The sequence below is a fragment of the Pangasianodon hypophthalmus genome, chromosome 1, assembly GCF_027358585.1.
Source record: "Pangasianodon hypophthalmus isolate fPanHyp1 chromosome 1, fPanHyp1.pri, whole genome shotgun sequence".
NCBI classification, from domain to species: domain Eukaryota; kingdom Metazoa; phylum Chordata; class Actinopteri; order Siluriformes; family Pangasiidae; genus Pangasianodon; species Pangasianodon hypophthalmus.
In genome coordinates this window covers 17613363-17735258 of record NC_069710.1, presented here as the reverse complement: position 1 = coordinate 17735258, position 121896 = coordinate 17613363, and the positions used below count along the sequence as shown (strand labels likewise).

The following is a 121896-nucleotide window of genomic DNA, read 5'->3' as shown; positions in this document are numbered from 1 at the left end:
GAATTCTCCCACCTAGTGTCCAATGTTCCTGAGATAGGCGTGAACTCACCGTGACTCTGCTCAGGATAAAGCGGTTACTGAATGTGAATGAGTAAAATGTCAAAAAAATATAATGAACACAAACCTTCTGAATTCCATCATGTTAAATTTGGGGGACTATAAACATACTATGAAGTTAGGATACTTCTAAATTTTGTGCTAGATAAATAAACACACGGGTAATGGCAGTTCGTCAATTAGCTTTACTTGTTTTGAAAGGTGGTTTCCTGTAACCAAACTTCATAAGGAACAGCAGTGGCAACTTAATCCAAGAAATTCCATATTTCAATGTAAACCAGCCCTGATGATGACCAACATAATTATATGACTAAATATGGAACTGTGTGTTGTAAGATTGTTGTCTTTTTTTCCCAGTAGAAAAGTAAAGCACAGTCGTTAGCTATTACTAAAGTAAAGTGCAGAATTAGTCTACTCCTGTGGTCAGCAAACCAATTTCTATATATACTTTCATGTAAAATTCAGTAAACTGATGGAATACATGTCTCTAATAGAAATGCTTAGTGCTTTTCATAGCATATGAGACATGAGACTTAATACACATTAGCCATAGACAGACTAGATTTGTGTCATTTTTATTATGCCAGACATTTAAAACAATTAACACACCCATAATGCTCAAAATTAATTGGTCAAACAAACTGATTAGGTTGAGTGGTGTGGGCTTATGGGTGAGAGACACAGTGGTACATAGAGGTTTTAATATGCATTATGCTTTCAACAAATCATTCAAAGAGAAGATAAAATCTGTGTTGAGAAAATTAAATGCAAATTCCAAAAGCCTAGATAAACTCATTCCTTTTGGTCAGACTCTTTCTGTTATGGTGGGCAAGAGAAAGTGCTCAATGACTAAGTTGAGAAACTGTTATCGGGGAAGCATTTCTTCGAGGTCTGCCACGACATATGACACCACGGCCCACACAGCTGAACACAGATTCATCTCTGCTGGGTTCTGCACAGTCATTGTGTCACCCTCAGTGTGGTGGAACCAGAAGTACTTGCTGTCTGCTGTATGTAGGCTGGCACCTAGGCAAGAGAAACATGGTCCAAAAAAACTAATTAATTTTGCGTTGCAGTGCTGAGAGAGCGAAATAAAGTATGGTTAAAAATCATATCAGTCGCAAAAAGCACACAACCAGCTATATTACGGCTTATATAACATTATAACTTTCAATAACAGTGTGAACGTACAGTCCCGTCCAAAACTACTGGAACAGCAAGGCCAATTCTTTTGTTTTTGTTATATACTGAAGACATTTGGGTTTGAGATCAAAAGATGATATTTACATCTAGATGTGTAGAACATGGCACCTCTGGTGACAGACAACCCAGTTTTTAGTTGAGCAAAAGTACTGGAACAGATAGACTTAAAGTAATTTTTAATAAATTACACTGAATGTTTGGTTGCATATCCCTTGCTTGCAATAACTGCATCAAGCCGGTGATCCACTGACATCACCAAACTGTTCTATTCTTCTTTTGTGATGCTTTGCCAGACTTGTACTGCAGCTTTTTTCAGTTTTTGTTTGTTTTGGGTGGTTTCTCCCTTCAGTCTCATCTTCAAAAGGTGAAATGCATCCTCAATTGGGTTAAGGTTTGGTGATTGAATTGGCCATTGTGAACACCCCCCCCTCCCCCTCCCCGATGAAGTCCTTTGTTGTGTTGGCAGTGTGTTTTGGCTCATTGTCTTGCTCCCAATTAGATTGGATGCATTTCTCTGCAAATTGGCAGACAGAATGTTTTTGTAGACTTCTGAATTCATTAAGCTGCTACCATCATGAGTTACAGCATCAATAAAGAATAGTGAGCCCGTTCCAGAAGCAGCCATGCAAGCCCAAGCCATGACATTATCTCCACCATGCTTGACCAATGAGCTCTTCCATCACTTTGATGGAGGTTAATCTTGATTCCAACCTTTTGTGGCTCATCTCTGTATTTCTTTGCAAATTCCAATCTGGCTTTTCGATTCTTACTGCTGATGAGTGGTTTGCATCTTGTGGTATGGCCTCTATATTTCTGCTCTCAAAAGTCTTCTTCGAACGGTGAATTGTGATACCTTCACCCCTGCTCTGTGGAGGTTGCTTTTGGGTTTTTCTTCACAGCTCTCATAATGTTTCTCTCATCAACTGCTGTTGTTTTCCTTGGTCAACCAGTTTGTTGTCTGGTTGCACCAGTTTCTTTCTTTTTCAGGACATTCCAAATTTTGTATTGCCTATGTCCAATGCTTGTGCAATGGCTTTGATTAATTTTCCCTCTTTTCTCAGCATCATAATGGCTTGCTTTTCTCCCATAGACATCTCTCTGGTCTTCAGGTTGGTTTATCCTTTTTTAACAACAAATACAGTCTTCAGAGGTGAGACCCAGGGCTCAAACCAAGAGTAGACATGCATTAATTGTTTAAACAATCAATCTAACAGGGCACACATAGGCAAGAAGAAACACTTGTCAGTTACGTGTTATATATGATCACTTGAAAAATGGGTGAGTTCAAACAAAAGGTGCCATAGTCTAAGTTGTTTAACACATCTAGATGTAAATATTAGGAAATGAAAGCTGCAATTCTGATGTATCATCTCATATTCATCTTTTGATCTCAAAGCCAATTGTCTTTAGTGTATAGGAAAAAAAAGGAACTGGCCTTGCTATTCCAGCACTTTCAGAGGGGACTGTATCTGCTGTTTTCAGTGTTCTTACTCAGAATTGCTTGAGTCACTGAGCTGCATGTCATGTTCCTGAAGCTCTCATTTAAAGGATTTGATGACTGAAAGGTCAACAACCATCAACCAAGGTTCCCGATATGTGCTGCCTTAGTCATATTCACTATGTATCCTCTTACACTGTAATGCTTGTTTTGGAACCAAACCTTACACATAACAAGGTATCTCTCTCTCTCTCTCTCTCTCTCTCTCTCTCTCTCTCACACACACACACACAACAGGTCTTGATATAAGTTGTTTGAGGAGCATTTTCCATTCTTTACTCAATTGTTTCCATTTCAAGAATGGATGGGAAAATGTAAGAACTGCCATCAAACGCACATGTGTTTGTAGTTAAAGAGTTCTCCAGTTTCTGTACTGTTTCCAGATGGGAATCTCTTCATCCAGAACCCTCAGCTATCCCTCAGCTATTCTTGAGGAAATGAAGCAAACAGTCATAGGATTTAAAAACACCACTTAGAATAGGATGTTGAGCCACTGATTTTAGGTCATCTCTAAATAGTACAGAGGTGGAATAAATGGTCGTGCTCATTAGGTAGGGAGATTAAGGACTTGTCATAATGTTCAGGTGTTTGTAGAACAAAGCTAACTTCCTCAGGCATTGAATAAATTCCAAAACCAGCTTAACATGCTATAATAAGTGAGAAAAACCAGTTACAACAATCCTTATTCACTACAGCAAAACAGAAGATGCTGCTGTCTACTGAAGGAAAAACACTCTAGAGTATGCTTGAAATACTGCAAAATATATTCACACAGAGAATGAGCAAAAATCCATCTCAACTCAGTCACTCTCCAGAGCTGTGCATGTTTGGACAGCTGGATGTTGGTGTGACTCATTTGTTTAAACATTTTGGTTTGAAACCACTGGAGAGTAGTCTCTATACATTTTCACATTGACCTTGTATGCATCACTTTTTCCAAAGACACTGACTGATGTCATGGCTATCTATCTGCTATCAGTAGAATGACATTTTGTACAGCTGAGAAAAAGGTCTGCCTTATGTAACAGTTCATTAACGGCCAGCCATCAGAATACTTGTACTGTACTTCACAGACAGGACTTTGTCATGACTACAGTCAAAACAAATCCAACAAGCCAAACACAAGTTAATTTGCAGTCATGGCAACATGACTGATAAGAACAGGGAAAAAAAAGGAGACAATTTCCTTCAGCACAGGGAAAACTAAATAGACAAACACCACAGCAAAACACAGAGGATGTAAATATTTATTTTCAAATATTCTATTGAATACTATCAGAAATATTATTTAAAGTTTAAATTTAAATTTGTGCTATTTAATGTTTCCAGGAACAATACAGATTTAAACCCTTTTCGTAATCATGAGCACAATATTCAGTTAAACATACTTCAATTTTGAATTTTAAATTTTCAGAGCACCTGAATGGGGGGGGAAAGTTTCTCCCCCGTCAATCACAGTGACAATATCCAATCATGAGCATGTATGAGCTCATGTATGCAGAAGGGGATAGTTTTCCTCCGTTAGTGTGTTATGCAGCCCTGTGACATAGCATGAGCGGCAAATCGAAAAGTTGGTGCTCACTGGCTTCACATGTAGGGAAGTGTGTTGGCCTTCACCCTCCCTGGTTGGTAGCTGCTGTGTGATAGGGGGAGAGCTGACTGGTGGGAAGGAATTGGCAAGTGACCAAATTGGGAAGAAAATAGGGAAAAATCCTATTTTCATACTGCATATATTCAAGGTTATTAGGCTAGTATAGCACTTTCCTGGTGTTATGAGGAAAAAATCTTACTGGCACCACACCACATTAGGAAAGTAGAACCCACTGGCTGGTAAAACTATTAACAAAACATGTAACCATAATAAAAAAAAAAACAGGTTAAGTTCTAATCTAACCTGAAAAGCACATTTTATACCATGGGTGCCTCAAATTCCAACACTAACTTCAGTAATGACAGAAAAGAGAGCACCGATGCAGACACTGGTGTGTCTGTTGGGTATAAATGTACTTGGACCTCTAAAAAAGTCATTCCAATGTGTCGGTCTAACAGCAGCCATGTGAATCTGAGGAGAGCTCAGATTCTCCCCAAGTACTTAAAAGCATTTTATGAAGGTAAATTTATGGTTCCTTGTCTGAACTCAATTAATTTCAGTTCTCTAGTCAATAGATTAGAACAAAGTCCCTGAGGTTATGAGTAACTGGAGCACAATAGCTTCTTCACACAGATATAATAAAATGTCTAGCATATGTAGACCAAAAACATGCAAGATTATCTGTGACATTTAAAAGATCATTATATGTACCATCTTGGACAGACGTATGCAGAAGAAATTCATGTTTCTCTTGAATCAGTATTAATGTAGATAAAAAATGGTTTATGGTTTAGGGGGTTAGATTTTGAATTAAGCAACATATATATAAAAGCAATACATATAAAACCACCTGCCTAATATTGTGTACGTCCCCCTTGTGCTGCCAAAACAGCTCTCACTGGTTGAGGCATGGACTCCACAAGACCTCTGAAAGTGTGCTGTGGTATCTGGCACCAAGACGTTAGCAGCAGATCCTTTAAGTCCTGTAAGTTGTGAGTTGGGGCCTCCATGGATCGTGCTTGTTTGTCCAGCACATCCCACAGATGCTTGATCGGATTGAGATCTGGGAAATTTGGAGTCCAAGTCAACACCTTGAATTCTTTGTCATGTTCCTCGAACCATTCCTGAATAATTTTTGCAGTGTGGCAGGGCACATTATCCTGCTGAAAGAAGTCACTTCCATTAGGGAATACCACTGCCATGAAGGGGTGTATCTGGTCTGCTACAATGTTTAGGTAGGTGGTACGTGTCAAAGTAACATCCACATGAACACCAGGACCCAAGGTTTCCCAGCAGAACATTGCCCAGAGCATCACACTGCCTCCTCCGGCTTGCCTTCTTCCTTTATTGCATCCTGGTGCCATCTCTTCCCCAGGTAAGCGACGCACACGCACCCGGCCTTCCACAGGATGTAAAAGAAAACGTTATTCATCAGACCAGGCTGCTTTCTTCCATTGCTCCATGGTCCAGTTCTGATGCTTATGTGCCCATTTTAGGCACTTTCGGCGGTGGACAGGGGTCAGCATGGGCACTCTGACCGGTCTGCAGCCCGCACCTACCTAAACATTCTATCAACGCCAGCAGTAACTTTTTCAGCAATCCTTACGCTTGCCCATTTTTCCTGCTTCCAACACATCCAACACAGAGAACTGACTGTTCACTTGCTGCCTAATATTGTAATATTGTTAGGAGATAATCAATGTCATTCACTTAACCTATCTGAGGTTTTAATGTTATGGCTGATTGGTGTGTGTGTGTGTATATATATATATATATATATATATATATATATATATATACACACAGTATATATTGTATGCATGTATGTATGTATGTGTATATATATATATATATATGCACACACACTGACAGGTGAAGTGAATAATATTGATTATCTTGTTACAAAGGGTCTGGGGCGCCCAAGGTTCATTGATGCACGTGGGGAGCGAAGGCTAGTCTGTCTGGTCCGATCCCACAGATGAACTACTGTAGCAGAAATTGCTGAGAAGGTTAATGCTGATGATGCAGATCTCAATCTGATTGAGCATCTATGAGATGTGCTGGACAAACAAGTCAGATGTATGAGGCCCCACCTTCCAACTTACAGGACCTACAGGATCTGCTGTTAACGTCTTGGTGACAGATACCACAGCACACCTTTAGAGGTCTTGTGGAGTCCATGCCTCGATGGGTCACAGCTGTTTTGGCTGTACAAGGGAGACGTACACAATCTTAGGCAGGTGGTTTTAATCTTATGGTTGATCAGTGTGTGTGTGTACATTATATATATATATATATATATATATATATATATATATATATATATATATATATATATATATATATATATATATATATATAAGAAAAGCAATAAATTATGATAGAGCAAAGTCAAACTCTGATAGCATGACCTTAGGCAACGGGAACAGCTGAGAGACTTTGAATGTCCTGAGTATTTAAAATAAATTTTAAATCTGGAATAGACCAAAACCCAGGTTGTACAATTACACTACATAATTACTGATCATGTAAACAATTGTTCACAAACTGACCTGGTACTCCAGCCTGCATCCACATGTTTATATCAGTTCCTTCTCCATGTTTCTCCAGGGATGTTACATTGATGGGTGCCAGCAGTTTCATTACTTCTTTCATGATGGCTCTGGCTTTGTCACTGCCAGTGAACTGCAGTCCAACAGGGGCAAATGTGCCCATATCAGATTCCATCACCAGGTCAAAGTTTGAAATGTTTGCCTGTAGAAGAATGAAATTTAGACTGTAAAATATAAGAGGAAGATCACATTTTTGGTCTAGTACCAAATTTCCCCTTAGGGATCAATAAAGTATTCTCTATCTCAATCTAGTACCAAAGCCTTTATTAGGTCTTTGAATTGATCACATCTGCTAGTCTTCATAAAAACTGACAGACAGTGTAAGTAAGCTACTCTTTAAGACAACAAGACAGCAACAGAGAGGCCACATGCTGTCTTCATGAACATATTCACATGTTTCAAATAAGTCAAGAGAATTCTTTCAAGTTACTGCTGTGCAATAGGCAGCTCAAGGTCTCACACTCTTGCATGTTCTGGACATTCGGTTATTGACCTTCACAACTAACTAACTAACTGAGGGTCTGTTTGCAAGAAATTGGAGAAATTTAGACAAAATAGTGTTTGACTGCCCAGGTTTACGCACGACAATTCATAAAAAACCCCTCAAATTTGAAAGGATCTAATATGGAAAGATCAAATGGAGGTGAGAGTGATACTTCAAATGAAAACATGTACATGCAATTAAGGATTAAAAAAAGGTAGGTGTGGATGACCAAACAGAAGATGGATCAGTAGAGAGAGCAAAACTGCCAGTGCTCTCTGGGTGGGAAGGATGGTGTTAGTCTCTCTTCCCTGTCAATCAGAACCATGCTTGACAATTGTGGGCATCTATGAGCTTACTCTATGCAGAAGAGAGCAGATAGCACTTTCATCAGTGCGTGTTACACTGCCATGTGACACAGCATGAACAGGAGTTTGAAAAGATATGGAGATTCACATGTCTTGGAGAAGGCTACTGGGTAGGAATTAGCAGGACCAAATTGGAGGTCTTTTTTCCCCACAAAAAGGGGAAAAAAAAGAAGTAGTCATGGATCAATAGGTGCGTATAAGCATCATGCACATCATATAAGCAATAGTACAAGTGAAATGTGAATACTTTGTGCTGTTGGTAGTACTGCATCGCTCCTACTCCCCCTGCTTCCTCAGCAGACCACAGCACAGCCCGGAGTGTCCTCTTAGGTCTCAGGCCTATAGACCAAGAAACAGACAATATAAGGCAACTACAGATCATTTCATTTTTCATTCATAACTAAATGTTGCGTAAGTCAAAGTTTATTAACTCGGTCAGTGAAGTCTAAAAAGAATAGTAAAATGCCACAAAAACTATGTTGTATATTATCTCAAAGTATCTATCAATTATACACAGAAATGATAAGACAATTATGTACAATAATTCCTCAAGCAGAAAACTCACAAAATTATACAGGATGACAATGCATACTTGTTACTGGAAGGACAAGCTTACTTAAGTATTTTGCTCAAAATTGTGTCAGAGTCCAAGAATGGCTCTATGGCAGAAAAACAGGCTAGAGCAGAACAGGTCACCTTCAGCACCTGGAGCATTACGGTCAGTTCTACCAACCCTATATCTCTGGTCTCACTCAAAATAGGCAGAATTATACTGTATTAAAATGGTATGGCCTTGTAGTTCAAAAGTAAGATTTAATGTTTACCGGTTACTAATAGTGAAGGCTGGTGTTCAAGATATAACAGCTGAAGATCTCAAAAACAAAAGTAGTTTAAGGATGCTATATGTAGTAAGATTTGGTCTATAGTGTGGTATTCTAGTGGCACTTCTGGATTAAAATACTAGTCCTAATAACTCTAGAAAAGTTTCACAAAGGGTGCTGCCAACTGTACATGCATGCACATACATAGTTGCTAAGACATTTTGCCAAAATATAGGTTGATTTTATTCTTCATCTTAGATGAACACTACACAATGTATTCGAAATTTGAGAAAATTCTTTTAGAAAATTCTGAAGTGCAGCCTTTGCTGGTAATGTAGAAGATAATGAAAACATGTTTAGGACTACATCCACTAAAATGTCCAGATATTAAATTAAATCTTAACAATTCTAAAAGAAAACTTACACATCAGAAGGTAGAGAGTGGAGTTTTAAATTTGTAGATGTCTTTTTCTAAACCAATTATCCAACATTTTGGAAGACAGTTTTGGATAAGGAGGCTTTCATACGCATCAGCTTTTAACACTAATGAATAAGATTCCTGTCATAATGTAACACATATACATATTGCTTTGAAGCATGTATTGCTACAGTAGTCAGAAATATGGTTATAATATAATTATACATTTTAGTCTATTAAATCTCTTCTTTGGAAATATTTTGTAAATTTAGTTTCTATGTCATTATCATTCTTCTTTCAGCATTATCAGCCGTGAATGCAATGAAATTTTCTTTCCTGAGAGGCTGTTGCTGCACTTAAACATAAAAATAGCCATATGTAGCAAATATACAGTAAACCCCTCTGTAGACTACACAGGACTCATTTCCTCAGTCATTTCATGACAGTAAAACATGCTATTGTATTTCTTTAAGGGTTGTAAAAGAACATGCATAAATTTACAGTTCATCAAAATACCTTCAGAAGGAATGTTATTCAAGTACCTAAGAATTAATATTTCCACAAAACAAGCTCAATAGTTCAAAAATAGGTCATTGAAATAATTTTTTTTACCTACCCCAGTAATTAAATCCTAAGCTAACCAATATTGGAAGCTATATAATGTTTAATTAACTGTGAAGCCAAAATTTGTGACCACAAATAAAATATGATTAATTATGCAGCTCTACTCCTGCCAGAACAAAAACTCTGATGCACTCACTTGAGAGAGAACATTTACACATGCAATACTTTATTGCTAGCAGATACTTACCCAGGTCTTTGATAAGAGATAAGGCTTCCCAAGAAACAGCCACTCCACCACCATCATCCATAGCCCCCTGTCCTACATCCCAACTGTCCAGATGACCACTCAGCAAAACGACCTGAAGAGAAAATAAACATATAAACATATTATTAATATCCTTTTTGATGGGAATTACTTTGTGTTATAAATTATTAATTATTGAAAAGCGATTGTTTAGCTGATCCATCCACAATCACCTAGGTACTGCTTCAATCCAGCTAGTATGAAAATGCTTTTTAATTTTTTTTTTATTTAACTCAATTATTTTTTGCTCTTACGATTACTTATTTTTCCCTTAAGCAAACATTCAGGTTAGTATTGGTAGACAATCCTTCATGGTTTGGTTAGACCAAAGGTTATGGCAGCTTTGTACTGGTGTTGAAAGATTGACCATCATCCTCTCACTCTATATGTAAAATGACCTATGAAAAGCTCTGTCCTCTCTCCTGAAGGATGCTCATGATTTAAACAAACACGCCACCATGCAGACAGACAGTAATGCATTCAAGTACATTCTTTAAAACGCTTTCTGAGGACACAGGAAGCATTAAAATAAAGCTCTAAAAGCACCACTAAGGAAGTGCAGGACTTCCAGGGCTTTAAAGGTCACCTCAAGGCTCTGAAAAAACTAAAAAGGAGAAGATGCTAAAACCAAGAGGCATTCTCTCTGCTGTCGATACTGGTGGTGTAAACACAAAATGTCAACTTGTGGTCTTAGTTGTAGTTTTGTTTACTTGTGGTTGTGGATACTAAACTGTCTATATTCGCAATTGCACTTCCTAGGAATGATTACTTCAGTCTAAAGGAGAACTAAAAAATTCCTATGACATTTGATGATTTGATGTCTACTGAAGTGGACAGGAGCACAATAAAGCAAACTTGATCAGACAAATGGTAATCATACACTAACAATTTCCAGAATGCATGAATATAACAGTACAATAGAGAAAACTTGCCTGTAGCCTTGCCTTAAGTTACTGGTGCTACAGTGCTCTAAGTAAGGAATAAAACATGAAGGTGCATGCTGTTATAAGCAAATAATCAACAACAGGTTACTGTGATGTTCCTACCCCAAAGTTAATTCTTTTCCTACAACACCACATCCCAAAGTGGTTTTTTTACTCCTATACCACAATAATTTGCCAACATTAACAATTTTTATTCATTAAGGAATGACATATCTTTTATCCCTTTAGTTACATTTAGTGTTGTGGAACAGCCACGAGACAAGTTAGTTCCTGTTATCACTTAGTTCCTGTTATTAGTGCTAAAAAAAAAAAAGTTTCTCCTTCGCCCTTTCTTTTTCTCTCTCTTGAAGTTAAGACAAAAAAAGGAGCATGTCATATTAGTGAGAAACCGAAAAGCAGAAATTCTTCCGTACTGAAGGCTCTCCGAAAAAGAGATGTCCGGGAAAAATAAATAATTTGCTAAATAATTTATTATTTGGTATAGATTATGTTGTGCGTCTGCCATACAAGTCCCTGTGTAAGTTTAGAAAAAACTACACATTACAACAAGTGCACTAGTATAAACCAGTGTTTATATTAACTGTTATGGAAAATTAATCAACACCTTCTGACCAATCAGATTTGAGAATTCAGCAATGCTGTTATATAATTTGAAATATAATTCACATTCTCACTTTAAACAAGAGTTGAGAGAATTGCAGTGATTCAACTATGAGGAAATAAAAGCATTAATCACTGAAATTTACACAACCTGATGCATCACTTTCTTGCTATGTGACTCAAAGTTCAGTTTTCTAATTTATGAACCTCTAGTCCCAACTTTGCCCTTGGTGTTTGTCCCAAGTATACCTAGGGACAAGTTATTTTTCTGACACATTCATCTTATTTTGATGTAGAGTTGCTAGGGGCAATCACAAACAAAGATTCCTTGATTCCGGTTCCTGTATGGCATCCTAGTTTCAAGATTTTTTTATAATCAGAGAAGCAAGACAGTCACTGGATGGAAAATCTTTATTAAAGCAAAACTAGCCTTGGGGTTTTCTTGCCAGGAAACAGCAACTGCATAAATCAGACACTTCTGGGACTGTTGCACAAATATTACTGAGGCAGATTAATGAAGCACGCTTCAAGCTGAACTTCCTGACAAATGATTTTATTATATATTATATCTTTTCTGCAACTGTGGTTGAACTAGTTGAGATATTCTGGCAGAACACATACTGACATGCCTGTAAAGACAAACGCTACTTTAAAAAACTTAAGCTTGATGAAATGCTAACAAAATCAGAAGGTGGAATGTCAACAACTTGCTAATGCTCTCAACCTTTTTATCAGGGGGAAAAACACTTCGAAGTAAACACAAAATATTTTTTTCCATTTTTCAAGCCAAACGTTGACACATGTAGACCAGAATTCGTCCCAGACCTATATTTGCCGAACATGGTGTACATCACTGACTTGCCAGAAAGACCACCCTGCTTCCATGTGCTTTCTAAATGTGGAACTGGAGCATGAAGTTAAACATGCTTTGATGTATGAAAAGAAAACAAACAAATTTAACTGCAATTCTGGTGTTGTTAGAAAGAGAGACTCATAAACCATATTACTTAATTACACTCAGAGTATGAATGTAAAGAATGAATAAGGACTAAAAAAAAGAGCTCAGGCAGAATGGTGCATCACAGTGTTGCAGTAAACAATAAAAAACATGACAACATGTTCTGTGGTGAGACATCTTCCGCTATTCTCCCCTTAACCTGTCAGAAACAGTGCCAAACGAACTCTCTGAACAAGCAGGAGAAATGTGGAAATTTGGTTCCATTTCTTTACCTTCATCTGTATGTTAGTTACTTATAATCAAGAATGCAAATATTCACAAAATTTTCTTGAGCATTTTTCTAGATATTCTAAGCAGAAATAATTGAAGGCTTATAGTAATTGTCACATTATAAAACAAATAGTATACTCCCTATGTGATGCCAAAACAAAGCCTGTTGTGTGCGCTAATCACAGCGGTCACAAATGTGAACAAAAATGGCAAACCTATCAGTTAATTTATTACTGAATACAATGCTATTCATGTCCCAGCATCAGTGCTTATTATACTCATCCAATGTAGCCATTATACTCATTGTTAGAAATGAAAATTGTATCCCACCTCCCACTGCAGCATGTAAGTGAGAATTTTTTTGAAAAACATGGATGATATAATGACACTTATTTAACCACTGTACATAAATTGAAATAAACATCCACAAAATATAAATGGATGAGGAGTAACACAACATAAATTAGTTGGATGAGACAATTGTTTGTTATGAAATGCAATAGTGAATGGCTCAATGAATTAAGCTTAACTAAACTTTTCAACTTATCATGCCTATCAAGTTATCCACACTACACAGACAACAACATCCACCGATTTGTTCGTACTGGTTTACATTTCACATAAAACCGCTGTGTGGGAGGGATTTCTGGTCTGTAAGAAAGCAAATAAACATAAAAAGACCAAAAAAGCTTTTGGTGGATATATGTAAACATACAGCAGACAGTCCATTTCCTCACATATTGACAGTGCATGTTTACAGGAATCTGCAATTATGGAAAAAGCCATCAAAAATATGCCTGTGGACAGACACATACAAAACACCCTCACATCTCCCTGTAGCTTTCTCAATCTGACTGAAGATATAATCGCAACTATCTCACTTAAAAAAAAAATCTCTGCTTCTTGCAACCTATACGCTAAAAATTTAGCACATCATAAATCTGGAGCAGAGGTCCCTGACCCTTAGTTAAGAGCTATCCGTCGTGTGCTATATCTCCAAACAAAATCACAACAGAGACCATCTGGACCATCTGGATATATAAAGCAGGGCCTTGCAAAAGAGGAATTCTGCCTTTGTTGTGACAGGATATGAGGTTATCCACCAGTGGTTTCATTTCCTGTCACCACCTTTTGAACCAAAAGTTCCTAAATTCATTATTTAGAACGATTATACCTGTGATACATTTCTCTAACATTTGTCAATTTTACCAGGTTACAGTGCACAATGCTAAATAGGAGCTAAAAACAGGACTCTCATTTAGAGTTCTACTCTTGGAATAAAGATATGCAAGTCATTTAAAATAATGGATTATGATAAAAAACATAAGATGTTATGCAATAGCTGAGCCTTAAGCCAGACTTGTTAAATGATCTCTTCTCAAACTGTAAAATGCATGAACAGATTTTATAGCTGAAACAGGCACACAGAGCCTCTCTGCATTAAGAAAAAAAAAAAATCACAAGTCATCACAAGGCTGTCATATGGCAATGAAAATACAATTTAAGCATCATACCATTGAGACAGTCAGTGAGGAAATGGTGAGCATGATGTTTTTTGTTTGTTCTTAAGATAAATGTCCCTGTCTTGCACAAGCAGTGTCACATTAACCAGGGCAAAGTACAGTCATGAGTATTAACATCATCACTGCTGAAACTGGCTGCCAGATCTGAAATTTGTTAAAATGAAATTATCTCATGAGGTAAAGACACTAACATCTAATAACTGTGTCTCTTCAGTATGGTGTAAAAGCCAACATCACACTCTAAGGTAAGTATTATGTCCCTCCATACTATGGAAACTAACGAAGTGTCAAGAGGCATTTAAACCTATGGGTATACTTTCACGAATCCCCAGCATGCATCACACAACCCAAGCTGGTTAAAAACATTACACTACATAGCTATTAGAGTATCCAAACCATGCAACCTAATTTTGTGGGGACAACAATGACATATGAGTCCAGAAATAGAAGAAGATGGAAAAAGCATATACGTAAATAAAAACAAATGATTCAACGCAAACCAATGATTAATCCGTGCTTGAATCCAGATGAGCTAGATACTACTGAGCACAAACTAACCAGGGTCTGACTGCTGCTGTCACTGGGCATGTGCTACTCTTACTGAGAAAGGTCAACACATGTGTCTGGATACTAGCATTATTTTATTTTTCAGCGTAACAAGCAGCTATACTGGGACATTCACAGACGACTGCCCTCGGTGTGAACCTGGTCAAATCTCACGCAGAGTCTCTCAGAACATTCATATTTCTTCTCTAGAGGTTAGTCTTTCCAGTTAAAAATGTAACACATACGCCAATTATTTGTAGTGTATATCTGTCTTATTAAAGATACTCTTGTCTGCATATAAATCTATAATTCTGAGGGTATCTTACCTGTTCAGCTGCAACAGATAGCAATCAAACAAAACACAAACAAAGCCCAAACTTCCATACATTCACCGCTGTCAGTTCAAACCTAAAAAAATTTAAATGATGGATACCAGAAGGCTTGAGAAATCTTTTTAAAGATGTTCTTGAAGCTACCTATCTTCCCTTGGTGTCACAATGCTTTATTATTGCTCTATGTATTATTTATAGGACATAGGCCTGCCTGAAGAAATAAATGGATATGACATGGCAAACCCCAGAAGACAACAGCAGTGCAAGCTTGCAGCCCAATTCTCCAAAATCACTGATAACAAACTGTCATTCCAGGCAAGCAGCCCTAAAATTGGTTGTGCAAGGAATACAAAGTGCCTTACCCATATATTTTTTTATCATCTTATCTCTTTAGGCCTGAGCAGTATGTGTCTTCTGATTTTAAGCTTTTCTTTCCCAGGACCTATAATAATCATACAAATACAGGTGAAGAGCTTCAGGTAATATTAAAACCTCAAAATGGGGGAAAATGTGATTGCAGTGACTTTGACTGTGTCATAGTCGTTGGTGCCAGATGGGCTGTGTTAGGTATTTAAGAAACTGCTGATCTGTTGGGATTTTCATGCACAGGTATCTAGAGTTTACACAGAATAGTGCGGAAAACATTCAGTCAGAGGAGAAAGGTCAGAGGAGAATGGCCAGATTGGTTTGAGTCCACATGAAGGCTACGATAATTCAAATAACAACTGTTTACAACCATGGTGAGCAGAAAAGCATCTCAGAACACAAAACACCCTCAACTTTGAGCTGGATGGGCTAAAACAGCAGAAGACCACATCAAGTTCCACTCCTGTCAGGCAAGAACAAGAATCTGAGTATACAGTATACAGAAGTCTTAACTACTGCCAAAATGCAACTACTGCTTAACTACTGCTTCCATGCTGTAGGGGAAGGCCATCTGTGTGATGTTAATGAGAGCTATTTATACAGGTTCAATGAGAATGATACTAAAGAATGGAAAAGTAATGTAAATTGTACCAAAATTAACATTTTAAACATTCCTCAACATTTCCTGTTCTTTGGCCGTAAAATTGCGGAAGAGAAAAAATAACATCTTTGCCAGCCTTGTTGCCAAAACTCCTGCGCTGTGACCACCCTTCATCCTAAGACTACAAATTCCTGATGATTCAGGCTCTGTGTGTGTGTGCACTGAACTTTCCAGACCATGTCTATGTTTAATCAACTAGCTGTGTCCTCTCCAGCAGGGCTTCAGCTTCATCACTGTGGGGGAGGATCTGTCTGTGGATCTGTAATTACTGCAGACTGGGCCAGCATGTCTGTCACACATCTCCAACTACAACCCAACTGGCACCACACAGGATAATATAGGATAGCACAGCACCACAAAGAACAGGGGGCATTCCATGTCAAATCACCTGAGCGTAAAGGTTTTCTTTCACAAATTATGTCAAATCTCAGGGCCACTGGTGTCTGGGAGCTCGTAGAGGCGCATAGCACTTTCCTCAGAGTATGTTGCACCACCCTGTTATGCAGCTTGAGTAGCAGCTCAAAAAGATGCGGTTGGCTTTCTTCATGTGTCTCATGTCTCGGAGGAAGCATGTGTTAGCTTTCACCTACCCCAGCAGATGTGTGACTGGGGAGACCCGACTGGTGAATTGGGAATTGGCCAAGACTAAAATTAGAAAATAGGGAATAATCTAAAACAAAAAAAGAAGTTAGAAGATGCCAGTATAAAAACATAATAGTAATTTGAATATACTGTAATTTATCAAACACAGGTTAAAATTATATGTCACATCTAAGCTTTCAACACCACTAGAACTCCTATAACTGTGGCCCAAATGTATAATGGAGTTACACTATGAACAGGTAGTCATGTATATGTAGCCTAGAAATAATAGAAATAATCTGCTCAAACAACACTTTTATCCTTAAACAGTAAATGCAAAGTGTGAGTGATTTAACATGGACTGAGCTACAACACATGACCGCTGCGAACTTGACTCAGAGAGTAAAGAGCATCCACAAGAAATATGAATCATTGTTTTTCCCTTAGTCTGTGTGACATAACATTGTACCACCATTAATGGAAAATGTATTCAGTTTGTGACAGTTACAAAATAGCAACCATTACCCAACAGCCATTCCAATCTTCCTCCCAATAATTAGCACTATAGAGGTTTCGCATTAAGCAGAGGAGGAAAGAAATGAAAAACAGAAAGAAGCATCTAGAGCTTGCCAGTGTACATTAATTACTTAGGATAAAATACTAAATAAAAATAATCCTTCCAAACTCTGAATAAAAAAAAAACTTTAGAAATCAGATGGGAGGGATCATAAAAGTAAAGCTTCTTCAATCATCAGGGCAAACTGACAGCAGGTCTGTGACAGAGAGCTGAAGCTTTCCATGCAATAAAAACACTGCAAACAGCCACTATGCTTATAAAAAGAACAGCAAACACCACACAGGGGCTCCACAAACAGGCACCTTTCTTATTTACATCCAGGAGTGAAAGGAAGAGGATGTCATGCCCCACACGCACACACACACACACACAAAATCTGATGGCAATGAAATTATTCTTAGTGGATCTTCATCCTTGTACAATCATTTAATAGTCCACATGTTACCTAAAAATGGAAACATTTAGGTTTCAGTAATGTATTGATTTTTTTTTTTTTTTTTTGCAATAGCTATAATGGAAACCAGGGGTCTGATGAATATAAAGCTTCTAAAAGCTACCTCACAATGTCTGATTCAAGGCTTTTTTAAATTATACTTTTGTAATATGGTTTGGGCCTATACCTATAGTATTCAATTGGTTACATCTAGTTGCGATCTGAATGGCTATTCACACCTCACACAGTGTGCAGAGTGGACAAGCAAAACCTTAAACATTGTGAAGTAATAAGATTGCAGAGCAAGAAATAGTCACTGGTTTGGAAAACATACAGCAACACTTCTTTAAAATTTGTCAAATTTTTGTTGAAGCAGTTAGCTGGACGCAAACTAGATAATCTTGTGATGATGCACTATGACTACACAGATGGCCACATCCTGTGAAAGTAGACAATTCTTGGCCAATTTTGATGACAAAGAGTACCAAAGTAACCAGTAACAGCTAGAAGACTGGCTTTGTGAGACCATCTGTTGCTCTGTACAATTTGTCAGCCCCCTTCTGCCTAGTCCATCAGTGGAAAGGGACCAGAGGACCACCACCCACAAGGCAGATATTATTTAGGTGGTAGACAATTGTCAGCAGTGACACTCGCATGGAATTGCTTGGTATTTTTTGTTGGGCTGGTACATGTTAGAATTCAAGGTCACTGCTGGGATAAGAAAAGAATAGTTCAAGACTTGTGAACAAAAAGTATAGGTGTTACATAGTTACATTATATATAAATGTCAGAACCAATTAGTACATCTTAGGTGGTGTGATTTCTTTTCTCTGCCTAGAATGTGTCCCTACACCTCTTTCAGGTGTAAATGGGTAAAACAGCAGGGATATGCGCTTATAAAGAGGTTGTGCTTTACCATTGTATAAATCTTTAGATTCCTCACTGCACTAGACTGCATATATCAGGCTGTCTCACTCTTGGTTTGGTTTCCAATGTGGAATACAATATTTACAGACATGCCCACCACATACAGGATAACAAGATTGTTGCACTTGCCCTGTTCAATTCTTTTTTGTCTGGTCAGTCTGATGTTCCTGTTGGACCATGTTGCTGTTTTGACAAAATCCCAGTTTGGATGACCACAAATCTTTAAGGCATTTCTCAAATGCTTGCACTCCTTGTCCTTGGTTTCATATGGTCAGCAGATTTTCAGCCACATTTTTGCAAAACAGGGAGCCAAATAGCAAAGGTCAGACAGGTTCTGGTAAACTGCAATGTCAAAATTGCCATTCGGTCATCATGACTAAAATACAGGGTATGTCACAAGACCTGGATGACTGGAAACCTTAATAATCATGTTGAGAACAAGGAGACTGAACTTTAACCAACTCCTAATACAGGGAAATGAAGGTGTGAGGCCAGTAGGGTGACCAAAATACACAACCTCTTGTTGGAGTGTCTCTCCATAATACACAAGCCTCTGACGACACTGATGTGTCCTTGTGTGGCATAGTAGAACTATCAAAATAACAAGATGACAAGTCAGTACAAGTCATTCTGGACTACAGTCAGTCCCCTGGGTGACATCTGTCAGATGATTCATTGTCATTATGGGTTATCTAAGAATATCGGTTTAGAGGAAAAAGCAAAGCAGATTAGCAGTTTCATGTGCCCTGTGTTTATGCACACGCATGTACATTACATTCATGAAGTGACCTCTACCATTTAGTCTCATGACTCAGTAGGAAAGTAGCAGGAAACTACCACTCTCTAACCATATTACACACTAACCATATTACTACTGATGCTTTACAGTTTATGACAAAAACAGTCAGTCACTACTTGTGATCTACAAGGTTAAAAAGGCATGGTGGCCAAAAAAATATATATATATATATTAAGGTGAATGACAGTGGAACACAACTTAACACATTCAGATGGAAGAAAGGAAAATCATTCAGTCACTTCTGACGATAAAAGAAAACCAAAAAGAGTTGAATGTGAAAAATCAGGACAGCCTGTCGTCATTGATTATCATGCAACATTGAGCAAGATTTTGTTCCATCATTTTTACAAAGAGTATTATTTTTATCTTTCAGACAGCGTGTTACAGAATCAGTGACTGAAATGGACGTATGGGTTATCTTCCATAATCAGTGGTTGTGTACTTGTGTACACATGAGTGTGTATGTGCTTGTAGGTGTGAGGGCAAAAAACACAAGGGTTCGGAAAAAAGGCCATACTAAGGTCTATAAAATATCAGTTATGCATTAACACTTATATCCACCTTAGTATATAACAGCATTCCTCACCTTTTGCAGAAAACACCATTGGAGAGAACAGAGATTTAACAGTTTAGACAGTTAGACAAACACTAATGTTAGGGTATTTAGAAAAGCTGCTGTCTTAACATTAAAACCTACTTTTAATAAAGACACTGTATTAAAAGACAATTAAACATTATATTCAGGTACACGTAGTATTATGACCTCGAAACAGCCATCACGATAGAACCTTTACTAACAAGTTACACAGTGGAAGCTAAAGAAGAGTGGGAGATAGACTCATGGGGAGTTCTGTTATGTTCAATGTCAAAAATGTCTGTGCATGGTGGGCAATTTGAAGCTATACTACACTGTTAATTGGTTCCAAGCAGAAGGCATCCTGTTGCGCTTACCCAGGCTCAGAAATTTCTCTCTATAACATTAATCACCATTTCAAGAGAAACCACAAAACTGACCCCAGATGAGCAGTCAAAGGGCAACTTCTGCATTCTCTCTATAATTGGCTCCCAGAAGATGCTGGTGAGTCATGCAGAAGCACATGGAAGACACACGTGAGATGGTCACGTACTGGCCAAATATGGAACACAGCAGTGTCCATGGATGTGTTTGTAGCTTTTAAGCCCTTACTTGCTCTGGGTGCTCCCTGCCTGTAATCTCAGCCACTGTGTTGAAGGAGTCCACATCTTCCAGGGTCTGAGCCCCCATAGTTAAGCGCACCACAATTTTCGTGCCTCTGTGCGCCATCCTGGCCATCATCTGGGCATCTTCGACCGTGATACAGGCTGTGGGGATCTGAGGCACACCAGGCTGGTACCACTGCCACCCAGTGTGGGGGCTGTAACAGATACATACAATGAGTTTAATATTAATTTTTTGTTAATCCATTAGAGATAAAGTGAGGTTTCTTCGTGGAAAGATACTGATGATATGTGACTGAAACAGACCTGTTGATGGAAAACGGAGTGACAGAGCGAATGAGTGAAGCCACTGCTCCCACTTTAGCTGCCTCTGAAGCTCCTGAAGCACGGTATGCCACTGTCTCCCCATAGCTAACAAAAGGCTGATTATACACCACGATCTTCCCCTTAGCCTCACTCGCCCTTCTTTTCAGGTCATCAAAAGACTCCACCACCAACACTTCTGCTTCTATACCTGCCAGAAAGAGAGCATGAGGAGATGAGAAGATTTGAAAGATCGTGAAGAGGCATATATACTTCATTAAAATAACGATGCTTATGGGTGCAGTTAGGTAAACTAATTGCTTGAACAAGTCACAAACTACAAACCTCCTTTGGGAGTTCCAACACTACTCCCCAACCCAAGGATTGACAAGGTGTGGTTTCGTGGCAGAACCATCACTGCACTCTCCTGTCCCCTCACCCAGTGAGGGATCTTCACGGGTTCTAGGTGTACATTCTCCAGTCCATCCTGCCTCAATGCACTGTACATGTACTTGATAGCCAAGTCCAGATTCCTGGACCCGCTCACTCTGTTTCCGACTGTATCCGTGAAGGCTGCAAGTCGTTCATATGAGCGGTTCTGTGCCTTCCCATACACTGCCAAGTCTATGATTTTCTGGGCAATGCCAGAATAACTTGATAATTCCTTGGATACTTCTTCAAGAGATTTACTCCTGTAGCCATGTGGCTTACAGTGGCACTGTAATAAACTACCAATTAGAATGAGAAAAGTCAAAAGGCCACTGTTGTATCCCCTATCTGTCATCTGAAGGCAAGAAAGGAAACAAGATGTTACTTGGCATCCAAATATCAAAGAAATCAGGTACTAAACTAAAACTAGACTGATACTGATGCACAGGTTAATATCTGTATTAGGGTTTCTGAACAGAAAAGGCTTGTAAATACATATGATAGAAGGAAGTGGTCCTATAAAATATCCAGATACTTTTCTACGTCCGTGAAAACAACAAAGCTTTCCAAAAACTCTATTTTATTTGATTTACGTGTCTATAAAACAGCTCATTTTCTACTTCATCCAGAAGCGCGTTTACACACAAACAAACAACCATCAGTGTACAAAGCTGTAGGCTAAAGTCTATTTACTTCTACTACACAGCAGTGCCAGAAACTCTGGCCCTGCGTAATGAAGACAGCTAGACAGAGACGACAATTACCTTTCTAAAATGCCTGTTTCTTTCTATTCCCTTAAAAAAAAAAAAAAAAAAAAAAAACAGCGCTATTTTCAGTTCTATGAAGCTTGTGAACATTGGACAGGAAGATCATATGACCATCTTCATGGAGTTTCAGTTCCTCCCTCTTTCCCAGAGCCGAGCGCGCGCACTGCTACGGCAAGCCGTTGGGACATGTGTGTTTCTCACTTACTCACTTTCAGTAAACGCCGTAGGGGAAAAGTGAGGGTTTTTTTGTTTTGTTGTTTTTTTTTAACTACCAAATACGACTGATTCATCTCATTAGCTATTAATTACGCCTTTCGTTACCTCGATAAATGTTGGGGGAAACCCTGAAACTGTACAGAGCAGCTGATCTCACACACTGGGGTCTATAGTGCAATTCCATTAAGACAAAATAAAAATGTAATTTATAGCAACAAGACATTTATTGTGGTAGAAAATGGTGACATGAGTAATGCAAAATGGTCAAATAGTGTATGTTCAGATTTTATTATTGAAGAAAATAATTAGGTATAAAAGATATAATTTATATAAATATAAAATTTGGGATAATTTGATTTTGCTGCCTATTTTACACATACATTCATTTTTAATGTGGTAAATAAATTAAATTAAATATTTCTACAGATTAAATATTCTAAAATAAAAGTAAATGTTGTTTAAATGTATATAAATATAACATAATAAATATAAATATAGTATAATTGTTTAAACATTTTACTTTTTCACCCATATTTCCATTTGGGTGTTTATTACAGAAATCCCTGTTGATTGGACTATTAAATGCCTATATTAAACTATATGACAAAGATTGTTCAGGATTTCCTCTGGGTTTCCTCCCACCTCACAAAAACATGCAGGTAGGTGAATTGGCAATGCTTAATTGCTTGTAGGATTGAATGTGTGTGTGTGTGTGTGTGTGTGTGTGTGTGTGATATCTTGTGATAGACTGGTATCCCATACAGAGTTCAGTGTTCCCAGGATAGACTCTAGAGCCATTGTGACCCTGACCAGAATAAAGTGGTTACTAAAGATCAATGACTGACTGAATTGATTATGCAAAAAATGTATGTCCGTGTATACGTACAGTATATATTTGACAGGAATTACAGCATTTACTCTTAATGTCACAGTTAACCCAATCCGTCTCCTCTGCTTGGGTCACTGCTTTGTTTTATGCTAGCCAAGCAATGAATGTCCAAGAGCAATATCTGGAAGTCTTACATTTTCTTTGCACATTTGGGTAAATATCTTGGAGGGACACTTGACAGATTGTGAGCTTGTATGCTGTGATTTAACCTAGCTCTGATGACATTCTAACTTATTTTCCCCGTGGCCAAAACACACATTGGTACTGGGAAAAAAATGATGATAGGTTTAGAACAGAAGGCCAATATTCACTAAGAAAACAACAAGCATTTTAAAATCAGAAGCTAATAACCACAGCCTGAGAAAATGTTTATTCAGTAGTGTTTATTACAACACTGTTTTTATAACTCCATAACCATTCCATTATCAGCCATGCTTATGAAACTCCATCCTTCATTCTGTTGTACAAATGTCTTCAAATGCCCCAAAATGGCAATCTTTCAAAACAGTAGGCACTTCAAGGGCATTTAAATGTGAATATACATTTTGCTAGATTGTTTTGTATTTAACATATTACATTTAATATGTTGTATATAAATAGTTATATTCTATAAATTATTGTATATTAACATATACAAATTAATCATTGACTCAACCTGCCATATCTTTAAAGGAAATTAAGCAAAAATAGGAAATAGGAAAATGAATGTAAATATGTAATCAGAGTCATCATGACAATAATCAGGACAGGCTTTGGAAAATGACGACAATTATTAATACGTAACAGGAATCAAGAATTCAACATTTTTAAATGTTTCAAATATCATCAGTAAACACAGTATGCGTAAAACCCCAAAATGTGTAAATGAAGTGCACTTATGCTTGGAATCTCCATATGTCATGAAGCACTCAGCATCTTTTTTTTGGTCATAACTCAATCATTTTGGATAACACATGGATGCTCTCTGTTTAATCATTCTGGCATAATGGAATTTTTATCATTAAACAGTCTGAGTCCTCACAGCTATCTGCATTAAGATTTAATGCTTTTCAGAAGCTGTAATTCCCCCATTAGCATTTGTTACCAAATCCGACTAAAGCATGTAAACAGCCTTCTCTTACACAAATACAGACATCAGACTGGAGAATAATGTGTGTGCTCTGCAGACTGATTCTGAGAAGCGAAATGCTTCCAGGCTTCCAAACATATAGCTTTGATGACCATGGAAATGGACGGATTAGGGCTCATTAGTGAACATTTATGCACTCAAGTGCTGCTGGTTTTGGCTCAGTTTATTAGCCAAGACCAGTGTTTCATGACTATGTGGACAGTATCAAATGTCCCTGGTGCAATCATTTTAATACTGGAAGTTGTTTAGTGCAAATAACTCCCCTTATTTGAGTTAAGGATGGTTATGCCATTATATTCGCATTCTAAATTTGCAGTACTGTATTTGGGAAACATTTGAAGACACAGACTGTTTAAAGAGGAAAATTCAATTGCTCTTTATCTGTCATGGCTTAGGATAAAAAAAGCATTTTAAATTGGGTTTGAGAACCAGAGGGAATAAATGACAAGAGATAATGACACAGTGATTTACAGTGTGTTTTACTTTACCTGGCATGGCAATATGTGTGTGTGTGTGTGTGTGTGTGTGTGTGAGAGAGAGAGAGAGAGAGAGAGAGAGAGAGAGAGAGAGAATCAGGATTTGTTCTTGGCTTGATGTAAAAAAGATTCAGAACAAATAATATATTTTAAAAATTGTTTCCCTATATTTTGATACTGAATTGACAAAATATACAAATTTTTGACAGCACTAAAAATTTACAAGCCCAAATAGAGAGAACTGGTTAAAAGAGAGAATAGTTTATAAAAAAAATCAACACTTTATATAGTACCTAAATTAAGAATGAGATCAATATTGACATCAATATGGAGATGCTCAAATGTAATCAGGGTAATTATTATAGCATAAAAGATAAAGTACATTTACAATCCAGATTTCAGAACTTTTGTATATTTAAAAAATACAAATATGTACCTCTATAGTCACAAAGTAGTCTATGGATGAAACGAATCATGACATTTGTTGTTTTATATTACATTATTTTCTCCAACAATTTTTAAAAACCACATGAGAAATAAGTCATGATCCATAATAAAAACATAATATCTGATTGGCTTTATGAAGCAAAAAATACTGTATCTTTGTTATTAAATAAGTTCCCAATAAAAACCTCCTCAGTCTTTTATAATTCCAGCTTTTGTTTTTGGTGACTGAGGAAATGTTGGTCATATGTCATATGGGAGTTAATGTTGAGTGTAATTGCTCATTTAGGCATAGAACTCCTTGGTTGGTGCTTTCTGATAAGCTGTACTGGGTAGTTTGCGCTCTCCCAGATCATAGCTGCCTTCATCCTTCTTCCTCATGCGGTACACCAACAGGAGAATGAGGAAGATGGCAAACAGGAAGCCAATCACACCACCAGCTATAACAGCTACAGGTAAAGGGAGAAATTCAGTCAGGTGATAACATAGGACAATATGAAAATCAGCGCAATATCTATAAAAATTTGTTAAATGACTTGAATAAATAGTCACTGAAGACTTGCAGACAACCTTTGACACTTTGTTGGTAGATAAAAGTATATATATATATATATATATATATATATATATATATATATATATATATATATATATATATATAAAATAAAAAACTTAAAGCTCTTTTAATCTATTATCTATTGACAGATAATTTTGCATTTATTTCTAGAAAGAAGCTAAATTATCTACCAGCAGTGTAAGACAAGTTCAAAATGTTTAGAAATAGGCTTATCAGAGATCTACAGTGCAAGTGTTTTCTCTCAAACATCAGTTTAGTAAACTGAGAAGGATGCTGGAAAATAACAGCCACAGGTGTGACTCAGCCACAGAAAAGGAATGACTCATGTTTTTATATATTTTAATGTCATCTGATAAAGCTGTCAGCCGTAAGCATTTTCAGTTTACACCAAGATTCTTTTCAAACAGTTTGTCTAATAAAGGTTTTCCAATTAATGTTTGCTGACACCAGCACAAACTAATTAAATTTTAATGTAGTATATATTACATAATATATAATAATAAGTTAGTTAAGATTAATGCCCTGCAATAGACTGGCGCCCTGTGCATGGACTATTCCTGCCTCATGCCCAGTGTTCCCAGCAGTTACTGAAAGTGAGTGACAGTAGTTCAGCTAACAGTAGAAGTAAAATATCACGTGTTTAGAGAAATTTGTCTATATTAAAGTTGTCATCCCAAGATATCATTTTTACAGTGTGTGTTTGAGCCTTGTAGGATTAAACTGTGCTTGAACTTGACACGTCGTATTTGTGATTTGTAAAGATTTCAAGGACGTAAGGACAGAAAATGCGTCTTAAATTTTAGTTGAAGTAATTGATCATGGTACAAAAATCTGAAAAAAAAAATTGATTCTAATCTGAACGTACCTGCCAGCACTTCAGTCCTCTGGAAGAGGTTTTCGGATTGCACTACATTTTGCTTGTCAGATTCCGTAGAACTCCTAGTGCTGGTGGCTGTGTCACTGCCCTGGGGCCTCTCCATCTGACAAGAAAATATGTGTGGAGGACACAGGGGTTGAAGGAGAAACAGAAAAGAAAAGATGAAAACAGACCAACAACAGCATGTAACATGAAAATGTATGAAAAAAGATTTTAGTTTGATATGCGTTTTGTGCTGCTGCACACTGGATTTGAAATGAAACCGTGACTATGCGGTTAAAGTGCAGATCTGATTGTGAAGTTTTACATCTACTGGGTGTACCATAAAACAAATTATAGCCCTTTTTCTTCATAGGACTTTAAAGGGACTATAGGCCTATAAACAAGCAGGTGTCAATATATTTGAATTAAGAGTGTGAATTTTGAATTAAAATTTGAACGTTCTGCATATCTGCTTTGCTTCAATACCAGTATGGTAGAATTATGCAGGCAAAATGAAACTAAATTTGAATAAATTGCTCATGTAATACCGTATGCTCAAGCAGACTGTTTACTGAGGTGAAATATTCAGATTACGTACAGGTGCAATACAGAGACACGTCACCTTTTTGTGGGCTTTATATGTTTTCTTACTCTGACATGCAGTATCAGACTATGATAAGCTACAATAATACCAAAGTACATGAATAACTATGTCTTCAGAAATGGAATGGAAAAGTATTTTACCTCTGTGCCCCCGTGTCCTGCATCTGTGGAGGTCAGCCATGTGTCTGGCACAGTAAATGAGGTGATCTCCAGGCCTGGGCTGCTTGTCTGTGTGGAATGCTGTGTAGGCTTTATGCTTTGTATTTTTTTCACTGTGCGCACATCTTCATCATCACTTTCAGCAAAACCTGAAAGTAATAAACAAGGCACATATACTGTATCAAAGCACACTACTGTATTGGTATAATTTGAAGCAGAAAAAATATTTAAAGAATAAGACAGCCTTTATTGTTGCATATACGAGTACATTATAGCAAAATACATTTTTTTAAGGTCCCAAGTTGTTAGGAAGCTGGGGTCAGTCATGATCAGTTGAGAAATAAGGACCTTGCACATGGACTTGTTGCTGAGATTCCAACACATTGTCTTCTGATTGGTAACTCAGAACCTTAAAGGGATAGTTCACTCAAAAACGAAAATTCTGTCATCAATTACTGACTCTCTTGTCGTTCCGAACCCATAAGACCAAAAAGTTCATAAAGGCATCGTAAAAGTAATCTATGTGACTCCAGTGGTTTCATCCCAATTTTATGAAGCGATACGAATGCTTTGTGTGCACAAAAAAAACTAAAATTAAGTCTTTATTTACAAAATATCATCACTTCCACATCCCGCCACACGTTCACGAGAGAACCATGACACATGCGTGTTGTGTTGACACGAGAGCGGACTTTCTCACGATACAACCTGACCTGGAAGCGCTGCAATGTTTACAGCAGAGGGAGAGGGACACAGTACGCAAGCTTCATTTGTTACATTCTAAGTTAATTTTGCCTTTCCTGGATGCCAGACCCTTGAGAAACTTCCTCTGCTGTAAACAGTGTAGCGCTGGAGTCACAAGGATTACTTTTACGATGCCTTTGTGAACTTTTTGGAGTTTCAAAGTTTTGGCTTCATGGACTGTCAATGGAGGGACAGAAATCCCCCATGTTTCATTAAAAATATCTTCATTTGTGTTCTGAAGATGAAAGAAAGTCTTATGGGTTTGGAATGACACAAGGGTGAGTAATTAATGACAGAATTTTCATTTTTGGTTGAACTATCCCTTTAAGCACTGAGACACCACTGTCCTAAATACTTTTATCAGTTCTTTTGCTCTGTATTTGCTGCACATCAGACCTGTGCACATTTTCTAATAATCTATTTGCAGAAATTTAGAGTCAGTACACAGTCAGCACATCTTTATGTACATTTCAGAATGTTCATAAGTGTTAGTGTAATGTGTAGTTTGACTACGGTGAGAGGTGGGAGAGCTGATGTATTAATAATGGAAGGGATCAGGTTTGGAGCAGATGTCTTCTGAAAGAGCGTGGTGGTCTTGGCTGACCGTGTTTGACCGTAGGTGAAACATCTGTGCTCTCATCAAACTGCTGCCATGGTCTCGGAGCCAACAGGCTTCCCTTCTGTTTACAACAGCCTTGCAAAGTCACACCAGTACCTTCAGACTCACTGTTACAGGCTTAATGAGCTGCGTCAAAATAACCACACTCTGAAGCTTGTCTTGTCTTGTGTTGTGTTACACCCAGGACTGAAAAAAATGAACCCTTCACGTACAATACACTGCACTGAGCAGAGAGAATCTGTATATAAGTATGTTCATTTATAAGTTTATACATATATAGCAGGGATAGGCTTTTCGAATTTTCAAGGAATTATTTGAATAATATTTATATACTTCTCCTGCACACACAGAAAGGACATGTACGGAACTTTTTCTGATAAAATACAACTTCACTTCATGATGCTTTATATGGTAGGCACATAAAGATTAGGAAAACACTTACATAGACTAGTATAATCACCTACATCAAAGGCTGAATGTGTAGAATGAACAGAAATCCCTTCCGTTCCCTGGGGTGCTATGGGGTTCTGACAGTTGGTTCTTAAACTAACAAATACTTACTGTGCAGGTAATCTGATTACTACAGATTTAACCTTCAAATAATAATAAATAAGTAACTGCTATTATTTATGTAACATTCACAAGGTTTCAGGCAATGGTTGACTGCCAGACCTGAAGCTTTCAGACCTGACGCTCAACTGATAATGATAATAAAGACACTGTTTACTATTTAACTGAGGATGCTGTGAAGGTTACTCACACATAATTCCCACTGTATTACCTTTAACAACTCATAACTAATCATATTGAAGAGGAAATCTAACCAAATTATGAGCAATTCAACATTGATATTTAGGGTAACCTGAGTTTGGTCTACCTGATCCTGAGCCAGAGTTGAATTCATCATCATCGACAGAATAATCACCAGACTGCTGTTCTTCCAGGTAGAGGTCATCGGCTGAGGCGAGCTGACCTGTCACCAGGACCTGCAGGAGTAAATGCACACAAAATGCCTCAGTTAAAGTTGGAATTAAAGAGCTCTCACAACTGTTATGAAGATCTGATACAAAGCTGCTAAAACAGTGTCATAACATGTCTCAAAATTGTTCATAATTTACTGACAACCACCCAGATGTCCTGTCTCAGCTTATATTGGGTTTAGCACAATATTGTGTGCACTGGATTCATGCTTGATATTGCAAATGAAATAAGCACAAGTGAAAATTCACCAAGCTTATTCTTGAAAAGTCTGGGAGAAGTTGAATAGGACAAAAACTACATTAAAATACACAAAACCGAGATAATCTTTGCACTGTATTCGAGAGTAATGAAAAAAGTGTGAGCTAGTTCCATATTCTCTGTAGAGTCTGTATTCTAAATATGGAGTCTGTTTCTATTTGATCTTTTTTTTTGCTTTCTTTTTGTCCATGTGACACCCGTGTGCTACAGAGTCTAGTCTTTCACAGTCATTCACACTCACCCAGTCTTCTTTTTAACAATATAACACCTTAGGAAATCTCAAAGAACAGGCAATCAAATCCTACTGACAATAGTGACAAAAGTGTGAATGTGTGTGAGTGACAAAACCAACCCTGTGGCCAACAAAATAAGTTCAACACGATTCAACTTCCAAAGCTAAAAACCAACAAACGACTACTTGCTGCTGTTCACACCATTTGAATACGTTAGATATTAGATTTAAAGTTTAGATTTTAGTAGGTGTGGAGGAGGATCAGTCCTATTTGCAGAGAGTGAGTTGGATAGCAGGAGGGTAAGAATGTGTTGCTTGGAGTGTGTTGAATAATATGTCTGATTCCAAAACAAACTCCTGTCAGCCATATGAAAGTGAGAGTGGCATTCCTGAGTTCCTGGCTGCAGCACAAGTAAGGTATTGTGTGATGGTCTGAGTCACTTTCTTTCAGCATGTGCCAGCGCTACAGCTGGACAGGAAACTCTAAATCTCACAAACCACTCACTCTCTTCTCTGCTCCAAGCAGCCTGGCCAAACAGTCAAACACCTCCCCCTTCTTTCCCTTTTTCTCTCTCTCCATTTCTCGCTCTCTAACTCTTTAACACATGGATTTAGTACTTCACCACTGGCCCAGTATGCACACAAACACACACAGACAGAAAGGATCAAGTCTGCTGCATGTCCCACAGCAGCCAAATCCCACAGCAAATGCAGAATAACAGAGCAGACACACAGGATGGATTTGTTCAGCCACATACAAATACATAAAAAAGAAAAGGTGGTGCAAAATATAGGTGCCAACCACAAGGTAAATAAAAATAATGTAAATAAAATAGTAGTCAACTTTGAAACTCATTATGTAAGATTTAGAAGTTCTCTCCCAGCCCTGCCAAAGCTAGGCCTGCTGAAGGAGTACTTTTAAAATGTATGTGCAAAGGGTAAACTAGACATCAAGCTAAATGGCAGCTCTAGTGTGGCTAATAAACGAGTGGGCCAGTTTGAAATGACCTGGTGGACATGCAATGAAATGACCTATGCGGACATCTTCACAAAACACAAATACTTCACCAGCACATTCATGTAACAGAGAGAATTTGCTCCATGTTTGCTCATTATGCTCTAAGAAATAGTTGGAGAATATACAGAACATGTCACACTGGTACCATGACTAGGATGCCACTAAATCTTGTCAAAGAGGAGTACATTCATCTGGTATTGTCTTTATTCCACACAGTTCATAAACTGTTGCTGTAAGGACACATTAACTAAAATCACATAAAAATACTATTCATCCTTGTACTACTTCTGACTCTGAGTTATGGTCACAGCTTTCGCTGTCAGATAAAAGGGCTCATATCTAAGTCTGGTTGGGGCTGATCTGTTATAATTACCCCTTCAGATGTGGCACAACACACACAGAGTCTGACAGGATTAAGCCAAAAACTCAAACATCAAAACCACATGTGTGTCTACAGAACCGAGCTGTAGAAACAATGCAGTGTTTTTTCGCTGCAGGCTGCCACACATGCTCCTGTAATATGATTATTACACTCCAGACGTTCCCTTCACACATTCTAGGCTGTTTTTGCCACTCTTAATATATGCACATAGTGAACTTGACTGCTATGCTTCTTCTCAAAACCCAAAAGCACTATTGTTTCACAGCCCTGGACTAATGCTGTGAAACTGATGCTCTTTCCCCACATTCATACGCATGTTAGACAATGATGTGTTAAAGCTACCAACTGTTACCAAACCAGAGCCAAAGTCCATAAAGCTGCTGGGAAAACTGTACCAAACTTGGAAAGAAACACAAGGCCGGAATTCAGGGTAAACCACTATAAAATCAATTCATATTTCACCATTATAAAATCCATTTTTAGTCCATTCTGAAAGAGTAGGCTGATAGAATTAAAAAGACTTAAATAACATTCAGTATCAATACATGAGCGAGAAAAGGAAGGCCATGCTTTACATGTGCACCCAGCACACAAGCAAAGGCTGAGCTTGTTACTTTTTAAATCAATTTCTTGAAAGCGTTTTTATGAATCATTCAGACAAGCTATTCCACTTAAACGCAATGAAATCAAAATTATGCTATATCTAGCTATATCTAGCAAGATCATGCTATATCTGTTGCTATTTTCACTGATTTGCCCACCCTTACACTGGGAAATAAAGCTGGTTTCTGTAGGCAAGTTGTGATTTAGTTACCAAAAGTGATATCTGATGCTTTTATACCTTACTTCTGTACTCTACCTACTAAGGTGAAAAGCAACAGTAAGAAATTGTGATGCCAAAGTGTTCTTCTGATTTATAAAAATAACTTCCGATCTTTACCGAATTATCAGCCATTACTGACTGAGAAAGACACACACACAACACATCAGGCCTAATAAAAGTATAATAATTAACTTCGAAACCCATCTGTACTACAGCAGAGCCAAGTGTCTCTTTCCTGTTCGTGCAGTGGTTATAATGAGTGAAGAACAGGCCAAGTGTGAGAACGCAGATGTGCCTCTGATATGAAGCTGGCTGAGCTTTTAATGCAGTCGATATAAGGAGCGAGACCAGTCACTGATGTTCATCCATGCACACACTCACACACATCCATCCATGTGTTTTAGCATGGAACGGCATGCGTGCACACACACACGCAGCCAGAGTGAGCTCCTGAGAACAACAGCGGTGATGAATACAGCCCATTCAAACCGCAGGCATGCAAGGTATTCTTAATATGTCTGCTTTCACACAGGTGCTGCACTGAGTAGAGAGGTGGGGAGAAAAGAAGGAAAGAGACAGGCGAGAGAAAGGATGGGATAGGGTTGGAGGTGCCGGCAGCTAGAATAATACTTTATATGGTCATGAGCCATGGTTTAAAACATTGTTAAATGGAAGACTGGGTTTTTCTTAAAGGGAAAGGTGAATACACATACATACACGCCTTGACAAGAAATAGCAGGACAAATTTTTCCAGATTTAAGCCCCTGATGGACTGAGTTCATGGACTAGCCCTCTCCCAACATTTACAGAGACCTGCCCAAACCATTTCATATGTTTTAAAACGCCTGGCTGAATTGCAAAATCCACGTTTCCCCACAGTCATTGTGGCATTTAAGTAAAAAAAATGCCACAAAAAACCCCACCATAAATCAGTAAGACTCCTTGCATGGATACAACAAAACATTTTCAATCTGCTGATCTATGCACCGTGTTTCACGTACTGAAGGTTGTACATCACCGTGTGTGCATTGTTCTTCATGTGAGCACCTGGGGCATGTATAAGGAGCCTGGGTGCCACAATGGTTCATACAGAGCACACCTGGAAATGGCAAAACACTGAGCCCACTTGAGGTTATTACACACCTGTGCACAAACATTAGTCAAAGATCTGAAAAGAAGAACTGCTGGAACACAAAAGCAGACGTTTCCACTGAGGAAGCATTACACAATGTCTTAATAATAAGCTAAAGCACTACCAAACAAATATAACAACCTTGAGAAAAAGTCATTGTGTCAGTGATAATAAGTAACACTGAATAATACACAATAGTAAAATCTGTGGCTTGTAATGAGGTACGGTTTGTCAACACCTCTAAAAGAAATGTAAATCAATTAGACACCAAATCATCATAAATCATTTATGTCACTCTCTGAAGAGGGTCAACAATGTTCCTGTTCATCTCTAGTCAAGGCTGGAATGGTGTAAATGTGTTTTCAAGAACATTAAGGAACATGCAGTACCCCATACTAATATACTGTAATGTTAGAAAGGCCTGTTAATAATAATAAAAATAATAATAATTATTAGAATGAGAATGAGAATGAGATTTGTTGTATTAGTCTGAACACTGATAACACACATAGACCAAATAAGAGCATTTGCTATCTTAGGGTAGTATGTCGTGTACTTCAAGAGCACTGTTATTCTTGAGCTGAATGCTCCTACTTGAAAGTTTCTACAGAGGAATAACGAGAAATACAGACTTAGCTATTCAAAATCAAAGAGCTCATATTTACTGCGTACCAGCTTAGTGCCATCTCACCAGATTTTTTTTTAAGATGGCAGAATACAATCCAATTGTTCATTATGATATGAACATTGAGTATTAAAAAAATTCTAGAGAAACAACTAACATACAATTTTCCCCCCAATTTAGTTATGTTCTTTTTTTAATACACTGTCTAACACTGGTAGACTCACAGGCACATTTTACTAAAGGCAGATATGACGTGACATTAAAAAGTTTTATTTAACCATGCACTCTTTAATGTTCATAATGATATGCACTTTGACTAAATAGATGAAACGCCGCTGTTTTGTACATATTCTTAGTTTACTATTAAGCTGGATATCTGGGAACATATGCTACTGTGACAGAGGAAGGAAAAACATCTGCACTGTACAAAAAACATCTGGTGTGGAGGTGTCTGCTGTCTGGAGGAAAAAGAAGTATGCCCATATAAGGGCTTGGAGGAGGCCTGGGTAGTCACACGTCAGCATTCCTCTAACCATGTCCACAGCAGCTCCACTACGTCAACATGCTTGCATAATGTTTCCTGTTAAACTTATGGAACTATAAATCACTTTCTGGAAGAAATATAGCAAATATATCCAAACAAACTAGGGAAGCGTAATAACAGTTTCCACTTATCCTAAAATAACAAGCTGAAAGATGTGCTTAGGTGTCAAATACCACACATTCCGTCTTTACAAATAAGATTACAGAGACATTACAGATGTGAATACACTCTTGCTGTAGGTTTCTTGACTGTTGGAATATCTTGGAATATATACAAGCCCTTCTTGTTTATGGTGGTCTTGGTTCTTTTGTACAGTGATGGAACCCCTGCTGAAATTTATTGAGTGCTCAATAGAGGCTCATTGCTGTAATTTCATCACCAACATAATCTTAACCACATTCTGCTCTAAACTGAGCACACCTCATCAAGATACTGTCTCACTCTCTTTCTCACTTCATCCATCAAATACAGCTCTAATAAAAATCCTTATGAAATGAACCCAGAGTTGGGCTGAGTGAACGCAAAAAGCAGACAGCACATTTACTTCCCAAGAGCACTTTTCTTGTAGTCCTGCTCACCACTGCACTCATAGACCTCCAGACCCCAAAACATCTCTAAAGAACTTTCCATTTGCTCATCTAACCAAGTGGCTAGAGGAGCAAAAGCCTGGGAGCTTAAGAATCTGCTCTGTACCGCTGTTTTCACCATAAAAAATCCTTCCATTTCCCAACAGCTCCTTTTCACAGCACTCTCCATCATGCTTTGTATATGTTGTCACCCTTTTTCCAGACGCTTGCTTCAGTGGAATATGTTTAGGAAAAGGCTAAAAAGGCTCATTTCTGTTTGGGAAAGATGTCACATAAAAGTGGATGGGTGCCTCTTACATTCCACTCAGGAATACGTGTAAACTGAATGACACTGATGGCACATTCCTTTAAAAGAAATCACAATTTAGTATGCTTTTTCTTACTATGATGGAAGTTGGAGGAATTTCCCAATGTTTCCCAGAAGAAAGTCAGACAGCAAATAACACAATGTACTGGTGTGGCAACACTGGGGCAAATAAACAAGCTTATTTTTCCTGTTCAGGTCATAAAACTATGGATTTTCACATGATCCTAAATGACTGTAACATTCACATGAATATAAAATATTAAAGAGCACCTAATCTTTATAATATTTAAACTACCTCTGTTTCACATTGTAGAATGTTTCACATTGTAGAATGAACCAAAAAAAAAAAACCATATAGCACTATATAGCATATAGAGTCTGAATGTTATACAGTATCACATAAATCAACTCTAAAAACTGCTCTACAAAGAGTGCTGACTCTGTCTTCAAATGTATTGATAACTGTTATACCACAGTGCTGTAGAATTTTCAAATCTAACTAGTCAGAAGGTGTTCATTAATTTTCTACAACAGAACGTTTTGTAGAAAAGACAATGGTTTCCATGGCATGGTTTCCATGGCATGGCAAATCTCAGGTTTCTATTAATGCTTTACTCCTTTTAACACGTTAGCTTCTCTATGGTAATAACCTACATAAGGACATGTATAGCTGAGGTTCCAGGAGACTTTATATAGCATTTTGGAAGGAGTCTCCAGTATCAGTGCTTTGTAACTATCAGAGGTATACCTGTAAACAGTATCATTTTAACTAATAAAGCTTTATGACACAGGAAAGTCTTTAGGACGGAGGACTTTACGGTTACTCAGTAACACGACAAGCTGTTTTTTGTATTATTAACATCACAAGAGAGAAAAAAAGAGAAGCTGGGAGAAGAGGGAGCAACTATTTAAATCTGTTATAAGTGATAACAGGAAATCACATGTCTTGTGGATGTTCCACAACATTAAATGTTGTGGTATAATTGAATAATACGCATGATGTGCCATTCTTTTAAATAAATAAATAAATAAATTGTAATCATTGGCAAATTGCTGTGGGATAAAAGGACATTTCAGGGTATGCTGTTATTGGAAAATAATCAACTTTGGTGTGTAAATGGCATCACATCACCCCATTGTTTTATTCCTTACCTAAATATAGTTAAACACAATTACAGCAAAACTCAAAACAACCTCAGTCATAATTTTGGTAAATAGTTGCTACGTAAATATGGAAAAGACCTACAGAGGTTAAAGTGCCAGGGCTAAACAGTGTCACATATCCAAACATGTCAATATGGTTCAAACTCCACATCAACCAAACATTATACCAATATTTGTGAATAGGAGCAAATTCAGACTTTCTGGTTTATGGATTATGCAAGATTCTTCTGTGGGGTTGAATGATTAACCTGTATGATACTGCTGTCCTCAGATGCTCCTAAAGGTTTGATTCATTTGTTACCTTTTGTATTAGTTTTATTTAACTGGTTGCTTTAGGTTATAGGTCATGCTCAACTGAACTACTCATTCATAAGAAAAGAAGGAGGGATGAGAAATGAAAACATAAAGAATAATTGCTTCTAAAAAAAATGGAGGAAATAATAAGTAAAAAAAAAGGACAAGAAGAGACTGATTTGTGTTTTCTTACATATCTACTTTTCTGTTTATTGCACAATTATAAAAATATGGATAAGCCAAAACCAGCACATGTTGAGGTGTTAAACCCTATCAGAAAATCCTTAATTAATGTTACTCAAAACTGATATATGCCTTAATGTACTTTAGTGTAGAAACGAAACAGCACACCCAAAGCTAAAGACCAGTTATAGTGTGATATGTCTGTCCTGAGTGTTTACCAGGGGGTGATGGGGGGACATATTCTTGGACTTCTGAACGTTGAAGTATTTATTCAACATAAATGATTAGCAAGCCGATAATGTCACAGACATGGTGTAACTTGTTAAAGGTCAGGGACAAACTGTGACATCACTTAAACCTAAGGACACACATCTAAATGCATACTAATCATATGACCACTATAAAGGACTCTCTGTTTCTGTCTTTAGTTCAGGATGTATAAATAAAATACTCTTTATAGAAAACTGTTTTAATGTCTTTGATGAGAAAACTAGTTGCCTCTATGTATTGTTTCCTAAAGATACACTGGAAAAACCCTAGTGTTCAATTAACACAAGGAGTGTTTAATTGGCTTGACAGTGTTCATTTGGGACAAACACATTATTAATAAAAGAAAGATTGATTTTGTTATTATCTATTCTACATACTTCTGTATGATATGTCATTTCAGTTTTTTTTTCCCATAAGAGCTGTCATGGTGCTTATACAGTCAAGTTATTACTGTTTTCCAAGAAGCACTATACTGCATTGGACTGTGTTCAGAAAGAAAAAAAAAAAGTAATCGCACCTATCTTCATGAACATCACTCAGAGCTTTAACAGGACAGCTGCATAAATCAGCATCACTCCGTTACACACACACACACACACACACACACACACACACTGGGCATTGAAGAAGTTTTAGCAGTGCACACAGTGTACCCAGGCAACACTTTAAACATTTCCCAACTGATTTTAGAGAAAATAGACCTGAGGACTTCAAAACTTCATAAATGTCCTCCTAAAGCAGACAGGACGGAAGTGTGGACATTGTTTTATTCTGTGAAAATAGCAGTAGTTGTGAGTGACATTAAGTTTTCCAGATGTGATCAAACTTACCCCTTTTCCCAGAAGGCAAAGTGCTGAAAGAGCGAGCAACATCCAGCTGTTCCTCATTATTCCTGTTCAGAAGTCTGCTGTGCTTTCTGTACAAAAATCTCAGATCGCACTCGCTTTCTGTTTTCTTTCTTGCAGGATTGGTCGTTTCTCTCCTTTTCAGATTTTAATCTCAGTGATGTCAGGACTGCTGAGTGCTGACTGACGTCTTCGCCAATCTCCTCCAGTTGCGCTACTTCCCTTTAGTGAGATGCTAGAAGGAGGCCATGGCAGAGGAGCTGTACTGTGTGTGTGTGTGTGTGTGTCTCTCGGCAGTAGATGTGGCTCAGCGGCATGAAGCTGAAGTTAACCGGGGGCGGTGTGTATGTGTGTGTGTGTGTGTGTGTCTGGGGATGGGGATGGGTGACGTCAATCCAGAGCGGGTGAGCGCGTGCGGAGGCCGAGGCGCGCGTTTATTTATTTATTTTATTTAGAAGCGAGCCACAGTGCAAGACTTCCACTAGACTGTAAAAGGCTGAAGATTGGGAGGAAAATCTCTCCAGCAGAGGCTCAATCAGGCTCGAGGGTAGGAACAGATGCGCCTGTGTGGAACCATAAATCAGTATTAAAAAATGTAAAAGCTTTCTGTACGTATTGCTTATATAACTTACTCATAATTAACCAAATTCTCAACAAAATATGTACAACTTTAAATGAAAACGCTGGAATGGCTTTTGGACTGGCTTGATTTCTGCAAATCCTTCACCGAAATTCATACTGAGAGTTACACAAACAGTTAATAGTTATCTTTCTAAAAAAAAATAAATAATAAAAAAAGTGCCTTTGCTGAATGAAAACCCTGCTGTATTGTTCTACATGGCAGCTTTATAAGAGTTCCCCTTTAAAATAAACCTTTATGGTGGAAGATGGAGCGGTTTTTTAAGTAATGTAGTCCATCATGACTGAGACTTGAGCAGTCAGGAATAACTCTGTAGATTACCGTAAAGACCTCACCGCGCAGCAAACCAAGCCTTCTGCCATGCCATTCAGATACACCAGCTGAATCAGTAAGAGATGATCAACAGAACAAATCAACAGCATTGTTATAACACAGTGGAAGCCACAATGACATGCTGTAAAACCTCAGTGTATATGCAATACAACACTGATACTGTTAACGTTTTATACAACTATGCGCACAGAAATGAACTCGTGGAATGGGGTATGTCTCCCCCTGCTGGACTAACTGCATTACAACACATACTCAATGCAACAAAAATATCCACAGACTATATACACTCACTGTTCACTTTGTTCAAGTGCACATTCATACATATGGCGCAGTGCATTAAATCGTGCAGATACAGGTCAAGAGCTTCAGTTAATGTTCACATTAAACATCAGAATGAAGAAAAAGTGTGACCTCTGTGACTTTAATCATGCCATGGTTGTTGGTGCCAGATGGGCTTGTTTGAGTATTTCAGAATCTCCTGAGATTTTCTCACACAACAGTTTCTAGAGTTTGCACATGACTGTGAGTAGATGGTCTGCAGGCTGAAACACCTTGTTGATGAGAGAGATCAGAGGAGAATGACCAGGAAGCTGAGCTGACAGGAAGCCTAAAGTAACTCATATAATCACTCTTTACAGCAGTGGTGAGCGGAAAAGCGTCTCAGAACACACAACACATCAGCACTCACTGAAACTGGACAGATGAAGACTGGAAAAAAAGACAAGGTGATTTTTTTCCCCCCTAATCTTTAACTGACCAGTTTCTGTGAGTCTGAGCTCATGATAGCCTCAGATTCTTGTTCTTGGCTGACAGGAGTGGAACCTGATGTGGTCTTCTGCTGTTGTAGCCCATCCACCTCAAGGTTCGACATTTTGTGCATGCTGAGATGCTTTTCTGATCACCGTGGTTTTAAAGAATGCTTATTTGAGTTACTATAGGCTTTCTGTCAGCTCAAACCAGTCTGGTCATTTTCCTCTGATCTCTCATCAATGTGGTGTTTCAGCCTGTAGACCATCCACTCACTTGATGTTTTTGTTTTTCAGACAGTTCTATGCAAACTCTACAGACTGTTGTGTGTGAAAATCCCAGGAGATCAGCAGTTTTTGAAATACTCAAACCAGTCCATCTGGTACCAACAACCATGCCAAAGTTAGTCACAGAGATCACACTTTTTCCTGATTGTGATGTACATTCTGTTAATGGTCTGATGAATATTAACTGAAGCTCTCAACCTGTATCTGCATGATTATTTGCATTGGGCTGCTGTCACATGATTAGCTGATTAGATAACTGAATGAATGTGCAAATGTTCCTAATAAAGTGGTCAGTTGGTGTATATTCATTAGCAGTCACAAAACCCCAAGGAAGTAACTTATACGGAAACTCTTTATTTCAAGTTATGTACCCATCAGCATGAGTGATCTATTATTTAAAGCATATGGAACCAGTAACATAGGTATTTAAGGGCTAACCTAATTAAGATTAACACAGCTTAAAACCAATAAGAGGTATGCACAGTGTGTTCATAACATCATAATTATAAGTGACTTACCAACAATTAAACTCAATGTTAAAATTCCTGGTTATAAATATAGTGGGTAAAAATCAGACTGCTTTCTGTCTTCAATGCTTAAGATGTTGTCGCTTAAGAATGACGCTTAGAGCCATTCATAATAGGAAGTGTGTCAATTCTGTGGCCTGTTGCTTTTTAAGTGAAAACTTTTCACTGCAATTAAAAGCACAATATAATATCAGTTTACAATAGATTTACTGCACACAGGAAAACAGAGGGAACAACAGGGAGAGTCACATTATATTATCATCTAACTCCAGGTTTTAGATCTGTGCCTTTTAAGGTGCTGAGTTGGCTTTTCCTCCAAACAGGGGGGATCTGTGAAAGGAGGATAATAAGAGAATGATCATAACAGAATCTAAAGCTTTCTCTATTTTACATCAAAAATTTGACCTTATCATAATGTATTACAAACAGGAAAAACAAATCAGTTATATTGGATTTGCTAACATGTGATAATAACTTATCATTGCTGATAATAACAGGCAAAATGGACATGAAGAAAAGAAACAGTTTTTTTAATTAACCCTAAATTCACATAAAATATTTCATTAATATTCATGGTTGTAACTTGATACTGATCTACAAAGGTGCTGATTTTATTGACTGATAATTCTGGAAACTAGTGGCACTTCCTGGCGTAGGTGACATACACAGTTTTGAAATTAACAGTAATCTGGAGAAGAAAATCTGAAGCACACTATAGCTAAAGATAACAGTGTGTGCTAATAATTCTTGAGAGCACTGAATTTCAAGTTATTTATGGAGAAAAAGAAGAGGGTGAGGTGCTGTAAAGGACTACTCAGATTTACAGTGGAGAATGTGAATTGTGTAATTTTGTAATTACTGGAGGAGGAGAGCTGGGCTCTAAGTGTCGTCCCAGGAAAGAAAGCAGTCGCCTCCAGATGAGTCCACTGCCTAGGAACATGACTCCTGTCACTAGCCAGAATGCACGTGGATCCTACACACACACACACACACACACACACACACACACACACACATCCATCCATCATGTGTGTTCACATGATCATTCAAAAACAAACATAACCAAAAAATACATTAATTAAATATATGTGCTGTCTTACACCTATTCTTATACAGTTATATGAATTAACCAGTTTCATAGTGCTGCCATTCCATGCACATGAACCAGTATACTACAAAATGTATATACCTCTTCAAATGAAGACATCAGATTCATGCCAAAGGCCACTCCCATCAGACCAAATAAGGAAAGGGAGAAGGTTCCCATGGTGAGCTGGAGGTTCAGGCGCATCATCACATTTCGATGACTAGTGCAAATATAGTAACAGAGACAGAGTAAGGAACTATCTGTTCTAAATGTCAAGTCTGAAAGAAACATACTCATGGAATACACATGGAATGCTCCAGCATCAAGTACTGTCTGTCAATAGTATTTCTGTTTTATTGTGGGTGGCATTTATACATTCCTGTACCTGTCCAGGTTGATGAAGATGACGCTCTCCGAGTCGTCGATGAGCCCTTTCAGCTCTCGAGTTTTGTTTCCCAGCTCCTCTGCCTGCATGAAATAGTTCTCCAGGAGTAACTCCATCTCATGAGCATGATCTAGGCCCAAACTACTCTCCTCACTGCCTCCACACACAAACACCACATGCACACCCACAAAAGCAAATGGAAATAAGCTGAAAAAGACACTGGTAATATTATCAACGATTAGACATATCAGTGTTGTGGGTATTTAGTTTAGTAGAAATACGATAACTACAATAAAATTGACAAACATTTCACCTACAACACACGGGGGTCAGTCCATTTGGTGAGACACAGTTCCTCGATCAGCTCATCCTCATCCAGAATCTTCAGCAGGCTATCCTTAAATACTTTAATGTCAGTCTCGAGTTCAGAGAGACTACAGGAGAATACAATTGGTGTTATATGACTATGGAAGTAGAAAGATCAGATTCCATGTGCATTATAAATGCAATTTATTCCAACCCAAGGCAACAACTACATCCAAATTTGATTCAAGAAAATAAACAACACTTATGACATACAGAGTGTAAGATTGGCTTTCCTCACCAAACTCTTACCTCTTACTGTTGAGGAGAAGCATGTGCAGTTTACTGCGGTCTGCAGATAGAAGTTTGGGATCCACTAATGACTCGAGGCAGTCTAAAATCTGGGGCTGAACCTCATTTAGCCTTGCCTGGAGGGTGTTTATCTGCATGTAAACACACAGGCACAAAACAACTACTTCTGGAACCTTACACTGATGTTACACTGATGAGAAGATAACAGTGATATGCTGTAAGTCTGAAAAAAAAGTAATTCTCTTTTACAAACGGTTTCACTAGAACGACTTGCGCGAAATGAAGTGTAATGTGAACACCACTAAAGATCCAGCATTTACCCTGTGTTGTAGAATGGCCTCCAAGGCTCTAAACTCGAAGGGTAGAGAATATGTGGCCAGAGCACCATCTCCTGCTAACTGTGGCCCCAGCTCCAAAACCAGCCACTTCTCCAAACCAAGCCCACGGAAATCCAACACCAGCAGGCACTCTGGAGTTACTACTGCTTTTAGGGACTAAGGACAGATTGGTTTGGTTAAAAGTATACAAATTTACATATTCTTTTACTACAGAGCAAAGCAAAGGCAACAAATGATAAGCAGAAATGAGGAGATTAAGCAGTCAGTTGTAGTCCTTTTTTCAACACCTGCTATGTTACATGACAATTCAAAGCAGTATTTTGTACTGCATCTGTATTGTAAAGCAGTATGTTTCTACAGCAAATGATAAGTAAGGAATGGACTTGTAATGCGACATGGCGCACAAGCGGAGTACCCAGAGAAAACGGAAAGTGTAACCAAGACTGAGCACGCTTATGACCAAGACTCATTCCGAAAATGTTAAATAAATGTCTCCTAACAAAAAACTTCACCACAATTACTGTAAGAATCAATTTAAAGAACTGCCAGTTTTTAAATCCGTTTATGATTGGTCTTAGACTATGTGGAGTGTCCACCATACAAGTCCCTGTGTTTGAGCTGTTACTATAGAAATAATAATGTATTAGAACGAGCGCATTAATATTAATGTTATATGAAAATAATGCACACCTTCTGACCAATCAGATTTGAGTATTCAACCACACTGTGGTATAATGGCCTTTACCATTATTCAAAGAGAACAATATCCAAATGTGGCTTTAAAAAAAAGGGGAAATTACCTCCATGCGAATGATGATTGCGTTATTTCGTGATGTGATACTGGTGAGGTGTTGGAATCTCAGGTCTCTTGCCTGCAACCCAAGTTCCTGATAAAGCTCGGTTTTCTTTTTCTCTGAAGAAAAAGAGATATATGAGACACAACACATCGCTGTTCATTTCCAACAATATTCCTGTTATATTTCCTGGTCAAAAGTGAATCATGAAACTCACCAAATGAAGTAACATTCCCGTCAGGATCGAATTTCATCTGTTGAGCAAAACAAAACTGAGATACTTCTGAGACAGAGAGTTACAAAGACGTGTTGTTCTTAAACATGCTGGTCCTGTTCTCACTCTAACTGTAACTGGTGTAACATGCAGAACTACAAACACCATTGCTGATATACCAACAACACAGGTATTACATAGTTATGTAATGTGTTTACTGAAAACAACTAGGATTAAGTCTGCTTAAAGGAAAAACCCACCCTGAACGACTTGCACAACAATATTTATAGTCTAATATATCCAAATATAATTCAGTTGTGCAAAAAGATTTATTTTATGATTAAATTAAATATGGCTTAAAGTTTCATCAGCATGTTGGTCTGCTTTTATTGCAGCTAACAGTTTCCTACATTACATGTTATGCCTTTCAACTTCTCGCTGATGTTGGCAGTGGAAATTATGGGAATTTGCCTCTACCTAAAGTGACCGATGCGGCAGAGCTTTGGTCCTTTAGTCTGTCCAGCTCTTTCCCCTCCTAATCTGTCTACTTTGATCAAATTCAAAGGGCTTCAAAGCTTCAACCTCCACACTAACATTGGATTGCCACTATGGTGGAGTTATTATTAATATGCCACTGAACATGACTGGAACATGGTGAGTAAGAAAAGAAGCTCTTTCTCTTTTGCTTTCAGGAGACAACAGCAAACTCAGACTGATATCCCCTAGGTTTGAGATTACTGAAATTTTTTCTCCTACTAAACACCGTTGTAACTGCACCAGCAATGTCCCCTTGTCAGGTCACATGACACACAATCATTAACATCTCATGGGAATAAGAAAACTACAGCACCAACCAACAAATCAGCACCAGAATCACTAGTGATTCAAAAGTATTTCAGTATAAATGTATGTGTTTCAGGGTAGAGTTTTCCTGAAGTGACAGGTTTGTCATGTTTTGGGATCTTACCACTATAAAGACAGGGGCCACACTGGACAGAGCTGCATGTGAAGAGTCTGTAACACTGCCACGACAGAGGAGGGCTGATGGAGAGGACATCAGTTTAAGTGCATCTGAATTTACAGGCATGTTATTATAGTTTGCAATATTTCACCAAACGATGAGCGCATCACATTTTGCATTTGCAGTTAGATTTTTGTAAGAATAACAGTCAGACAGCAGAAGTCTTCCAAGTACTGGTAAGTGAGCAAGACCCTTTAACGAGTCTAGTAAGCAGCAATGTCCTTTCCATCACTTTAGTTCCTAATCGTGTTACAGTCTGCAGGGTTTCCTCACTTACTGCTGTGGCTGGGTGTGTAGGTTAGTCGTGTTGTCTCTGGAGGAACATGTCTGCATGTCCATGAATGATGAGCACAGAGAGCACGGCTCAGAGGTGATCTTGAGCCCTTCAGTAGTCCACGAGTCCAACATGTCGTAGAGGCTATCCGCAGACCCTCACAACATAAAAACCTCACACATGCCCCCATTTTAACCTAACAAGGTCAAGACCCTGTTAAAAGTGCCTTTTCCAGGACATATCATATCATTGCGTCCTCCAGATGTATCCGGACTGTCTTATGTAGGTCCAAGCGGCTTTAATTAGAAAAAAAAAAAAAAAAAGTTCAGTTTGACTTGGTCTAAATTTCTCAAGGTTTGCCTATTTTTGTTGTAAACTAACTGGCATAAGACAAAATGGCATCAAAGGACAACAAAACGACTTAATAATCTTGTTTATAAAAACAAAGAGTAAGCTAATCCTTTAGCTGTCTTGCTAAGCTGTATATCAACAAACGCAACTCATGGAGAAGAAAAGCTCTTCATAAACTCGTCTTATTGCCTCACTACGACATTTATAAAATGCATTTTAATTTTTAAAATCATTCATTTACGGAATGTGATACTTGTAGTCCAGCCAGAAAGCTGTAAATGTTTTCGGAAGTAGGTTATGACGAAATGACCAGCATGCACTGGGGCAGTTGCCGGTCCTTTCAGCACGTGGTGCTGTTCTTCAGATCCGGAGATTCGCCACTGTCAGCTCTTCCGGGTTTTGGTTTATGCTAGAGGGCGCTCGCGCGAAAGGGACGAAAATGAATAGAACAGGCACAAAAATGTCATTTTGCAAAGACTTTTTAATAAACAGAGTCGCTTCTTTTCTAAACACAAAATGACACAAGAAATATTTCTCATATTTTATACTCATTTATTTGACAAAACCTTATTACTGACGCTTTTAAATTTCACTTTTGGGATGTTGTCAGTGTTCATGTTGCGTCATTCAGCTGGGCAGCCAATCAGCACCCTGCAGCTGCAGTGACGGTGTCTTCCACACAGAAACCCACAGCTGCAGAAAAAAGTGTTTTAATTATAGAGTACCTCCACGATTTTTATTTATTTTTTATTTTTTTTTACAGAGCCCTCAGTGGTAACTAGGGAGAATTAACTAGGGAGATACAATCAGTACCCATGGTTTAGTATAGTTACTATACCCACAGATTTGTCAACTGTACCCTTGGATTTAAAATCCATAACTATGTCAGCCACAATCTCTCAATATCAGGTGCCAGGATCAGTGGCAGAATTGCTGATGCAGCTTTAATATTTCATTTATTATGAAATGAGTTGTGAAAAGTGTTTAAGGAGTTTGTAACAAGACTCAACTCTAGGCACATGTGTTTAGAGTTTAGATCAATATTAGGTGTTTATGCAAATATATTTTATAATTTATGCAAAGGTGGGTACTGAAAATAAATTGTGACATTTCATTAAGATGTTGATATTGTTAAAAAGTAACATGCTCTTAAACTGTATTATCTTAAAAAAAAAAAAAAGTTGGACATTTTGGACGTAGACACGAGTGCTGCACAGTGACATCAGCTCATCCATGAAGTGGGGCTTATTTCTTTAGATGTCCAAAAATATCTAATCTTTGAGCGTGTCTATCCAGGATTGAAATAAATGAACCCAGCAGAATGGCACACTGTCCTTGGAACATTCAGCCAGTGGCTTTTCCATATTCATATGCACCCTTTCACCTTCTGAATGACTGAAAATGAACAACAAGAAACTAGTAGACTGTGTGTGCACAAAGAAGACAACACAAAGAAGACAATTACATTAATACTATAGCACAGCCTAAAGATACATGAGATTACTGTGGATGGTACTACTTAGAAACCATGAAGATGTTTTTGGACTTCAACTGATATGAACAGTTTTGCTACGATGGCTTAGGACTACAACTGTTATGATAGCTTTAGGACTGCAATTCCCACAAACAGTTTTGCACTCAAGTCTCCATCAGTGAACAGCTGATAACTTCAAAACATAGACTCCATGTGAAAGCTATAATGAATTTCCCTGGTTACACAATTGCACTATTTGTCCATGTAGTGCACAGTTATAGAAGGGAATTATTTATAATCGCACTATTCGGTGTCACCCAGATGAGGACGGGTTCCCTTTTGAGTCTGGTTCATCTCAATGTTTCTTCTTCATGTCTTCTCAGGGAGTTTTTCCATGCCACCATCACCTCTCGCTTACTTATTAGGGATAAATTCATACATTTAAAATTTATCTCCTGGATTTATATATTTCTGTAAATCTGCTTTGTGACACTGTCCATTGTTGAAAGCGCTACACAAACAAAATTGAATTGAATACTTACAGAACAGTGACTGTGTATTAGAAGCCTTGTGTTAGTAAATATTGTGATCTTTGTAAGCTAAGCAACTGAATGTTTTAACTTGTAGAAGTGAAGCAGCAATTCAACATTTTGGCAGATATTTGTAACATCCGAATTGAATAAATGTCCATTTAATTTGTATATAATTAACTGTATATGTTCTAATTAGCTATTTTTAATTATTTGGTCATGCAATTAATATATATATAGGGTTCAAATTACATAGGGTGTACCTAGCTCACAGATCCACCTCTGATCCTACAGTAGAGAAGTCAGGCGCATTGTATAGCATGTGTTACAGCCTCTGTGTTACAGGAATGTTAAGCTACATTAGGGTGAGTAGGAGGGGGCGGGCTCTCAGTGCACGCGCTCTCGGAGGAGAGAAGGTGGAAATGTTATTGGTCCAGATTTACTGAGTGACCAAAACCCGCAAAATGGCGCTCTCTCGGCTCAGCTAGAAACCGGTAAAACCAAAAATATATACATATATATTTAATAGAGGGAGTGATGATAGCTGAAAAAAGAAATGACGTTTGCTTGCACAGATCAAACGATGAAGAAAATTCTTATAGCTTGTTATTGCTTCCTGGCGCATTGATGGCGCACTGTCCTGTCATTCAGTGAAGATTTAGTTCAGGCACTGAGCTCGGAGCACTGAAGATGAACTGATGATGGTGCTGATCCTTGCACCTGACACCCCAGCCTCAGGGAGGAGACAGACTCAGCGAGGGTGTTACTGATCAGCATCAGTGTGTGAGGTCCTGCACCTGCATTCGCCTACATCCCATCCTTTTTTGATTGACTGACTGATTTGACTAAAAAAAAATGTTTCCTTCGTGCTATTCTAAGCCCAAGAATGGCTCTCAGTTTAAGATGTCGTACACCAAAGTGTTGTTTGGTGTGTTGGTGGTCTATGTGCTTCATACGTGCTGGGCCTTGTACGGCTTTGTGCACACTAAAGCCTGTGACAGCGCTAAAGGAGACGACTGCGTGACATCTTACCTCACTGCTAAACCGCGACTCCAGGTAAGCACACATTCAGCACACATTCAGCACACATGCCCTGACAGATGCATGATGATGTTCAGCTGCTGGATGGATCAGCTGCATTGTAATGTGAGCGCACTGTTTTGAATGTCAAAGCTGAGCGTGTATTCGACGCTGGATCCTAGTGATGAGTCTGCGCACACACTCCTGCTCAAAGTGGACAAATTTGAAGTCCATACCAAGCTTGAAAGGCAAGTTATTTCTTGAATAAGGGACGTATGAAACATAGAGTTCCCTAGATTGCATTAAGGTGCATGTGTGAAATAATTGAATCAAGCAATAGGTCGATACACCAATCAGCCATAAGATTAAAACCACTGACAGGTGAAGTGAATGACACTGATTATCTCGTTGCACCTGTAAAGGGTTGAGATATATTAGACAGCAAGTGAACAGTCAGTTCTCGAAATTGATGTGTTGGAAGCAGGAAAAAATGGGCAAGCGTAAGGATCTGAGCACCTTTGATAAGGGCCAAATTGTGATGGCTAGACGACTCAGTCAGAGCATCTTCAAAACGGCAGGTCTTGTGAGGTGTTCCCGGTATGCAGTGGTTAGTACCTACCAAAAGTGGTCCAAGGAAGGACAACCGGTGAACCAGTGACAGGGCTCATTGATGTGTGTGGGGAGTGAAGGCTAGTCCGTCTGGTCTGATCCCACAGAAGAGCTATTGTAGCACAAATTGCTGAAAAGTTAAAGCTGGCTATGATAGAAAGGTGTCAGAACACACAGTGCATCGCAGCTTGCTGCGTATGGGGCTGCGTAGCCACAGACCTGTCAGAGTGCCCATGCTGACCTCTGTCCACTACCAAAAGTGCCTACAATGGACAGGTGAGCATCAGAACTGGACCACGGAGCAATGGAAGAAGGTGGCCTGGTCCGATAAATCACATTTTCTTTTACATCATGTGGAAGGCCGGGTGCGTGTGCATCGCTTACCTGTGGAAGAGATGGCACCAGGATGCACTATGGGAAGAAGGCAAGCCGGCGGAGGCAGTGTGATGCTCTGGGCAATGTTCTGCTGGGAAACCTTGGGTCCTGGAATTCATGTGGATGTTACTTTGACACGTACCACCTACCTAAACATTGTTGCAGACCAAGAACACCCCTTCATGGCAATGATATTCTCTAATGGCAGTGGCCTCTTTCAGCAGGACGGTTTTAATGTTTTGGCTGATCGGGGTGTATTTTATTATGTATAAATACAATGCACATGCACGTGAGAGTAGGCACCAATAGCATTGAATTTTGAGTGGATGAAATCAATGACCAGATAGGCCTGCATCTTCTTCTCATATTATGTACTTCATTTTACATTACTTTTACTTCTCATGGAGAAAGGAAGGTGAATGTGGCATTGTCTGCACTGAATCCAAAGAATGGGACCCTCCATGCCGTGGTGTTTGTACATAAGAGTGGAGTTTCACCATGGAAAGACAGCAAATACGTGCGAATTGTGGCTCGCCTGACCTCTCAGATGTTACCAGTTCCTCCTATGGTCATCACTGGCTCTACCAAACAGACTCAGAAGGTAATACTGGAGATTTATAATGGTAACCAGTGCTTATTGTTTCTTTGAGTCAGATTCGAGTCAGAGGCTGTTGTTCTATGCAAGTGATATCTGTCAGAAAACTAAAGTTCATGCTGCCGTTATTGTGTTAAGAACACTAAGCCCTTTTCTGTTCTTTCTGGTGACTTCAGGGAGCAGAAGAGCAAAATGTCATGTCCTACTGGAAATCCCGCATCACTCTAAACATGATGACGGAGGACTTCACGTTTAATAACGCAGCCGTGCCCAGTGACCTGCGCAGATACATGAAAATGTGAGTCTCACTGTTTAACCATTAAAGTATCACATGTACTGCAGATGAATTATAGGAGATAAGGGTAAGTTATGAAAGCAGTTTCTGAATCTAGTGATATCTGATTATTTAACTGGGTATCAATCCACAATGTTTTTCCTTAGAGTTGAAGACGGAAAGAAGGACAAAAAGAAAATATATCTTCCCCTTTTACTTGTTGATGAAATGAGGAGCAGACTAAAGGATTTAATCGTATGTAAAATGAATGTTTCTTCTACTCAGAATGGTCGCAGAAAAGTTGCCATGCTTTTCATATACACCCACAGTCCACTTTTTTACACCTGCACATTCATGCAGTTATCTAATCAGCCAATCATGTGGCAACAGCGCAATGCACAACATCATGCAGATACATGTCAAGAGCTTCAGTTAAAGTTACATTAAACATCAGAATGGGGAAAAAGTGTGATCTATGTGACTTTGATCATAGCATGGTTGGTGGTGGTAGATGGGATGGTTTGAGTATTTCAGAATACCCTGGGAATTTCACACACAACATTCTGTAGAGTTTACACAGAATGGTACAAAAAATAAAAAGTTCTTTGGGTGGAAATGCCATGTTGATAAAAGAGGTCAAAGGAAGATTAGTTCGAGCTGCCAGGAAGTCTATAGTAACTCAAATAATCATTCCTTACAACCGTGGTGAGCAGAAAAGCATCTCAGCATGGACAAAACAACCTTCAGGTGGATGGGCTACAACAGCAGAAGATCACATTAGGTTCCACTCCTGTCAGCCAAGAGCAGAAATCTGAGGCTACAGTGGGAACTCATCCAAACTGGACAGGTGAAGATTTTATTTTTTCTTTCTAATCTTCAACTGTCCAGTTTGGGTGAGTCTGTGCCCATAATAGCCTCAGATTTCTGTTCTTGGTTGACGGGAGTGGAACCTGATGTGGTCTTCTGCTGTTGTAGCCCATCCACCTCAAGGTTTAATGTGTTGTGCATTCTGAGATGCTTTTCTGATCACCATAGTTGTAAAGAATGCTTATTTGAGTTACTATAGGCTTCCTGTCAGCTCAAACCAGTCTCCTCATTTTCCTCTGATCTCTCTCATCAACGTGGTGTTTCAGCTCACAGGATGTTTTTGTTTTTCACACCATTTTGTGCAAACTCTAGAGACTGTTGTGTGTGAAATTCTCAAGAGATCAGCAGTTTCTGAAATAGTCAAACCAGCCCATCTGACACCAACAACCATGCCATGGTTAACATCACAAAGATCACACTTTCTTCATTCTGATGTTTGATGTGAACATTAACTGAAGCTTTTGACCTGTATCTGCATGATTTCATGCATTGTGCTGCTGCTGTCACATGATTGGCTGATCGGATAACTGCATAAGTGTACAGGTATTCCTAATAAAGTGGACGGTGAGTGTATATGCTCCATATTTTTCATCCTAATTTCTTATATTTTATGTCCTTATTGAAGGAGATCAACAGCACCACAAAAGGAGTCCCGCTCACTATATCATATGATACAATAACACTTCGCAAATTTAGAATGTGGATCCATATCCAAGCTGTCATATACTCACTCAAACATTTTGGTAAGTCATTTAAAATTTTGTAATTTTTTTCACAGCTGGTATACGTCTACAGCAAATATTTTACACTTGTTGTTAATAGCCACATTCCAGCATTCTAATTCTAATTATTTAAATAATTTCATATTGATTAACTTTCAGGATTTTCAGAGCAAAGACTTGATGAAATTAAAGCCATGTTTGTTGAGACTGGCCTTCACATTTTGGTTTTGTCAGTCCTGGTACCTGCATTCCATGTGAGATTTTTTGTGTTTTGCGACATTACATGAATACATCACTTATCATATTTATTTCAATTAATTAGCACTTATTTAATCGAGTGCGTTTTAATGTTTTGTAGCTCTCGTTTGAAGTATTTGCAATGAAAAATGATGTGAGCTTTTGGAGAGGGAAAAAGAGTTTAGCAGGCATCTCCAGGCGATCAGGTGAGATCTGCATTAAGTAAATACACTTGTCTCGAGTGACTTGTGAGAAACAAACCACACTGCTGAAAAACCCGCACAAGCAAGTTTAGAAAATTAAAGTAGATGTCAGTCTCAATGACTACATTTAGTCTTTAAGTAGGTACCTGTGTGCTAAACATCAAATGCTGACATGTTTAATGTGTTTGTCTTTCCTTAAGTGATCTGGAGGTGTTTCAGCACTGTTGTGATATTCTTCCATCTGCTAGAAGAGCAAACCAGCTGGCTCACCCTCATCCTTATGGGATTTTTAGCATTAATTGAGGTAACAAAACCAAGATTTGTCTGTTACATGTTGAAAAAAAAACAAAATTTATTCCAACCTGTTCTTTCTCATGTCTTCAGCTATGGAAAGTCAGCAGAGTCTTTGCATTTTGGACTAGTTTTAAAGTAAGTTCTTTCATAATTGAATATATTCTGGATACAGTTGATAATTTTGGATTGAACTGCTAACAGGCTGAGTTTGCCTGTATGCTGTGTAGACATAGTGGAGTTTCTCTGGCAGCTTGGTGATCATTACAGTGTTGTCCTCTTTAGGATGATAGAGCAGATGACATGGAGCGAGCAACAGAAGAACATGATTCCAAGGTACTGAAATTATTTGGCACTGAACAACTGTGGCAAAAACAAATCCTATAAAAGATCCCCTTAAATTAACGACTATTAATGCCTATTTTCTTCCCCAGGCAATGAAATTCTTGTCATATTTAATGTATCCTCTGTGCATCAGTGGAGCTGTATACTCTTTCATATATCTCAGAAATAAAAGGTATACACAACTTCATGGCTGATGATGATATTTTTATACCAATTCTGTATTTCCTTGTTTTTACATTTCACTAACCTTTTTTTTTTATTATTATTTTTATCTTAGTACTTGGTACTTTTGGATCATCAACAGTCTTGTCAGTGGTAAGTCCTTAATAATCATAGTTGTATGTTATTTCCTACTGAGCATTTAAATGTCGTATAAGTTAGTCATTTTTGTTTTTTCACAACAGGGGTCTATGCAGTTGGATTTCTGTCTATGGTCCCTCAATTATTTGTCAATTACAAGGTTTGTTCTCAAATCAGATTACATCCAATTTATACAATTACCTCCACGTTTACTGAATGTCATCCACCTCTTTTGTGCTCCTTTACAGATGAAATCAGTTGCCCAGCTCCCAATGTCAGTGTTACTCTACAAAGTGAGTTCCTCCTTCATTTGAAACCAGAATATGAATCTGAAATGCTAAGGTTTAATCATACTGCTAAAAATCATTGTTATTTCTTATACTCCCAGGGGTTAAACACGTTTATAAGCGATATATTTAGTGGAGTTATAACCACTCCTGGACCACATCCATTGGCATGTTTCAGAGATGATGTGATCTTTCTCATCTACCTCTACCAGCGCAGGTATGCAACCTATACGTAACAAGGATATGCAAACACAATATTTACTGTAAAATCGAACAATTTGATTGTTGGACAATACTGATGACATGAAGTGTTGGCTAATTTATTACTGTTTCACAGGTTGTGCTATGCACTGATACATTTAGTAAATGTATCAGTAATGTATAGAAATGTATAGAAAAATGTATAGAAAACCTATAGCATGGCACAGTGAATGAATTCTGGCAAACAGCCAAAAATGAATGAATCAGGTTTTGACTAAAATTGAGTTTTTCTGCCTGCCTAAAATGCTTTGACTTAAAGAATACACATATTTCATCAAAACAACTAGGAAATGCGTTATTTACTTTTGAATCTTCCCTAGGCTTTTCTTGCAAGGATCAGGTTGGGTATGGAGCCAGTTTAACAAACTTGGTAGTTAAAACAGTTGGTCTGCCTAAAGTTTGCTAGCTAAGTGTGATTTCCTAAGAGTTATTAGTTCATTTTATGATCACATACCTGCTTTCAAAATGTCCATGCTCATACATGGCTGTCTGCATGCAATCTTTAAATGCCATTTTTTCCCTTTTCACATATGGGGTAACCAGATTTTAAAATGACGTAATGTCTGATTGTGATACATAAAAAAAAGAATTACATATTTTGCTTGTAGACATATTTGGCCGCCACACATATTTATGACTTTTAGCGGGCGAATGACTATCATATTCTACTTTGATACTAACTCACCGATCATTACTTTCTCGTATTCTCACCAGGATTTACCGTGTGAACAAATCTAGAGGTCGCGATTATGCATCACACAGGAAGAAACCTAAAGGGAAATCACACGAGGACTGAACAGGTGCATTACAGGAGTAATACCAAGAGCTCAAGCTTCATGCATGCTGTACTAGAGAGCAGCAAGTGTACATATGGAAGAATGAAGCTTTTCTCCAAGGACAAAACACAATCAGTTTCAGTCCCTCAGTGTTCAGCATGAAGCGGTTCTAAAGCTCAAATGTAATTTCAGTACTGCATGGCAAGTCTTCTACTGAGCAAGGCTGGAGTTTAGTGTTATTTCATCTCCTTGAACAATTTAATGATGATTAACTTGAGAGACAAATAGTTACAGAATAAGAACATCTGCCACTGGCCTTATCTATGCTACAATGATCTGCAAAATTAATTAACTATCAACAAAATCTAACCAGGTAGCTGTACCTGTGGCCAAAACCACATGGCCATAAGAATTCATCTATAGCTCAGGAGTCTAGTATTTTTCCACAGCCTACATGTTAAGTATTATAAGGCTTTATTTGGTCTGCTTTACTGTAGCATGGAGTGCTCACTGGACAAATGCTGCCTAAATCTGCTGTTAAACGCTGTGATTTACACACTGCTACAGTGTGTCACTGGAGAGAGCTTTGTCACTGAGGTCGATGCCAGTCTATGTCATGTACAGAATAAATAGTGTTGTATCTTTATAAAAGGCAAGACATGCTTCAGTACTGTATTTATTGAAAATGTTTTACATAAGAGTTATGTAATCCAATTTATTCCAATCTTGAAGTACAAATTGCAATATTTCTCAGAATTTAAAATATTATCTATATATAATTTTGTTCTAAAAACATTGTCATGACTAATAAAATAAAGGTATGCTCTTATTGTATTTCAAATTAAGATAGAGTTGTTTTCTTTTATAAAAAATTGTGAGTATATAATCCCTTTTCAAAGAAGTCTGGTCTGGTGAAACACTCAAAAACCTTAAGACATAGGCAATGCATTTCACACACTTGGATTAGATGTGCTATGCCTTGCAGACATGCACTCTTGGATCACATGAGCATAGATGAGCAGAATACTGATGGACACCTACTGTAGTTTGAACTCTTTTTCTAGTCAGATTAGTGTGTGTTTGATGTAAGTGTCTGCCTGGGAGTAAATAGAAACATTACTATGTGTCTAGTGAATTTTCTTCTGAATGTGTTAGTCATAGACCAGGGAGCCGAGCGGTCTGCATTGACGTCTGTATGCACAATGCCCTCTGTGTGCACTATAATAACCAGCTACAGTTGTTCTGCAAGAATGCTATTGTGCTGTTGTGCCAACGGGTCAAAATCACGAGGGGGTCCCAGATGGGATAGCTCATGCCATTCAGGAAAATGAGAATAAACATCTGTTGGATGGTTCTCGGAAGGGAGAAAGTGCTTTACTGTCTGATAAACAACCACATGCGGATGTTTGTAGAGAAGCATGGGGAACCTTTCTGGACTGTTGGTTTTCCTCCTAACTGTGTACTCAGGTACTGACTTTTCATTTGTTGAAAAAGTACTTTGTTTAGCTTTCTATTCAACTTTATGTTAATAACAAAGGTTTTGCAAAACTAATGCATACTAACATTAAAATTTAGCCCCGGTAATAAATACAATGCTTCATTCTGATTTTTGAGAATGTATTTATTTGAAAGTCTTATCATTCAGGAAAAAAGATTTATCCAGACACTGTCTCAGAGAAAAGGCTATGCTGGCTCTTATCTATCAACATAATAACTTTATTGTAGACAGTATTATTAATGACAAATAGAACACAATGTCTCATTGTATTATGACTGTATTAAATCTGTTGGTTAGGGTCATTCACTTGTTTTTCTGAAAATGTTTCTAAAATGTACAAAATAGTTGAACTTCCATATGAGTAATTACAAATGTAAATTGTAGTTATTTTTACAAGTCAGTTTAAAATATGATACAAGAAAAACTTTCCTGTAATATCCTACCTATTTCATGTATATTACAGTAAATTCTCTGAAGTGTTATGTGTGCAGTTCCACTCCATCTAACGAGCACTGCAACAGAAATGCAGAGGAGTGTCAGGCTCCTCTTGATACCTGCATGACCACTGTGGACATACTGGGTAAGAGTTGTCCTTGTCTAAACTAACAGTAACTAGGAAATCATACACCTAGTGTCTAAATTACCAAAGAAACTACAATGCCATGAAAAAGTATTTGTCCCCTTCCTGATTCCTTTTATTTTAGCATTTTTGTCACTTCATTGTTTAAGATCTTCAAACAAAATTCAATGACAGACAACCTGAATAAACAAAAAATACAGTTTTTAAATGAACATTATATTTATTGACATTATCCAACACCATCTACCCCTTCTAAAAAAAAGTAATTGCCCCCTTAGTTACACAATCGACCAATTAACCAAATTTAATTAATAATTGAGTTCAGTTAGACTAGACACACCCAGGATTGATGACTGCCAGTCTATCTAAACCTAATCTAAACATTCCACTATTAGAAAGAGATTGGACAAAAATGGTTTCCACAGGAGAGTTGCAACGCAAAAGCCACTGCTAACCGAGAGGAACAAAAAAGGCTTAAAACACCTTGCTAACCCCCTTCAAGGCTTTTGGGATAATGTTCTGCAAACTGGTGAGTCACAAGTGGAACTTTTTGGAAGACATTTGGCATAAAGCTAAAAGCAATCCACAATAATAAAAAAAAAAAAATCATACCAACAGTCAAACATGGTTGTGGAAGTATGATGGTGTGGGGATGCTTTGCTGCTTCAGGGCCTGGGTGACTTACCATAACTGACAGAACCATGAATTCTGCTCTCTACCAGAAAATCCTGAAGAGAATGTCCAGTTACCAGTCCATGATCAAGCACAATTCAGTTATGCAGCAAGACAACAAGATCAAGTCAACCCTTGAATGGTTTGAACAAAAGAAAGTTGCCTAGTCAAAGTCCTGAGAGACTCTGCAACAGGACCATAAACATGCAGTTCATGCACAAAACCCTTTAAAGTGGCTGAATTAAAGCAATTCTGCAAAGAAGAGTGGGTCAACATTCCTCCACAGTGATGTGAAAGACTCATCTACGGTTATCAGAAGTTGTAGTTGCTAAAGGTGGCACAACCAGTTACGTGTAGGGGACAATTACCATATAGGTGATACAGGTGTTGCATAGCCCTTTCCCTTCAATCACTGAAATTATTTAAAAACTGTATATTGTGTTTCCTTGTTCTGAGGATCTGAAACTATTTAGTGTGACAAATATGCAAAAACAGAGGAAACCAGGAACGGGCAAAGACTTTTTCATGGCACTGTAGATTACTTTGTACAAGAATTGAGCAGCACCTTCCCTGCAGCTGGTAACAGTCTCCACATTAAGTAGTACAAGTTTCTGCATTATAATGATACAAAAGCACAAAATACCTAACAGTGAAAACCGTGGCTAATTTGCTCTATGTTTAGGTGAAGTGAAAGCAATTGTGAAGCAGTGTTCCAGTTTGAGAACATGTGCAGGGGCTGCAGGCACTGCCTCACTCGATGCAAGTGGAAATGGCAATGAAGTTACATGCTGTAGCAGTCACCTGTGCAACTTCAGCACTGCACCAACCATTCAGCTGTGCACGTGGCTACTGAGTCTACCCCTGTGTCTACTCATCCTACTCATTAAACAAGATGGTTAAAAGATACACAAACTCAGCTCTATTCAGTTTACACTTTTATCTGACTGAAGCACACACTGCAAGTGCTCAATATTAAAAGGCCAGTTAATTTTTTTCAGAGCACTGAAGTTTAAGAACCCTGCATTAGGTTTGGTAATGGAGATCAATAAGAACATGGTCTTTTGTGGATTTTAACGAATGTTGTTCACACTCTGGAGAATGCATTACCAACCAACCAAGTTAATTCATTAATTACATACACGTACAGGGAAGACATAATTGCACTAATAACACAAGTTTTCATTCTTAAGCCGTTAAGCCGTTAAGCCGTTTCTGTTAATGACAGTTCACTTAGTAGATGCCGTCATATATGTTTAACCATTAAGTTACCACTCACAGAAGAATAACTTGGGGTCTCATATGTTAATGTAACAGTTCTGTTTAATTCCTGATGAATGTCTATTGGCAAATAAAAAGTGCTCAAATATTCCAAATAAAATACAACCAAGTATTATTTACTACACCCGCACATGTATTCTTACTCAGGAAGAGATTTAAATCTTGCATAGAATCATTCTTATGAGCTGTAAAATAAGATAACTGTCCAGTTCATAATAATGTGTGTATCTCGTAATTTAGAAAAATAAATAATCTCCAACATGAATCAATCTTTATTTATTTAGAATTTAAAAATAAATAACACAATAATACATTTACAGGGTGTTGTACAAAGTGTTCAACAGATTTAAGTTTTGAGTTCCTAATTTTAGGCAGATGATTTTTGTATTAGTGATGTATGGATTGTAAGTAACAAATGCCACACTACATTTCAAATTGCAAGTGTTTGTGTTGACTATAAAATTGATGTACTGTTCAATGTTCCTCATCAAGGCTACTGCATCACATAGCACAGATAAAACCAGTGGCCTAATTAATGCTATTGGCTTCCCTTTAGGCATACTGAGTTATGGGTTAGTGCAATATCAAAGCTTATGCTATATTTAATATCTAGCCTGAATTAAAAAAAAACCCTCAATTACAATATTTTGTGCAAAAATGCACTTCCCTCAAAGGTACAGCACTAAACATCAACTTATGAATCTTCATCCCACTTTATGCCTTGCACTAACATCAAGTGGAGGGGCACTATACGGAATACTTAAATATTCAATCAATCAATGAGTGCAAGTGTTACAGTAAAGCTTCACCAGAGAGCTCTATGGTGAGTTTAACGTCTGTGTCTGTCTGAACTTGCAGCAAGCCGGAGAACTGGCCTACAGCAGTCGGCTTGAACTGCACAGGCAGGTTGATATAATGCTGTGTCCTGGTGAAAAAAGGTAGAGTAGAGATGTCAGATTCTCTCAAAACTTGGGCACATGCAAAGTAAGCACAATGATTAAGCAGCAAATTAATTTAACAGTATGGATGGAATGACTATTTTACAGCAATTAAAATTCACAGCAACATGAAGTCACCTATATCACATCACAGGTTTACAAAGAGCACCAGGTCTTCAACAATATGGATACCAACATTTATAGTTGCAAATAATCTAATGAAAACCTTTGCTGTGTAATATTTGCCAGCCAACATGTTCGAAGATAAAAAAAGAATCTGTTCACAGCAAGCAATGAACACACACGTATACATGACTGCCAGTGTATGCATGCATGAAGTACTACATTCACCCAAACATATACCTTCAGTTAAGTGTTAAGAGGCCTCACAGCAGGCATGTGCAGCAGGAAGTGACATCACAGACATTACAATTGTTCAAATAAAAATGTACACTATGCTATTGAATTAAAAATTAAATTTCAATTTTTCACACATAAACCAGTGTACAAAACTGTGTGAGAGGAGAGAAAGAGGCAGAATAGCATAGATAGAAAGAGAGTGAGTCAGACAGATAGACAGAGGGAGATAGACAGAGACAAACAGGCAGATTGATATTGTGCAATACTAATTAACTCACCTTAGAGAATATTTGGAATGCTTGATGTAGAAAGGCTCTGAAGGACTTAAAAATCTTAGCTGTAAGTCAATTAGAGAAGCTCAACATCAATGACATGCAACATTAACAGTAATGGATAATATTCTCCCAGATTGTACTGGAAGGGAATAAACTCCCATGCAGTGATAGTCAATCATGGGGTCAAATGAATTAGTGGGACAGTTTCTTTTAAGCATAACTACATACACAATCCATCAATGTAAATGTGATATGCACACATGTACAGCCACACCTTATATTCAATTGATCAGGCACATAAACTGTGCTGTTAAAGAGTCAAGTTTTTATTCCAATGTTAGAAAGACCCAAGATGCAGTACTAGTCTGCTAAAGGCTGTGAAATTCCTAAAGTTTTCTGTGAACACTCACCTCGTGTGTATTACAAGAGTTGTTCCGAAAGTTGACCTTCAACGTGCTGACCTCACCCACACGTGTGGCAGGGAACGTGTAGAGACTCTGAGGGGCATAAACTCCTCTCCTGGTGGACTCCATACTTAATGAGAATGAGGAAAATATGATGTAGCTAATAAATCAATGAAAAGCTTCTCTGAAAGAAAGCCTTACTATATACACAAAGGAAAAAATAACCCGAAACTCTGAGACTTTAGGCTCAACAAACGAAGTCGACAAAACATTTTGCTGTACTACATACTTCTTATCTTTATGAAAACATTACATCTTGTTTCCGGACGCATACACTTAAAAGGTCATTAAAATAAGCCAAACTTTTCCTCCCTCAGAAACCAGTACAGTACACATCTTACCCTGTCTTTGAGCCTGCAGATTCCACTCTCTTCCTGCTCTTCACATTCACGTCTGTCCGCACTAGAGTACAGTCCTCTTTACGGCTCGTCCCTGCTCCTGCTCTCAAGCCCTGCAAAACCAAACAGTTCCATTCACTACTAGAGTTTGCTACTCAGCTACAATTCTGTCTCACATACAAAACAGCCATATGGAAAAGTAATATCAAACATTATTTACACATTCAGTTAAATCATGTGTGAGAACCCTCACCGTGCCACAGAGCTGAAACCGGATGCGGCTCTTTTGCTGTGGTTTGGTCACTGGGTGACACTCAAGATCCCAAAACTGAGCATAGTCTCCCCCGTCCCGCGGGAGAAATGTAAATGGCACCTGAAAAACAAAACCAAATAAATCAGCAATTAAAGAACCTAACTGTAGAAACTTATTAAATGAACAGTCATAACACACAAAGGTTTTACAAGATCTTTCAGTATGAAAAGCAGGCAAGATGTTACTAATGCTACAGATGTAAAGAAATCCCATTTAATGCCTCACCTGCATCTTTTCTTTGACCCCGAGCATCCCAGACATTTTCTCACATCTGAATGCTGTATATGTGGCCCGATAAACATCTCCACTTCCATCTACACCCTAAGGGTAACAGCAAAAGTCTTGTAATATTTTTAGAAAACATTTATAAACTGAAAAATATTAACATAATGTGTAAAAGTGATTCAAAGGGCGCAAATAAAAATACCTTGACATATGGAGGTGCAAAAGATGAAAGGTACCACCTGACTTCTTCCCCATGGTTCTCCACTTCTACAGAACATTCTGAAAATAAGAAAAAATTGTTCAGACACAAATATCCGCGGTCTGTTTCAGGGAAACTACGTTCCTAGCAACATAACTAAGAGCTTATTCAGTCCCCAGATATTTTAGTGTCTCGGTCATGTTAAGGATGTATGGCTTCAGAGAATCTGTGAAACTACCGGTTTGGTAGCACCATCCAGTTCTGCACTGGGTCTTCCAATAAAACAATTATCTTTTTTATTCCTCCAGATCCACACAGATTCTGTGGTCAAAGAACTTCTAACATCCAATACGTTTGACCTAAACTCTGTCTAAAACCATTACAGGTAACTGAAGGTGAGACACCGCAAATGGAAAGTTGAGTTGTTTTTTTTTTTAAACTTAATATAAGCATGATCTCACAGAACTAAATCAATGGTATATGATGTGCGTAAGAGTTTATGCAAATTTTGGAACTGGAAGCAGTTGCTGGTCATTTTCTGTTACCTGAGGACTCTCCAGAGCAGGTGGAGGGAAAGACCACTGTGCGGTTCTTAATTTCCACACTAGTCTGAGGGCTGGCACACTGGGCTTTGAGGCCTGAGCCGACAGGCGTCTCTGCCTGGGGTGGCAGGGGGCACAGGGAGCGGTCCGAGGATGAGCCAGAGGCAGAGATATCCATAGCCAGGTCCTGACGGATCTGCACTCTGATAAACTAGAGAGCAGAAGTACACATTAAATTAAGCAGTCTAGAATTTTAGATTAATCACTTCAAGCTTAATAATAGCAGTACCGTTTGGCAATGCTTATTTTCTATAGACAAAATAAGACTTTCTAAACTGTGCATTAATACCTTCTGCTGATTGTCACACTGGACATATATCTGGCCACTCCAAGGAAGCATAGAAGATTTGGTAGCCAGTGAGGGGTTTGGGCTAATTAGAATTTGCAAGTGGCTCCTGTACAGAGAGGAAAAGGATATAATAAGGACACTATATAACTATACATATACATGCATATACAGGTGTGTGTGTGTGTGTGTGTGTGTGTGTGTGTGTGCGCGCGTGTGTGCATGTCATACTGGGGCTCAATGATGCCATGCTGAGGGGTGATGGTCAGGCAGTGGGCAGGCCAGGAGAGCTCAAATCTCAGTTCCTGATCTGAACAGTTCAGGATCCGCACATGCTTGGTATCAGCTGCACCAGCTGTGGCCAATCACAAATTAAACACTTCAGTAACCACAAACTCTAAGATGGGAGGCATGGGTAAAGTTGAAATAAACAGCAACATAACTACATACAAGGTACAAAAAGCATCATATGCAAATGTCTTAATGTGGTTTTTTTTTGGTGTGCAGTCTTTTAACTGCATTCCCGTGGAAAGTAAGCTAAATTACACGCAGTCACTTTACACATCACTTGATGCGCACCAACATTACATACACTTGAGTTTAACCTGTTGTACTGTATTCAGTAGTACAATGTGTGATAGCTGGAGTGAGTGTTTGCACTCACTGATGGTGGGTGCAGTGAGGACCAGCTGTTCAGGCTGGACACTCCAGGTGTTGTCCACAGAAGACTCGGTCCGTTTCAGCACAGGTCCTGACGCACACAGTGGTGGCCCTTTTACTGGTAGAACGTCCAGAGAAACATTACTGAAGTGACGCTCTGAAGTCCCCAGACCACTAAAAAAAAAAACAAAAAAAAACAAAAACAAAACAAAACAAAACAAAAAACAAACAAACAAACAAAAAAAAAAAACACAGAATATAGCTGTTATTGAGGAAAAGTACCAAACCCCTATCTATCCTCTCCCACACACATAAGTTCACAGATATCCATGATTTGCTAGTGTTGCTGCAATTTACAGGTGACATATGAGCATTCCATGAGAACAATCTTCCGTTGTGCTACTCGAGAGCCCCTACATTATAACTCTTAATGGCACCTTCTCACTAGTCACATGCTGCTCTCCTCACCACCATCTGCCTCTTTTGTGAAGATGAAACTTCTTACCAACAATTCAGGTACTCAGTAGCAAGTGTGTTAAAACTTTTTTTTTCCATGGCAGATCATTTTTATGACTTAATGCAAGTACCACCTGCAACATTCATTTATTCACTGGCTATTGTTATATATTGGTTTCTGCCTATGCCATTTCCCTTAAGAAAGTATAACACTTTATAAATAGTACCTGTCTGAGTCCGTAGCATGATGCTGTGAGGTCCCGACAAACTCAATATGTTCACTCTCTCCTGAATCAGAGGCTTCCACTGTACCCAATAGTGACAGGATAACCTTACTCATGTTCCCATAGAAGATTTGAGCCTCATTAGGCCTCTGGGGGAGGTCATAGGCTAGGGAAAAATGCAGGATTCATTATTTAGTTGGTCATCATGCATTGTGAAAAAGGATGTTAACGCAACTTGGAATGTCTTTGAATAGAAAATAAAAGTCTATAAACAAGAGGTCTTACCTTCCTGAACCAATTCCTCACCAAGGAAAGGCTCATCAAAGGAGATGCTCTTCAGTAAGCTGTTTTCAGACAACACTTTTTTGCCTACGTCAGGCTTGATGCGTAGTAACCTAAGAGACACCAACATTCCTCATCAGACATCCAATCGGAGAAATGAACTCCTGAGGCTGATTAGACATAAATGAAAGGTTTAACAAAATTGTTACTGACTTCCTGAATTGCTGGCGAGAGACCTCATCTCCACAAAAGAGGCAGATGGTGGCGAGGAGAGCAGTGTGTGACTGGCAGAGAGCCTGCTCCCTACACGATGCCTTCATCACCACTGTAATCACCTGAAAATAAAGCAGTATGATGAAAACTGTGATTACCTCCCAACACAGATTAAACAACTACAAAGAATAAAATCATTCTTCGGATATGTTGACAAAACATTTTATGCAAACCAAGGTGGCACAGTACCCATATAAATGCTAAATATGCAACATGAATACAGGGTTTCTATATTCTGGACCTGACATGCCATGTTTCAGCGTTTGACATTCATCAGCTAATTGCTAAACCCTGTGTTCACACTGCATGTAATTCTGGCGACAGGAACAAGTGATAATTTAACTGTAATTCTTAATTTCATGCAAACTGGTTATATGATATAATACAATACTATCTGAAACACCAAATTAATATAATACAATTTTGAGAATGGAAAAACATCTTTCAGATACAAGTACATTTGTTAACAGATCTATCACACATGAAAAGCTGTATTTTTCTTTTGCAAAATCAACTCACCTCCTGAGTCCTTTCTTTCAGTATAAACTGTGATGGCGAGAGGCTGATAACTGTCGAGTCCATGACTGTGCGCTTCTCCAGGTCGCTGTATGGCACAGCTCGAATAAATGCAGCTCTGGAGCCTGTGTTTCGCACGCACACACAAAGTTTGCTGACTCTGCCTGCCTGAATGCCGCTCAGTGTGGCCACATAACCATCAGAACGCTTCCTTAATTCCTCCAAAATCACATTACTTGTGCCTCCATAACCAGACAGAGGGATCTTAAAGACAGAAAAAAAAAATTCCAGTCATAAAGTAGCAGTATTCAGTATAAAAAATTTAATTTAATTAAAAAAAAAATTTAATAATCATTTAATAGTCAATCGTGGCCTAATGGATAGAGAGTCGGACTTGCAACCCGAAGGTGAACCTGAAGGTTGTGGATTTGAGTCTCGGGTCCGGCAGGGATTGTAGGTGTAGTGAATGACCAGCACTCTCTCCCACCCTCAATACCATGACTGAGGTGAGACCTTTGAGCAAGGCACCAAACCCCCAACTGCTCCCCGGGCGCCGCAGCAAAAAAGGCTGCCCACTGCTCCGGGTGTGTGTTCACGGTGTGTGTGTGTGTGTGTGTGATCACTACTGTGTGTGCACTTGGATGGGTTAAATGCAGAGCACAAATTCCTAGTATGGGTCACCATACTTGGGCACACTTCACTTCACTTCACTAATAAGTACATAAGTAATAAACTTTAATCATTTAATAAGTATAATTATTAAAAAAGCTTTGATGATCAAAGTGAAGAGAGAGCAACTGATCAAATAATATTCCAAGTAAAATATCAAGAGTATGCTTACAGTGAATTTGACTCCTGGTTGAGAGGGTCGCACAGCAGACTGTTTAATCTCAAGCTTGGCCAGCATGGAAGCAACACGAGTGGGAGCAAAAAGAAGGTGAACTGCCACATCCTCTTTGGGTTTAATTAACAGCTCTCTGCTACGAGTCAACCGCTCATCAGGGCCAAAAGAACTCTGCAACTGAAGATTAGAAAAAAAAAAGGAAAGAAAAAAAAAAACTTCTTTAATTCTCTTCTTCGAAAGTATTTTTAATCACATTGTAATGATCATTACCATTATATTTGGCCGATTTTTTTTTTGCAGTAGCATCCCTAATAAATATAGTTTCCTGATAATAATATACTTAAACATATAATAATAGATTTTATTTCACATTAACAAACTCGACATTCTCCGTTTACCTTGACAGAAGTCAAAGCTGCATCTCTCAATCAAGAAAACAGAGTACAACACCAGCTGAAAGATTACTAATGAGAGGTGGGAAAAGGGGGTGGGGCTTTAAGGGGGTCCGTGAATATTGGAGACTTCAAAACACCTGCTGTCAGGCATTCCAGCTGCAGATTTCAACCGGCTCAGCTGCCATTTTTATTGTGTACTGCATATACTGTGTACTCTTTTTGTGCAATAACTCATAGCAGCATACTCCGATGTATGGGGTTCATATGCAAAATGTTGGCAGGTCTGCACATTTCATGCAACTAACCTGAAAGCAGTCCTGGTCCTGACCTCTGATAAGTAGTCGTAGCTGCTGGGATGTAGTGGGGGAATTGTTTCTCAGTACCAGCTTCTGCTGCCTGCAACACAAACATGTTTTTTCAAATTAAAACTGATCTTAATTTCTGATCTGAAATTAAATCTGTACATATCTTCATGTGCTTGTTGGTGGTGGACTTACACAGCTCTGCCTAGAGTGACTCCTCCCCAGGCCATGAACTGCTTGTTAGAGAGGATCGGTGGCACTTCACCATGGGGCACTAAAACTTGAGCAGATGTCGCATTCCCAGAATTCCCCTGGACCACCTCTCCTTTCAGGACAACCTCATACTGTGGCCCACTGGGCAGTACGAGGATTGTCAGCAGACTGAGAGAACAAAGATAAACATATTTGAATACTTTAAATTCCAACTCACATGCAGTCATGCATTTTGCCACAGGGTTAAAGCAAAGAAATGGTGGCATACCACTCTTTATATTTTTTGTTGCTCTGGGCAGTGAAAGTAACAACAACTCCCCGTTCCTCTCCAGTTCGCAGGAATAGCTCTTCAGGCTTCACTGTGAAGCAGCTGTCACCATCATTACTCTGTAAATCCAAATCCAAATATTCACTACCAACACACAATACAATTGTTATCTCTACTTACATCCTTATATATGTGTGTGTGTGAAATAATACTGCACATTTCTATAGCTGTAAACTTTGCTTAAATAAATGCAATTCCAGCAATTTGGGTTCCCCACCAGAAAAGAAAAAGTACCTTCAGTCTAAGTTGAACATCAATGTTGCCTGCATTCTTTAATGGCAAAGTCTGGCTGGCTGACTGTCCCAGTGGAGACTGAAGACAAACAGTCTGTAAAGACCAGTTACACGCAAATAAGCTATGTGCAATAAAAATTAAATTACACAACAGCTTGATGAAAACCAGTCAACCCAAAGGCTCTAAGGCTCCTGATGTCCAGCTAACTGAATTGGATAACTTCATTAGCCAGGATACAGTAAGGACATTATATGAACACTGGTAGACATGTCATACATTCAATCCCATTCAATAAGGACGGTCAATTCTGTCACAGTGAAAACGCACAGAGTATCAGTGTATAAGGCAGCCAAAAGCTAGGTCCAAATTTGATAAACCGCAACTTCTTACCTGAAGATCCTTGGGAGCATGAACTCTGGCTGTCCCAGACCTCGCTCTGAGAGCAACACTTTGGATCACACGACTGGGGCCAGGGTTGTCCACCTCAATATCCACACGAGCACTGAATTCATCTGGTGGGCCTAATTCACCTGCATCACATGACAGAGCTGTTTCAAGTACAACCAATATGAAAACTACAGTCAAATAACACCAGACTAATAAAATGAACATGAAAAAAGACTAATCACCATAACATATCAGTACCTGATTTTGCACTGAATCTCTGAGGTGCGTTAAAGTGAACCCACACCATAAAGCTGTCTGGATTCTGTTAACAAAAAAACAGAAAGGTTGAATACAGCTCAATGTAGCACAGCTAGAATTCAGTACAGATCAGTGCCATGTTTGCTGCGGTTATACACACTTACATCTCCACAGCTGGAATGCATCACATGGTTTATGACTGAAATAGAGCTCAAATTCCCACCAGAATGGAGAGAGCCATCTGCAGTCATAGTGACAGGACTCTTAGAGAAGCTGAAGCAATGCCAGGCCGAGGCATTCTGAGGAAAAAAATTAATGTTGCAGGCACATTTCTTTAAACTTCAGTCCAGTATGTAAAAACCATAAATACTGGGCAGATAATTCTGCACTCACAGTATTAGGGGTAATGTAAGATATAGTTCACTAACCGCACTTATAACTAGACGAATGGGCACAGTTGCTCGAGTCCTGTTCACCAGTTTAAGTGGCAGGGACTTAACACTACCTCCTGCCAGGTCACCAAAGTCCAGACAGTCCGTCTTGCCAACATCCACCTATTAACAAAACAGCAAATTATCTTCTGCAATTTCAGATGTACTTCCCTGTTCATTTCATCTAGATTAAAATGGTTTATAAAATGCTCCAGTGCTGTCCACAACATTAAGTATTGTAATATGCACAAAACACTTACTTCTATTGCAGGGTTCTCAGCCACTGCAATGAGTACTACTTTCTTGGCAAATGCCTCAGCCTGTGCCACTGTCTCACTCTCTGCAGACGCAGGCCAGGACGACACACTGAGAGTACATTGGTATAGGCCAGCTTTTGGAGCAATCAACAGCACCTTCTGCTCCTCCGTGCTTTTAGGTCCAATGATAGTCTTATTCTTCACAATCAGCCACTGGTACGGCAGTGAGTCCACCTGGTAGAGATGTACAGTATTGAGTAATCACATTACTAATAGTGGACTTCCACTTACCAGGTAAATGACTAGGAATGATAACAGTTCAACAGTAAAAACTTGAACTCAAATACATGGTTCAACCAATGCCAGTAGTTAAAAGGCTTCTAATAAACAACTTTTGAGACGGACATTAGTTGTTTTATCGTTCAAGTGGTGATGAACGTTTCTGAATGACACACCAGTAAAGTGTCCAGTAGAGCACTTAAGACCAGTGTGTCCTCAATCTGACAGAAAACATTGGTTACTGCGATTACTAAAATTGACTATACAGACAGGCAAGGACTGCAAGCAGTTTTAGGCATTAATACAAAATTCACATGTTGGGCTACAAATAAAACAATTACTAACTCAGGCCAGGAAAATCAATGATGGAATAAGTAAACAAAATTCGAACCTTCTCTCCATCGATGGACAGATTTACTATAGATATGGCCACCTGTTGCCAGCGTTCTGAGGGGTTAAAGATGCTGAGCGATGTCTGGCAGGCAATGCCCACACAACATGCACCAGGAAACTTCAGCTCATCTGGGACAACCACTTGGGCTGAATAACAAGCAAATCAGGAATATAATAGTTACATTGCTATTAGAAGAACCAGAAACAGTAATGCAGGAAAAACCCCTGTAAGTAACAGCAACAGCTTTATTCTTATTAAACATTTTGTCTCATCAGAATATAGGAATGAACAGTGGTTGCCGATATGGCTACCTGATGTGCTAATCTAATCAGTAGGAACTGTTTGTGTCTGTCCAGTTGACAAATTATTACCAGTAAACCAATGAAAACCAAAGGGAGAGTACACAATCACCTAAATAATAAACGAGCACTTACTTTTGAGATCAGCCAGATCTCGTGCAGACCACGCCCCCATGCTGGGCTGTCCATAAGGTTTGCTGAGGGGGTAGTGATGAGGATGTTGGCCAGTAGTCATATAGACAGATGATAAACCTGTTGCTCCTGGGACATGTGCATGTGCAATTTGTGGATTAGCACCAGTCATCACAGCTGGCACACCATACAGTCCAGCCACTGGCCCTATATGGTAGGATGAAGCCTGCAATGACCCTTCTGTGCTCAAGTACTGCTGTGGAAGCTGAGTGCTGAAGAGTGACCGACCAGTTAGAAGAGTTGGTACACCACAAGTTAGGTCTGACAAAGCACCCTGGGAGTTTGGGGCCAACCCATACCTCAAGGGTTCAGATTTGTAAGAGGTGGGGGGAGGACCATACTGTGAGCCAAGGAAAGCCTCACTCCCTGCTCCAGCTATGTTAGGGACTTGATTAGTATCCTGCTCCATTGGTCCACCAGGCTGATTGTTAATGTTGAGGTTGCTCGAATAACCAGAGTCAACCTTAGCGTACAGACTTGGGTGAGACTCAGACTGGCGATTCACTGGCCCACACTCATGCCTGTAGTCCTTGTGGATATTGCACTCATTTTGGATGTGTGAGCCAGGTCCTGAAGTCTGCGGATTTGAGCCAGAAGTTTCAGTATGACAAGATGATTGTGAACTCAGGTCTCCATTATGGGTCTGATGGATAGGTTTATTTGCATCAACAGGTTCAATTGGTGGGGTTGGACTTGCTCTGATGATGGTGGTACTCAGGGACATGGAGTTATTTTTCTGAGAAAGAAAAATATTGTTACATACAAATACTGCACTCGCACTGACTGGGAAAACTTCATGTAGATTCTAACAGAAAAAACAGAAAAAAAAAAGAATAAAAAAGAAAAAAAACAACACATTTCAAGTTGACCTCAAGTGCATCAAGTGCAAAACATGTCAGAATTTTGGAGGCTTTTTGACAACACCAGTTTCTCCGACCAAACACGGAAGTGAGACATCTGCCCACACAAACATGCAGTGTTTCCAAAGAATATAGTCTTAAAATAGTCATTAAAGTTTATGAATATATCACAAGCTTTGGGCACAATGTGATATGAAACTGCAAAGGCCTTAATAAAAACAGATTTTCACCAACTGGTAATTAAAACAGGCAAATTTGTATAGCAGAACTGTAAAACAACAGGCTCTTTAAAAGGCCATTATAAATCATCCTCATAATTAATACATTTCATATGTTCTTGTGCATCCTTTTCAATGTTAATATGCTCAGCTGAGCAAAGTTCTCAAACTTCAGAACTGAGCTAAACACCCTGACTTAAAACTGACCTGATGATGATTAGGTGTGGGGAGTGTAGTGTTCTCATTAATAGAGAGGTAGGTAAGTCTGCTGATGGATGGACTACAACAGTGAGATTGAGGTGACAGTGGGTCAGTCCCAGGACTTCTCTCACACATACCACTACTAGAGGAAGGAGACAGGTCTCTAAAAAACAAAAACAGTTTGCAGAAATCAGTATATACTCCAAGTCTCACAGTACAAACTTTACTATCTAAAAATACACTACAGTAAATTATTTATAGATTACACAAATCTATTTTATTCACTACTGTGGTTTCCCTTACTCTTACGTAGGCTACACTGGTTAAGCTAAGCTAGAACAATCAATGAGCAGAGGTGATTACCCATATCCACTAGGCAGTGAAGTCTGGCTCGGGCTTGAATGGGTAAGTGGAGAGGTGGATGGTCTAAAGGTGCAACGGCTAGCCTCCACATTATCAGAGGCACAACGCTCAGGTGAGGCTTTAAAAACAAACAACGAGAAACATACAAACTATATTTTATAAATACACAAACACACACACACTTCTTAATAATAAGTTGCACAGAAACGGTCAGATTTGGAACAAGTTAAAAACAAGTAATTACAACTATAGTAATTGCAACATAAATCAAAGAGAAACTTGCCAAAATTTGTATCTGTGGTTGAAAAAGAACTCTGTCCAGCAAGTGTCTGTTTCTCTTTTGCAACAATTCGAGTAGCCTCTTGAGAGCAGGATGTCTCTCTCTGCCTCAGATCGTTTTTGGTTCGGGGTGTGCGCGGTGAGCTCCTTAGTGTAGGTAAATCTGAACATCCACCAGTTTGAATGCCAGAGGTTTTTGGGGCAGCCAGTGAGTCTGATATTGAGTCATTACTTTTTAAAGAGTGACATGTTCCAGAATCCTGTGGTCGCGCTGTGCTCATTTTGACCCTGGACTCCGAGCAACTCCTGTTTCCTGCAGGTGTTGGTATGTGGCAGGCACTTTTGCTTCTTTCTGATTTGCCTTGCACAGGTTTAGGCTTTAGAGTTGATGATGTCAATGACTGTCCTGCACCTGCTGATCTCCTGGCTGGGTGAGCTGTGGCTGTTGGAATGCAGCTAGTTTTCGGTCTTGGAATAGAACTTCTTTTTGCATCGGACCTTTTAACTTCTGACACGACTTCCGTAGATTGTTTGGATGCATTATTCGGTAAAACCTGACTTTTCTTTACAACATCTTTTGAAGTTGAATGCTCTCCTGCATGAAGACTGATGCTGTTTGGTAAAGGAGGAGTCTGTCTCTGTGAAGGCCTGCCCGAGTTAGCCAGACTGTCCGCCAAGCTGAGAATGTCAAGACAGGACTGGGAGCTGGAAGCATCACTATCACTGCTAGATACTTCTGCCTTCTTCAGGTATTTCTCCATGTCAAGTGCACTCAGGTCACCCAGGGATAAGGTTTTCTGAAGCTCATCCTGCTCAGGCAGTTTTTCAGGGACAGGAGTCTGAATAAGCTCATCTGTCTTTCTGCTTTTGGAGTGCCTCTTTTTGGATAACTCCATGATCATTGCTGCAAGCTGGGCAGGGTCTGAGCTAATTGAGGCATCAGCAATAGCTGATGCAATTGTGCTGATACTAAGTGTTAAACCACCACTGGAATTTGATTCAGAACTTTGACTGGAATTCTCCTTATTATCCAGTGACAACACAGGTGCAATCTATTGCAAAATGAAAAACAAATCAAATTATAACAAATTATATACACTCCAAATATATTTAAACAGACTAATCTGTAAAAGAACGCAACATAAATGTGCCTTATGGTAAATAATGCCTTACCTTGACATCTTTTGGGTGTGCATGACCCTTTTGTGGTTGCTCCGCTGGTGTAGGTTCAAGAGTCTTCTCCAAATCCTCTATGGGTTCAAAGTAGCAATCAAGTTAGCATATTCCACAAAGCCCTGATCCTAGACCAGACCTTTAAGGACATTGCAAGAAAGATAATACCTGGATTCATGGTCTCATCTGCATCACTGAGCTGGACTGTTTCACTGTGAATAGAGCTTCCTCTAGAAGAGAAATCAGAGGGCCGGATCAAAGCAAAGGGCTCCCTCTTCTCTGGAGAGTTGATGATATAACCAAATGAAGGCTGAGAGAAAAATATGACATAATAAATAACAAAGATTGTATGACTAACTTGTAGCAGTTTAAATTAGTTGGCCTATAGTCATCAAACACTGGTGAGAATCCTATAGTGTATTTCAGCAATCAGTTGTTGAGTAGCACTGTAAATAACTAATAACTAGTCTCAATGCAGGTCTAATGTTATTTTTAGTCAAGTTCTCACCCTTTTAATGTCTTCATCACTGCTCCCTAAACAGCCCAAAGCCTCAGATCGCTGCTGAAAAAATTCCCCCAGGGAAATACGCAAATAACTTTGGTTTCCATTCTCAAACTCAGAAGAGACTTGGGAGGCTCTCATCAGAATGTGGCTACTAGTGGGAAGTTTCCAAGATGTGTCACTAAGAAGCGCACTTCTATTGACTGCTTCGATCTGTTCCTCCTATTAGTGGGAAAAGAATCCTGTAACTCCATGCATGCATCAGCACTTAATTTAAAATGCACACACACCTAAAAAAGGCACATTTTGTCATAAATTTAAAAACTAAATCAGAAAAATGAGCAATTCGCACCTGCATGAATTGGTGCTCTTTCTCAAACTCCTCTTGAGCCTCAATAATCTTTTCCATAGCCTGACCTGAAGGACAAGTAAACATTTCAGACAGTGGCAAACCAGAATGTTTTCAGGCATTCATCCACCTGTACTTACCACCACCAACAAACTCCTCAGATTGAAACTGGTTTACAACATCATCAGGCATATTCATCTCCTTTTCAAAAGAGGAGTAGTAGGCTAGATCAGTCACCCATTTGCCATCCTCATTCTGGTAGACAACACTATGAGTAGCATTGGCACCTACAATATGAGAAACTTGATGCATGACATCCCAAATGGTTTGACACCAGAAAAGCAGTACAGGACTTAAAGGCTTGTAACCCAAATAAACCATTGCAGTCATAAACAACCATTAGCCGTAATTAATTGTGTAACAACATTTTTTTTTTTTAGCCAGACAGCCAAAACAAACATCTTCACCAATTTTTTTTTTATCATCTTTCTCACATCTCATAAAAGAACTGATTTTAATAGTCACTAGGAAGGTGGGCTGTAAAGATGAATTCCTTGCAGACAAAATCTGTTGTGAAGGATCTAACCTTGTTGGAACTCCAGTTCCACATCGTCAGGACGTGATGCTTGATTCCAAATATTACTCTGCTCAACTTCATTCTGATGGAAGGTTTGAGAGAGGTACTTGACTTCAAGAGATTCTCCTGAATGTTCCTCACTGTTGTGTGGGTGTTGGCCAAGACTGACAGAATTCCTACAAGGGCCTCCACGGAAACCCGGATCACTAAAGTCAATGGTATGCCCTTGGTCAACTCCTGCTTTGCTCTCTCCAAGATGGTTTTTGGTAAAAGAGAAGTCAAAAGCATTGTGAGTGCTTTGAATGGCAGAAGCATCTGAAGTGGAGTCCTGTTGGTTACAGACACCACCAGGCCTAAGGTACATAGAGTTGAAGCGTTCTTCCAGAGATACTGCACCTGAGTGTGAACTATCCATGGCATTCTGTTAAAGGAAACAGGGTTTGGCATTACTGACCAGTATTTGATCAAGGCTTTAAAAATGGCAAACACTGTCTCAAAAACAAACTCTTTATTCCATAACAAATGATTTACAGGTAATTTTCTCTTGTTTGGCACCCATGCATGAAACTAAAAGAGCTGTTCATCTGAAAAATCAGCAGTGCACAAAATCCAAGAAATAAACTTTAATATTGCTCTACACAGAGATGGATCAAACCTCACCAGAGCCTCTTGCCTATCCTGATTTATACTCTGGTTTATAGATTGAACCCTGGTCAGTCCAGAACTTTGAACTGAAGACTCAGTTTCAACTGTCCCAACTGGGCCCACACGGTCTCCCATCTGAAAATACACACCACAAATACATGATTGTTGCAGATCTGGATATAGATCTCCTGCTAAGCAAAGTTTTCCCTACTCTCAATATCTTACCCAACTCATTAAGGCCATAATAATTAGCTCATTAGCTCAACAAGCATCACCTACTAAAGTGCTTATGAAAAACATCAAGAATACTTCATACACAGAAAATCTACTACTTAAACAAAGACTGGAGAACACACTGAACTGGACCTAGTCTTTGGAATATGGATTACCTGGCTATGCACATTTGAGACAAATCGGCCTAATCCAGGGAGCTGGGAGAGTAGCTGATGCTCATCCTCGCCTGTTCCACTTCCTCCCACAATTCCCAATCCCCGTAGCACGTCGTATGTGGTCTGGACACCAGTAGGTGGGGGGACTGTAGACACACCCCCATCATTTCCATCCTCCTCACTACCACTGCTTCCATCACCCCCTCCACCATCTCCTAAAACATAACACCCAGAAGTGTAAAATGTTGAGCTTTCAACATTGCTTTGAAAACACATTTAACATGTGTCAGGTTACACATATGAAAACTATTCTTCTTCACTGTTGTTTACTGCTCTTAAAACTGCTCAGATGCAAAATAATACTACGTTTGGATACCTGTTATTGGCAAGTCGATCACCTGTCCCTCAGCAGAGCACCGATGTTCAATGCCTGTCCTGGAGTTTGTAAATTGAGCACCTGGCAGAGACTCATCATCTGAGCTTCCCCCTTCCAGGCCTGGCCTAAAATGAGGCTGATGGCTTTCCCCAACCTGTATATACATTAACACAAGAATCAGACATAAAATAGCAAAATAAAAATTTATGCTTCTGTTCCATTACATTTTAACATGATATGAGTGTGACAGAGACTCAACAAGAGCATGAATGGGTGTCTTTACTATTCTTTGTTACATTCTGTAACAAAATCTGACTCGACCAATTATCAGACGTTTGTTGCTCTGAAATGACCTTTACTCCCACAAAATGTTTTGCAACTTTGCTTGCCCAAATAAATTACTGCCCTTTAAGCTGCAGGAAATGTCTAATGTGCTATGAAATTGCCATGCCATTCCCAACGTGACGGGTGATTAAGTGTTCAATTTACCAGTTGTCTGGAGGTGCTGGGCAACAGGAATCGAGCTCTACTACGGTTCTGTGAAGCTTCCAGCTCATCTTCAGTGTCTTCGTCACTCGCAGGACATGAGTCCATACCTGTGGCAGCTAGCCGCACATCAGGCATGCAAAAATCCCCCTAAGAAGAGAAATTGGGGCACAAGAGAATGTTTCTTTTTTAAAGCAATTTTTAAAACACACAGACAAGCATGTTTTAACAAAGCTATTGTATAAAACATAACAATAAATTCAGGTGCACACAGAGTTAGCAATTAGTATCTTGCTAATGTAAGTAAAACATTCTCTACCAATACAACTCTATTTAATTAGACAATACTATAAGTATAATATAACAAACTTCTTTGTTTAAAAAATTAACCTTACTTTATCATAGTCATTCAGAAAGTTGCATCGGTTTTTGGGCGATGTATCTGGTTCACTAACAACAGGTTGAGACGAACCAACTTGACTGTCAGGTAATTCCTAAAAAAGGTGACATATACATTTTAAACAGACACACACTGCCAGCAAGAAACTGTCTCTCCAAAAAACTTTGAATATCCCATGTACAAAATATGCCTGTTCAAATAAAGTACAGTATGTGGCCAAAAGTATGTGGACACCTGACCAACACACCCATACGTGGGCCTTCTCCAAAGTGTTGCCACAAAGATGGGAGTACACAATTAGTACAATTAGATGTCTCTGTAGGCTGTAGCATTGCAATTTCCCTTCACTGGAACTAAGGGGCCTAAACCTGTTCCAGCATGACAATGTCTCTGTGCACAAAGCAAGCTCCATAAAGATGGACATGGTTTGCCAAGGTTGGAGTGAAAGAACTCGAGTGGCCTGCACAGAGCCCTGACCTCAAACCCACTGAACACCTTTGGGTTAAACTGGAACACCAACTGCAGCCCATGCCTCCTCACCAGTCATCAGTGCCTGACCTCACTAATCCCCACAGCCACAATCCAAAATCTAGTGGAAAGCCCTCCCAGAAGAGTGGAAATTATTATAGCAGCAAAGGTGGACTAAATCTGAAATGGGATGTTCAGACAAAACACATAGGGGTGTGATGGTCAGGTGTTCACATATTTTTGGCCATACAGTGTACATTTAAAAAAATTTTTTTTTTTAATTCATTAATTGCACTACATTTCAGTCTTTCAGTGTACACAGTAACATTTTAGTCATTAGTCAATGTGCTGCAGTACATAGAGAAAAAAGTCAGTAAACAATTATGGGATGTAAAACAACCAACTTAAGTACACAAACAACTTACAGCAGCTGGGATCTCTTGGCCCTCCACTCGACCTCTCTGCATGGCTGGAGGAACGAGCTTGCTGAAGTACAGCTGCAACTCCTCATCATCCAAGTTGTCTACACCAATATCATCATCATCATCTGCAGAAGAATAAACAGAGATAAACATCAAACTAAGAAGCCCCATCAACCAGTCCTGAAGGTCTACAGTGTTTCTCTGGTGTAACATGTCTAATTCAAATAACCAGTTAGTAATATTAATAATGAATTCATTTGAAATATTTTATCCATCCATGATATCAGATTTTAACACAAGATCTTATAAAGAACAAAACAAGATATGAATCTGGGCTGACATAAGTCATCTTTGAATCCTCTTTTAAACCTCTTTTATAACAAATGATTAAATGACTTGATAACTGCCGATTATGAAAGTGCTAATGAGTAAAACCTCTACTTGCGTCTCACTTAAAATATAAAAAGTCCTTATAATAAAGTCTGTCCACTCTGTGACCACCTTTGGCAACACTACCAGGGAATTATTTCCAGTAATACAAGACCAGGGTCATAACTACTTAAATGGTGTTTTAGAGATGGATTTAAAATTACTGTTAATATCTATATGTGCTTTACTGTAAGAATCTGATAGGTCTTTCTCATTTAAAAAAAAAAAAAAAGTAAACACACCTGGTAAGTGGCCTTTAAAAAAAAACAATAGCGGGATTTATGTAATACAGCCACCTTGTTTAGTGTTAGACAATCTGTCATTCAGTCTCTGAAACATACATTATACCTAATTACCTGTAACATCACTGCTCATGCTGTCAAGCGACATGAGCTTCTCATTAGCCAGGAAGCTTGCAACACTGCCACTCATCCCATCACTGTCCACCGCCTCACTCTCCGGACCCTCTTCTATGGCTATTGGAGCTAACACAGCCTAAAACAAGCAAGAGTTCATTTGGCAACAGCACTCTGGCTACAACTGAGTGAATATATTATTTTTGCAACCCTTGTGATCTTACCTGACCAGCAACGGTTTCTTTACCTCCAATATGAGAAACTGTCAATAGGCCAGTGGAAATATCTGTAAGATATTTTTTAATTAAAAAAAAAAAAAAAAAAAAAAAAAAAAAAAAATTAGGTAATTTTATTGCCCCTTGAGGAGGGAATACTGAGGAGGGAAAAAAATCTAAAATTGCCAAAATAAGAGCAGCACAACAAGTTTGAGTTTAGGTTCAGTTAATCTATTACAGACTTACATATGATTTTGCAACAAACATTTTTCCCTTATGCCAACTTTCACCACAGAATTTTCATACATTTTCCTAAAGCAACGTTCTATCCTGGTGCTGGTGAGCCACAGCAACAAAAACACACACACATACACACACAAAAAAAAAAGTTTAGTACCATTAGGGTAATCAGAAGGCCGGGCAGATGCAGAGGGAGCTCCCACATCCACTGCAGCTGAGGCTTTATACGTGGACACACATTCTGACTCATCCAAATTAACCTTCACTAACAGGTCCGAAAAACGATTAGCAGCTATGAAGTCATGTGCGTTGTCCCTGAAATAAAGGCAAGAAATCTCATTTGATTTATTTCATCCACCCATTATATTACGTTTGGTCACACCTTTTGGTGCACTTCTATATAGAAACAGACAAGACATGAAACTTGACATAGTGTTGACACTCACAAATCATCTTTGAAGCTGAGAGCAAACTTGTCCCTCCCGAAACTTGAGCCTTGAGAACCTGCTAAAGAAAGTGGTCCAGGCTCTAAGTAAGATGCTTGGACATCAGTTAACCTGTAGGAACAAAATAAGGACTTTATCAGGCTTAAATGTATAGTCCAGCAATTGTCAACAGCAATTAATTTCTACAGAGCAACTTCTACTGAACACCACACTGTTTGCAAATGAAATTCATGACAGGTATTCTCGGCTCATATGCTGCCTCTGACCTGATACTGACCAGCACGATAAATGCAAGATTAAGCAGTTAATGCGGCTTTAATACTGTAACACACCATTTATACATTAATCACACTACATGAGAGATGTTATTTTTTTTATTTATTAATTTTTTTTAAACCAAATCCACATGCACAAGTCATGCCACATGTTCATATCGCTACTCTGAATATTAACAATACCATTAACAGTTCATTACTTTGTTTAATCAAGCACTAGTGTGCAATGTTGTTGTTTAGCGTTGGCAGCATTCTTTATTCATTCATTCATCTTCAGTAACTGCTTTACCCTGGTCAAGCCCACAGTGAATCCGGAGACTATCCCAGTAACACACAGCCTAATTTAATAACCGTATGTATTTACTGACTTGCCCAGTTTGTCACTGTGTTTACATATACTCTGATATGTCACTGTTTCTGGTAAAGTGTAGAACTGGAATTCTGGAGGAACCGTACTGCATTTCTGCATGAGTCAAACTACTGCGAGAGCAGGTTTCACACTACTGCAACGCAGCGAACATACAAACAAGAGTCTTGCACCTGTTGTCTGCTGTAGCTCTACTTTTAGCCACTGTAGAAACAGCCATGGGCACCCCGAGCGTGGAGCCCAGCGTAACATCACCCAGAGTGACCCGGCCACTGCTGCCCAAAGACGTGTTGGAGAGGAAGCTAGGAAATGTCTCATCCTCCAGCTTTCGGAAGCTGTCCATGTCTGTGACTAAGCAGCACAAGGGCTCATCACATGGGGCATGGGCTGCAAAAAGTACACAAAAAAAATTAATGACAACTCAGTATGTGTTCTAGAAAAATCCCTATCCAATCAACAATCAGATACAGCTACAGTTTTACAAGTAGACAATCTATAAATGTAGTAGCCATCGGGGGAATATGGGTATATCTGTATGTGCTGAATGTCAAGTGGCACTCTCTAAATGGTTAGCAAATCTGTTCAAATTAAACACAAAACACAATATATAATGTAGCTTTAACTTCCATTTCTTAGCAATGACATTTATGTTCTTAGTTGGAGACTCTGACAGGTTGTTTTCACACCAACATGGTGTTTTTCACCAGGGTATATTAACAATAACCACTCAAGTCAGCGAGGAAAACTTACTTTAAGTCAGTAAAAATACATTTTTAACTCGCTAATTACCCAAAACCGAGATGATAACCCAGCTAGCTAAAGTTGTTTGGCTAAAAAGAACTGGCTGCTTGGCTATACTGGATAGCTGCCGTTAGCTGAAACCTCGGCCATGAAAGAAAGGCATGGATTGTGTGTTATCTTAATAACTCGGCTGTGTAAACTAAATACACAGAGACAAACGGTTCTCAAAGGTACTCGGCTCCATTTAATTAAACTCACCGTGTTCATCTAACTATCGCCATTAGCTTTCCACTGGCGTCTATCTAACGACCACCAGCTGCTAACTGCCTCGGAAAATGTCCGCAGATTAGCTCTCAAGCTCCACTTCAGCGGAGGGACTCAGAAGTTACAGGCGATATGCAAAAAACTGCACCAACTGACGGCTTATCGCTGATATTCGTTGAAATTTTTAACCGTTTGCGAGTTCTGGCCTGCAAACGTCTCCTTTACAATTGTGTAAAATCACTCTACAACAAGCCAAATAAAAATAAATAAAAAACTTGAGCCGTAACCAAAGCAGCCCGCCTCTAAATTTCTTTTACTGGGCGGACCTTCGCGAGAACTCTGAAATTTCATTGGAGCGCCACGTTTCATTCATACATATAATGAACCAATCACGTGAAGCGTAGACTTGTTTGAAACGTTAGCGGCATGACGAGCCAGAATCCGCCTGTTGTTAGACCGCGCAGTCAACATGGCGCAGGTTTACAATCACTTTCGGTCTTGTATCCATGTCCTGTGCTTCATCATTGGAGAATTTGGCAGTGGATTCTCAAACTTTATCAGTTATATGGAGAAAAGGGGTATATTAAAACGAGGACTGTCTAGATAACGAAGGTCATATTTAATGGAACAGGGTCTAGACTGAATTAGTGCAACCAAGTGTGCCTAGAGTCATATTACAGACATCAGCAGTACAAACATCATCCCACACATCAGTACAAACTTCACATGCATAAAACAACCTCATCACTACAAATAGCAGTAGGCTATTTCTGGAGACTTACATTCATAAAGAAAGGTGCAAGTAGAAAAAAAAAAAAAATTCAAACATGTCTATGCTTCTTTTTCAATTGTTTTCAGTTCAGTCTTTTCAAATGATTTACGGCTTTGTTTTGGGTAGGGCGGAGTCTTTTCACCTCCCATCCTATCCTCAGTGTAAACTGTACCAACCCTGCACTAAACAGCTTAAACCCGTTGGGTAAAATATCTTCAACCAAGGAGCTTCATTAACATCACTTCAGAGATGCCATTAAATGTTGAAATTAGACAAAAATAGGCCCAGTTCTCACAGAATACCTTAGGGTGCTGTTGATTACATATAGCTAATGCAGTCGATACATAGCCAAAATAAACTAGCATCGGCATCCATTCAAGACATCCTAGCAACTTATTTTGAAAAGTCTATATATACTTGGTTTGCAAAGCCTCCAGGAAGTTATCTTCAAATACAATGTGACTTCAGCCTGAACCAGAACTAGCCCCTTTACAGTATTTAACATAACTAAAATAATTAAGCTCTGCTAACTTCCAAGCCATGACTGGAAGTCCAGAAGGGCATTTTCAAAACAGTATTAAAGTACAAGGCCAGCTTTTAGGACACAACCACCACGCTGCCCCCCTTTTGATTTTAAAAAAGGAAACAAACAAACATTTATACATTTTATTTTACAGTCAAATACAGATCTACAAAAATCAGACTTTCTAAAACAGCTTTACAGTCCATTATAAACTTCATTGTCAAATTTCAATAAGCATTCATAAATTCCCCAAAGTGCTCATCGGTGTTTCTTAAACCTCCCACTAAGCAAAACCATCCTGCAAATCTGACAAATCATACACAACTTCATACAGAGAAGGAATTATAAAGTTAGACCCATTATCTGAGCAATAACTAATGCCATCAGTGTAAATGATCCCATTAGGACTTCAGTGCCTCCATTACAGTAGTTTTTATCACAGCAATTCTTTGTCATTTTGTAGAGGGTCTTATTTGCAGGGAAAGTCACGACGGTAGTCTTGTTGCAGTCATCTTTAGCAAGGCAACCCATCATCTTGATTTTCAGGACAGAAGCTAAAACACAAGACACCTTGATCAGTGAAATGTTGCACACCTCGTTACCATCCATCAACCAAAGGCTCACCTAGCACACACCTGCCACACCAATGCCAACAAAACACTGCTCCCCAGCACTGCAGTTCATTTTGGTAGTGTGGCACATGTCCCAGAATCCAAGGTCACAATGATAGCATTCAAGCGCTTGTCCTGAAAAATCAAGCACAGCCAGGTTTGGGCATGGGAGCTTATGAGGTCTACATTTGAAATACATTTCATCCATCTTCAGTAGCCACTTTAGCTTGGTTAGGGTTGCACTGCATCTGGAGTCTATCCTGGGAACAGACTAGGATGAGATACCTTCAGGTCGATCAGCAAATTCATTTAACTGGATTCATGCATTTGTGTTCAGAAAGGCCAAAACACAGCTACAGCATAAGTATGTTCCCAGGAAAGAAACATGCTCATCTTTCATCTTTAGCTCAACACATGTCCTCCTGAAGCCGTTTTCATTTTAAAAAACAAAAACAAGAAACAAGAAATAAACAAACAAACAAAAACATAAAGCATAAACAGCATCTAAGTAACTTACCTGAACATGAGACACTAATCATCAACACCACACAGAGACCCAAAACAACACCAGACATGTTTAAACCAGAGAAAACCTAAAAGAAATCACAAACACACCCCACACACACAGACAGATAGGTACTCTCTAAACATAAAAGCTCTCTGTTGGGATTTAAAAGGGCTGCCAAATAACGACTATACGGATTGGCTGCCATAATGGTATATTAGGCCCAATGGATAACTGATTTATCTTATTAGATGTTCATCAGGGGCATCTGTGTGAGAGTGACGTAAAGGACCACGTGGACAACATTAATCAGTGTTAATGTGAATCTGTTATACTATTATATATATATATATATATATATATATATATATATATATATATATATATATATATATATATATATATATTTTTTTTTTTTTTTTTTTTTTCGGTTAAAACATTAGTAGCATCAGTAGCATAACTAAAGTTTTTTCCCCATGATGTGTTTTGATGTGTCAGTTTACATGACGAATTTACATCACGATCTCATCATGCTTCCTATAATGTGATGTGCTAATAACATCATTCTAGGGCACAAAGTGTGGGGAGTTTTCAGTAACTGAGTCTCATTTGTGAGCTGTATTTGACAGAGAAACGCTTTCGAAACGCGCACAACCTCCTGAACCGTTCCTGTCTGGGGCTGAATCCCAAATAGCTCCGTGTTTCCTACATAGGTGACCTGCTCAGGTTGTTGACTAGAGGTTAGTGCGCTGTGTGGTAGTGCGCTGTCTGTCCGCAGCCATTCGGGATTCGGCGTGAGGGAAAGTGGGCGGGGCTTTCCGTTACTCTCTCCGAGCTCTAGCCTGGCTACGGAAGTAGCCGAGGTACAGGACCTCAACACTCTCGTTTAATCCTCTGAGCACGAGCTAGCGCAGAAATGCATGCTCCCTCCTGCTCCCTCATCACTACCGCTCAGCACGGATCTCTGAAGAGCTGTTGGGTCTCGCGTGGAATCTGACATAGCACCTTTTAAATGACGGAACCTGAGTAAAAATGGACCAGGATGAGTTCGAGGACATAGATTCCCATGGACAGTGGCAAAATCTGTATAATGTAAGTTGATGGAAATTTTAAAACGTTGGATTTATTTGTCATGTTAAAGTTGATTCGGCTGAGGTCAGAAATATCCACACCGAGCTAGCTGCTAGCCTGGCTTTTAGAGTTAGCTAGATGTGCGCATGCGCGCGATACCTGGAAACACTGTACATATGGAATCAGGGACATTCAGAGTAGACGACTTTATTAAACTGTGAGTGATGTGATCATGTGTGATCATGCTCTCCACAGATCTACATACTCTTCCACATTTCAGGTGAAAGAGCCTGTTGTGTTTTTTATATATATATATATATATATATATATATATATATATATATTTATTGGATGTGAGAAATGATGGGGCATGTCAATAAGTGCCATGCTCATAAGAAACAAGAGAAGGTGAGTGGTGACTAGGATTTAAACCTGAAGAACAGACTGCATTACTTGAGCAGGCAGTGCTGCAATAACAGAACTAGGGCTTCCTGTGAAACGTGTATAGATAGCTGTTTTTCTCAGAACTGACCGGGGTTTTTCAAGAACTGTGTGCTTTGAGCTGAGCCAAAGCTCTCCTCCTTCTTTAGACTTATGTCTAAGCCCATATTTACCTAAAGGCAGTATTAGGGCATGAATAACTAACTGTCCACGGGTTTCTCCAGCACAGCCTTCATCATTGATGCCAACAAAATAAACACTCTGTAATCAGTTACATCAGTTTGCAGATCTGTTGCTTTATTCTCTTATTTCAGATAACACTACATAACCACAACATTGCCAATCATCAACATGCTTCCACTTTTCAAATATAGGCTACACTTTGCTGATAGTCGCAAACTAGACTGCAGATTTTAATAACTACCTGATATATTTTATCTTCAGGAAATCCGTAACCAGTCTCAAGAATGTTCCTACAAAGTGGCAAAATTCCCAGAAAATCGGAACAGGAACAGATACAGAGACGTCAGCCCGTGTAAGTGACTTAAAATATTTACAAGGCATGTGGAATTGGTGCACACTTATCCATTAATAAATGTAGCAGATAGAACATGTATGCTCTTCCATGAGACAAGTATGCACCAGTCATACTACATACAGTATGCCTTCACTGATCACTGTATTAGGAATATTAGGAATACCTCTACACCTGCTCATTCGTGTAATTATCCAATCAGCCAATTATGTGGCAGCAGAAATAAAATCATGCATATACTGATCAAGAGCTTCAGTCATACATCAAACATCAGATTGCAGAAAATGTGATCTCACTGATTTTTACCATGGCATAATTGCTGGTGGGGATTTTCATGCACCACAGTCAGTTTATGGTGCGAATATCAAAAAACATCCCGCGAGAGGCAGTTCTGTGGGTGGAAAAGCCATGTTGAAGATAGAGGTCAAACAAGAAAGGCCAGAGTGGTTCAAGCTGACAGGAAGTATACAGTAACTCAAATAATCAATCTTTACAACCACGGTGAGCAGAAGAGCATCTCAGAACACACAACACGTTGAACCTGAGACTACAGTGGGCACTGGCTCACAAAACTGAACAGTTGAATATTGAAAAAAAGTTGTTTTGTCTTTGGTTTTTCTTTAGAGTAGTTATTTGAGTTATTGTAGATTTCCTGTCAGATTTCCACAGTCACTGAGACCACTTTTTTGCCCCCCTGTTCTGATGTTTGATGTGAACATCACCTAAAGCTCTTGACCTGTATCTGCATGATCATGCATTGCATTGCTGCGACATCATTGGATGATTGGATAATTCCATGAATTGTTTTCCTAATAAAGTGGATGATGAGTGTACAAGACATTATTTTTCAGTTTACATTCCCTTAGCAACATCCTTTCTTGTGTCCTTTTTAGATGATCACAGTCGGGTGCGATTAGAAAATTTAGAAAATGACTACATAAACGCAAGCTTGATAACCATGGAGGAAGCTCAGAGAAACTACATACTGACACAGGTATGAGACCACATAAAGTGTGCTGTAGATTTGAACTAAAATCCCCTAGACATGGGGTGTTCCCATGGAAGATGTTCTCGACAGAAGCTTGATAATATAGAGATGCATGTGTGTGTTTCCCCCAAGATGTGGTGTAGTATGAAATCATAAAGACCTCAGATTGAACTTCTCCTGAACGTTCCTTAAGTGAAGTAATTTCATTAATGTATTTCAGTTTGTTTAGCTTTAATTGTATATTCATTTTTAAAGATGAATGGGAAAAATCCATTTAATAAAACATCTATTATATAACAAAAGCCACTATATAATATCAATATACTATACAATGTAGGCATGAATAAAGCACATGTTTGAATGTGCCAATATATTTTTATTTTCACTTGTAATCAAGGATTGTTACGATATCTGAATTGATGTTATTATTGATGTTGATGAATTGATGCTGTGGAAAAGGCATTTTATAAGATGAAGTGAAGTGACATGACGTGTGGCCAAGTATGGTGGCCCATATTTGGAATTTGTGCTGTGCATTTAACCCATCCAGTGAACACACACACACCGTGAACACACACCCGGAGCAGTGGGCAGCCTTTTTTGCTGCGGCGCCCGGGGAGCAGTTGGGGGTTCGGTGCCTTGCTCAAGGGTCTCACCTCAGTCGTGGCATTGAGGGTGGGAGAGAGCACTGGTCATTCACCCCGAGACTCGAACCCACGACCTTCAGGTTCACCTACGGGTTGCAACCATTAGGCCATTAGACTGCCCCCAAGATACCAGATAATATGAGGTTTTACTTTACACTTTATCACTAAGAACTCTGGGGTGCTGGGATTTGAACTCTCAACCTGATTAGTTGCCGAGGTTGGCACAACAGTCCAGGGCACCATGCACACACACTTCAGCACACTCATTCACAATTAGGGGCAATTTAGAGAATCTAATCTACTTGGATCAGCTAGTCTGCGTCTGTCCGTGCTTAAATTCTCTTGCAAACTGTCATACACTGTAATTTTTTGCTTTTCAAAAATGGAGACATAATTTCTTTTCATAGCATACAGTTTTTCATCTGGTGAAATTAGTGGTATTATGTTAATAGTTTTTTTCTGATACGCAGGGACCCTTGATTAATACTCGTGGTCACTTTTGGTTAATGATCTGGGAGCAGCGGTCTAAAGCTGTCATCATGCTTAATAGGGTCATAGAAAAAGGCTCAGTAAGTAAATTTATGTTAATTTTCTACTCATGGATGATGTTCTTTCTTACCTGTAAGTGTCTTCATGACCAGTAAAAGCCAAATCATTCCTTTCTTGCTGTTTCTGACAGGAGAAATGTGCTCAGTACTGGCCCTCAGAAGAAGAGAAACAAATGTATTTCAGTGACACAGGGTTTGTGGTGACTTTAGTGTCTGAAGATGTTGAACCCTATTACACAACAAGAGTGCTTGAGCTTCAAAACATAAAAGTAAGATGTTCTGATATTGATTACTATGATTTAGATTTACTGCACCATTGGATAGTCATTTGTCTTGTTTTTCTCCATAAACATTATGCTCTTTTTCAAATTTCACATATTTCACCCGTGAGCACTGGGTCATCCAGCCAGTGTTTCTTTACTAGGTCATTTTGTCCAGCAGCATGGTGAATGTGGAACTGTAACTGATTTCCCCTCAAAATATTTGTAGTCAGAAACCACATCTTAATGATTTGTGTGGAATGTTTTACATTACTAATGTTAAAGTTTCACTCTGTGTATGTCTTGTTACACTTGTTTAGACAGGAGAGAGAAGAGACATCTACCACTTTCATTTTACCACTTGGCCTGACTTTGGTGTGCCCGAGTCCCCTGCATCTTTCCTCAACTTTTTGTTCAAGGTTCGAGAGTCTGGTTCATTGGAGCCTGAGAATGGGCCAGCTGTAGTCCACTGCAGTGCCGGGATTGGCCGATCAGGGACATTCTCATTGGTTGACACGTGCTTGGTCCTGGTAAGATACTGCCTTTTAATCCTGATCCTTCTTAACTTGCACTACACTGATGATGTGTATAATTTAATTGACCAAAAAAGGTTCTGTTTTTTTTTTTTTTTTTTTACTGCATGTTGTATATTTGCTAGTTTGAAAAGATTACACTTAATTTCAGGATTTACATTTTTTTGCCCTGAAAATTTCCTACAGAAAAAAACCCTTTCTTAGTCCCAGACAAGCAGCCTTACATTTAAAGTAAGATGTTTTTCATTCTTTAGATGGATAAGCGGAAAGACGCTTCATCTGTAGATGTACAGAAAGTCCTGTTGGACATGAGGGAGTATCGCATGGGCCTCATTCAAACCCCAAACCAGCTTCGCTTCTCTTACATGGCCATAATGGAGGGAGCCAAGTGCATCTTGGGGGACTCTATTCTGAAGGTAGTATAATGCATATTGTCAGCAATGCCACAAGTGTCCCTTTAATTACAATACTGAATACTTGTGTGACATTTTCTGTAGTTCATCTGATGATGAAAATTCATCTGATGGGGAAAAAAAAAGTTAATGTTGACAAAAATTAACCACTAGGTGCACAAAATGCAAAATGCAGTATTGCTTTCTTCTATACTGCAGCAGCAATGGCAAAAGATGAAAATGTCTAAAGAGGACATGGAGCCACAGACTGACCTGGGTCCAGCTGTGCAGGACACTGCAAAACAGCCAGATGAACTGATTGCTCTGATCTCAAATCTAAGAGAAGAAGAAGATCAAACAGTGCTGGTAAAGGAAGAGCAGCAAACAGACTTAAAACCAGAGAGGTATGTTCCTATGGTCATGAGTTCTCCACTGACATTTGGATTTAGGTTCCATGTATTGCACACTCATTCATTCTTTCTCTCTCATCTTGTTTCAGTGCCTGTGTTTTGAAAAAAAAATGATGAAAAAAATCTTTAGTGGTTTAGTGTGTATACAAAACGTCATCTGTGTAATGATAATGAGGATATTAAGACGTGTTCTGCCAGCATGCTATAAAGCCTTCTATAATTTGAATTAGAAAAAAAATAGCTGGAATACATCATTCTAGGCCTTACAGGAATCAACCCCTTTACCGCATACCTGGAAATCCACTAATGCTATTTGCTTTGATTTTACATTAGATTAAAGCAGCACTCTTTTTCTCCCCCCGGTAGCTTGCGAAAGCGACATCGTGAGGAGCGGAAAGCCAGCACAGCACAGAAGGTCCAGCAGATGAAGCAGAAACTGAGTGAAGCGGAGAAAAAGAGAGAGAGTTGGCTGTACTGGAGGCCCATTCTCTTTAACGTAGGTGCTGGAACAGCTCTAGCACTGGGACTGTTCATGTGCTGGGCTTTTCTCTCCCAGTGACACCTCTATAATCATATAAACTTTTTATACTCAGACTTTTTTTTGGTTCATTGTGAGATCCAGGTCAGTGTGCTCTCTGATAATAAAAGGCTTGATTTTTTTTGGCAAAGAAAGGCTGCCTAGTAGGACGTTCTGCCTGATTTCTTGAATGAAGCATTTATACTGCTTTAGATTGCATACAAGAGTTCTAGCTTGGCTCTTGATAATTTCAGTGTTTAGAAGCTTGGTCCGTTAGCACTACTACAAAATATTTTGGCTTCAGAAAGACTGAAGAAAGATTGTTTTACTGAAATTTGTTTTAGTAAATCACTCTGTGAACTTTGGATGCATTTGGGTGTCACTCACCATTGTAAGATATCCCTGTCAGTTTGTCATATTTTGTACATGCTCCTTATGTTCTCACATCTCAGGAGGTATCGTTAGTAAATGGAATATAAAAGATGCCACCAAATTTAACAGGTGGATCCTGTTCAATTTTGAATAGTGATGTATATATTAAAGACTTTTGCTGAAGAAAGAAAATGTCTGTTGTTTTAAGGGGATACTGAGTGTACACAACAGATGAGAGCCAGTTAGAGGAAAAAGACAGGCATACAAGTATTAGTAAATAACACTGAGATGTTAAAAAAAAAAAAATCCCAGCAACACTGTTGAGATGGGCATCCATATTTATTCACATTCAGTGAGACAAAAGCACCCGTTTAATTTTTTCCATTATTAATATAAACTTATGGAGAACTTTATTAGGAACACTATGCTAATACTGAGTAGGGCTTCCCTTTGCTCTCAAAACAGCCTCAGTTGTTTGTGACATGGATTCCGCAAGACATTGGAAACATTCCTTTGAGATTCTGGTCCATGTTGAAATGATTGCATCACACAATTCCTGCAGATTTTTCAGGTGCACTTTCATGCTCCCGTTCTACCACATCCCAAAGGTGTTCTATTGGATTCAGATCTGGTGACTGGGAAGGACACTGAAGAACATTGAACTCATTGTCATGTTCATGAAACCAGTTTGAGATGACTTTTGCTTTGTGACATGGTACATTATCATGCTGGAAGTAGCCATTAGAAGATGGGTAAATTATGGCCATGAAGGGATGCACGTGGTCAGCAACAATACTCCAACAGGATGTGGCAATCAAGCGATGAGTGATTGGTATTAACAGGCCCAAAGTGTGCCAAGAAAACATTCCCCACACCATTACACCACCTCCACCAGCCTGGACTGTTGACACAAGGCAGGTTGGGTCCATGGACTCATGCTGTTGGTGCCAAATTCTGACCCTAAAATCTGTGTGTGTACAGGTGTTCCTAATAAAGTGCTCAGTGAGTGTATAACCTACACATTTTGACTATTTCTGTTGTGATAATGAAGGAACATCTAGAACACTAGATATCAGATTAATTAGTATTCATTTTGGCATAAGGGTAGTTTTTCCACCCATTTGTACCAATATAAACAAATCTAAACTAAACTAGAAGCAATATTGTTAACACATTAAGTATACAATTACAAGCTTTAGCCCTCCTGTTATTATGTTATTTGTCAGCCCCATCTAATCTATCCATAAATGCAAAGGATGAACTGCTAGGAAGATATTCTTTGGATGGTGATTTTTTAATTTTTTAATTTATTTTTTTTCTTAGCACAGAAGTGACATAGAAATGGCAGTGACATCTTAATGGATGTGATTTTGGCTAACATTTCTTATTATAAGATTACAGTGAACCAAATATAAGATCATTAAACCTATTTCTGGACATTATTACTCATTTCAAGCTTGTAGTTTTCTTATTCTGTTGGCAGATAATTTTGCTTCTTTTTAGAAATAAATCCTTAAAATGTGTAAAATTATCTGCCAATAGAACAAGACTATTTCAAGCTTGAAATGGCTCAAAGTATGAAGGCTTGAAATAGGTATAATAATCTTATATTTGGTTTAGTGTAATCTTATAATAGGAAACACAAGATACATTTGTTTATATTCAAGGTATTTCCAATTGATTAGATGTCATTTTTCACAGTGTGGGAGTTAAACTGTGCCTCTTTCCTGAATGATGGTGTCTGTGGGTCCCAAAACTGCTATATTTGCATACAATGGTTTGTACAGATGCTTGTGGTATCTTCATTTGTTTGGAAATTGGTCCTAAGAAGAAACTGGACTTGTGGAGGTCCATGATTTTTTTCTGACGTTTCTTGGCTAAATTGCTTGGATTTTCCCATGGGATCAAGGGACAAAAAGGCACTGTCTCTAAAGGTAGGCCCTTTTACAGCCTAACTCCTAATTCTGACAACTGGTTAATCAGAACACGTCATTACATCAATTCCTCTGATCGTCCAGACTGTATAAAGAGACAGTAAACTTGGTGTATGTAAACTTTTGTATGTAAACCACTGGAATTCTGATATACATGCATAAAATCTGTTTTCACCAGAGCTGTGATTATGATATGATTGACCTTAGTGCCTTGCAATAAAATCTCAACTAGTCCCTCATGTTAGTGTGTGCTTAGTCAGTCTGTAACAAATCAGACAAATCGTGAAAAAAATAATTTACAGATTTTATATTTTCATGGTGAAAACTAGTTAAAATAAATTGAGAATACTTGTACTGTGTAATGCTTTGTTTTTCTTGCAGAAGCAATTTTCCAAGAAAAAGAAATCTCACATGACAACTGGGGAATGTGCGGCTAACCTGTGCGTGCTTTCTGTGGAAGACGAGAAGACAGATGCCACATATTTTCGAACTGCTGCTCATGCTGTGTCACAGGGCAGCATAACGTGAAAGTGTTATCTGCTCTCTTCTGCGTACATGAGCTTCCAGAGGCCCACTGGTGGCTAGTGTTGCTGTGATTGACAGGAGAGACAGAGAATGCCCCTCCTACTCAGAGAGTATGGTCAGATTTGCACGTTTGGCTGTGGCATTGTCGGGATTCAAACTCATGATCTCCCAATGATATGATGAACACTTGTCTGTTGCAGCTTTTTACATTTTTTCACTGGATGTATAAATATTGGGCATATTGCACTGAGCACTGGAATTCTTTGTTCAGTAATTTCTTTCAATAAAATGGTACTTTAAACTGAATCATAAGTTGCGCTTTGTCTGCATATCATAAACTCGATCATGTGTTTAAATAACAAGAATGTGATATTGTCTTATTTGTTAATACTGTGTGAAAATTTCCAGTGAAATGAAAATGATAATAAATGAAAATAATAATTGTCTATGTTGTAATTTCCTGATTTAAATATTACTTAACTATTCAATTTAATTGGCTATCAATGTTCTTGTTGTAATTACATATTTTTATGCCATTACTATGCCAAAATATCACTGCACTGCTAGTGACCACCGTTAGTGGCTCCTCATTTAGTTTGGGTCTTACGTGGAGCTGGATGTATCCACCATAGATGTAACACTGTAACGCTGACACATCAACCTCTCTGCCATCTTGCTGAGGCCAACTTTCCAAGTGGAGCTCTATTTACTTGACTTAAATTTAGAGGGTTAACTAACATTTTCTGTATTTCAAAAAAAAAAAAAAAAAAGTAAGTGCAAAATAAGACAACTGGGACGCACCTTTTCCAGGTGAAAGCTCTGAAAATGTGTGCCAGTATGTATTTTATTTTAAGTGAGTTGTAAGGCATGAGTTACAATAAGCAGGTTTATCCATGCCAGTGTGCTAATGCTGCATAACGATCAGTTTATGAATATGTTATTACTATGATGTAATAACAATATGTTGTTATGATCAAACTTTGTGGTTTTACTATTATGTGGCTGCTATTATAGATATATTTAATAAGTATGCAGGAGATTTAAATGTATCAGAAGCAATAAAACTTTTAGCAATAAAACTGACCGGTCTTGGATTATCATTTCATTCCTTCTGTACATTTATCCTACATAACACTGCTTTGCTGACAGTTTGCAAGAACTAGACTTAATCCAATTATTGATAGTTCATTTAAATTTATTACTACCTTTATTTTCTGGGAAATGCATTGACTGTTTGTTAATAATAATAATAATAATAATAATAATAATAATAGTAATAATAAAACAATTTCAAATCAATGGCTTCATACAGGGCTGGGAGTCGATCCCAAAAAGAATCGATTACGCGATTCCAGGCATTTTGGGAATCGAATAGAGAATCGACTCTAAAGCTTTGGACTCGATTCCATACAGTGATGTTGTCTCGACACAATGTCTGAAAAATGCGACGTTCAACTGAAAACCCATCAGCAGTCTGGCAGTATTTAACTTTGGACAAGTCGGAAAACAAAGTAAATTAGAAAATTAAAAAAAAAATCTCCTATGCTGAAACAAATTAAATAAACGCATCCAAAAGGAGTTTTTAGAGGAGAATCATATTAGCTAGCCAACCCCATTAGGTCACCTGAGCTAATTTAGCTAGCTCTAAATTGCATTGCTAGCTCACTAAACTAGCACTTTAGCTACCATAAAAAATACATTTAGCAAATTACTGGTCCTGTGTTCAGTTTGAAACACAACAGTAGAAATATGCTATGTTGAGATACGTAGCAGCTCAAAACCATTCCATGTGCTTAATGAATTAATTAATACTGAAAGGTTTAGTTTTGCACAAATTCTTTCTCTATGTATTGATGTTTGGAATCGATAATCGAGACAATGATTGTGTGGAATCGACTCTTGGAAGTGACTCCATCGATTCCCATGAGTTAGAATCAGAATCGGAGTCGACTCCAACCTGTCTGGAATCGAACAGCCTCTCGTCCTTTCCAATATGGCGGACGCATTGGCGTATCACAACGGCTAGCAACGCAGGCGTTACTGTTTTGAAACGCGCAGCGCGTAGTCCCGCTTACTTTTCCGCCAGGATTTGAACTGCTGGTGATTGTATGGAGACGTTTACGCTTTGGTAGCACTCTGTAGCTAGTAGCAAGTAATAATGTAACTAATAATAGAGAAATCATTCGTTTCATATTTCTGAACGACAATACTATTCCTGAAAAGTGCATTACAGAGCTAAGTAGTGAATTTAGCTTCCTGTTTGTTGGGATTGAAACATGTCTCTGCCGCCGGAGAAAGCTTCTGAACTAAAACAGATCATTCAGGATCACCTGATTAAGGTATGTTTATGGCTATAATGTTGCTGGCCTGCTAGGTAAATATATATAATAATGATTATTATCCTAATGCTTGATACTTTTGCTAGCTGCTTTGTATTACTGTAAGCTTAATGGGCTTAGCAGCAGGGCCTGTGTGTGACATGATGTGCTCAGATGGACATCCAGGGGAAGATTAGGGAAGTTCTTGCAGAAGCAGTGAGGTGTGAGGGCGAGCATCCAGTCTCTGAGGAGGACCTGCTGATCTCACTGCAGCGCAGGGGCATCGTAGAGGACGCCATGAAGCACCTCACTTTCACTAATGCAGTAAGATATTATTTTTTTTCCATACAGATTTCAATGTTTGTGCTTCAGTCTGAGAGCCCAACACCACAGCAGCCTGAAGAGCCTGGTTCTGTCTTCCAGTGCACAGGTTCCTGGTCCTGTTCCTGGTCCTGGTCCTGGAAATGCACATGTTAATGTTTTACCTCCTTCTCTAACACACCTTCTGCAACTCAGAAAGAGCTGTTAGTTACCTGATTAGGTGAATCATGTGTGTTAGAGCAGGAAAAACACTGAAATGTATAGGACAGCGGGTTCTCCAGGAACAAGGTTATAGGATCCTGTATTCTAGTGCAGTAGTTCTCAAAGTCAGTTGTGTTTTATTTTGATACAGTGCTTGAAGTCGCAGCCCACCATCGTCAAGATTATTGTAATAATTATCAAGTTATTTAGTATTGAGTCTGTTTACCTGGTGACTGAATTGTTTAAATTCAACATCGATAACTCAAAACTTGCCGGCTTGGATCTAATGTACTCTGGTGGTGTAAAGTTAAGGAAGAGACATCTCTATGGCTCTAATAAATGGACAAAAAATATTGTACACATTTAATGTTTGTGAAAAAAAAAATGTCTACTGAGACAGTCTGTGGAATTTATTTAACAGTTAAAAGGGTCCCTTGCTGCAAAATGTTTGAGAACCCCAGTTCAAATGGATACACTATATGGCCAAAAGTGTGTGTACGCCTGAGCATGACCCCCATACACGGGTCATCCCCAAACCTTTTCCACAAAGTTGGAAGCATGCAGTTGTATAGGATGTCTCTGTATGCTGTAGCATTACAATTTCCCTTCACTGGAACTAAGAGGCCTAAACCTGTTCCAACATGACAATGCCCCTGTACACAAAGCGAGGTCCATCAAGACATGGTGTGCCAAGCTTGGAGTGAAAGAACACAAGTGTCCTGCACAGAGCCCCGACCTCAACCCCACTGAACACCTCTGGGATGAACTGGGACACTGACTGCACCCCAGACCTCCTCACCCGACATCAGTGCCTGACCACACTAATGCTCTTGTGGCTGAATGAGCAAATCCCCACAGCCACGCTCCAAAATCTAATGGAAAGCCTTCCCAGAAGAGTGGAGGCTATTATAACAGCAAAGAGGGGGGCAACTCCATAATAGTGCCATACCTTTGGAAAGGGATGATCAAAAAGCATGTATGGGTGTGATGGTCAGGTATGCCATATAGTGTAAAATGATGTGAGTCAAATGAAAACCTTAAAAGTGCAATATAAATTAGACAAACACGCTGTTTATGTGCATCAATCATCTGTGACACAACATCAGGTCAAAATAGTCTGGACTACATCCGCTGTACCCACCAGACCTTGCTCTGAGTGATTTTCATGTTTTTGGACAACTAAAGGAGGCACTGGGTGGAAAGACCTTCTGGTCAGATGAAGAAATGCAGCAGATGGTGCGCCAGTGGCTGCACACGCAACTGAAAGATTTTTTTCTAGAGGACGCAAGACACTCATTAAGTGCTGGAACACCTGCATTGAACGAAATGGAGATTATATAGAAACATGATACGCTTTTAAGATTAAGATTCAGCTTTTATTGTCACTGTGCAGAGTATGAGTACAGAGCCAGTGAAATGCAGTTTTTCTCATATCCCAGTTTGCTAGGAAGCTGGAGTCAGAGCACAGGGTCAGCCATGACAGCAGATGTGGATCAATAACCCAGAGCCTTAACTGTTCAGCCACCACTGCCCTATCTGCAATAAAGAATGCAAAAAAAAAGGGTTTTCATTGATTCACACTTGTAATTCTCAGTTTTCTTGCTCTAATACACCTGAATCAGCTCATAAAGGACTTAATGATTAGCTGATTATTTGATTAGAGTGCAGAACATGTTGTTCCTCAGGACTGCAGGCGAGGACCACAGTTCTAACACACTGATGAAACTTAATAAAGCCTTGCTCACTTATGAACTGACAAGTTGAATTAGGTGTGTTAAATAAGGTAGAAGACTAAACTCTGACTTCGGACAGTGGACTGAGTAGTGAACCTGATGAGCAGATCCAGACCTAATACATTGACACCCTTCCTGTTTTTTTTTTTTTTTTTTTTTTTTTTTTTTCTTTCTTTTCTTTTTTTTTCCTCATGAAAGTTGAAAGAATTTGATGTAATTTAGTCAGGAAATAATAAATAATGTGTAAATAAATAATGCATCAGCTGTGGTCACAAATCAGATTTTTGGAAAAGCAAGACAAGATTAGAGGATGTTTATTAAAAGAATGGTTCCATGAAAGATGCAGTTTCCCTACACTTATTTAAATTGCCTTAGCTGAGACATTTTGTGATTATAAGGTTTTTTGTTCTTGTTACTCTTCAGTTCACCTTATATTTTTTCTTATCAATAGTTTATAGCTGCTAGATGTAAAATTTGGGAATTTTGCCCTTTCTGGTAGAAAAATCCTATGGTAGGCTACTGTCAGAACGTTTTGTAATGTGGGTTGGGCTGTGCCATGAAACTCCTTTTTAATTCAGATCACATGTTTTCAATAGTTAAGTGTATAAACTGAGATGACCCCTTTGCAAATCAGTGGTTTTTCTCTCTTGCACTCATTTCTATGTGGATTTTGATGTACACTGTGTGCACAATTATTAGGCAAGTGAGTATTTTGACCATATCATCATTTTATCCGTAATTTCCAACTCCCAAGCTGTATAAACTTGAATGCTTATTGGAATTAATGCATATCAGGTGATAGTATTTGTTTGTATGGTGTAGGGTGTGGCCTAAGGAGATTATGCACACCCAATATCAAGGTGTGCATAATTATTAGGCAGATTCTTCTCCTCAGGAAAAATGGGCCAAAAAAGAGATTTAACTGACTCTGAAAAGTCAAAAATTGTAAAAAGTCTTTCACAGGGATGCAGAACTCTTGAAATATCTAAGATATTGGGGCGTGATCACAGAACCATCAAACGTTTTGTAGCAAATAGTCAACAGGGTCGCAAGAAACGTGTCGAGAAGAAAAGACGCAAGTTAACCACCAAAGATTTGAGAAGAATCAAACATGAAGCTACCAGGAACCCGTTATCCTCCAGTGCTGCCATATTCCACAACTGCAACCTACCTGGAGTGTCAAGAAGTATGAGGTGTTCAGTTCTCAGAGACATGGCCAAGGTAAGAAAAGCTGAAACCCGACCACCTCTGAACAAGACACATAAGTTGAAACGTCAAGAATGGGCCAAGAAATATCTGAAGACAGATTTTTCGAAGGTTTCGTGGACTGATGAGATGAGAGTGACTCTTGACGGACCAGATGGATGGGCCCGTGGTTGGACCAGTAACAGACACAGAGCTCCGCTTCGACTCAGACGCCAGCAAGGTATAGGTGGGGTACTGGTATGGGCAGGTATTATTAAAGATGAACTAGTTGGACCTTTTCGGGTTGAAAATGGACTCAAAATCAACTCTCAGACCTACTGCCAATTTTTAGAAAACACTTTCTTCAAGCAGTGGTACAGGAAAAAGTCTGCATCTTTCAAGAAGACTTTGATTTTTATGCAAGACAACGCTCCATCACATGTACTGTACTCCACTGCGTGGCTGGCCAGTAAAGGCCTTAAAGATGAAAAACTAATGACATGGCCCCCTTCTTCACCTGACTTAAACCCTATTGAGAACTTTTGGGCCCTTCTTAAGCAGGAAATTTATAGTGAGGGTAAACAGTACACCTCTCTGAACAGTGCCTGGGAGGCTGTGGTTGCGGCTGCACAAAAAGTTGATTCTGAGCAGATCAAGAAACTGACTGACTCTGTGAATGGAAGGCTTGTGACTGTTATTGAAAAGAAGGGTGGCTATATTGGTCACTGAGGTTTTCTTTTTGAAATTTCAGAAATGTTTATTTGTAAATTTTGAGTTTGTGTATTATGCTCACTTTGACAGGTGAAAATAAACAAGTGAGATGGGTAAATCTTTGTTTGTCATTTAGTTGCATAATAATTCTGCACACTAATAGTTGCCTAATACTGGTGTACATGTAGATATTCTCTTAAGAAAGCCAAAACTTCACTTTTACTACTTACATGTTCAGGTTTGAGGGTTTGTTAACATTTTGGATTGACCAAGAGCACTGTAGTTGTACAATAACAAAATTTATCCTCAAAAATACAACTTGCCTAATAATTGTGCACACAGTGTATGTTGAGGGTTATTATTTTGTTAGACAAGATCAATCTATGACCAGATTTTAACCTCCTGGAAGTAGCACCCTGGTGTGAGGCTAAAACCTTCTCAAGCTTCACAAGAACCCTGAGTTGGAAAGTAACCAAAGCATCAATAACACTATCATATTTTACAGTGAGTATGGAATACAGTTTAATAATATTTTTTTTTTCTTTAGGCACTTTCACAAACAGAGGCAGAGGATCTGAACAAGTCTCCAGTTCGTGCAACTGAGAAGGGCATTACGCAGCTTAAAACAGGTTAGTCAAGAATGTATATAAAATGTGTGATCATGTAGTATGCATAATGAGGAAAAATATCATTTAGTTAAAAAAAAATAACTTCCATGCTTTGTTCTGTTTTTATTCTTGCTAGCCAATATCAGTCCACTGAGGAGATACTTGTACCTGCAGGTTCTGGGGGGAAAGGCCTTCCTTGAGCACCTGCAGGAACCAGAGCCTTTACCTGGTCAGGTGTGTTCTACCTTCACACTCCACCTTCACTTTCGCAACCAACGCTTCCACTCCAAACCTGTGCCCTGTGCATGTGAGCCAGACTTACAAGAGGGTTTTCTTCTAGAAGTACACCGAGATGGTCCAGGTATATCACAGCACCTATGTTGTTTAGTCTAGCTGTATACTCAAGATTAGTATTGATTAATACTGCTTAATCAGCAAAAATAACAACTGTCGCCTGAAAGACAAGAAAATGCATCAGTCTCCATTTTTCTTGTGGCCTAGGTGATGCCAGTAAAATGGCTGATGCCACCACCATATTGTCCATTTGTGACCCAGTGCACATGGTGTTGATTCGGACAGACACCGCAGGAGACACGACGCTCGTCTCTTCTTATTTCTTGGACTGGCGATCTGTCCTCAGTGCTCCCAGTGGAAAGACATCAGTGTCTGTGGAGCTGCTTGGTGTAGGTAGGAGCTTCTCCTTATTTATTCATTCATCTTCAGTAACCACTTTATCCTGGTCAGGGTTGTGGTGCATCTGGAGACAATCCCAGAACATTGGCCATGAGTTGGGAATACACTCTGGATGGAACTTCAATCCATCTCAGGGCAATATGCACCCACAATGACAGACTTAGGCGAAATTTTGGTGTAGCCAGTCATCCTACTGGCATGTTTTTGGAAGGTGGGAGAAAACTGGAGAACCCAGAGGGAAAAAAAGACCACATGGGGCGAGCCACCATAGACAGTAACTTGAGCTCAGGTGACCCTGAAGCTGTGAGACATGACAACATGAATTAGCAACATTATTGAACATGACAAATGAATGAGCAGCATCAATATTACTGAAAATCTGGCTTAGATTTAAACTTTTTACAATGTTAATGACCATTTAAATTATGATTCCCCTTGAGTGTGTGTGTGTGTTTCTTTCTTCAGGCAGTGAGTGTAAAGTGCCCACTGGTGTTCTTAACCTCAAGCTGGAACTGTATCCTCCCCTCAGTGAAACTTTGAGCCCTGAAGTCATCAGCACACAGGTGAAATATTATTCTACCTTTTTTATCTTTATTCAGTAGTGATCAGTGTGCAAATGTAGCTACTTACTCACAGTTTTGAAATTAAAAATGATGAACTGTTATTCTCAGCCTTTTTATGATTATGAAAACAAAGTTGCGTCATTATTCTTCTTATAAAATCTAGTCTAGTGATATATATATATATATATATATATATATATATATATATATATATATATATATATATATATATATAGTTATATATATTAGTTAAAACTGGGAGATCATCACCAACCTGCTGGAGTCCACCCCTCAACATTAACATTAAACTGATGATCTGTTGCAGGTAAAGTGGTTATAGTAGCATAAAGAATTTAACTGAATTTTACTGAATGAATATCTTGTAACATGATTTTGTATTTTATAAAGAAAGAAGAAAGAAATGCATTGTCTGTTGTTTCCTGCTCTTAGTGCCAGCAGTTTCTTCCACTTGGCTTACAGTACTCAGTTTTAATTTTTAACTGGCTAACTGGACATCCAATACTTTCCTCCTGCCAAGCATAAACAGAAAGTTTAGTGAAATCATTGCATTTAAAGGTGCTCATTACTACTATCCATACCTTTTAATGTGATGTTTAGAAGAAGTCGACGTCTGGTTTATTTTATAACACTATTAACCTTGTGTCATTGTCTGCTTATGATGACTTTTTACAGCGATCACTGGAGCGCCAGAAGACCGCAGAGAGAGAGCGTTTGTTTCTGGTCTATGCTAAGCAGTGGTGGAGGGAGTTCTTAGAAATACGACCTTCTCACCAATCCAAGCTGGTTAAGATCTTTGCTCAAGTGAGTAACTTAGACTTGCCGCTGTAAACTACTGGAAATAAAAGTAATTCCAATATGTTTTTTTTTCCCATGGTATGTTACTAAGTGTGTACCCAACTGTGGTCTTTTAAATTGTTTACAGCCTTAGACATAGTTTGTATTGTCTTTTGTTTTTTTGGACTTTTATTGTGTCTGTGTCTTGTGTGTGTGTGTTTGTAGGATGAGAATGGGGTGAACCGACCCGTGTGTTCATACGTGCGTGTGTTGCGTGCTGGCCGGCTGTTGGAAAGTCCACGGCAGGCGGCTCGCTTTGTGAGTCTGCTGGCTCAGGAGAGGGCGCCTGTGCTGGGGGGAGGAACTCGTCATGAGCAGTGGTGCACTATGTTGGCATTCCTCTGTAGAAACAAGGTAACAGATGCTTCTTCTGAATGTCAACCAGTATACAAAGCTGTATGAGTTCTGCTAAATGAGTTTAGCAGAATTATGCATAAGAAGTCCACCACACCCACTTTTGTTTGTTTGTACTTTCCCCATATATTTAGTATGTATATATGCTAGTGATAGTATCAAAGAGTTAATGCTTGAGTGAAGCAAAATATGGTGTAAAATATAGTTCTGTGTTATTGATGCTTTTACCCCTCTTTGGCTCATGAAGGGATCACACCACTCTGGCACTGATCATTTTCCTATAACAGCTTGTCTGATCATGTTTTATTTCATATTTTGGGTTAAAGATGGGTTAACAATACAAGCACACATTAAATCAGATTAATTTTCTTTCATCAGAACTTGTTTTGTGTGTGCATGTGCTCAGAGAGATGCACTGTAACCATTTGGTGACACCCCAATTGTTCCAGGTTTGTATTCAGGTCCATATACTGGACAGTACATAGAGATCAGTGAACAGTGATAATTCTTGGGGAGGGGAAAAATTAACGGAAGCATCCATTTCTGTCTAAGAGGTGACTGGTTTTTGTGCGTTTCCCTGTTACAAGGGTGATTGTGAGGACCACGCCACACTACTATGTAGTCTTCTGCTGGGCTTTGGCCTGGATGCTTATGTGTGTGTGGGGACCAAAGCTAAAAACATCCCCCACACCTGGGTGATGACCTGTGGTACTGATGGCACTGTCACTTTCTGGGAGAGTCAGACTGCACACAGGTAGCATCTTACATAGAAACCCTACATAGTTCAGTCATACATGCCGTTACAGTTAAAGCATGACTTATATGTTTACTTACTTTCTTCTCAGGTACCTACATCAACCAATAGACCCTGAGGCTCCTCCACTAGTTCCTCAGCCCAAACCCACCTACCCATACCGCACCATTGGTTGTGTTTTCAACCACAAGACTTTCTTGGCTAACTGCCAGCCTTCGGACTCGGTGGAGTTGTGTGTCTTTGACTTCATGGATGCATCCCGCTGGAAAGCTATGAATGAAGAGGCTGTTTGTTCAGTTTGTGGCCCCAGTTCCACATCCTCTCTTCCTCCTACTCCTCCTCTCTGTCCTCCCTCAGTGCAGGCCAGCGATGCCAGCAACCAGCTAGAGCTTGAGCTACGCTACTTGGTTACTGAGCACAGGAAGGTAGTACACACTAACACTTTAAATCATTAATGTCTAAAAATGAAGGTAGCTCATGTTACTTAGAAAAACAAGTACTTAAACCTGTCTCTGTCTTTTTCTTCAGGATATTGGTCTGGCTACAGTGTGGGATGATCACCTGTCATATCTGCTCTCATCTGCTCTGGCAGCCTATGAGCTGGAGCGCTGTACAGGCATTTCATGTGGAAATGAGGAGTTTCAGGATGCTGTTCGGAGAGCCGTACCTGATGGACACACATTTAAAGGCTTTCCTATTCAGTTTTTACACCGTAATGCACGCAGAGCTTTTGCTACCTGCCTCAGGTACACACCCACACACCTTACTTCTAATTTAATTTAAGTCAGAAGCACAGTTTTAATGCAAGGTTGCAAAAATCTTCTTGTAGGTTTCTCTTAATTTATTCCCTCTGCAGTATATGAGCATTACAGCCAGAATAAAGGATGTGGTATGACTGTTCTCTGTGTATTCTCTGAACAGGTCACCGTTCTGTGAGGAGGTTGTGTCTTGTAGAGGAGATCATGTTCGTTTAGCGGTGCGGGTACGTGTGTTTCCCTACCTCGAGTCAGCCTGCGCTGTCTGGATCATGTTTGCCTGCAAGTACAGATCAGTGCTGTGATCAGCATTCAACACTCTGTGTGTATGTGTGCGTGTGTGTGTGTGGGCCATTTGTTGGTCTATGCTAAGCAGTGGTGGAGGGACATTTGGTTGGTCTCCATAGAAAATAGGCTTTTTTTTTTTTTTTTTTTAACAAAATATACTTAAAGAGCTCAAAGATTTTTTTTTGGCATTATTTAGCTATGTTAATAGACAAGCTGGAGAAATAGTCCATGAATATTGTGTGTTTGTGTTATGCTTTTTTAATATGTTAATATGCTTGTATTAAAATCTGACTTTTCCTATTGACAGTGTGTGTGTGATTGGGGGTGGTGGAGTGTTATTGTACAGTGAGTTTGGAACTTATTCAGACACCATTAGTTTTTGTACAGTTCACTGTTTTAAAAAAATTATATTAATTTTTTTGCCCATCAGTCTACACACAATAACTCATAATGACAAAGTAATGACAAAGTGAAAACATGTTTTCAGAATTATTACGAATCAAAAACTGAAATATCTCATTTAAATACGTATTCAGACCCTAGGCTAAAGGCACCCCAAATTGAACTCAGCTGCATCCTTTTTGCTTTGATTATTTTGATATGACTCTAGGACTTGTCTGGAGTACTGCTGTAGCAAATTCAGTTGATTGGACATGATTTAGAAAGGCACGCAGCTGTGTGTATAAGGTCCCGCAATTCACAATGCATGTCATACCAGAAACCAAGCCATGAGGTGCAAAGAACTCTTTGTAGGCCTTAGCTTTGAGTGATCTCAGGAGCACAGGAACCACAATGACTCTTCTCAGTCCTCTGCAGAGATGGGAGAACCTGCTAGGAGGACATCCATTTCAGAAATACTCCATCAGTTAGCCCTTTATGGTAGAGTGGCTAGACGGAAGACATACCTGAGTAAAAGTCATATGGCAGGCACTTCAGGGTCACTGAGGGCATGAAGAAGATTCTCTGGTTTGACTAGAAACGATTTGGGCTGAAATCCAAGCACTACATCTGGTGAAAACCAGATACTGCTTATCAACTGTTAATCTATCCCTAAGGTGAAGCATGGTGGTGGAAGCATCATACTTTGGGGGTGATTCTCAGTGGAGACAAGTAGACTGGTCAGAATTGAGGGAAGGATGAATGCAGCCAAATACAGAGAAGTCCTTGAAGAAAACATGCAGAGTGCACACAACATCAGAGTGGGGCGAAAGTTCACCTTTTAGCACAACAGTGAACAGAATTCTAGCCATGCTGTTATATCTAAGAACAGATATAATGGTTGTGTCAAAGGCTTCCACATATTCATCTGTACATTTTAACTGCAAGTTGTTTTGCTAGTTTAAATAAAGAGTTGACCAGTAGATGGCAGTGGTTACCTTTACGTTTATGCAAATTAATCTAAATTATAAGCTAAATTATAGAGCTATATAAAGCTAATACATATTCTCTATGTATTAAGCCAGGTTTTTTTGAACAGCTTGGATTATGTCCACTATATAGCAAAATTTAATCAACTGTCAATTAGTTTTTAGTTCAAAAGTGCACAGCTGTGCTTTTCCCATTACGTTTTCTATCACTAATTAAAAAAAAAAAGTGATAAAGTTTCTTAGTAAATGTTATTTTGGTACATGTGAGCTTTTTTGTTTCAAGATTGACCGTGTAAAGAACCATAGGAGCTGCTATATCAGACACTGCTTAAGAAAAAGCATTGTCTGTGGAGGATTCCCATCTGCAGAAGACTAAGATTAATTTGTCTCCAGTACTTTTCTTCAAGTATTTTAATGACTTAAAGAAATGAACATTCCATCAACTCATTAGTTATAATGATATTTGAAATTCTGGTAATTATAGGGCAGTAGAGGCTCAGTGATTAAAGTTCTGCTGCATGGGTGCTGTATCATAAGCTGTAGCTGGCAGACCCCAGCTTCCTAACAAGTTTGGATATGCAAAGAAAGGAATTTCACACTAGTGTACCTTTGTGGCAGTAAATGCGCTTTTATTTTTTTAAAGTATAATACCATCTAATTTTTGCAGTACCTCTTACTTTATACACAAGGGGGAGACAAAGTCTGTACAAATCATTGGATGTTACGGCGTCTACAGTGTCTCAGAGCTCTGCAATATAGACATAGGTATGCTGTTTCAGATTTTGTTGTTTTAGCATTCCATGATCTCAGTTGTGTAGAAGGGGGAAGATTAATCTAGCCTTTCTTTTGCTCCCTAATTGGATACCTTCTCAGTTGTGCTCCTCATCTTGTCTTTTAAAATATTCCTACAGTTCTGTTTTAAAGAAAGGCCTGCTTGCCACATCTGACTAATTTAGTTTAGTGAGGTTTTACCACCAGCAATTAAGAGGCTCTTAAATTAAATCATTTTGGTTTTATTTTAATGGGTTTGGAATGTGTCAGAAGAAGCAAGTCTAAGTCTAAATGTAGGTATGTGTGTTTAAGGTGTTGATGACTGTGAACTACATACAACCATGTCTGACTGAGTACTCTGAAAGGCATGTTTTCTTCCTTGACTAACCATCTTGTTATCCTTCCACAATTTATTCTAATCGCACATCACCATCAGCCCGTGGCATGTGTGTGCAAGGACATCCAATTATTTCTGTTTTACCCACCGCTCATTATCAATTCCTTATTCAGCCCTGAGCTGCAAAGGTGTGTGTGTGTGTCTATGTGTGTGTCTGTGTGTGTGTGTGGGTGTGTGTGCATGTGGGAGAGATAGAGAAAAGAGGCGCTAGTTTGGGCTAATGAATAAATTCCTCTTTGACTGAAGTGCACCTTCACTCTTCATCACGTTTCCTGTCTGGGAGAGAAAGTGTTTAATGCGATAGGCAGGTATTTTCTTCACCTCATATTTAATCCTCTTTGTTTGCAGGTGTAACTGATTAATAGGTCTTTAGGGAGGGGCACAGGAAAGTTAAACACAGTATTTAAAAAAAAAAAAAAAAAAAAAAAAAAAGTCGCCTCTCACACTGTGTTAATAAACATGTTGGATGATAATTTGAAAAGTTTGACTTGAGAATTTCGAGGAACTTTTTTTATACTCTTGTTTAGATCAGACTCTTGTGTGATGCTGAGTAGTGGTGTTAAGATCCGAGAGCTGGCTGATATAGGTGAACCAAGTAACCAAAAAAAAAAAAAACAAAAAAAACACACAATTTCTGTCAATCTGCAAATACACAAATGAAAAGAGATGCAACAACATTACAACAGGCTTTAATATGATATCTGAGCTCTGTGTGACCATATGGAAGCCTGTTGCTTCCCCTCTTGCCCTTCAGAAAGCACGTAACAGAAAGTATTTAAAAAATGTTTCTATGTTGAAGTGCCCAATGCCATTTACAGTATGTGAAATGAGATGATATATATCAGACTGTAGAATATTTAAAACTGTTAAATTGAAAAAAAAAAAAAAAGCTAAAAACACTATCTAATTGGACCTACTGTAAATGTCGGGCACCTCAAAATACAGAAATAAGAAAAAAATCATCACATACTCTAAAAATATAACACTTGGTTGACAAGATGAGAAATACATGCTTCCCTTTTTCATCACTAGCTAAAGAGTTCAATTATAGAATGTATATGTGAAAATGATGTTTGGAAATAATGAATGCTTTTGTACAGTGAAATACTTGGAAACACCTGTTATGCTAAAACAATTAACCTCCTGTGACAGAGATCTTTCACTGTCTCGTTAATGCTTTCCAGTGCCAGGCAATCAGTGGCAATTTGCAGAGACAACTGAACAAGTGCATTGTCAGTGTTTTAAATGGATTGAATTTTAGAGATATATTATGCCTTGTAGTGCAAAAATAGTCCACTTAGAGTGAAGCATTTTAAGTGTATAAAACATAATGTAATATGGTTGGATAGAGTATTTTTCTCTTTTTTTTAAATAGAAATACTGGTCGTGGTTTGCTGGAACTAAATAAACAGACTAAATTAATAAGAGGAAAAAGAACACAAAACAAGGTGCGTAGTGCTTATTAGGGTCTGGCAGGAAGGGCTGCATAGTCTGGAGTAGTATGGGTAATAAAGTCATTAATTCAGCTGATGAAGTTGGCCTTTAGGTTAAAGAAAAATCATATCTGTCTTCCTCTAAGATGTAACTGGGGAGGCACACATGGGGGAGGGGGGTTGCCTAATTAGCAGACGAAAAAGAGGGGGAATGTGCGGGGGGAGGGAGAGGATGGGGGAGTGCTAGAGGTGCTTCTATGGAACTCCTAATGAAACATGTTTAGGGTGAGGGAATGACACACTCATCGCACACTGAGCTTGAGATGCAGCAAGCTATCTCAGAGCCGCTCCACACCAGCTAATGATGGCAGTGGGAGGAGGGAGACATGGTTTAATGTCAGTTAATGCAGAGTTCTAATGAGCTGCTTGTGTCATTAAGTCTAGGGAATAGAACTAAGACCAGACACTTCTGACTGACTCTGCCTTGATTCGAGTAAGAACGCTTCTTTATGCTAGACAAACTGCAAAATACCACCAGTTTTGTTTTTGTCTCCTCCATTTAAAAAAGGATAAAGACATTTCCTTTAGGGAGTTGTCTGGGAGGCTGTGCTGTACCTTCTTAAAGGATATTTTTAGGCCAGAGCGATCTCATCTTAGAGACTGAAGTCAGAAATTGGTAGATTGCAAGAGATACGTCTTACTGCCTTGCTTTTCTGCTCTCCACTATCAGCAAGTCCTGTCTTTCACCCAAGCCTGGCCTGTTGTGTCTGCTGTCTCTGGACCTCGCTATTTGAGTGACAGCTCTGCATACATTTGACAAGCATGTCATGTTGATGGACAGGATCCATCTACTTGGACCTGTCTATCATAAGAACAATGTGGAGGCTGTCAGGTTGCTGTACATTTTGAATGTCACTGATCAGAATTCCTGATTGTAATGAAGACTACAAGACAGACTGTAACTAAGATAATCACATAAAGTAGAACTAAAATAAAGTAACAGAAACATAAAACAATATATATAAAACTCACTGGCATATTTATTTGATAACACAAACCTGGTTGATCTTGTTTTCTCATCAGGTCATTATTTTATAATTCAGACTGGATAAAATATGATTAATTAAATACCTATTAATACATATGACATTATGACATTAATAATGCTATTGTCATTGGAGTAGGTTAGTTTCCATTAATGTTTCATTTTATTACTTTGTGGTTTGAGTGCATCTATGTGTTGAATGAAACACATTGTTTTATGTCTTCATCATTTACAGCACTGGTTTTTCATTTCAGCTGTGCTTTAGGCATCGTGTGTATGGCCATTCTGTTCTGCACGCCCCTCCTCGCTCTCAGTCTCTAAACAGCAGTAGTATTACTATGCCATGCACAAGGGAGTCCATGACCTTAGCATGACTTCAATTCCGCCTGCATTGTGTTTCATTGTGTGGATCTAGGAGGGAAGCTGCAGTGCTGTATACGCTTGTGGCACAAGTTAAGCTGTAATAGCAAACTAGACCACAGTGATTAATTTATGACTACTGAAAATGTAAGCCAGGGAAGTAGAATTAAAATAATTTATGTAATTTTGTAGGAAATGAGCTGAACCTGAATCATTTTGCAGCGACGGAATGAGATTTCTTTTAATGTTCATTTGTGACATTCATGTTCAACAATTGAGACAGTGAATAAAATAAAATAAAATATTTACCAATACCATTATGTGGAAAATGTCTAAATAATCAGTTAGCTTGGTTCTTTTCTGGCACCTTTATTTTGTAAGAGTGTCCCTTTTTTTTTTATAGATAAGCACATCAGACAAATTAAAAGCAAATATGACTAATCTAGTGTTTCCATTTTGTTTTGCCAAATATATAGCTTACATACTTAATAGCATTAATTGCTATGTTTAGTCTTATATTTGTGACACGTTGCAAGTGTCACAAAGACCGGGCATATCAGTGTGAAGTTATCTGGAATTTTAGAGACTTGGCCCTTATTATAGAGAGGGTTCTTTGTGTAATTCTGGCCTGTTTGTAGAGTGTTTGAGAGACACTGTGGCCTCATCTGGCAAAGCCTCTTCTACAGAGGCTCTGATTCCCCAACAAATGTGTGTCGGGTGAGTGTTGCCAGAGCCACTGCTCCTCTCCTGCAGTTCCACTGAGAGCCAATGCAGAGAAAGCCTCGGAGCCTGAGAGCACTCAAAACATGGAGAGCTGAGCAGTGCCAGTGCTGGTGTCAGGCCAGAACTACTATTCAGTGGAACATCAGACTCAGACAGAGAGGAGGGACTCATGTGCGTCAGTGTTACTTTCACTAAAAGGTTAATGTTAGTTTTAGCTTTGTTATTAGACTAAGATGTTGCCAATCTCTAACTCTATAAAACCCAGTAACAGCAACATGCCATCACTTCCAGTTTCTGAATCAAAAAGGACACTCTTAATTGAGGCCTTTAAGTAACAAAGGACCGCTGGCTCTGAGCAGATCCATTTGGATTATCTCCAGACCCAGTGGGTGAAAGGTTGCTATGCTTTTGACAGCAGAACTTGCTGAAAGACTGGAACAGAGGCATAGAGTGTGGAGAGGAAACTAGAACTTCCTGGACCTCCTCCTATGGCTATTTCTTTTCACTGGACAGGAAAATGTCCAGGAAAATGTCCAAGAAAATGAGTGGGCTAGCTTATTGACAACCGGTGGGAGGAAAATGGTTGGCAAATGTTGGTGTGCTTGGAATATGCTGATCAAAAACCAAGAAATGTATGATAATTATGTTACAACATTGTGTAGTTAGATTCAATGTAGTTTTTAGAGGTGAGATTTTTATATGTTAAACACTTTCTGTCGTGTGCGCTAATTTAAAAGTATAATATATAATTTTTGCAGTTTAGTACCAGGTATATTATACAATTCACAGAATCAACACTGATTTCTGATTAGATAAATTAAATTACTTTACTTCGTGCTTGTTTGTGACTCTGTGGCACTTTTAAAACTACTGCAAAAAAAAAAAGAAAAGAAAAATATAAGTACAATTATGGCCTGAGGACCTCTGGAGAATTCAATTACCTAGTGCAGTGGAGATGGAACCAAGATTGCTCTGTATCTAACAAAAACAATTAAAGCCTATCTGATTGTAGGCTTTAGCCGTGGAGTCAATTTTGGAACGCAAACACGGCTGATGAAGATGTTCTCTCTCATTTCTTTTTTTTTTCACATTCGCAATTCATTTTTTTCACCACCTCCTTTATACCACTTCTGCTTTATTTGCGCCTTTTCCTTCTGCGAATCCTTTCTTTCCTTTCTCTCTTCATGTGACAATCCTGTCCCCCCGTCCTGTCCTCTGTCTCCTATTTGTCTTGTGCACTGATTTGTGTGTGTTCGTGTGGGGAGACGTGCACTGATTTGTGTGTGTGTGTGTGTGTGTGGAGGTTTGCACTGATTTGTGTGTGTGTATGTATGTGTGTTTGAGGAGATGTGCACTGATTTGTGTGTGTGTGTGTGCGTGTGTGTGTGTGTGGGGGTGTGCACTGATTTATGTGTGTGTGTGTGGGGGGGTGTGCACTGATTTATGTGTGTGTGTGGGGGGGAGGTGTGCACTGATTTGTGTGTGTGTGTGTGGGGAGGTGTGTACTGATTTGTGTGTGTGTGTATGTGTATGTGTGTGTGTGTGTGTGGGGAGGTGTGCACTGATTTGTGTGTGTGTGTGTGTGTGTGTGTGTGGGGAGATGTGCACTGTTCACCAGCCTCTTTGCCTCAATAATGAAAATATCACAGTGAAGCCAGAGTGAGGAGGCTGACCTTTATCGGCCTGGCGCATTTTCGCCACGCTTGCTTGCTCTTTTGTAAAATGCCTGGCCACACTCCTCTCCCACGGGCAATCCGACTGAGAGACCACAGCGGATCGAGTGTTTGTAGATCTATACCCAGTGTAAATAATTTACCGTGTTCAGACGCCGCTCAAGAGGAGGAGAGGAGAAATATGCAGCGCTGTGTCTGAAAATGGAGAGCTGCTCTATTTGGATGCGGCGCAATGCACCCAATTACTGTTCGGCTTAGAAGCGCTGAGGAAAAAAAAAAACAACACAATGAAGCAGCCGACTCCTAAATTTTACATGATGAATCGGATTGGAGTGAGAGATCCACTGAATAGCAAAACAGCTATTTTTTTTATTATTATTTTTTAAAATATGCCTTAAAGGAAATGCAGGTGGGTATTAAATTGATTGTATGCGTAGCAGAAGCACATTTGCAGTTCAATTAATCCACTGCGAAATTTTGCTGGTGCAAAAACATTGACTCAGAATCCAGAGGTGATTCAAGAGATTATGTAGGCTCACAAAGATCATGTTCTCCCACCTGAAGATTCATTCTCATGATGTTACCCAAAATTCTTATTAAATGATCAGACATCAGTGAAAGGAGTTGTTATAGAATAGAATTTAATAGAAATAAAGGCAGAATACAATAAGAGTAATTAATAGCTAAAAAAATAGTAAGATAACATAAGGTAGAAAGGACATGAAAAGACAAGGGTGCAGTACAAAATAAACTAAACAATAAAACACAAGATAAATTGCAGTGCAGTGCTAGCCCTGAGTGCTCATTTAACCTTAAAATTGTTAAGTCTGTTTAGATAACTACCTTTTTCAGGTAAAACAAACAACATCCTTAATTCTATATGTTCTGAGGCTCAAAAACAAAAAGGTATTCTATTCTGTAACCATCCCTATCTCATATTTGATAATGTTATACCAAGATGTTGCTGTATGTTGCCCATTAAGTTCTCTTTTTTTTTTCACTTGACATTTCTGTGATCAGCCTCCAGGAACCCCTTCAGTGCTCAGCACCCCGGCCTACTGCCTGCTTTGCCCGTCCTGCAGCTATGCCAGTGCTAGACCTTCCCAAATGCTGTTACAAAAATGGGAACAGATTCAAATTGTGCCAGCAGTTTCCCAGTAGCAAAAAATTTAAATATATGTTGAAAAATACTTTTGAAGTTTTATTGAGGTCTATGCACACTCAAAGCATAGAAAAGATTCTTGGATTGTGTTATTAACCTTCTGTTTAATAGCTACCAGAAAAATTGTGCATGTATGATAAATTCTGATCTAGTTTTCACCAGATGAAAAAAATTGTGTACAGATTCAGATAACGTCAGTGCATGCTCTTTATTGGAATTAATGCCCAAATGGTTTACACTGACGTTGGCTAATGTTCCCCAGAAGATGTGCGGGAAGCTGGAGTCATAACGAAGTCAGCCTTGCTGACAGACTCCTTGGCCATAATCATGACTTAATTAAGCTAAGTTCCATTGAAAACAAAAACATAGAGATGGGTGACAAATTAAATGAAAACCCAACAAAAGTGTTTTGGTAAGGTGTTGTGCTACCATGAGCCAACAAAACAGCTTCACTGTGCCTTGGCATAGATTCTACAAGTCTCTGGTACTGTACAAAAGGATGAACATGGTTGAACATGATTCTTCCAAAAGATATTGGTGATTTGATGATGGGACACCTAAGGCAATAGCATATAATTTATATCATTTTCATACTCATCAAACTAGTGAGCCGTCATGCCCTGTGGATGGGGACATTGTCATCCTGAAAGAGACTACTCCCAGCAAGATAGAAATCTTGGATAAAGGTGCTCAGTCAGAATAACTTTGTAACAATAACATTGTTTTTTTTTTTTTTTTTTTTTTAGAGACTCTTTCTTCTAAGCAGACAGGTGGATACAAACATGCCAGCAAAATGCCTCCACAGTGTAACAGAGTTACCATTTCTTCCTTTATTTGTCATCCATCACTACATAGATGTGCTCAGTGTGCATAGCCTCTAACCCTAGACCTGTATGAAATCCATGCTGTGCTCTATGCCAGTCTCCAAGGTTTATCTGGGCAGCATGCCAGTGCAGAAACAGGATGCCTGTTAGAGTAATGCAGTCATTTGATATTAGCCTGCAAACTGTGCAAGACAATGAAAAGGAATTGACAGTGCTTTGCAAGGCATTTGCTCAGATGTCATGTGAGAAGAGTTAATGGACCTGTGTTTGATGGATTATATCTGTTGTTCAGGGTCCATAAAATTAAAATGATCGGAATTTAACCACTGTATTTTTTTCCAACTTCAGTTTTGTTTTTGCCGAATTTGAAAGAGAGATTTGTGAGTTTGATGTGACATTGTTGATTAAAATCTTCTGTTTTCCCGGTGCCAAAAACTGCAGTGACTCTTGATAGGCCCAATTTTCTATCTTGATTTTAGGAAGGGTTGTTAACATGGTTTGTGCAACTGCATTTTACGACTTGCTACACAGTGTTTTGCACACTCTATTGCAGAATGCACAGTGTGAAATTTGTGCCTGTAATTTGGACAGATTCTCATACAATAAAGTCTGGTGCAAGAAAGATGTGTGAATTCAGTCCTTGACTTTATGCACCTTTGAATTATGTTCTCTGTTTTTCTACTCCCTAAACACAAAAAGCTACCTAACAGATTGAACCACACATATTTCACTGACTGACATTATTTCACATTTACTCTAAACCTCTGGGACATTATGCTCATAGTGTACTTGTAAACAAACTATATCAGTCCCCCTGGTTCCTACTAAATGAAAGTGTCTCTTGTTGGCTTTTGTCCATAGTTTGCAACTCACGCATTTTTGGACATTTAAAATCGTCCTGTTAGGTCAATATTAGCATGCCATTCCTATTAGTCAGTCAAAATCCACAATTGTAAACAATAAACGGACACAAGTTTGAACGTTTTCAGTGCTTTTAAAATGTATTACATCAACAAAACTGCAAAATCTTTCCATCTGTGAATATCTTGTTATGAGCTTTTGAAAATTAAAAAAAAAAATTTTTTAAATGTGTATCTTTTCAGTATTATCTCAAAAAGCGGGATGTTCAAACAAATGAAATATTCTCATTACAGTATAAAGTAAAGTAAAAATGATATATTTGGGTTTGTGTTTGTTACTTTATGTCATCCCTATAAGAAGCATTTATATTGTTATGTCTCTGTAGAGTGTTATTGAACTAATAGCTGCATAGCATTCGTTTTTAATATACTCTGCTAAAGTATAATTAATGTGATTCAGTTTTCTGCACTTGTGAGGCAGTAGCAAATGGCTTAAACTGAAGCTGAAATGAAAATGTTTCCTCAGGATGCAAGTTAAAAATGTGTTTATCAGATAAAAGATTTTGAATCTAGAAAAAAAATCTAAAGCTAAAAGAAAGACGTCTATAAGCGGCAGCCTGTTGGAAGCCCTAATTAAATGTGATTGGTGGTCGAGGAGAGAAGTGGGACATGAGTAGACTGAGCCGAGGGACAGAAGTGAGACAGGCCCATGATTAATGTGCTGGCTGTGATGCATGGTGATAGGAAAGACAGGACTGAGCCACCCAATGCTGATGACTACCACTTCATACTATTAAAAAAAAAAAAACAAGAAGACAGCAACTGTGTACAATTGTCTTCATTGATAGGGGGACCTGTTAAAGGCAGACAGAGCTAGCGAGCTCTACTGGCAAAGCATATCTTCCATAGTGCATTTAGTTCTGCTTATGATTTTGTAACTGACCTCTTTAAGGGTTTTTTTTTTTTTTCTGACAGAATCACGGTCACATTTCTACAGCACCTCTTTGCTCTGGAGAAGACATGCAGCATTGAGACTGGAATACTCAGCCTGGGGCTAAATTCTTAGCTAAACATTCGTGTCCTGTCTGGTTAGCTGGCAGCACTGTGCCAAGGCTGTCATGGTGATGGGTTGGTATGTAGAATATCCCAGAGAGGAACGCTTGCTAGGCTAATTAAAATGCAGGTGGATGTTATGGGGCTCACACACCTGCCTCATGCGTATACACACTTCATTGCCAATCATTGCTTCCTCCTAAGAAGAAATGGGATTAGGAGAGAGATTTGATTTAAGTTAGTGGTGATGATTTTTACTGTTATTTTTTATATTGTTAACATAGGTACTATTTTAGGCAGCTCAGAGATAATCACTTCCATTCTCAATCCTTTCTCAGGTGTGTTGGTGTGTTGCTTTTTCTCAATAAATATTGTAGGTAATGATCTCTTAAAAGTAAATTGTTCTCTTCGTCCCCCTCTCTACTTTCTGTTTCTCTCTTTGTTTCATTTTTTTAAACTCTAATGGAGTGTATGCAGCTTTGCTTCTCATTTCCGCCTGCCTCTGCTGCTTATTAAAGCCATGCAAGGCCACACACACACACACACACACACACACACACACACACACACACACACACACACACTGCTTTCTCATTATCCACTGAATCAAAGGCCAGTTAGATATCTCAGAAGTTCACTGACTTTTTGTAAAGCATCTCAAACTTGTTAATGAAATGTTGCAGCTTAGCACAGCTTGTGGAAACATACATAGAATTGATGGAATATTGCAAATCATTGTTTGAATGCTTCACTTCATTGTTCTAAATACACTTCATACTACTAACTACTAATTTAATCCAGATGTTCTAAAGAGATGGAAGCCAGTGTGTGTGTGTGTGTGTGTGTGTGTGTGTGTGTGTGTCTAATTGACACACTTAAATTTGTCTAAAAAATGGAAGAAAACTCTTAGCACACTTTACTGAACTATTCCACATTTCCATGGATTCCCAGGAGAGGGAGCAAGCCTCTGTTCCTCTCTGCCTCTCTCAGATCTTCACTGACAAACTCCAGCATTCAGACACTGATAGGCAACAAGCTAAATGAGAGAGAGAGAGAGAGAGAGAGAATGGCCACCCAAGGGAGTGATAAGTGAGCTGTTTCTAGGTCAGTGCAGAAGGGATGCAGGTTGAAGTGAAGGCCTCCTGTTCTCAAAGAACCTGCAGTACCAAACCAACCTCCAATTAAAGTGTGAGCACCTGTCATTTCTCTCTCTCTCTCTCTCTCTCTCACACACACACACACACTCCATCCTTCCTTAACCAAGCATGATAAAACATCCCCAAAGACTTTGGACAGAGACAAGACAGATTTTCAGGATCGATGGTGAAGAAAAGAAAGGTAGTGAAATTTTTTAACATGATGAGATCTCATCAGATTAAAATGCCGTGCTCTCCTTTTTTGTATTCCTGAGAGCTCTGAAGTATGCATAAGGAATTCATTGTACAACTTCTTGACTAATCTCAAAAGCATAAGGTTTTGGAACAAGCATGGAAGCTTTAGTGCATAATCAAATTAACATTTAAAGTGATGCAGAGTGGAAGACAATGGGTGAATTTTCCAAATGCATCACATTGCTGAGAGATCTGAAGTATGCATGAGGAATCTGTCGCATGAGCTTTTGACTAATCTCAAAAGCATACGATTTTGGAAGAAGTAGATGCTTTAGTGCATCAACAAATTAGCATTTAAAGTAATGCAGAGCTGAAGACAATGGGTGAGTTTTCCAAATGCTTCACAGGGTAAATACCATTATGGTTGGCATTATATATACAATATAATATATGCAGCAATGCCATCATAGTATAGAGAGTAGAATTTAAATGCTCTTTCCAAAGAAAAAATGATTTAGGAAATGTATTGAGGCAGGTGTTTTTCAGCCTCTCTTTCCCTTCTGTGAAATACACTTGGATTTCAGACTGAGAAAATCATTGGTAAAGCAGAACTCCTCATCCATCATTTATTAAAAAAAAGGAAGTAAATTCCATTTTGGGGCAACATGAGAGATGTTCTTGTGCATATATAAAGCTGTCAGTACACACAAATGTGTTTAAATGTTACTACATTTGTGTTTGGACAGCAGAAAATGTTAATGTTCTCTCTCAACATTTTTTATCTCTTTTTACTGACATTGTATAAGCTGTTTTTTTATGGTTTACTGTTTTGCAGTTCAAAGTTTAAGTAAATGTTTGGGTGGGGCTCTGGTCAAAATGATTGTCTTGTATTTACTGAACAAAATGTGAAACATAATTTAATCACCACATATCAGTATATCTTTGGTTATACTACAGCAAAATTCCTTTGTACTGTAGTAAAAAAAAATCCTGCTCAGGGGGAGCCAAGTGTTCCAGTCTTATTAGCCCTCAAATACAGCAGAGTTTCAGCTGAAATGGTGCACCAGTGAGGGACATGTAGGCTTTGTGATCACATGACTTGAGAATGGAGCAGCTAGTTTATCAACAAGACTGCAAGGCAAGTTTTTCCATTTAAATATTAATGCCACAACCAATTCAAGAGGAATTAACTAGGGTATAATTAAACTCAAGTCATCCCTTTAAAGTCTTGCTCCAGAAAGAGCTTGTGTTAGTAAGTAAACAGTTTGTGAAGGTAGAGGTGCCTGTGTAGTGGGATGAAAGAAAGTGAAAGTGGTGATTAAGCAGTTTAAAAAAAAAAAAAAATCTAATTATCAGTGCAGTATTACTGATGTTGCACATTCATTTGTCAGATTTGGCAATGGCAAAAAGACAAAAAGACGTTTATCAAAATGTTTTTCTTTACCCCATTTTCTGAATCATTCATTATGATAATACCTTGCTTGTGAGTGCCCATGCCATGTGTGTATATGGAAGTGTGTGTGTGTGCGTGTGTGTGTGCTGACATGGACATGTGTTTGTTGGTGGCAGGCCCAGTTGTCTCTGGCTTGTTTCGCTCAGCCGATAATTTCCTCATTTGCTAGCGGGAAAATAGCTAATTAAAACCCTCTTCAGCTAACAGGCTGTCTGGGAGTATGCTAATGCAGTCCTGGGCACGCTGTTATTTCTGCTCCTGTTCCTCATGCTCCCGGCTCTTTCCCTCCCATTAGAAACACGACCTGGGACTCTGGTGCACTGATCCCATTTCTGTTGTGGTTGTGTGCCAAAAAGCAAGCATTTGCATTGTAGAAAATAACTTGTTACAGAAAAAAAGATCAGGGTATTCAGGTGTATTATTATTATTATTATTACAATTGAATTCACGCTTATTGTACTGGATAGCACACTGCAAAAAAAAAATATGTGCATATATATATACCAGAATAGGCTCCAGATAAGTTACTTATATATATATAATATATATAAGTAACTTATCTGGAGCCTGTTCTGGTGACTTGATGTTAATTATTCCAGTGAGGCAGGAAAACACCCTGGATGGAATGCCAGTCTAGCTCAGGGCACCAAGCACACATATACACACAATCTTACACAACTAGGTGCAATTTAGATCAATCAATTCACCTACTATCATATTTTTGAGAAGTGGGAAGAAACTAGGGAACCCAGAGGAAACCCACATGGACATTAGGAGAGCAGGAGAAAATCAGCACAGACAGTAATCTGAGCTCAGGATCAGATCAGGGACTTGAGAGACAGCAACACTACCTGCTACACCACCATGCCACCCATCTAAAATTCACTTAGCTGTCAAAACTTTCAAGGTCACCAAACTTTCAGTTCCTCTTTTTCCACTAACATTATTTGATAAACATTCACCCAGTTTATTATATCTGGAATATTATATTAGTTCTGACAAAATACCAACAGTGTTTGTTGTCAGCAGCCAAAATAATGGTACATTTTGCCTGCACAATTTCCTTAGATCCCATCCTTCACACATCTTTATATAGGTCCATATATCATTTATAGATTAAATGTACAGTAATTAGGTTTATCATTTCATTCTACGAACAATGAATGAATAAAGAAAGCAAATTAAGCTTCCATCAGCTTTCTTTAGGTTATTTTCTATCGATTCATGCATATAATGTTCTGTAAATGAACCTCATGCAGGCAACACAACCTTCAGAACACAGCACATATACCTATAGGTAAGATAAGACTTTGTTGTTGTAAAATCATACAGCATGATTTTAAAGGTATAAGAGGGTGGAAAAAGACCCCTATACACAGTATGGGTGTTATTACAATCACTGAATGAACTGTTTGCAAAATAATGTTTCTTTACCTTTCGTAGACCATTTATGTAGCCTGGCTAGCGGCTTGTTGATTTATGAACTGGTGAAGATTCAGGCCTGGAGTAGGGTTTTGGAAAACACACCTTAGAATTAATAATGAATTATCAATGCTTCGTAATCTTGCATGAAAAATGCAATTGAAGAATTCTAATGCTTAGTGTACAACACCTTTAGTGAAAACTATAACCTGTCATTACTATAATAATTGTAATATCAATAGCAATGACAAATAAAATTCTTGTTTTTGCAGATCGGCTTGCCAGCTTAATACCTGCATTATCTTGTATGCTAAATTACTTAAAACCCTACGTTTTGCATAGTTTATACCTTGATTTATGCAAAATAGTAATGAATTGAATTCTGTCTTGACATAACATCATTGTTAAAATCTCAACTGTGAAAAGTCCCCCACACATCTGCACATACAGTACCAGCTCTAGGGATTTTGAAACAATGCAGAGGGAAAGTAATGGCGGTTCAAGTACTGATTTGATACGAGACATGTCCAATTTTGAATAATCCCATGCTCACCAAGAGAAAATTTATTGCGCTCTTCAGTCAGAATGAAGCTTTTTTAAGATCTCAAGACATAGAAAAGAAAAAGCTGAATTGCCCCCTTAAGTTTCTGTGTGATTAGGGCATTCGATTGTTTCCACAGACACAGTGAGTGGCTGTCAGAGCCTCTTTGAATATCTGCCAGTTATCACATCAGCCAGTGTTTCTCAACAATGCTTCTGTGGCACATCATTTGTCAAAAAGTTGCACACTTTCAGAAGTTAATTAGATTTTAAAAAGCAATATAAATCCCAGAGAAATAACCTGCCCTTATAGATTTTTCTTTCATCAATGTCAGCTGCTAATTGTGGCAGTTTGAATAGCAGAAGGTGCCTGAAATTACTTTGAGCTTATTTTACAAGAATGCAAGCTATCCTAGTAAAGGGAGAAAATTAATAATGGGTATCAGTTATTAGTCTTTTCTTCCTTGTAGACATATAAATGAGAGTCTACCTACCTGAAGTATAAAAGATGATTTGAAAGATAAAAAAATTCTCTTTATTTATTTCTTAATAAATTCTTATTTATTATTAAAAACCTGGATTGGGTAGAAAAACAATATTTTCAATTTGGAATGATAGTGTGACTGTTAATATGACATATTAAATGATCCTGAAATCTTAGTCCAGTAATGTATGATTACAGACATGCATTAATATTCTATCATTCTCTTTTATTTAAAACAGTTTCTTTTTAACCCATCACATAGATTTTCCTTTTATGACGCTATATAAAACTGAACCTTCACCACAAAAGCTTGTAATTAAAAACATAATTACTGTAATAGTCAGAAATATTCATGATTGGTAATTTTGTAAATCGGTACTCAGGAATGGAGTACTGTAATAGCAAATTGCAACCTTGTCTTGTTATTGAAACAGCTAAATTCACACCATGCATTTCAATCATTCAAAACAATCTGGAGGCTAATACACAGCACTCACTTTGTGCGCTTTTTC

General features: G+C 38.7%; 9 protein-coding genes and 1 long non-coding RNA gene across 18 annotated transcripts; 5 read left to right on the top strand and 5 right to left on the bottom strand.

The window, feature by feature from the left end:
* Window positions 1–616: 616 nt before the first annotated feature.
* On the bottom strand, window positions 617–22280 carry LOC113533870 (carboxypeptidase Q). Of its 2 annotated transcripts, XM_034303588.2 has the most exons (8): window positions 22129–22280; window positions 21281–21719; window positions 20939–21146; window positions 20622–20829; window positions 9861–9972; window positions 8058–8149; window positions 6902–7103; window positions 617–1083 (listed from the first exon to the last, which is right to left on the bottom strand). In XM_034303588.2, the coding sequence occupies exons 1-8, from the start codon at window positions 22219–22221 to the stop codon at window positions 923–925; spliced, it is 1515 nt and encodes a 504-aa protein (XP_034159479.2). In that variant the 5' UTR covers window positions 22222–22280; the 3' UTR covers window positions 617–922. The 2 variants fall into 2 exon arrangements, with proteins under 2 accessions (XP_034159479.2, XP_053087909.1); XM_053231934.1 differs by lacking the exon at window positions 22129–22280 and having other exon boundaries at window positions 21281–22119.
* A 1324-nt stretch (window positions 22281–23604) lies between these two features.
* On the bottom strand, window positions 23605–38799 carry LOC113533872 (syndecan-2-A). The gene is made up of 5 exons (XM_026926298.3): window positions 38477–38799; window positions 29724–29832; window positions 27466–27632; window positions 26728–26842; window positions 23605–25734 (listed from the first exon to the last, which is right to left on the bottom strand). The coding sequence occupies exons 1-5, from the start codon at window positions 38531–38533 to the stop codon at window positions 25571–25573; spliced, it is 612 nt and encodes a 203-aa protein (XP_026782099.1). The 5' UTR covers window positions 38534–38799; the 3' UTR covers window positions 23605–25570.
* Window positions 38800–38948: 149 nt separating this feature from the next.
* LOC128317947 (uncharacterized) lies at window positions 38949–40714 on the top strand. Its single transcript, XR_008301337.1, has 3 exons — window positions 38949–39038; window positions 40103–40189; window positions 40508–40714. It is a non-coding gene; the product is annotated as an uncharacterized LOC128317947 (long non-coding RNA).
* Window positions 40715–40832: 118 nt separating this feature from the next.
* Window positions 40833–46486, bottom strand: mrs2 (magnesium transporter MRS2). Of its 2 annotated transcripts, XM_026926297.3 has the most exons (12): window positions 46346–46486; window positions 45757–46049; window positions 45426–45499; window positions 44462–44498; window positions 44251–44363; window positions 43433–43606; window positions 43113–43243; window positions 42815–42931; window positions 42498–42650; window positions 42215–42332; window positions 41885–41998; window positions 40833–41355 (listed from the first exon to the last, which is right to left on the bottom strand). In XM_026926297.3, exons 2-12 carry the CDS (start codon window positions 45941–45943, stop codon window positions 41284–41286), a joined length of 1290 nt encoding a protein of 429 aa, XP_026782098.2. In that variant the 5' UTR covers window positions 45944–46049; window positions 46346–46486; the 3' UTR covers window positions 40833–41283. The 2 variants fall into 2 exon arrangements, with proteins under 2 accessions (XP_026782098.2, XP_026782097.2); XM_026926296.3 differs by having other exon boundaries at window positions 45757–46457.
* A 2016-nt stretch (window positions 46487–48502) lies between these two features.
* On the top strand, window positions 48503–56015 carry LOC113533869 (lipid scramblase CLPTM1L). Its single transcript, XM_026926294.3, has 17 exons — window positions 48503–49164; window positions 49282–49376; window positions 50524–50713; window positions 50884–51005; window positions 51149–51236; window positions 52474–52591; window positions 52730–52824; window positions 52929–53013; window positions 53211–53314; window positions 53395–53439; window positions 53587–53637; window positions 53736–53818; window positions 53924–53961; window positions 54051–54106; window positions 54195–54239; window positions 54335–54450; window positions 55209–56015. The coding sequence occupies exons 1-17, from the start codon at window positions 48964–48966 to the stop codon at window positions 55288–55290; spliced, it is 1614 nt and encodes a 537-aa protein (XP_026782095.1). The 5' UTR covers window positions 48503–48963; the 3' UTR covers window positions 55291–56015.
* Window positions 56016–56535: 520 nt separating this feature from the next.
* LOC113533873 (ly6/PLAUR domain-containing protein 2) lies at window positions 56536–59466 on the top strand. The gene is made up of 3 exons (XM_026926299.3): window positions 56536–56737; window positions 57232–57348; window positions 58703–59466. The coding sequence occupies exons 1-3, from the start codon at window positions 56689–56691 to the stop codon at window positions 58918–58920; spliced, it is 384 nt and encodes a 127-aa protein (XP_026782100.1). The 5' UTR covers window positions 56536–56688; the 3' UTR covers window positions 58921–59466.
* A 93-nt stretch (window positions 59467–59559) lies between these two features.
* Window positions 59560–81884, bottom strand: cep192 (centrosomal protein 192). Of its 4 annotated transcripts, none has more exons than XM_034303121.2 (48): window positions 81558–81883; window positions 80732–80945; window positions 79917–80027; window positions 79628–79785; window positions 79240–79301; window positions 79016–79154; window positions 78234–78355; window positions 77336–77434; window positions 76944–77090; window positions 76455–76608; window positions 76079–76293; window positions 75705–75824; window positions 75054–75465; window positions 74608–74754; window positions 74471–74535; window positions 74125–74340; window positions 73785–73926; window positions 73617–73693; window positions 72448–73495; window positions 72165–72282; window positions 71808–71964; window positions 70466–71258; window positions 70029–70177; window positions 69362–69592; window positions 69099–69224; window positions 68835–68969; window positions 68671–68734; window positions 68416–68555; window positions 68026–68118; window positions 67732–67850; window positions 67446–67631; window positions 67254–67344; window positions 66551–66730; window positions 65713–65973; window positions 65134–65255; window positions 64924–65033; window positions 64642–64804; window positions 63963–64132; window positions 63530–63653; window positions 63302–63407; window positions 62956–63163; window positions 62414–62490; window positions 62212–62307; window positions 61927–62046; window positions 61677–61786; window positions 61282–61405; window positions 60875–60933; window positions 59560–60223 (listed from the first exon to the last, which is right to left on the bottom strand). In XM_034303121.2, exons 2-48 carry the CDS (start codon window positions 80899–80901, stop codon window positions 60091–60093), a joined length of 8169 nt encoding a protein of 2722 aa, XP_034159012.2. In that variant the 5' UTR covers window positions 80902–80945; window positions 81558–81883; the 3' UTR covers window positions 59560–60090. The 4 variants fall into 4 exon arrangements, with proteins under 4 accessions (XP_034159012.2, XP_034159013.2, XP_053090587.1 ...); XM_034303122.2 differs by lacking the exon at window positions 81558–81883 and adding an exon at window positions 81309–81540; XM_053234612.1 differs by lacking the exon at window positions 60875–60933 and having other exon boundaries at window positions 81558–81884.
* A 1103-nt stretch (window positions 81885–82987) lies between these two features.
* On the bottom strand, window positions 82988–84191 carry LOC113534165 (sperm acrosome membrane-associated protein 4). The gene is made up of 3 exons (XM_026926793.3): window positions 83987–84191; window positions 83494–83604; window positions 82988–83412 (listed from the first exon to the last, which is right to left on the bottom strand). The coding sequence occupies exons 1-3, from the start codon at window positions 84042–84044 to the stop codon at window positions 83201–83203; spliced, it is 381 nt and encodes a 126-aa protein (XP_026782594.1). The 5' UTR covers window positions 84045–84191; the 3' UTR covers window positions 82988–83200.
* Window positions 84192–84760: 569 nt separating this feature from the next.
* On the top strand, window positions 84761–92142 carry ptpn2a (protein tyrosine phosphatase non-receptor type 2a). Of its 2 annotated transcripts, none has more exons than XM_026925980.3 (9): window positions 84761–85066; window positions 85931–86021; window positions 86915–87015; window positions 88127–88225; window positions 88336–88473; window positions 88785–88994; window positions 89252–89413; window positions 89612–89793; window positions 90166–92142. In XM_026925980.3, exons 1-9 carry the CDS (start codon window positions 85007–85009, stop codon window positions 90356–90358), a joined length of 1236 nt encoding a protein of 411 aa, XP_026781781.2. In that variant the 5' UTR covers window positions 84761–85006; the 3' UTR covers window positions 90359–92142. The 2 variants fall into 2 exon arrangements, with proteins under 2 accessions (XP_026781781.2, XP_026781780.2); XM_026925979.3 differs by having other exon boundaries at window positions 84762–85066; window positions 89609–89793; window positions 90166–92141.
* Window positions 92143–95121: 2979 nt separating this feature from the next.
* cep76 (centrosomal protein 76) lies at window positions 95122–104751 on the top strand. Of its 3 annotated transcripts, none has more exons than XM_026926078.3 (12): window positions 95122–95486; window positions 95610–95789; window positions 100164–100245; window positions 100361–100585; window positions 100726–100911; window positions 101383–101480; window positions 102174–102302; window positions 102501–102689; window positions 103277–103443; window positions 103535–103868; window positions 103972–104189; window positions 104365–104751. In XM_026926078.3, exons 2-12 carry the CDS (start codon window positions 95640–95642, stop codon window positions 104501–104503), a joined length of 1917 nt encoding a protein of 638 aa, XP_026781879.3. In that variant the 5' UTR covers window positions 95122–95486; window positions 95610–95639; the 3' UTR covers window positions 104504–104751. The 3 variants fall into 3 exon arrangements, with proteins under 3 accessions (XP_026781879.3, XP_034167411.2, XP_026781878.3); XM_034311520.2 differs by having other exon boundaries at window positions 95573–95789; XM_026926077.3 differs by having other exon boundaries at window positions 95123–95486; window positions 95640–95789; window positions 104365–104750.
* The last annotated feature ends 17145 nt before the right edge of the window (window positions 104752–121896 follow it).

What these genes read in the sequence shown, in the direction of transcription:
- LOC113533873 (XM_026926299.3), top strand. Translation starts at nt 56,689, where the DNA reads ATGGGGAACCTTTCTGGACTGTTGGTTTTCCTCCTAACTGTGTACTCA. An exon ending in CCTCCTAACTGTGTACTCAG is followed by an intron (nt 56,738 to 57,231) that starts GTACTGACTTTT and finishes TGTATATTACAG; the next exon opens with TAAATTCTCTGAAGTGTTAT. An exon ending in GACCACTGTGGACATACTGG is followed by an intron (nt 57,349 to 58,702) that starts GTAAGAGTTGTC and finishes CTCTATGTTTAG; the next exon opens with GTGAAGTGAAAGCAATTGTG.
- ptpn2a (XM_026925979.3), top strand. Translation starts at nt 85,007, where the DNA reads ATGGACCAGGATGAGTTCGAGGACATAGATTCCCATGGACAGTGGCAA. An exon ending in TTGAGCTTCAAAACATAAAA is followed by an intron (nt 88,474 to 88,784) that starts GTAAGATGTTCT and finishes ACACTTGTTTAG; the next exon opens with ACAGGAGAGAGAAGAGACAT. An exon ending in TTGACACGTGCTTGGTCCTG is followed by an intron (nt 88,995 to 89,251) that starts GTAAGATACTGC and finishes TTCATTCTTTAG; the next exon opens with ATGGATAAGCGGAAAGACGC.
- LOC113533872 (XM_026926298.3), bottom strand. Translation starts at nt 38,533, where the DNA reads ATGAGGAACAGCTGGATGTTGCTCGCTCTTTCAGCACTTTGCCTTCTG. An exon ending in TTTGCCTTCTGGGAAAAGGG is followed by an intron (nt 29,833 to 38,476) that starts GTAAGTTTGATC and finishes TTACTCCTGCAG; the next exon opens with GTCCTGGTGACAGGTCAGCT. An exon ending in GAGGACTGAAGTGCTGGCAG is followed by an intron (nt 25,735 to 26,727) that starts GTACGTTCAGAT and finishes CTTTACCTGTAG; the next exon opens with CTGTTATAGCTGGTGGTGTG.
- mrs2 (XM_026926297.3), bottom strand. Translation starts at nt 45,943, where the DNA reads ATGGGGGCATGTGTGAGGTTTTTATGTTGTGAGGGTCTGCGGATAGCC. An exon ending in CTACACACCCAGCCACAGCA is followed by an intron (nt 45,500 to 45,756) that starts GTAAGTGAGGAA and finishes CCTCTCCATCAG; the next exon opens with CCCTCCTCTGTCGTGGCAGT. An exon ending in AGGCCATTCTACAACACAGG is followed by an intron (nt 43,244 to 43,432) that starts GTAAATGCTGGA and finishes GTTTACATGCAG; the next exon opens with ATAAACACCCTCCAGGCAAG.
- LOC113533870 (XM_034303588.2), bottom strand. Translation starts at nt 22,221, where the DNA reads ATGTTCACAAGCTTCATAGAACTGAAAATAGCGCTGTTTTTTTTTTTT. An exon ending in GAAACAGGCATTTTAGAAAG is followed by an intron (nt 21,720 to 22,128) that starts GTAATTGTCGTC and finishes TCTTGCCTTCAG; the next exon opens with ATGACAGATAGGGGATACAA. An exon ending in AGTACTACCAACAGCACAAA is followed by an intron (nt 7,104 to 8,057) that starts GTATTCACATTT and finishes ATTCTTCTACAG; the next exon opens with GCAAACATTTCAAACTTTGA.
- cep76 (XM_026926077.3), top strand. Translation starts at nt 95,424, where the DNA reads ATGTCTCTGCCGCCGGAGAAAGCTTCTGAACTAAAACAGATCATTCAG. An exon ending in TTCAGGATCACCTGATTAAG is followed by an intron (nt 95,487 to 95,639) that starts GTATGTTTATGG and finishes TGATGTGCTCAG; the next exon opens with ATGGACATCCAGGGGAAGAT. An exon ending in ACCTCACTTTCACTAATGCA is followed by an intron (nt 95,790 to 100,163) that starts GTAAGATATTAT and finishes TTTTTTCTTTAG; the next exon opens with GCACTTTCACAAACAGAGGC.
- cep192 (XM_034303121.2), bottom strand. Translation starts at nt 80,901, where the DNA reads ATGGACAGCTTCCGAAAGCTGGAGGATGAGACATTTCCTAGCTTCCTC. An exon ending in GTGATGAAGACATTAAAAGG is followed by an intron (nt 73,927 to 74,124) that starts GTGAGAACTTGA and finishes TTTTTCTCTCAG; the next exon opens with CCTTCATTTGGTTATATCAT. An exon ending in CCACACCTAATCATCATCAG is followed by an intron (nt 71,259 to 71,807) that starts GTCAGTTTTAAG and finishes TTTCTTTCTCAG; the next exon opens with AAAAATAACTCCATGTCCCT.
- LOC113533869 (XM_026926294.3), top strand. Translation starts at nt 48,964, where the DNA reads ATGTTTCCTTCGTGCTATTCTAAGCCCAAGAATGGCTCTCAGTTTAAG. An exon ending in CATTTTGGACTAGTTTTAAA is followed by an intron (nt 53,440 to 53,586) that starts GTAAGTTCTTTC and finishes TGTCCTCTTTAG; the next exon opens with GATGATAGAGCAGATGACAT. An exon ending in AATTATTTGTCAATTACAAG is followed by an intron (nt 54,107 to 54,194) that starts GTTTGTTCTCAA and finishes GCTCCTTTACAG; the next exon opens with ATGAAATCAGTTGCCCAGCT.
- LOC113534165 (XM_026926793.3), bottom strand. Translation starts at nt 84,044, where the DNA reads ATGTCTGGTGTTGTTTTGGGTCTCTGTGTGGTGTTGATGATTAGTGTC. An exon ending in GATTAGTGTCTCATGTTCAG is followed by an intron (nt 83,605 to 83,986) that starts GTAAGTTACTTA and finishes TTGATTTTTCAG; the next exon opens with GACAAGCGCTTGAATGCTAT. An exon ending in TGTTGGCATTGGTGTGGCAG is followed by an intron (nt 83,413 to 83,493) that starts GTGTGTGCTAGG and finishes CTTGTGTTTTAG; the next exon opens with CTTCTGTCCTGAAAATCAAG.